At 42.2% G+C, this 143,296-nt stretch overlaps 3 protein-coding genes across 5 annotated transcripts; all 3 read left to right on the top strand.

Moving 5' to 3' along the window:
• The first annotated feature begins 52,657 nt into the window (after positions 1–52,657).
• On the top strand, positions 52,658–107,199 carry PHLDB2 (pleckstrin homology like domain family B member 2). 3 transcript variants are annotated; one of them, XM_065741950.1, is made up of 18 exons: positions 52,658–52,743; positions 55,956–57,304; positions 65,023–65,406; positions 67,428–67,571; positions 68,406–68,543; positions 78,181–78,309; positions 83,823–83,978; positions 84,739–84,849; positions 85,476–85,565; positions 88,225–88,368; positions 90,039–90,179; positions 90,640–90,739; positions 97,591–97,798; positions 100,593–100,683; positions 101,435–101,581; positions 103,708–103,927; positions 105,825–105,910; positions 106,297–107,199. In XM_065741950.1, the coding sequence occupies exons 1-18, from the start codon at positions 52,701–52,703 to the stop codon at positions 106,435–106,437; spliced, it is 3,822 nt and encodes a 1,273-aa protein (XP_065598022.1). In that variant the 5' UTR covers positions 52,658–52,700; the 3' UTR covers positions 106,438–107,199. The 3 variants fall into 3 exon arrangements, with proteins under 3 accessions (XP_065598022.1, XP_065598023.1, XP_065598024.1); XM_065741951.1 differs by lacking the exon at positions 78,181–78,309; XM_065741952.1 differs by lacking the exon at positions 88,225–88,368.
• A 4,111-nt stretch (positions 107,200–111,310) lies between these two features.
• Positions 111,311–115,360, top strand: ABHD10 (abhydrolase domain containing 10, depalmitoylase). Its single transcript, XM_065740860.1, has 5 exons — positions 111,311–111,527; positions 112,773–112,953; positions 113,360–113,471; positions 114,388–114,525; positions 114,989–115,360. The coding sequence occupies exons 1-5, from the start codon at positions 111,311–111,313 to the stop codon at positions 115,328–115,330; spliced, it is 990 nt and encodes a 329-aa protein (XP_065596932.1). The 3' UTR covers positions 115,331–115,360.
• Positions 115,361–117,696: 2,336 nt separating this feature from the next.
• On the top strand, positions 117,697–138,798 carry TAGLN3 (transgelin 3). Its single transcript, XM_065741949.1, has 6 exons — positions 117,697–118,159; positions 128,348–128,439; positions 128,866–129,068; positions 129,921–130,095; positions 134,768–134,870; positions 138,236–138,798. Exons 3-6 carry the CDS (start codon positions 128,889–128,891, stop codon positions 138,375–138,377), a joined length of 600 nt encoding a protein of 199 aa, XP_065598021.1. The 5' UTR covers positions 117,697–118,159; positions 128,348–128,439; positions 128,866–128,888; the 3' UTR covers positions 138,378–138,798.
• The last annotated feature ends 4,498 nt before the right edge of the window (positions 138,799–143,296 follow it).

Genomic DNA, 143,296 nt, shown 5'->3' with positions numbered 1-143,296 from the left:
GCCCAGGTTGCACAGGTAGGAGTCCAGGTGGGTCTGGAACATCTCCAGAGAAGGAGACTCCACCACCTCTCTGGGTAAAATGTCTGCCCTGCCTGGTGAGTCTCATTACTAATGCTGGTGCTGTTGTTTTCTTAGCTCAGGGATAGCTGGCGAGTATAGTTGTATTCTGTAAGAGAATTTAATTAGATTAGGTATGGCTTTCTGGCTCCAGGTTGAGACAGTGTTCAGACTGACTTTTTTTTTTATTATTTTTTTTTCCAGAGCTGATTAGTCTAGGACAAGTGTTGAAAGCTGCCTTTGAATTTCAAAAGCACTTAACCATTATACTCAGTTATTAGCACTGGCAAAATGCCACCAAGTGGAATGCAATCTAGGTCTGGTGAGATGATAGAGGTACTCTTAGTTTGCTGGGGTTTTTTGTTGTCTTGATTAGAAGCTGCAGAAGGCCACCTAAAATTCGAAAGTTTTCCCTCCAGATCATCTGGCAGCAGGAAATATTGGCGCTGCATTTGAGGGAAATGTGAGCTCTTTCCTGTGTTCTTCTCCTTTGATGGCACTAAATTCAGCATGCAAGGGTGTTTGTGAACTAAAGGAGAATTCAGAAAATGCAAAGAATTCTCACGTATTTTTTCTTCCTGTTGTTAAGTACCTAAGAGTGAGAAGCCCAAAGCAGTCTTTCCAGACCTGTACTCAGAATGTAATTACTCCAAGATGCATGTCATGGTTATTTTGCTACTTGAGGGGGGGGGGGTTGGGGGAGTATCCACCCCCGGGGGGGGGGGGGTTTAGACTCCTGTTGTGGTCCTGCTGGATGATGGACTTGCTGATGTTTTGTAAAGCTCCATTTGTTGTCTTATCTCTTGGCTGTTCTGTGTCAACACACCTTCAGTTGACCTGCTCTCTAGAGCTTTGTTAAACATTGCAGGCATACTAAACAAAACAATCTCCCTTTGGAATGGGATTGCAGCACTTCCACTTAACCAGTATGGCAACAGGAACAGCACATAGAGGTGATGGCGGTGCTTTTGAGAAGGTCTAAAACCAATCTGGAGACAGTGAGGAATGGTGAAGTGTGATCATGCTTTATACTTTGGTGGGATAGGTAAGGAAGGGACTACCTGCGGGCAGAGCTTCTTAATATGGGCACTGGAGCTTTAGGAGTGTTGTGGGTTACACAGGGAGCGTGTGGGAACGGTGTGAAATCAAACTGCATTGCAATTGCCTCACTGAAGGAGGAGATCACCAGAGGTGGTTAATAAAGCTGTAGCTGCTGAGCTCACCAAACATTCTTCCAGTTCAATGGCCTATGCAGAATGATGTGTTTAGTCAATGTTTTATTCCTAAGCAACAAATGGGGATTGTGGTAGGTGGAAGGCACTTGTGGTGTTGACTGAAGCAGAGGAGGCCAAGGATTAAAAAGGTCATGTGGGGAAGATCCCTTCTGCAGCCTCCAAGCTCCCTCCTCTAGATCAAGTCCCTTGACGGCAGGAGCAAATGGGAAGGAAAAAGAAACAAGAAACATAGAAATCAAACGTGTTGCAGGAGAGGCAGACTGCTGGTTGACAGCATGAGGGGAAAGGTGCCGCAGCCACATGGGAGGCAGCAGCTGCAGGGACGATGAGGACCACCTGTGCAGCCAGGGCCTGGTGCCACAGTGCCCTCACAGAGCAGGGGACACCAGGGGCTAGACAGACCTATTTCCACTTGTGGGAGGGCAGACTGTTAGCAAGCACGTGTAATACAGACCAGAGGTCTGCTTCAGGTTTAAGGTAAGACTGAGCAAATCATTTCTGATCTCCCAGTACAATACCTCAGTTGTTTCTCAGAGGGGACAGCATGGCAGCAGGGCTTACATGTGGGCAGGGCCCGTGTCTCCTTGCATCCCGGAGGCTGATGGAGTGGGGACTGGGAATACATTTTCATCTGTGCAATTTCCATCTGCAAAATAGATCTAGTATGAAATTACAGATCTGTGTTTCAGCTGTGGCAGATATTGGGGTTGGGTTTGTTTTCTTTTCCTGATGAGTTTGCTCTCATAAACACGTAAAGCAGCTTTGCGAAGATTATCATCTATGCACTCTTTGCTTTATTACTATTCTTAGAAATTTCATGCTGCTTACCTTCAGAATGAGGAATATAAAGCGGTGTGTCCTATGAGCCAGCATTACTTAACTCAGTGTATCAGCAGGACCGAGCTGTTCCAGCAGCCAGGGTGAACATTCCAAAGCAATTAGAACAGCTTCGTGAGTATATACTGCTCAGCGGTTGATAAAAATGCTTTTCAGATGTCTTCATAAAACAGATTCAGGTGACCAACAAAGAACAACTCCTTAATCTTCGCAGTTGAATGTGAAAGCACTTGTTTTGATTTTAACACCTTCTTAACTTAAAAAATGCTGTGAATCATGAGTAGCTGTTAATTTGACATGTTAGAATAGCCTGTGACGGAAGTCTTAAGAGTAAGAAAAGGTGATGATCACAGATTCCCCACTCCTGTCTGCTTCCCCAGAGTTCCTGCTCTCTCGGAGCATAACTACACATGCAGCTCATTTGATGCTTGGCTCAGTTGAGAGGATGAAAACTTCTGGGGAGGAGAAACGAGTGGGGACTGGAAACCATAAAAGGAGGATTTCCTCTGCCTATAAACTGGCATGTACATAACTGCAACTCAACTGGGAAGCTCAGCAAATTAAAGCATGCCTGTCTGATGCTCAAAAGGAGCACTGCTGCAAGAACTAGTCCTGCTTCCCAAGCTCTTTGGACTGTCAAACCCCTCTAGCCTTAGGTTTTTCCTAGCTTTGAATTCCCAACCCAAGCACTTTTATTTCTGGAGAAATTTACTGTGATGAACTGCACAAGAAAGAAGGCTACCTGGGACACCTATTAAAAATGTGTGTGCAAATGTGTACGAATGTGGGGATGAAAGAGAGAAGCACAGTCCCGTGACCAAGGCTGAGAGCTGAACTCAAGTGCAATAGCAAGCAGAGGTGGGCCTAGAGCAACGCCAGCTGAAATTCAGCCTGGACTCTGCGTTCAGCCAAAGCCCAGATCTTCTTGCTCTGACTGGGTAACTCAAGACGTGCACTTGGACACTGCAGTTCAGGCTCTTGCCAAGCACACAGAGCATTATCCTGCCTGAATGTGAGGAAGAAGTCCTTGCAGCCTGTCCAGTTACTACCCAAGCCTCTGTCACATAAGCACATCCCTAACTTAAGCTTGTGCGTAGCCGTAGTCCCATATGGCATATGAAAATGTATCCTCGTTCTCCTTCATCCTGATACAGAGAACAGTTTATAGGAAATGTTTTAAGTATAAAATTTCCTTTTGTTCTGCACTGCACTGTGGTATCCAAGCACGCAGACATGAAATGTACACAAAGATCTATTTAATTTCATTTAGTCCAGCTAGCAGAAGTAGGGCAAGTATTGGTGCTTAGTTTTTCTTGCTCAGTTCTGATGTGGTTTTCCTTGGGGGGCTGTATGTGATGTGGTAGTGTGAGAAATGCAAGCGAAAGAACTGGGCTTGGCAGTTTCCTGCGGACATCCAGTGGGACTGCTGCTGGCACATACCTGGCGAGGTTCCAGATGTGGCTTCACTATAGGAAGATATTTCTGGTGCCTCTTGCCCAAATGCTTTCCCAGCCCTGCTCCCTTCAAGCTTGCTTCAAGTACAGCAGCTCAAGATTGCACCTGGTGGAGTCTGGTTCTGCTGGAAGCCTTGGCCACTGCTGTGCTTGGGCCCTGGATCATGACACGATATCCAGGGATATACAACCCACTTTTCTTCTCGTTGGCTCTGAGCCAGAAGCACATATACAGAATTTGTTTCCACGTGGCTGGTTTTTTGTTGTTTTTTTCCAAAAAAATCTTCAATTAGTCTAAGTAGGGAAACAGCTGTTGATTATTAACAGGAGGCCCTATTTATGGTACGGCTGTCTTCCTCAGCTTGACTTGATTTTAAAAACAAACACTTCTAAAGCGTGAGAAGGCTGTGGCTAAAGCTTTCTAATACTTTTGGGGGCCTCGATACGAGAGAAACATCTTAGGTTTGGTTTGCAAGGAATGTAAACTTCAACTGTCTCAAAATTACCAGCTAAATTTTATTCTACTATAGGTTCCTCTATATGAGAGGCAAAGGCTCAAATTTCACCCAGCTGATTTGAAGAGCTTCAGGACTCTCTTAGAGGACTTTGATCAGTTCTGGACTTGATGAAAAAACACAAGAGAAAGCTTCTATAATTTTAAATTTAGTTCCAAGCTGTGGCTAGAAACTCACAGCATCTCCTTGCTTTGATTCAGGAAGGGAGCTACCTGGCTACAAGACAGCTGATTGGGATGTAGTTGTCAGGCCTCCCCATGCAGCCCTGCTTTTTGCAGGTCTCCCATCAAGGATGGAGAGGGGAGGATAACTCACAGCTGCTGTGTTTTTTTCTGAGAGCTCAAACTTCCTACAGGTCTGGGTTGTGTGGAACCCTGTGGCTCTCATGGGCAGTTAGGTAAGGGTGCAACAGGCCAAGGCAAATCTCCCAGAAGCAGGGAGATCTCCAGGCAGCCAGTCCCTGTGCAGAGCACCATAGCCTGCTTTGGCTCTAGGAGCTTGGTTATATTTTTAAAACACTGTGTTAGTTGGATGGGTGGGCTTTTATGCCTCTGCCTCTCTGATCTTGTGCTGAGTGGAGCAGGGTTGAAGTCTGCTGCAAAGTTAACCCTGAGCCCTCCAGCTTCCAGAACGACACTCAGGTTCACATCTGCATGAAAACTGTTTTACCAGACTTCAAATTGAGGGCTGTGTTTTGGCTGAGTAAGACATAAAAATTCAAGGAGTGTTCAGATAGAGGCCCTTCACTGTTTTCATTCTTCTGGCTATGAAAAAGCCCTAGATTCTTTTGCTGCTTGTACCTATTAGTTTTTAGCCCAACCCAAAGCTTCTGGATTAGCACAACTGACAGAAGTCAAGCTTGTGAGACAATATGGCGTGCGGTACAATTTGCCTCTAGAGGAAGATACTTCCTAGTTTTTCTTGCACAGACTTATGCAAAATTCATGAGTTTGGACAAAAGTTTTCTCTTCTGCCTTTTAATCATTTGGAGTCTGGATGGCCCTGCTGTGGCAATGTAGCTGCTCACGGCTCAGAGTAAGGCACCAATTTTGACTTCAGGAACAACGCTGTACGACAAAGACTGCAGTTTTGAAGTCTGAACCCTGTGACACAGGAAAAACCTGACCTATGCTCCTGTTCTCTTGTGTGCAATGTGGCAAAAGGTACGTTCTTCTCACTTCTTAGCTTCTTGACTTTACTCTTTGCTTAATTTTCATTTGAATTATTTCATGGGAGAGGTAAAGAGAACCTTTAAAGCTGTCCTTTCACCTTTAATGTGGGCAAAGTGAACTGAGAGCTGCTCCTGTGACAATGCTGAAATGGATTAACTAGCACATTAACAGCTTTGGTTGCTAATCTGCTGTAGAACGTGTGTTTTTGGATGGGAAAAACTGCTTATTTTCCTTAATGGCCTTCGGCTGTATAGATACACGTGCATGAGACCAGCAAGCAGAATACCAAGATAACTCTAATGGTATGGCACTTCCACAAAAATCAGAAGCCAGCTGAGAAACAATTGTATTAAGGTGATCTTACAAGAGGCTCTATCAACGATGTGGTAATGCCTTAGAAAATGTCTTAGTCTTTTGACCCTGTTTTCACTTCTGAGAGGATCCAAGAGAAGCTTCTCACTTGCAGGATGCCCACAGTGCCTAATAACATCTCTTAATCCCTCGATAAGTTAGAATAAGTAATCAAAACCCTTCTTTTTTTTTTTTTTCTGGTGTCACCTTCAGCTTGTCGAGAAATCTATGCCTCTTCCACCCCCTGAAATGATGATTCGATCATGTGTTCATTGTCTCCTCAGTGATTTTTCTTGCACTAATTGTTTATGAAGCAGAGCAACTCTGGTGTATGTGTAATTATATTAGAACGGTATGTAGCTGCTTGCTTTTCCCATGTCCCAGATTCTTGTGGTTTTCATGCACATTCATAAGGTAGATTTTGATCTCTGGGTTCCCATGAAACAGCCACATACTTCTTGGACATAGGAAGCCATGAGGTATGGAGAGAGTGCTGGAAGACAAAAGGTAATGTGCTTGTGGTTAAAGAGGCATAGAGAAAAATAGAATCAGAGTTCCTCCTTCGGAAATCTTTGCAAAAGAGGTGTTTCAATGCAATCGGAATATTAATCCTGCCCTTCCTCCCATATGTAGTTAACAGTTTCACTCATTAGAGTGACTGACTTCTCTGGCTACTCATTCACAGAAAAGTTGTGGAGCTCAACAGCAATGGGCTTGAATTAAAAGCCTCAGAGGAATTCATAATGCACAGCCTCATGCTTTTCCCTCTTGTGTGCATTTCAGAGCAGTGCTTCCTTCTAATCTGGAGAATGTCCTTTCAGTGCCTGTTGGCAAATCACACCACTTTAATTTCAGGTGAAGCTTTAATACTCTTTTTCTTTAGTATCACTTCCCACTGTTTCTTCCAGCTTCTGTCTCCAAACCACTTCATCTCTTTAAAGCTCACTTGTATTCTAAAATATTTGTGGGTAGTTCAGCATTCAGAGAGAAGTAATAAAAAGAAGACCTTGCGGCATTGTCTGATGTTTAACAAAAGGTTAAAAAGTCCTAAAAATCTCTCCTCCAAGCTGTAAGCAATTTCAGGCCAGGTTTGCATTTTTAAAATTCTTGCTTTAACCTTATTTGGCCATGCAAAAATGGGATCCAGAGGTCCCCAGGGATCCCATCGCTGTATGGCGATGGGGCTTTGTTCAGATGAAAGTATGTGCTTTTTTCGTTCGGAGACACATTGCTAAATATGGGCTGTGTTACTAACAAACAAGGCTGCTTTCTGGCAGAGGTTCAGCTCCCCAGCGTCCCTCAAGTTAAGGCAAATTTACAGCAGCCCTTCAGCATCAAGCTCTGCACCTCTGACAGCAAGTGTCTTGAAAGCCGAGGGTAGTGAGGGGATATGCTGGTGTTAGCGAAACGTGCTTTGATTTCATGGAGATGTTTGTGTGCGAGATAGGAAGGCTTATAGGAAACAAAGACTTAAAATTACACTAAGCAGGACAGGGAATTACAGTCGAATATTTTTGTGAACTGAGGCAGTGTGTTGTCTTTGTAGGTTTGTTTTGTTTTTTTTTTTCCCAGTGAACGACTACTCTCTGCCTGAAAAATACAAGCAGGCAAAACGTAGCCAAATAATATCTGTAGCTTTAGGGAATAAATATTGACTTAGGATCTGGTATTGGTTAAGTGTTACAATTGAGGAGTGTCGTTATGAAGGAGAAGGGTCAGATTGCAAAACCTCTTCCAGCTCACCTTTTAATTTCATATTCACGAGAGCTGTGACTGAAATAGTTTTCAAGCTGAGATCAGTGATGGGCACTGTTGATGTTTACCACAACTGAGAGGGAAAGAATAAAGGGGACAGTATTAAATGTATAAGCAGGGTTTTAATCTGACAACATAATCTGGGACTCTTTCTTTAAAATGCTTCTTTGCTCCGATTGATAAATGCGTGATGGTGGATCCATTGTTATTTTGATGAATCAAGCTTGAGACCTTGTTTGTCACCAGTTGCAAAAGCAGCCTGTGGCCTGAGTTGCACTGAAATTGGCAAAAAGCTTTGCTGTGAGCTCTGCTAGAGCTAGGAAAAAGCTGTGGACAATGAAACAGCTTCTACCAGTGGGTGCTGCTGATGTGACAGCATAAGCTGGATGCCCATTCTAGTTAACAGAGAGCTAGCTTCTCAGAAATAGTTACAGGCCCAAATTCGTATAGATGTATTGCTCAGGCTTCCCTCTCACAGAAGAAATTTAGGAAAAAGCAGCAAAATGCTGGCTTAAACTCTTCTACTGAGCGTGACTTCGGGTGACTCATCGAGAAAAGGCTGAGACAGCAGGTCCCAGTGAGATGTCAGTAATGAACACATTACATCTCCAGCTCTGTTGCTTCACAACCTTACTATGCAGCTGATGAAAAGATGAATAATCAAAAATGCTATTCAGATATGCTGAAAACTTAAGGCAGCCCCGTGAGCATGAAGGCGTGGTGATGACACGGTGCCTTGTAGATGCAGCTGCATCGTGAGTAGAAGCAGATGGGGATCAGTTTCACAATGGCTTCAGCCCTGACCTGAGATCTACTCCTGGGATAGTCATTTTAAACTTGCCAGTCTCCTGAAATGTTTATGTATTATCTGCTGGATTGTATGCATTTTCAAGCAGTGCTGGCTGAATTTTTTCTTGTGAGAAGAGTCTCACAGAGAAGGATCTTACTAGGAAATAACTTTCACATGAAAATGGAAAACTCTTCCTGGATGGTTATTTTGGAGTTTTCCTGCGCTCTCTACCAAATACGTCCCATGAAAAGAGCATAAATATTCTTAAGGTTAATGAGATATGTCCTCAGACTTCCTGTGATCACTTGTACTTTGCAATGGGATGAAGGAGAAAGATGTTGGTTCCCAGGAGCATTGTGTGGATTAAAGTCTTGATGCTTTGAACGTGTGGACTACTACAAAACTTTGGTGTTGTTTTTGATATGAATGACATTCACAGCCTCTGTAAAAGTTTTGAGAGCCAGAGGGCAAAGATCTCCAAAAAGAGCCAAACGTTGTCACTCGTACTGTAGCATGGTTTTACTGTTTTTCAGTGCCCGGCTTTGTACCCAAATGGTAGAGGTGTTGACAGGAGTGATGGAGTTGCAGATGGTTTGAGACTGTGTCAAGTTCCGTGCAAGGCTTCTCAGGCTCCACTCCAGGATTAAAGACTTTGTTCTGGAAGTTGTGGTGTAACCTTTTCAGCTCTGATGACACTTTCATACCACCTTTGTGTGACAATGAGCTGATATTAGCAGAAGGTGACTGCTGAGGACTGATTTCCCTTGGCCTATGACAGTATGACAGTTATAACTTGAAATGCATGGTTTGGTCAAGAACTCGCTCAGGACTGAGGTCTGGAGGTGGCTGGAGAAGGGCTGAGTGAAAGGCTGAGAGCTCAGTATTATCGGTGTCCTCATACTGCATCCAGATATGGAGTCCTCAGTACAGGACTGACATGGACCTGTCAGAGTGTATCCAGAGGAGGGCCGCAAAAATGATCCCAGGGATGGAGCAGCTCCCCTGTGAGGGCAGGCTGAGAGAGCTGGGGATGTTCAGCCTGGAAAGGAGAAGGCTTCAGGGAGACCTGACCGGAGAGTGGACTTTAAGTATCTAAAGGGGGGCTATAAGAAGGAAGGCAGACACTTGAGCAGTTTGTTGTGATGGGACTAGGGGAAGTGGTTTCAAGCTAAAAAAGGAAAGATTCAGACTGGATATAAGGGAGAAGTTTTTTACAGTAAGTGTGGTGAGGCACTGTAATGGGTTGCCCAGCAAGGTAGTGGAATTCCAATTCCTGGAGACTCTCAAGGTCAGGTTGCACAGGGCTCTGAGCAACCTGATCTAGCTGTAGGTGTCCCTGTTCACTGCAGGGTAACGGGACTAGATGGCCCTTAAGGGTCCCTTCCAACTCAAACAATTCTAATGAAAAATGTAGTTTCTTTTGCTCCCCGTAGCCAATACCCAAGGCCAGTGACTGCAACTACTTCTTTCTCACTATGCTTAAAGACCAGCTGTCAGATTTTATTTAGCTGTATCTTCTCATGCGATCTGAGACTGTCCAAAAAACTACCTACCTGTGCAAATGTGGAGAAGCAGCAGCCTAATGGTGCTTCACAGGGCAAACACCTTGGCAGGACTCGGTCCTGCCCTCTAGCTTGGGCACGGCGTGCCACAGAAATGGAGATGCTTCTACAGCCCCCAAGGGCTTTTTAGTGAGCTTCAGCCAACACAGTTAGCAGATTTTTGCAATACTAATGTTATCGCTGTGCACACTGCCTCTGTTTTTTTTCACCAAGGAGCACCCACGCATTCTGCGAGGCCTGCTCCTCCATGCTGGCAGGCTGTGCCCACGTGCTGAGGGACACTGGGACAGGGCTGGGATTCATGCCTGGCGTGCTTGGTGCATGCCAACAAATCCACTCCCACCACCGGTCTGCCTGGAGGAGGCCCGAAGGGCCCTCACAACCTTTGATAAGTTAATTAAGGGTGACCTGAATGTCTGTAGGGTGGAATGCTGCCTCCCATCGAGTCTCTGACCTGTGCAAAGGAGCTGCCTGTGGCACGTTGTTTTGTGGGTGGATGGCTTTACGTGTGCAGCACCTGAGGTTGATGTTCCTTTACAACACTGAAACTGCTCTCTGGCCTGTTTCAAGATATTAATTAGCAGAGCGCACTGAAACTGGGCACATAAGTTCATCGGGCAGCCACACAGCCCCCTGAAAGCCAGCATTTTGTGTCAGTAATTGCAATGCTGCTAATTACAAGGTAGTCATTGTTTATAACCTCTGTTACCCTTCCGGCTTCCTCTTGGAAAGATGGGCATGGCTCCAGCTGCTCGAGGTAACCGGAGACAGCATGTCTTGGCGCTGGTGGTTGGCCACATCAGCCAAAGTGTGGCACTGGAGAGGAACTGGACTGTGGGCCAAGCTTCTGCTCTTCAGATACTCCAGACTGAGAGCTGGATGGAGAGGAGCAGGCGGTCATGTGGGGAGTCCTGCAGGAGGAGAGTAGGCTGAGGAAATGGGGGCTTGTCCTGCATTTTAAAAACAATGACAACAAATGTGGTTACTCTGTGGTGAAGTAGGACATGAATTCCAAGCAGAATAGTTACTGTGAAACAGCCTCCTGGATAAATGAGTGTTAGAGTCTTGAATTAAGGAATTATTGTTTTCAGGAAATGAGAAGGAAGAAGGGAAGCATGCTTTTCCTTTGGAAATAATAATGTGGGATTTGGGCTGTCAGATAGTGGCTGTGCTGATGCAGGCTCAGTAGCCATCTGCCAAAGCACGCTGACAGCTTAAGGTCAAAATCCCAACGCTCCCAGCGAGAACCACAGCCCTGTCCAAGGAAGAGAGCTGGTGGATGTGGGTATGGGCCCCTCCTTGAGAGAAAGATTTCTCTGTTGTTACTGCTAGGGACAATTAAGAAACTTTTGATGAAATTTTACCTAATTTAAAACCCTTGCTGTTAAATCATGAGTCTGGGGAATGATAAATTGTAGTCATTTATTTCCTCTGAAAAAAAAAAAATGATATCTCAGTTTGAAAAAAAAAAAACACCTTACCAAAACAGCCGTGTTATGGGCAGGCATTGTTTCATTTGATTTCTCGGAGTGTATATGTAAACCAAATTGTATTTGATATTTTCAGACATGCTTGAATGTGAAGATAGTTTTTGAGACAATATTTCCCTTTACTGAAATCAGCATTTTGCTTCTAAAGAAGATGCTTTATCATTCTTAACATCAAACTGGGAGCTTTTCAGCCTTTTATTCTTGTGAAGACTGAATTATTTTTAAACATCAGAATGTTTTCCAAGAACAGAAACTGGTTCTTGGCTGACTTATCTACATTTAAGTATTTAATCCAAATATTGACCTAACTGCTAGAGCCTTCAGGACGCTAGTCTTTTAATGTTCACTTGGACTAGCCTCTAAAATTGAGCTTGAATTCCCAGAAATGGTGAGTGTGAGCAAGGTGTGTGAGCTCCAAACCCCCTGCCCATGCTAATAAGCAAAAATAAGAGGACATAGGTAGCTGTTTGTCAGTGCAATGTGGCTGTACTTATGCTGGCCTGCTACAGATAGCTTGTGCATCCAGCAGCTCACATCTCTTAGGCCCAATTGACAGGGCAGGCACAAAAGAGGGGACAAGGGAAGCAGGTGTGGCTGTCAGGGCTGCCGCATGGAAATGCCACCTACAGGAGGTCCTGCAGGTCTGTGACCACCTTTTCTGCTCTTCTCTGAATGAGGATGTGTAGACTGGGTTGATGGCTAAATTATCATTATTACTTCCAGGCACCTGTGTACAGACCAGGCACAGCTGTTGTTTGAGGCTTCATGCACATTGTGCCTTTGAAATCAGAGGGAGCAGCAGCCTGGATAGAGGGCTGAGCCTCAGGGGAACAATGCAAGCATTTGCTAGAGGTGTTGCTGGGGAAGAGGGAAGGTTGTGAACAGAACTTTTCTGAGTAGCTTCCTACAACATCAGGGATTACACTTACATGCTATTGTTTTAATAGATACCACTTTGTCTACTAGACATGCCCATTCTCCTCTGAAGAAGGATAACAAGGAGGCTGCTCTATTTATGCTGTATTCATCTTGGAGGATTCCAGGATTGGGTGGAAAAACAAGATGAAAAGACTCAGAAGTATGTTTTTGATGGGAAATGAGTGAGCAAGAAAGGAGAGAGTAGAAATGAGAAATCCCTGCCACAAGTACCTTGCTTCAGAAGGAGTCAGCAGCAGCCCCCTCCCCAACTGCTGGGCCAGGAGCCTCTAGCAGGCTGGAAAATGGTTACAGGCAGACTGTTAAGCATAACACAGGGCCTGGGAAAGGGCATATTCCACACTGGGTCCGAAGAACTATTTCCCTCTGTCTATTCTTGTCTTGCATAAAAATTCTAAATTGGCACCAGCTTGTAGCCAGTTGCAGCTGATGCTGCATATTTCACATGTACCAGCCTTCTCTAAATATGACCTAGAGCAGTTAGATCTGAAATTTAGCCTTAACTTTCAAATGGAAGGATGGATTATAAGCCTTAATAAAAAAGGAAATGATTTAGCAGTTATTTTTAAACGTGTTTTGGCACTGCAAAGTGCTGCAAATCAAGCATGGATTCCTGTGTTGTACCTAGAAATAGGAAAGTCCAATAACAGTGAACTTAAAAAGTAAGTAGCAGCATAAGGAGGGTTAACACAAGTGTAAAATAATGTGATTTCCTAAGGAAGCGGGCTGTTTGATCAGGCCTGCTATTGTGTCTTTTCTGCCTGAAAACTTTTTGCGTTTGCTGTTCAACGTCAGTTAAGCACGACAGATGGAGAAAGGTATTCAACAAAATTAAGTTCTGACGAGGTTTGTGAGAGCAGAGAGCCAGCGGCAGGGCGGAGGAGTCATCGCTGTCCCCCAGAGAGTGCTTAGAGGAGATTGCAATCTTCATAGGCGCCAGAGAATCCAGGCAGGGAGAAGCCTTGTGCACGCGGCTGCTGCAGGAAAGCTGCCATGGGAGCCTGCTGTCCCTTTTGCTGCCTCTGAGCCCCGCCGCTTTGGGAAACGCTGCCAGAGTAATGGAGGAGTCTCTGTGTAGTGAGAATGGAGCACAGGCTGTATGTGAAATGTTCTAGAAATGCCACGGGGCTTTGCAAAGTAAACAGAAAGAAGCAATTGAGTGGAAAAGAATGGAAAGAAGCAGTGAAAAGTAAATAAAAAGAAACTATTCTAACACAAGTTGCTCTATGTGTGTAATCAGCGCTGATCGCTATCCCTGCCTGCCTTGTGTTTGTGGCTGATGGCTCCATGCTGTTCCCTATCTTGTCAGGTGCAAGACCAAAGCAGTTGCTTCCCGCTTTGTCCTGGAGGCATGCCCTTCTCTTAGATCGTATTGACAGAAATTATTTAGAGAGGGAGGTTGTAGCGAGTGGTTTGCTCACGTGGGAATGTACAGAGTGGAGCTCTGGTTCGTGTGAAGGCATGGAATGCTGCAGCAATGGTGATGGGCATTGCCAAACTGGATCTCCATACAAGCCCAGAAGTATTACATACCTAAAGTACTACCAGGTAAGATCAGTTGCTTTTTATATAAGCACACAATCAAATAAATATTATTAATAGTCATTCTGTGGCCCATGTTATAGAGAAGAGGTTGAGTTTAAGACTACCTCTGTCTTGAAAACTTCTGTAAATGTGTAGAAAATGAGAAGGAGGAAGGAAAAAAAGAGGATGCATCTTTGACAGTGTTGTGTTTCACAGATATGAATGCAAACATTTCTGCATGCTCCTCCTAGTACAGCCTTCCCTGTTAAGATGGTGGAGAGGTTTACTGGATCAGTAGAGAGGTGCAGGCTCTCAAGTACTGCATTGTAGAACTCAGTCCCAGAGCAGACACTACAATTCACCACGGTGATCAGCTGTGTTTGCCTTCAGGTGCTATGTATAGCTGCAGGTTTCCAGTGGGAGGGTAAGTCTATGGGAGGGACCGAAATTAATGCTTGTAGTGGTTTGTATGGTAGAGGTTCAGCGCTGGATGATGAAGCTGGCGCTGGTACTTCCTCTTCCTCATGGCTGATCTAAGCCTGCCCTTTTCCAAAGCAGGTAAGAAGCCTGCTCCGAAGTGTCCTGTCACCACTGAGGTGTCCTACCCTGCGTGAGGCTGGGATGTGGCAGTGCTGGGACACTGCTCAGCAAGAGGAAAATTAGCATCCCATGTTGTGATGGATGAATTATGAAATGGTGTGAAGCCTGTTCTTAAGCAAGCAGAGCTTGCATATGCCTGATGATGGTCAAAATAGGAATAATTTGCTGTGGCAGAAAATCCTACTAAAGCAGCAGTATGATGTTAATGAAAGTTTTGTTGCTGACAATTTTCATTGTGGAAAAGCTGTGCTCGCTTAAAAGATTCCCATAAAGACCAAGTTACCACTTTACGGTTCGTTTCCTATATTGTGGAAATGGTGTGCTAGCCATATTATTTTATGGAGTAATTCATAACAGTGTTAAATTTTTGGCTTGAGCAGAATAGTAAGATTTATGAAATGAGGAGTTTTATAATGGAAAAATATGACAGGGAATCGTATTGGGCAGATTTTACATCTATTTGAAAGTGATTGTGGTGTTCTGTAAGTTTTCACTGTGGTGAGGTGCCTCTCTTCACTTTTAACTCTGAGTGTCTTTGAAGGCAGAGATCATTGCTTTTCAGCAAATCAAATGACCATGCTCACTTTGGTCTTCAACAAGAAAGATCTGCTAATGAGTATTAATGAGAAATAATCCTATTAGGCTTGAGAATGAATAGTTTCTCCAAAACCGTATTTGACTGTAGAAGAAAATGATGCAACTGTGAGCAGTAAAACAGAGTTTTACTGTAAAAGGATTTAATTTAGCAGTTTTAGAAATCTACACTTCAAGTTGCTCTGAGAGTGAGGTGATGGATTTTCTGTGTGTGTGGAATACTCATTTAGGTCCAGACTTTTCAGGTCTCTGGTTTCATCATGCTGTTGCATCTCCTCAGAAATAAATGGGGAAGAAAACAGAACATGCGCAGGCCGTGTTGATCATTGACAGTATGAGCTAATGTTTTTCAAATTAAGCTACGTGGTATTTCTGTCACTGTTCCTTTCCTATTTCTGTTTGGATTGTGGCTTTACTGAAACTCGTTGAACCCTAGGCCTCTGCGTTTTGGGGTGCAGTTCTTTTCTCCTTCCTTCTGCAGCGCACAGCAAGAGAAGTAATGTTTGTGATCCATCCAGCTCAGGCCTCAAGCCTGGCCTAGCAGTGTGAAGCAGTGTGGGCCAAGTGTTGTGATATTGCCTGTGTGGCAGATTAGCCCCGGGCTATCTGGTCTCAGATGGGGCTTGTTTGGCACCCCAGCAGCCCATGGGCTGGGGAAAAGAGCTTTTGATTGATGTTGCAGCCATCAGGACATACATAGGTGTAACCAATCCTGCCTGGGGCCATGGTTATGTGGTGTGAATTTGTGAGGCCTCATTCAGTCTTGCGATTTCTATAATCCAAGGGCGGTAGTTGGGGGAAAAGCTTCAACCTGTGGTGACGCAACATTTCAGTCAATGCTTTCTTCAGCCTGTCTTCAACGCTGTGTTTCAATCCCTGATCAGGAACACCTCTTTTCTCTACCTACTTGTTGCTATAAATTATACAGCAAGTTCTTTCAGGCAGGGGCTGTGTTTACCTGCCTGTTTATCTGGCATCAGCAGGACTCCAGTCTTGACTGGAGCTTCAAGTATAAGCAATATCTATTGTCAGAACAGATTATTCAGCTCAGAGCGATCTAAAGTCATTTGATTATGAAAGGCTCCCCAGAACATGAGGGCTTGCTGTGGCCCAGAAATGTTGGCATGAAAATTGATTACATGGAAGGAGTTATGTGGCAAACTCACAGCTCTTTCTTGTGCAGACAGCATGTGGAGTCCAGGAGCTTGTGCCTATTGTGTGAAATAGATGTGTAGTATTCCTAAAGCGAACAAAAAATCCAGCCATGTGAAAGAGGGCTTGCAAGAAAGGGAGGTTTTGCTGGAGTTGGTGACGTGGGAGGAAAAGCACAGTAATGATAGTAGAGCAAATAAAATGCAGGGCACGAAGAGAGGCAACTCCGACACATGCTCTGCTGCTTGAGCACCAGATAGGCAAAGCACTGGACAGTACTCAGCTACGTGTCTCTGAGGAACTAATCTGCCAAGATCTTGCTTTCTGGGCTGGTGGGGAGAAGCTGTGCCTAATTATTCATTCCATCTGCCACATTTCCAAATGCTTTGCTGTGGTGACTGCTGCAGCCTGGCAGCAGCTGATGGTGCAGCATCCCATGGAGAGCAATCCAAGCCTTGCTTGACCCATGGTTACATTCCCTCTAACACAGTGAGAGTTATAGAGGAGGTCCCTAGCTGTTCAATCTGCTCTATCTCAGAGCTGTTGAGGATGGCCACCAGGTCAGTCAGACTTGGGGGGAGGGAGGGGGCCACAGGGCAGAAGTTGTCTTAAAACATATTCTTAGGGAAATCCAAATTTCTCTTTTTAATTTAAGAAGTGTGGTTGTTTTTAGTTAGGTTTTTTTTGTTTTGTTTTGTTTTTTTAAGAGCAAAATGAAAGCAAAACAAAATATGGGGCTAAATGTCCTAGTGGGGACTTATCCTGAAAAGGTAACATTGCCTTGAAGGCTAAATGCAGAGTACCTCCGAAGATGATCAAAGCTGTTCTTCCAGCACATTCTAACTAGCACTGCAAGGGAATTTCCTGGCAATATACTATTGTGTGAAAGAGCTACGTGTTGAATATCTACAAAGTATGCTCAGCTCAGAGCAACAAAGCTGTCCTCTTGACCTGTATTTACACTAGGAAATGCATGGAGTAAATGAGCAAGAAGATGTGCATGTCCAGCATCTACACCTTCTCAGTGGCAACCACCTGAATCTTGAGACTGTAGCAAATAATCCCCTGAAAGTGAGCTCTGAGATCATGCAACAGCTCTATATGCAATGCAAGACAAAGTTTCTTTCTTAATCCATGTGGTGATCAGATTAAAGCATGAAGCATGAAATGTGATTACCCTTATCCTGTGTTTGAGTTAGGGGGCTGTAAGGAAAGGCCTGGTACTTCAGCTTGCATGAGGGAGGGGTAAACGTGCACTGAGAGCTGCTTCTGCATATCTCTGTGGAGCAGGCACACTTACATGCTGTCCCTTATGCGCCGACATCTGAGCATGATGAAATAAAAGTACAAAAATTCTGTCAGCTGGCGAGCTGCTGCTGATGAATGAGCCCACGTTTACAGCTTAATTTTTTATTTTTTATTACTTTTTTTTTTAATCCACTCACTCCTCTAAGCACAGCCATCTATCTGTGGTGAGAGGGCCAGCAGGTGATGATGTGAGGGGAGCTGATGAGGCTTTGATGCTGCAGTCTGTTGCATCTTCTCTACAGCTTCTCTGACTGCTGTAGCAGCAGTGATGAGAAAGGAATCCCTCCCTTTCTGCCTGCCCTAGAACAGAGCTGGGGACTGCTCTAACACCGGTATTATTCATTTTTCAAGTTTACTCTCGCTTCTTTACTTGCATTTGCTTTCTAGACTTCTTCTCATGGGTATCTGGCCAGTTATGGGGGTTCTCTAGACTGAAAAGAATAATTTTCTGGCTTTGGAAGCAGCTGAGTGAAAAGGTTTGGTTTTAACAATATGTTTTAATCTTAGTGTACTGGCATTGTACCATTACCTTTAGAGAGACAATCCCACAAACACAAACATTTGTAGCTCCGTTTACTGTAACTGGCTACTTGCACACACTTGACTCTGTCTGTAGATGCTTGGACTTGAACGTGTAAGAATACTCAGGAGATCTTGCTGGTCGGTATTGAGAAAAAAAGCCCATTTGGGTAGCTAAGCCTGGAAGACTGACTTAAAGAAATCCACACAGTAAAAAATACAACAAACAACAACAACAAACCCTTAGCTTTAGTCTGGTGGACTGCCATTACACCATTACTTTTTCTGAGGACAGAATGGTGTTCTCCACCCACTTATAAAATGCTATGCCACAAGTACAGTAAGGCTGATACCTGTCATTACTAATATTCATTCCCCAAGACTTGCCCCTGGCTTTCACAAACGAACCTACTTTTTTCTTCTTGCTATTCTCTTTGCCACGCACTATTGTGTAGGGTGTTGGCAAGCTACCTACAGAGAGATTCCATTCTGGTTGCATATTGTCCTTTCCTATGCCATTACTCAGGCATTAATATATTTTTGCATGTTGCATAATGAGTCCATGCACCAAGATGTTACAGGGCCTCTTTCCAGTGTGCCGTGTCCTTGAGGAACATCTGGAGGGATGCTGGAGGGCTGTCGTCACCCTGGGCGAGTCTCATAGCTGAGTGCAGGGATTTCCACACTGGTTAGGCATTATTTAAGGGGTTTATTATTTATTAAAAAACAATCATTTCATCATTATTCATTATAATTATCAATTTAATAATTAATATAAAATAAGCAAAGAATAAGATAGGAATTACATAGTTTGAGCTAAGAATCTCTCCTGTCTCAAGTTAAAGATTATAACTCCAATTCGACTTCCATCTATACCAAGTGCTGTTCTGCTATTAACAATAATACATGCAAAAAGCCAGACAAGAAATCTTTTAATGTGAAGTATCCTTCTTATCTTGTTTCAGATTAGGTATTTAAAGTGTATCATCACCTTTAACAGTTGTCAAAACAGTTGAATATGGCAGAGGGCTTGTTTCTCATCAGGAAACTCTGCAGCCCACCTGACTTCAGATGATAAATCTCTTTGTGGCATAAAGTATTTTCCTATGCAGAGCCCAGTTATTAAACTTTGTCTTCATATAAGTTTTAATAATATGCTGCATACAAGAGATATCTGTGGTTTGGATGGGGAAAAGACAAGAAGAAATGCGGCAATTCATATTTACATATTAGGCAATGTGTCTGGCTGAGTGAGGATGTGACAGAATTAGTTATGCAAGGCTGCAGTGACAGCTAAAAAATCGAGCATACAAACAGGGACATATCTTTTGATGCTACTGGTGCTGGCTACCACAGATAATTCCAGCTATGATGTTGGCCCTGCTTGGTTAGTTCATTATTTCCAATTAGCTCTAATTTCCTTCAGACGTATGTGGCATTACTCATTTTTATCTGGTATACTTAGTTTACTTAATATTTATTTTTATTATTTCTATTCTTTTTCTTTATTTTTTTTCCCACTACATGACTGAAACACTCGGGACAGAACATTAGGGCAAAAAGAAGAAACAGGGCATTCCAAGTTTAATAATCCTGTTGATATTAGTCAGTGTTTCAGGAGCCACAAATGCTCTTATGAATAGTTGGCAGTCTACAAATATTTGCAAATGATTAATATTCTGATTTGATAAATGAACGCAAACTAAGATATGGGGTTTAAATTCTTTTTCTAAATGTTGCACTTTATTTTTAGCTTTCTTCTCTGTTCCCATCCTACTCTATTTGATGAAACTGCAGCTAGCCAAAGGCATTTGTGTTCGTCACAGGCTATCGTTTTACACAGGAAAGTACAAGCCTTTGGGGTCCTGGGCAGGGAGCTCTTTTGCTGCTTTGCTGTACACTGTAATGGCACTGGCATTTTCCCTCATGGCCAGTGTGTAAAGCACAGGTGCTTCCAGGCAGCTTTTACACCTGCTGTCAGCAAGCACTATCTTCCCACACCTACCCTGTGCCTTCCTGCTGGACCTCCATCTGCCCTCCCCATCTCTGAACTGTTCGTCACTGATGTTAGATCTTCACATCTTCGCTGATGCAGGGTTCCCAAAATCAGTGTATTCCAGTACTGCCATTGCTAGCAACAGCTCTGGGCTCTGCACTTTATGCAAAAGCAGAAAGTGATGCACAGGTAGTGTTTTGGCAATATCTGATGCAACTTGTCTGGAAAACTCTAATTAAGACCATTCAAGTCCAACAGCATTGCTCTTCTGTGGCTGGAGCTGAAGAGATGTCAGCTATCCCTAGAGCCTCAGCTGCAAGCACTTGTCCGTGATGCCGTAACTCAAATATTCTCTGCTTCTCCTGAGCCCTGGAAAAAAAGTTAAGGAACAAGTGACATCTGTCTTGCACATCCCTTCCTGGCATGCAAGCAGTGGATCTAATCGATGGCAAAGGAGATTTTAAGAGTGGAATAGACAACAAAGAGGCACAGGCTCAAACCTTTGCAAGAATTTTAACTGTGTAGCTTCTTGGGATTTTTTGTTTCACACATTCGTGTGGCTTTTGAAGTTCTGGGCCAAGTATTTGAAATGCAAGCTGAACAGGTTGTCCTTCAGCAGCCTCTGGAAATCAGAATTGACATTTATGTTAGGTCCACTAACCTGTGGAGGAACATACAGCTTTATGATATCAGGCAATAAAATGACACTTTGCCATAGCTGAGATCTCTTTTCATCTGTGTACAGCTTTGCACGATGTTTTGGAAGCGTCTGATGTACAAGAGCACAGTAAATCTCCTGTTGGGTCTCAGCCGTAGAAAAATGCCTCCATCCTGGAAATGGCTTGCTATACCTGAGGGGCAAATGTTTAATTAGGCAATTAGGAGGAGCAACTTCATTCCCCACTACTGGAGTGCAACAGTGTGCAGCTGAATGTATTGCTTATTTGCTCCTGGATGTACTTTTCAAATGCTTCTCAACAGTCAGCACTCTTTGAGTAATCTTTCTTCATATAAGAAAAACAGCTCTGATTACACAGCTACTGCTCTCTGCATTTCCATCCTGAATACATCTCAGACTCATTTCTCCTTTCAGACCTATGTATAGAGTAGTCATCAATACAAGGTACTTAGCAATTACCTCAGCTTGTTTCAGTGACGGCTATTAAGCATGTGATTCTTCTTGTAAAGCAATGCTTTGTTTTAATGGATCGTTTTGCAAACAAATTATGATGATCCGTTGAACACGAGTTAAAATGCCACTCTTTAGAGCTGGAATATTACTGCAGCCATGGGCGGTAAATTGGGAAAAAGAATATATCGATAGCATCCATCTTTCCATGATGGCATATGATATGGTTGTGGAGAAAGTATTGGCATAGGGGAAAAACAAGATCTTGCAACCCTTGCAGAATAACTGGTACTCAGAAATTATTACATTGCTGTCTCAATTTTTCCACTGTCATCAGCTTGGATAATTGTGTGTGTGCTTGCCTGTAATAAGCAGTAAAGTTTACCTAAAAGAGAGCATATGTTTATTGCAAGCCACTACATCTGCTTGGAAAGGATTATCTGCTGACTCATTTGACATAGGAGTGTGATGATTTTATGCTGATAGATAGAATCTGAGGATGTTTTCTGAGATGACTTGGTTTGTGAACCAGAGTAAGTAGACTGGAAGAAAATGCTGTATTTGTCATCTTTTAATAAAGAAAAATCAAGAAAAAAGAGAGGATGGACACTGAAATGCCTGGATTTGGCCTGTTCCTGCTAGAAATTGTCTGCTCGTGATGTCTAGCTTAAGATTCTCTGGAGCCAATTAAAAATTTAGATCCCCAGTGTTTACAAGCCAGAAACTTTGCCTGATACCTCCCAGCCTCTAGGACCATCTGCTTCAACGTTGATATATATGTATTAAGTGCATAGATATATTGAAACTAGGTGGTCTTAATGGTTCCCTCCAACCCAAACCATTCTATGGCTCTGTGGTGTATGTATATGACCATTAAAGAGCTGATCAGAAAAACAGTCTTTTCAGCTTTACAAAAACATAAGATACACAGGCACAAAGCCTGCAGCCAATTTAGGATTTTAATCAATACAAACACTCCTGAGGCTGTTTCTGCTGACAGATAAGTTCTGTGTAGGAATAGTTCTTAGCTTACACAAGATCTGGTTTTGGTTTTAAAACTCATTCCTCATTTCAGTTATCTTTAATCATTTATTTTTGTAACACATCTTCTTCATCCAGGTCTTATCACTCCAAAAGATGCTCTTGATTTTTTTTCAGTTTATCTGACCAGGAAAGTAGAGCAGATGTGGGGTGGTGAGAGGCTGAGAGGCCTAGTAAAGCCCTATGCACATTGGATGCTATGAAAGTTGATGATGATATGCCTGAATGTGAATGCCAGCTGGCCAGAAAAGCCACGATTTGCACTGGATGTGTGCAGGGCTCTTATATACTCCATCTGAGCACCTAGAGTGCTCTCCCCACCCAAATAGTTGGGAAGGAAGGAAAAGCCTTCTATTGAGAAGGCAGCTCAGAACAGAAGTATCGCTTCAGAGAAGAACTCTTCCATTTCCTTTATGTCAGAAGGGATGGGTAATGCCTCAGTGGCACAGTCACTACAGTGATTGTTATTGTCTCTTAGCACCCACCAATTACATGGGTTTATATGTAGGGGTTCAGGCCACTGCTGGCCCTGGCAGTCTATCCCACTAGCAGGCAGTGGTTGAGGCCTACAGCCACCTCGTTCTTACATCTCCCTCTGAGAATTAAGTCATTTTGGACTGAATTTGTCCTGTCCCCTGTGGTGTAGTCTGGTTGTACGTGCATATAACAGCTCAGGAAGGAAGCAAGAAAGATTATCATGACACAGTTCCTGAAGTTTTATTGGGATCACAGTTTGCTTATATATCCACAATGTGAAAGGTTAGGGTACCATATGAAAACTACAGTACTCAAAGGTAACCTCCTGCAGTAGACCCCCAAGTAAGTGCAACAAGTCAGTCCTTCCTTTGGCAATCAGAACAGCTGTTCAAAATTTAGGGCTTTGTCACCTTAACCTCCATGTGGATCATGAATAACTCACCATGCAAGGGCTGGGTTTTCAGAGGGGAGTACTCAGTGCAGTCTGAAAAACTTCTGAGATGCTCTGTGTTAAATATCAGAGATCCACAGTTACTTTAGAACATGTTGACTGGAATATTTCAAATTGAATTATTCATCTTTTAATTTCTGGGAATAATTACGGTGACATCACCACTTACATAGAAGTTGTTGGTCTTTGAATTTCATTACTGTCACTGTGGGTGCCAAAGCAATGGGAACATTATAACGCTTTCAATTCTTACAATACACAGAAAATCTCATCCCTTTTGAAAGCCTTCTTTTCTCTAGCTGAATGGAGAGAAAATACTGGCCTTTGTTTTTGTTTTGTACATGAAAATTAGAAATTTGGATAAGTGGTGATTTTATGCAGTTTTTTTCCTGCAAAAAAAGTTTTTCTGGACTGTTCTTTACATACTACAGAGACTGAAAACTAAGTGAAGAGTAGCAGGGCTTTCAAATATTAGCTTTTGAAGATGTGACAGTTGAGCAACAGATGTTCAAAGAGAAGATTTTTGGCTTTATACTAAGATGTCAAAGACATTTAGGACAAATTATAATAGATTTTGTTAATTGCCAAAAACTGAACTGAATAAGAAAACATCTTGTGAAGAGGGAGATGACTATTCTGATTCTCATCCATTGCACCGATGATAGAATCTGAGTTTCAAACTGAGACTGGTACAGATCCATAATAATTCCAAAATCATTTTCTAGCTCCTATTTATACTGTTTTTCAGGCATGTTTTAGTTGATACTGGTTACATCACGCTAAAATATTTCTTGATATTTTATAACAAGCAAAGGTCTATGTTTAAAAGTTATATGGATACACACCATGAACTAGATTTGTTTTAACGATTAGAGCTGTATGTCTACCTTTGCGTGGGCTCTTCTAAGGTGAATAAGGCATCACAGACTAACATCTTAAAAACAAACAGACAAAAAAATCTACTTGTGCATAAGGAGTGACAGGACTGGATAAAGAAAAGAAGATAGGGAAAGCTTTTTTATTGGACAAGGAAGGTCATCACACCTTAGTTTCAAAATCACAGCACTTCTATGATTTTGTGTTTTGGCCTCTTCTTGTGGCACCATGTTTGGGAATGTTCCTAGAAGAGTAGTTGTGTGAGCCTGAGCTTCTATGAGCACTCTTGCACTTAGCACAATGGCTCTTCTGCTTGCTGTTGGATGCAGCATAAAGAATGAAAGGAATTTGGTAAAGTTGGGCATTTGATAAAGTTGGAATCTAGAAGCAAACACTTGCAGGACTCATGCTGGTCACTGGTTGTTGTAAAGCCAAAATATGCGACTTAAACTTGAGCATAAATGCACTGGGAATTAGATACAATTACCATGCAAAACTCTGAGGCATGAGGAAGAAATATATTTTGGTCTTCCTTATTAAGGTCTAGATAACTATTTGCAGCAAGAACAGAGTGCCTGGTATCTCGTAGGGTAAAGTCTAAGACATGCTGGTGGTTTTAAATTTGGTATAATTTTGCCTGGGAACAACACATAATAATATGTTTGTAATGTAGTGATTCACAATGGCTCCCAGAGGAGGAAATGCACATTTACTTGAATGTGTATCTTGCCTTGTGGACAGATGCAGAAGGCTGGCTTCTTTGAGTGACTCAAGTGACAACATCTTTTTTTAGGACATGTTGAGCAAAGGATGCTCTTATTTTTCCATTATTACCGCTTCACTAATATGTGTTACTGTCAAGTCTGATTAAAAGCATAAAAAAGTAGTTGAATCTAGATCAAGTAATGGTGGGAGAGGAAACCAAATAACTGACAACTCAAGGTTTAACAGTCTTACACTTACAACCGATGGCACCCAGTTTGTCAGTGAAGCTGTACTAGTCCCCTTGGACCCTACAGGCTTAAGAACTTCTGGAAATATTTCCTGTTTTGGTGCTGTCTTGGTGCCTGCAATTTAAGATTAGGTTTCCAGCCCATTTTGTCCACATTTGTGTTGTGGAGAAATCTGAGAATAAAAAAACAAGTACCTCATCTTTTGTTTTCCATTTGAAGTGCTTTTACAGAAACCAAAACAGTCTGCTGGACTTTTTTGAGAGATCAAATAGGGTAACGTGAAGAAATAACATGTTTTCAGCATTTGTTTGTGTTTTTAGCATTTGTTTGTTTACAGTAGATAACGATCACAGATATATTGTGATATCATTTGATATCATTTGATATCACTTGATTTCATTTGGAAGACTCTTTCCATTAGAGCCACCCTTGTTTGTGTGTACTTCACCCATATTCAGCAATTTAAGGTGTGACATTCACTCATTCAAAGTATGCGGTTTGCATTCAGGCTGCACAAAAATTACAGCTTCTTGCAGACTTTTCTTTCTTAGCAGCTTTTAGGCTGGATCTTCTCTGAGTCTTCTACCTGGGCTGCCTGTTTCTCCTCTTTATATTCAGTACACTTTTCACTCCATTTGCCTCACTGTCTCACACAGACCCTAAAACACACACTAGTCTTAATGACCTTGGGCAGCAGTGTAAGTTACTTTTTTTTCCCCAGACCCCAGCCAGGAAGCAGAAAAACAGGGTGTGCAAAAACAGGCAGGAAAGTAGCTTTAAATATCTTGATGGCTGTAAGAGCTCTTAAGTAAAAAACAAACAAACAAACAAACCAAAAACAAACAAACAAAAAAATCAGCAACCCTACATGCTTTTTTTGGACACTCCAAATGTGTGGCTTTGGGAAATGTTAATTTTAGAGTCTCTGTCCCAGTGTAGAAGTGAAGCTTCTAATAACACAAGCAGGACTTCCTTTCCCTCTTTCCTCCCCACACAAAGCCATTTACAAAGAGCATTTTTCCTGTAGAATAAATAACTTCACCAAAATAGATATATAACCCCGCTGTACAACTCAGTCTGTTTATAGCTGAAATCCGATTGTTATTTTGCAGCTGGTCTCTGCATCGTATGCTGAACTGCAGAGAAGGTTGTTAGCTTATCTGAGATCTTAATTTTTAGCACCTTAGTTCCTTCTGAATGAGAAATCAGCCTTATTCCTGATGTTTCTGAGTAGGTATTTCTGCAAGCAGTAGGTACAGTGAAACTCATTAAAATAGCTGGGATAGATTGAGGGTTTGGAAGCTGCTCACTAGTGTGTTCACCTGAGCAGCCGCTGCACCAGAGGTAGGGCTGGACACAGCTTGGCTGTAGTAATGGCATGTGACCTGCTAGAAGCCTCTGCTGCTTCCCTGACCTTGCAGAGCAAAGGAAGCAATTGAAACTGAGGTGAGCCGGAGGCTGGAAATCATGTCAGACAGGAGAGACCTGTGTGGCACTTGTTCCCAGGCTGCATCTCGTGTGGGGAAGGTCATTAGTCATGTGCTTGGTAATGGCACCCATAAGGAGTATTGATAGCTCAGTGCTAGACTTCCTCTGTGGCTTATTACTTGCCTCATTTGAAACAGGTAGCTTAAGCTTATAAAGTGTTGTTTGTGTTGCTTGGTCTTATTTTGCAACATGCAAAGAGAAAGGTTTGGCCAAACAGGCCAAATAGGCCCTGGAGCACTCCTGGACTGTAGATGAAGCTGGGGCTTTGAAGGGCTGAGATGACATAAACCAAATCATAGAATCATAGAATGGCTTGGATTGGAAGGGACCTCAAAGATCATCTACTTCCAACCCCAGCCTTGGGCAGGGCTGCTGCCCACCAGATCAGGCTGCTCAGGGCCTCAACTCCCCCCCCCCCCCTTGGCCTTGAGTGCCTCCAGTGACAGGGCATCCACAGCTTCCCTGCTTCTCTAGGCACCTTGTAGGCCCCATTTAATGGCCATTGCTTCCGTCTACTAAGCTATATTGCTCTGCTTTCTGCTTTTTTGAGTTGAAGAAGGGAGAGGGAAAAGTAAAAGGAAGAGACAAGATTTTTGCAGGGCATTTTGTTGGGTACGTTTAGACAGAGCTAATATCTTCATAAGCTATAATTTCCAAACTATAGGTCATGGTCATAAGATGTTCTTGATTTTTGGAGGTGATGATACATGCCTAGAAGCACTATCAGAAATGTATTTGTGAAGGGGAAATTTTGGGAAGCAGCCTTCTCTTTTTTTTTTTTTTTTTTTTGCCAGAACCACTCTTAGATTTTGACCACAAGAAAGCAAAGTGTGGAGAGAAGTGGAAAATTATGTTGCCATTCCAGTTCAGGTCTTGTTGTCGGAATATGCAAGACCTAACAAGATTAGAGCAGTTTTGCCCTTTAATTTATACAGATGCATGTTGGAGTCACTAGCAGATTTACATCACAACTCTGGTTCAACACTGAGTCATGGGATTATTTCATTCTGATGTATTCTTTTTTGATGAACCACTTTGCTCCTTGTTTTGTGAGAGAGGGTTAAACAGTAATTCCTCAATGAAGTATTTCTCCCTTGTTGAAACTTGAATGGGATATTTTCCAGAAACTCAGCTCAGAAACCACCCTTAACACACCAGCTCTGCCAGAAATGCCTTACCAGGAGAGCAGATTGCCCAGGGGGTGGTAGCATTAACAAAGTGGGCAAGGGGGACTTTGAGCAGAGCACCACACTCACACATACTGAGGAGCCAGCCCAGACCATCCGCAAGGAACCAACCGTTTGCACAGTTCCAGGCTGCAGCTGCTACAGCATCATGACAAAGCACTAAGTTGGAGCTCAAAAATGAGAAGGGACTAAATCTGTGCATGCGGGAGCCATGAGCTAGCTAAGGGATGTAATGAAGCCTCCTTGAGACCTTGAGATTTTCCTCTAACTCCAAGCTTCTAACGAGGAGAAACCTTTCTGCCAGGATGAAAAACAGAAGGTACAGTTACATCTAGGCTTGACTGTGCTTGCTAATGCAAATGGAGAACAGATATTTTTTTCAAGTCAGTGTTCTTACATCAGAATATACTTTAAATGTTGGAATTAAAAAAAAAAAAAAAAAAGGCTATCTTCTCCTGGTACTGATTTTCCTCATATGTTTTACCTATGTTTAAGTCTGTTTTACTTTCTCTCCTAGAAATTTGATCTTCCCCAAAGCGTAGACTGTGTAGCTATAGGAGCAAGACTGCACTGCTCTTGGAAAAATCTGCATGCCATTGTGCTTAGATTTCCTTGCTTTTGCGTCTGAGCCCAGCCCTTGACAATTGAAAATATTTAAAGAAGGAAAACTAAACCCGAATGAATGTGAAAGGCATTTGCACAAAAATACAAGTCGTCTTCCTTCAGTCTCAATAGAAATACCTTAAAAGGACTGCATAGGCTATACCAATAAATGCAACTACTCATTCCCTCTATGCGCCAGTTTTTGAAAGTCTTCGTTTCTATTTCTGTCTCCTTACTCGTTATCCAAACAAAGATCTGTAAGTAAGTACAGTTTCAGTCTGTGTCTAAGCTCAGTAGCTCTGTGGTCACATCACCTTCATATCATTTTTCCTGTGAACTTTCAGTTCCTTATCCTTTACTTGGAATAAAATCAAGCACTCTGTTAATGGCCAGGACTCTTCAGCCGGAAGTCTGTACCACATCTCATCTGGGTCTGCACAGGCAGTAGGTGAAACGCTATCAGGTGGAACTGTGACGAATAACTTTAAAGTCACTTTCCTATAATAGAAACTTAGTTTGAGAGCCCAAGTGCTGGTCTGCTTCAATGCTTTCCAAGACCCGTTTTCACCATGTAAAGTCAATTGGCTGTAAGCTGTGGACCCAGCTTGGCTTCAAAGAGTGCCTGGCTCCTCATTCACAAACTAAATGCTCTAGAGAGCTGCCAAATTGGGGAGATTATTCTGTCTCATTTTCTGGCAAGCTGCGACTGCGTGTATCGCTTCATTTATATGCTAATTGAGGCCAAGCCTCCAAATAGGCTGCATACAGTATCAGTGTGACTTGGCTCCCTCTTTATGATTATTCTGCCTTCCAGCAGCTTCAGTGAGTGCTCTGAGCCGGAGAACGTTTGCTGTGTCTTCATCTTTGAAGTCCCAAATCCTAGCCCCAGCTTTCTGAATGTGATGGTGAGACAGGAGGAGTGCGGGTCTCTCATGTGAACAACCACCGCGGGGCTGTGAAGGTGAGCTCAATCCACCTGTTGATGAGGACTCTCTCTACTCTCTCTGGCTTGGAGGAGATGCTGTTGTTTCTCAGGTCAGCCAGTGTAACAGGAGATTGCAGAGGGCATGGATAATTCCAGGGACAATGTGTTGACAAGATAGAACAGCCAGTTCTGTTGCCCTCTATCTTCTGCTGGCTCATATGTGATCAGAAGGCAAAAGCTCTCTCTATTTTGCCTATTCTTAAAGCACAGTAAGGATCCATGCATTCAGTCGTTTCTTTGAGGAGCACTGTGTTGTTACTGAAAGAGAGGTACCAATATTGTGGTGGTTTCATGCTGGCTCAGTTCCACCATATTCTGAAATTTCCACGTGTTCTCATTTCCCTACTTTTTTGAATTTTCTCCTCTGAAGCACATCAAGATGTATTTTAAAAAGCCTTGTTAAAAGAGAGCTGAGCACTTGAAAATTAGAAAATTCCCAGCTAGCAGACACCTGCACACACCCTTTGTAGAGCTGCATTACAGCGCAAGCCGTTACAGACAACAGCAGTGTGGATTCATGGAGTTGCTGAATGTCTAACTTTTCTGTAGCCAGTGTTTGTACTGGGTTTCAGAGTCCTGGTCCAGATAACCAAAAAGGGAGCTCATAGTCTACTGGGAAGCACAAATGGCCAAGGAAGGAGTGTTAACGTAAATGTGTTCAAAGTTCCTGTGTTCTCATGGGTCAAGTGCGTGCTCGCAACTTTGAAATCAGGAATGATTTGAAATCAGGATTTATGGCTTGGGCTCAGGCATCTATGTTATCTCTGTACATGGGAAGTTTGTTGTTTTTGTCTGAGCTGTGGCAATGCCTACTTCTCATCCAGAGTGCAAGGAATATCAGTATCATTTCGGCATGGACCATGTCCCTGCCTCAGGCAGTTCAAATTGAGGCTGCATGTGCAAGGTAATTTGCTTACCTAGGGTGTGATCTGGCACGGAGACACTCCCCACCTCACCTATTGATGTGGAGTCATGATTCAGACAGTGAAGGAAGGAAGACTCATCCAAGCCACAGGGAGATAAAGCAAGAGGGAGCACGACTGTTTTGCTTGACGATGAGGCAATTTCCTGGGGTGGACCAGGTGTGGGCTCTGGTACTTCCCAGAAGCACCTAAGCATTTTTGCAATCTGCTCATCACTCACCAGAGAAACCTTCCGTGGGATTTCCAAAGTCTGCCTGTGCATTGAATTCCCTTTGTTACTGTGAACCGTTTATTTGAATCTCTCCTGAGCAACGTGTTGCCTCAGGGTTATGACCTGTTGGCTGACAAAAATAGGTGCCAGGTGAGGTTCCTGCCAGGGCATGACCTACGGGCTGAAGAATACTACAGCACTTGTGCAAGGAAGCAGCTCGTTTATTTCCATGACACGCTGTTCTTTTGTGTGCTGCATGCAGCAGGTCTTGGCAAGCAGCGCTCATGCAAGTCTCTATTTTATGTGGAAAAGCTCCAAAGTTGATAAATTTCCTGTGTCAGATAAAGGACATCTCTGTTCCAGGCCAGGATGCTTTCGCTAGCATCCTGTTGCTATGCAGGCTGCAGCTCTGTTGCTGCTGGAGCTTGATACTCGTTCCTGAGCAGATCTGGAGGCTTCGAAATTTGTTTATTCTATGCTGGAGTGAAAGGAGAACTCTTTGAAATGTTATTGATTTTTACATATATATTTTTCTTGTCAACTCAATTGCCCTAACGTCGCATTTTGGACAGGATATATTTAAACAGGAGGTTTAAATTTATGACAATGTATTTTGTGGTATAAAATACTGGCTTGATGCAGGATGCATCCCACTTTACAGTGGTAGTTCTGCACAACTTAGAGGTTTCAACCCCAGACCCAATCAGATGGACAAAGCAGGAACTTGAACACGGGTGTCCCACGGCCAAGAGCTTACCAGATATGTAAAAAGCTTCCACTCATTGCCAAAAATGCTGATTTTGACTGAAAGGTAAAAGTTATTTTTTTTCCCCGAAATAATCTGGCTATGCTGCCAGATGGCCACAACGAGGCTAGCTGACAATGCCAGTTACTTTTGAATTGTGTGTCACCAAGTGGTGAGCTTACAGATAGGGAAAGCTCAGCTTTTGCAGCAAAAAGACAAGCCCACTGCTAGATTAAACTGGACAAGTATCCAGGGAGAGAAGAGCGATTTAAAGAGGAAGAGTGGAAGGGATGGTTTTCCTCTAGGACTTAGACGCTATCAAGGTAAAGGAAGTAGTGTGCATAAATATGGGGCTTCCTTATGATGAGAAGATGGAAGAAAAAGCTCTGCAGTTTCAGAAGTTTTATGGCAGCATATTTGTGTGTCTGAGAAAACTTGAGTTGTTGTCAGTGGTTAGTGTCCCGCTGAGCACTTCTGAGGGCTGTAATTGCAATGGCTTGTCTGGGTACAGAAAATGCATGTATTGTGATGCTGGCATGTGTGTGAAGACTTGCTGAAGGTAGTGGGTGTAACAACCACCTTTCCTTTCATTTGCAAAGTGCAATTAGGTTTTATGGAATAGATAGCTGAAACAATAGGAGCCACCACCCCAAAATTAAGGGTATGTGCAAAGCTGTTCAAAAATCCATGTCGTGTGGGTGGAGGGTTTGATAACATGCTGAATCAAGGTGCAGGTGGCTGAACACAGTTCACATGGGAAAGAAACCAGTAAGACAGCAAAGAAAGTCCCAGAAAAATAAAAATATTTGCTGTCTTAACTGAATAAAAGACAAGAGAGTCTTCAGGAATCCTGCTTAAGGCAAGCAGACAAGGTGCTACCTTCCCTGGTGTTCTCACTGATAAAAGGAAATGGATGTTTATGGAGTTGCATTAAAATCAAAAGGATTTGTTTAAAACAAAAACAAAAAAAACAAAAAACAAAAAAACCCCAAAAGAAAGCCAGGACTACGTTCCACCATCTGTCCATCTGCCTGGGAGAAATGATGCAGATATATCGGGTGACTGCTCAGCTCAGCATATGGAAACACTCAGAAGATCTCCATTACTACAGTGTCAAAGAAGCAGCGATCTCTGCTTCCAGCTGTAGATAAGTGAATCCGTTATAGGGAATGCAACTTCAGATTTCAGGGCGGAAAATACAAACGGAAATCAATGTCAAGGGAAAAGCTGAGTCAAAATGAAATATAAACCTGGCCCACCTAGCCTACTGGTGCTTTCCACGTAGCATTAATTAGCGGATGTAGAGCTGAATTTGTCAAAGCAAGATATGCACTTAAGTTTGGAGGTTTGCCTTTTCTCTTGATTGCCACCGTTTACCTTTACACATCTTTCTGATTACTACAGTGTCTTACATGCTTTCTCTTGTATGAGCTTTACTTACTTATTCGCTCTTCATCTATCCTGCCACCTTCTTTTAGGTGATTCAGATTTCATGCAGTGTTAGCTTTGTTGCCTAGATTTGTCATGTGAATGAGTTTTCTGTTTTTGACAGAAAGGTTATCTTATGGCTTTGTCTGAAAAAATCCCTTAGGCTTGAATTTAAAAGATTTCTAATATTATGACTTTGGGTTACAACCTAGACAAAGTTCAAGAATACCAAAGCAGCACCTGCCACAAATTGTTCCTCTGAAAGTGTCAGTAGACTCCATATAATTTCCTGTACCACCAACCCTGAATTTTATTAAATCACTGTCCCAATCTGACTTGCATTATTTCCAAGAATGATGGCCAAGTGTTGATTTAGATACTTCTTACACGTATACTGCTCAAAATGCAAAGCAAACGGGCTTAAGACAAAAATGAATCCATGCTGTACATCATTCTGTCACATCCTTCAGTACCTCAGCTAGCTCTCTGATGAAGCAGAAGCCAGAGTCCTGTCCTTTCAGAGCTTTCACAGAATCATAGAATGGCTTGGGTTGGAAGGGACCCCAAGGACCATCAAGTTCCAACCCTGCTGCCACAGGCAGGGCCCCAACCTCCAGATCTAGACCATGTTGCCCAGAGCTTTATCCAACGTGATCTTGAACACGTCCACGGATGGAGCAGACACAGCCTCTCTGGGCCTTAAAACCACTCCTCCTTGTCCTATCCTTTCCAGCTTGCATTACCCAGAGTCAAACATCTAGACTTTTGTCAGCCAAAATTACTTTATGTGTAATAAAGAAGTTCTTAGTAAGCTTTCAAAGTGAGAATCTAAGGAAGGCAATTCTTTATTTCACACAAATCACAGTGTGATGAACAGTGAAAGATACCACAGAGATGTATGAAATAAGCCACTTGGGTCACCCAATGCAGTGCCTCACGAGCACAGGGGTAATAAATGGTTAGACCCAAAAGGTCTACAAATCACCCACTGTGCATATACCACAAGCCACAAAACACTCCCCCATGCTCTGTAAAAGCTTGAAGACGTATAGTACATCCCATTCAAAGCCACAAACTGGTGAATAACACAGTTGTGCTGCTGAAATTGTGGGGACCAGCATCTAGCTTCTCCTTTAATGTACCATAAGAGGCTAGCAAGACATCTAAGGCACATTCAATGTTCTGAGTACCAGACACACCGAAGGACTCTCAAAAAAAAAATGCAATAAGCAATATATCCTACCACATCCTTCAGCTAAACTTCTGCACTCTGCTGCTATTACATAGGTTCAACGAGAACGTTTCAATACAGCACGCACGCTTTGCACTTGAGCACACAGGCATGTAAACATGTTCTCCTGTGATCTTCTCATTTGTGCTTGACGTAAAGCAAGTTTAGGGTCACAACCACTTGAGCAGACACATCTCCTAAGAATTCCATTGCTCAGATGCAAGTCTTAAATCCTTACACCTATGAGCTTTTTTCCTCCCATGTTCCACCGACAGTGTTAATTTCCATGAATAATTAGGTGTGAATTGCCAGGAAGGTTGCCCCTCCTGAAAATACATCTTCTGTAGTTTCCCATCTGCATATGTTCAGTATCATATATGGATGTTCCTGGCTGAGCTGCTGTATCCTGTTCCCTGTACGTGTGCACAGATGAGGAATATGCACACTTCTTTTGCTCTCTCTCTCAAAAGAAAACACCAAATAAAGTAACTTGAAAGACATGTACTGCAAAGGATCCTATAGAACATACAGGTACGTTTTCAAAATGTTTAATGCTTGGTTTTGAGTTTTAGTCCAGTTTAGGTTGTCATTTACCTGAAATAGTTGCATCCTTCTTAGCTTATCGTACATAGAAATATCAACCCTGCTAGGGAGCTGAGAGCTAATTCTCTAAGGATATCTCCAAATAAGATTAAGGAAAGAAAAATCTTTGGTCAGTTCTCTTCTGGGAACAGGTAGATGAGAACTTGCTCCACACGAAGGACTTAGTCTGTTGGCATCCAAACAGATCACAGAGACATTTGCTTCTCACAGGAAAATCCTTTCCCTAGAGTGCAGACAGGAAATTCAAAATAAGAGGAAAATACCAAAGGGCCGCTAAGGGAAGGGGAGGATCAGAAAGAACAGTGTTCACTTGTTACACAAGCTAAGGAAAGAAAATTGTGTGAGAGCAAGTGTTTATTTCTTGATTATCTGAAGAGCTCTTATTGCAGAATGAATCACTTCTCTGTTGTGGAGTGCACAAACTGTTGTGCCTTCTGGTGAATCCTTCAATTACTGTGTATTTATGTTCTCCTTTCTGTACTTTTTTGGGGGGAAAAACATACACGATTCATCATATCTAACTAATGTATGAGAGACACCCTTAAGTTTGTTCACTGCACCTAATTTTCTGACTACTGACCAGTGGGATCCAGTAGCTTCTGTGAAGTCCTTGACTGTTGTGTATGAAATGTATGGTCCACTCAGTGATCCTGTAGTGGGCCAGCATTAATAGCAGCACAGAAGTGTTTAATGTGGGGACTTTCTGCTGGATACACATTGTCTAGGCTAACTCTGCCCTCTCAAGCTGTCTCACTACGGAATGCCACATTACAGGAGTAACATGGTGTGACAGACACTCAACTGAGCTTTGTTATTTCTCCACAAATCCACTGATGGCAGCTTCAATTTGGACTGTTGTTGTGATATCAGCACCCAAATGCTGGTGTGCTGGTGGTGGGTAACAAGAGTTAACTAATTCAGCACGGGAGCAGTGAGGGAGATTCAGGAAGGGCCAGGCAAGGTGCTTCTGCATGGAGCTACTGCTGTGCTCAGGGACAGCAAGGCTGAGAAACGGGGCTCTGAAAAGGACATTCCTTCCACTGCATTTGCTGACTAAAAGTTTTGGTCAGCTGGATCTTTGGGCTTCTTGCCAGCCCAGAAGAACTAACAAAGGCCATTTCTTTGGTTGTATATGGGCAGGAAAGAAGGAGGAGAGAAGAAAAAGGAGTGACTGTAAAACTTGAAAAAGAGAAACATTTCTATTTCAGAGAAGGATAAATGTCTTAATTATATAGACTCTGAGCTTCTGGTTATTGTGAGCCCCTGCATAATTCTTACATCTACAAGAAGTGGCACAGACCACACGGCTTTAACAGAAAGCAGAAGCCAAGGAAAGTTAGGGTACTCCTGAAACTGAACCTACAATTCTACTGTGGAAGGAAGAAAAAAAAAAAAAAAGAGAGAGAGAAAGAAAAGGAAACATGCACAATTAAGCCTGAGAGGGAAAGGCTTGGACTGGATTTGTCCATCAAAGGTTATTTCCACTCACTCAACATTTTTCACTCTGTTTCCTAGGCTCTTTAGAGTATTTGTGCTCTTAAGACAATGTTATCAGGGCTGGGCGATTCTGTGCCTTCAAATAAATAAATAAATAAGCTGCTCACACATCTGTCATCTTCAAAACTCCCCTTTCAGTTTCTCAGTCATTGAAAATGTCTGACTGAACTCAGGAATTTCACGGGGCTCACATCCCCTGGCCAAGGCATGTTTGACGAAAGTTGAGCTGTTAGATATCATTCCTTGAACAAATTCCAAAATAGCCACATCTTCACATTCTCTCCCTGATCTGCTACTGGATGCAAGTGCCACTATTGTAAGCACTGCCAAATTCTATCCAACTTATTCTCTCTCTTTATTTATTTAATTTCAACTATAACTTTTTTTTAAAGGGAGTTAGAACAAAATTTTAATAGCAAAGCATAACTACTGTTGTCCTTTCTCTACATAAGCTGTTATCAAGTTTCTGAAGTTCTGCCAGCTTGTTTCCATTACAAGGAAAACCTGATATGAGCTGGAATTTTTGCAGCACAGAGGGAGTGATTGCAATGGTCTTGTCTTAAAAAATGTGCACAAAATCCTGAGTTTTATGACATAGAATAAGGAAAGTGAAAAGCTTTCTTCTTAATTATATCTGCCTTGTCAGCAGTACTAGCCCCTAGGAAGCTCCATGTTTTTAAGCTTCTTTCTAGTCTAAGACCCACCACAACTTTTCTTGTTCTCTCATTTCTTTTCAAGGCTTTATTTTCACTCCGCAGCCCATCAGTACTTCAAGCTATAGCTCTTAAGTGTTCCAGCCCTGCACTTATGTGCCCCAAGAGGAGCCTCTCTGTTCACATTGTGTGACTCCTACTCGGCGTTTTGGGTGTTAGCTTCTGGGATTTTTTCTGCCATCACTAACCCTTGAGAGTCCATGAGTCTTGCAGTCTGCTTAATCCAAGCCCGTGACTGATGAAAATGGTGATTAACGCCTTCACTGTAACAGCTGGCTGCAGCTAGTGACATTAAAACCAGCTGTCATGTTCATTCTGTTGATCTCATGCATCAGTGGGCAGGTAAGGCATTCTCATCACAATAATTTGCTAAAATGGAGAAATCAGACTGTAGAATGGATCCTTCCTTGTACAAGAAGCACGCATGAACACACAACAGCCCTGTTTCATCTACAAAGCAGGGTTCCATTTCAGCATGTGTACTCTATTAAGCTTTCTCTGCATCAACATTAAAAAAAAAATCTTGAGTTCTGCAGTATGACATGATTCGAGCCATATGGAGCATGAGAAACAGGTGGAGCAAAGCCTGAGCAAAAAGCATGAAAGGAAGAAAAAAATGAATCACGTAATCTAAAGAACTACACTTGTGACCGCCACCCTCCCAGCTATTATTACCAGAATAAGCAAGCCTTTCCCAGTAAAGAAATTACCCATGATTGTAGGCTGAATACAAGAAATTATCTGCCAGCATACAGCATTCTTTATAAAGGTATTACTAACAATTATTTGGTCTGTGCTATATGTAGCTGTGGGTTGCTGCAGGACTGATGTGTCTGACTTCTGTGTCACTTATTTGTGATGTTTTTGCTAAGAATTTTTCACCTTCATCGTGGAGTTTTAGCTCAACATCTCAGTTGTGTGATTCTCAAACTTGCTAAGTGGCTACTGGAGCAGTTCCCAAGCAAATATTTGTTGATGAGCTTATTAGCAAGATGATCTCGTTACGCATTTTGTTTTCATGCATGTTGTTATTAGCAATGTTAATGAAAATAAGGGGCCATTTAAAAAAGGTGTTAATGCTAGCCTGGCTGGTTGTAGAGGATGGGTTAATAGGCATGTTTACAACTACATGTCTTGTTTTTATTTTTCCTTTTGCTTGATGCCTGTTTTCTTTTTATAGCAAGAAAATACGTAGTTGTATGTTCCTATGGCAAGTAAAAGCCAAAGCAGTCATCCAGCTGTTAAAATTAGTGTTAGATCTGAATATTCTATGGATTTCCTGCTGCATGGGAGGAAATTAGCTTTCATTGCCTTCTTTCCCCTCCTCCCCTTCTAGCCTTCTATTAGATTAATACCAGAAGCATGAAGTAACGTTGAACAGAAAGCTGTTGCTTTTAGCTCTTGGAAAACTTGGCAGCCTCTCCAGAAATGAAGGGGGAGGGGGAGCCTGAAACTTCCACTCGCAAAAGAAGAGATCTCAGACGTTCTGTGTGAAGAAATATTTTTTCTCCTATAAAGCCTCTGAGGTTTTACAAGCAAGCTAATGACAAGCTACTCAGAAGTCTGATGAGGATCCAACATCAGCCCTTTTGTCTCTGTGCATTCATTGGCTGTCTGCTTTTGTGTTCCCTTTTCATATTGCTACCTAGCTTATGTGCTGTTAGCAAAGTGTAGAGCTAAGATGGTGTACTTCTTTTCTTGTCTGTGAAGGGTTTTCAGTTAAGTTTACAGGACAGACCTGTGGGAGCTTGCAATCAAGATGAATGGTGTTGTTCATGAAATGCTGGGATGCTTCTGTGACTGTTACAATGTTTTGGTAGCACCAAGAAGGAAAAAAAAAAATGCAACGTGAAAACAAGGCATTATGAAACTGAAGAGAGACCACCCCCAGTGTCCTATCTCACATTTCACAGTCCCCTTTAGACTACAGTGCGAAAATATAATTTATTAAAACAATGTGTTAAAAAATGTCATATGTTAATTTCCTGTGATATTCTGGGATCAGCAAGCATATTTTATTGCTTCCTGTGGGCCCAATCCTACATCAGTCGGTGTGAATTTCATTGGGAGCATATGGGATCATGGTTGCAGCAGGGCAGACCCAGATGGAAAAGCATGCATGGGACTGCTCTGTAAAAAGGCAGCCTGGGCTGCTGGCATGCAGTGATGCAGGACAGGCACAGATGCTCTGAGGTGAGCAGCTTGGTATCAAAGTTGTCTTGGCTGTTGGGAGTTGGCTTTCTACAGCAGTGACTAGTTCAAAAATGCAGGGAAGCATTGGTCCATCTCTCTTTTTGGCCCATGCTTTCTGACAGGACAGAATGAGTGCCGTTCTGCAACCCTCTCCCCCACCCTGCTCCATTTTTAGGATTTTGTTGAAGGAGTTGGAACAGCAGCCAGAGAGTTTTGGTGCCTGGACTACTGTTTTGGTTAGACTGAGTTTGCAGTAGGCATTAGTGACTCTCCAGGAAGTTTGTCTTCGGGTTTTGCATATTTTGTTTATCTAAGCACATAAGCAGCTTTGAGTAAAGGACAGATAGGAAACGAATGATAATTTGTATTTATTTTCTGTTGCTTTAATCTTGTCCCTGTTTGGAGAAAAACAAAGCAACAAACACATACACATAAAGCTAATGCTGAAATTTGTCTTTACCTTATTCTGCCCTTAGTAATGCAGGAAAGTGGTAATGATATTGTCATCCTTTGCGCTGTTATTGAGAGTTAATTTCACATGTGGGGGCCATCTGACAAGAAAATCCCTCTACAACCCTTTTCAGTGCAGACATAAAAGCTGTTAGCAAAGGTAGCTCCATGAAGCAGTTGCGAGGATGTATTTTATCTAACCTTTGCTAGGATGAGGTTTCACCCTTAAGAAAGCCACTAACTCGATTGTAGCCCAAATTACTCTGAAGAGAAAGTAGTATGTTTTGGCAATCACCTTCCCTTTTGGTAGAAAGGCACTGTTTTACCTCTTTCTACTAGTTAACTGAATTTCATCTGAAGAGGAAGAAAGTTTTTGCAGATGGAAGGCCCCAAATGAGTACTTATTTCAACACAGAGATCTAGCTTTACATGAATTAAAATCAAAGAAGTATTGTGGGTTTTTCCATTCCATGTTTTGCTCTAGCTGAGATTTTGTGCATAACCTTGGTCACGTGGCTTAAGCATTTTTCGATTTCTTCAGTTTCCCTACTGGAGAAAGAACTACTTTGCTCAGACAACCCACTGCACTGTTATAGAAAGAGATGTAAAAACATTTGTGCATCCAAATTTGATAATGACAGATACAGACCAAACGGGAACAGCACATTTTCCTGGCTTGGCATCAGAGACAAATTAAGGCGTGTGTGGGAATCTATTAATCAGCTTATTACTTGCTGGGAAAAACGTCTAGAAGGAGCAACCACGGGACATAGATACCCCTTGTATCCAACCACCAACTACAGAACGAATTGCTGCCCTCATCTGTGATCGTAGATGCGAAACACTGCAGGTATTGTACTTGCACCAGTCCTTCTTCGCCCATCATTTATTTGCTACTGCCTTAACATCTGTAAGGAACACTGAACAAGGTTCTGCCTGCAGACCCGTGCTTGGGGTTATCAGCTTGTTTGTTCCCAAAACGGGCTGTCATGTACCAAACATGTATTTGTGCATAGAAAAAACTTCAATAACATTGTATACAGTTTAGCTGCAGTATCAAGGGTTGAATAATTAAATCATAAGCCACTCTCATTCACAAATGCATGCTGCTTCTGGCAAAGAGAAGCAATTAATCAGCTACAAAGACAGCCATGCTCCAGCTAATAGGGTAGTGCTCTTGTGATACAAAGAGTCATGTCTGGCCTGTGTTAGTGAAGATCTTTTTGATTACTAAAATGTGTTATTTAAATAAGAAATAGGAAGACCTTTTATTACACTAAATGGTATGGTTACTTTAACAAAAATGGTTGCCTTTCCAACTGCTCATCTTGCTTATATATCTCTAGGTCATTACAGCTACAACGTTGTTACTACTTATGTGAGTAATTATCAGTTAAGTAATTCACTGATAGAGACATTTTAAGGTGACAACTCATTAACAGAAAACTGCCTGAATTAACTAAGGCCTCACTTTCATGGCTGTTCTGAAATACAGACACTCCGCAAGCGTGAGAAGAGCAGACCCTGCAACTGCACTGCAAACAGAAGCAAAGCCTCACAGAAGAGCAATGAAGAACAAGCCCTGCCAGCCTGGTCCTTTAAGCTCAGAACTCAGCTGCAAAAGCAGGCAGTACTTGATGATTCAGAGGAATGCAAAACCTAACCACTTTCTTGCCTTGCAATTACTACCTAGTTAATTGTGTACAACTGCACAAAGGAAGAGAGTGAGGAAATTCCTTCCCTGACCCTTCCAGCAATTGACTTGTGCCCTGAAGCATGAGATCTGATTACTCATGTAACTTAATTTCCTGAGGTGGTTTGTTGTTGATAGCACTTGTGTGACAATTCAGTAAAGTTTCAGGCCAAGTCACAGAAACTCCTCACTGGATGAATATCACCTCAATTTTCTTTTTGTTTGATATACCTCTGCACTGTGTGCTGGATTAACAGATTTCCACTTTGCAGCTCAGATGACAAGCAGAACTATTGGTCATGATTATTTTTTTTCACCAGAATGGTACTAATGAATGCGGTCATGCTCCAGGTTGCCTCTTTGTTTATAAGTAGAGATTCCCAGTGAGCCTCACAAACCAGGATTCCTTCAGAACCGGGTCCAGCATACTACACTGCCTCAAGATGTCTCCCATGAAGTTACAGCAGAATTACCACTTGCTTTCTGAAGCTCTGGGTGTGAAAATTCTTATAATATTTGAGCTATAAGCAATTGTGTTAGTATTATTCTGCAATTGCAAACAACAGTTGCGTTTCCTTACCGAGGCAGTGGTTCCAAATGCTCTTGTTACATGCTGCAAAGCACTGAGTCAGTACAACCCCATTTGTTGCCACGTGCTGCTCAAGAAGGGTGCAACTGAAGAATCCACTGGTGTATTGGCGATGCTATTTCAAGAAATGTAGCTTGGTCTTCAGCAGAGTGCCATGGTTTCTCTTCTCATCAGTCACTCTAGCACAAGGACATATTGGACCTCTTTCAGAAGGAGGAAGCAGGGAAAGAAGTATTCACCTGGCTCATTTTCTTGATCTGGTTTCCACCTAACTGCATCAGCCTAGCAAAGAAAGCCACAGACTATAGACTGGGAACTTAAATGAATACTTAAAGCAGGAAAGGGAAGAAACTGGACCAGTTTTGCCACCAAAGAAAAAAAAACTGGGTGTAACTATGCCCAAAGTCATCAGCAGGTAGAGCTTCATCTTGACTGACTGTCAGGTCAGTGTTGCCTCTCCTCCCGCAGGTAGCACAAAGCCTGAACCAGCTCCCAGCTGCAGGCTCTGGCTCCCTGTACAGAAACACAGTCCTGCCCACACTTCATGTGGATACAACCTGTAACACTAAGGCACTGGTTAAGGGAGAAATGGTGACTAGGTGTGCCTGCTGAAAGGTGACTTCAGTTTAGAACCAGCTGAGGAGATTTCTCCTTCCCTGTTACAGAAGCATACTAATAATATATTTTTATTACTGTTTTCCATGCTTCTGATTAAATATACTTCCTGCAAGCTTTCCAACAGTTGATTTTTACTTATATGAATTACCATGGAAACTACTAAACCTTTATTGGGCACGCTGCATACTCAGAGGTGGAGAGTTTTGAAGGCCTCCATGATTTGCAATACAGTTGATACAGCAATGGCACTGCCATGAAGACAGCTCAAGCTAGCAAGGTGGACAAGTAAACCCATTTGAAACTCCATGAGCAAGCTTCTGTATCATTCTTCCCGATTCTCCTTAGTAAGTGTTTTGCTGCTTTTGTTACAAAAAGAGCAAGCAGGTTGCACCTCTTTTGTTTTTGGAGTTTTAGTTCTGTGCTCATTTTTAAGTATTTCTCGGCTGTAAAAGATCCAAGTGTGCAGTATTTGTTTACAAGTTGCTAGAGTCTTGCTTGGTAAGACATTTCAACTTATCACCTTATTTAATGGCTGTAGCTATGGCTGGCTTTGAGTATATCTTGTTATTTTGGAAACAAGCTCTATTCCTTCTTTTTCACTCCTTTGCTGCCAAGAAACAGGTGACAAGGATTTGGGTAACTTTTTCCCATACATACAAGGACTGTTCTGAAAGCAGTGTCTCCTATTTCACTATGTTGTTGGGCCACGATGTCAGAGGCAGATGTTGGTGGTACAGCAGGAGAGGCTGCACCTTCCCACCAGTATTACAGTACATTCAGTTGCCATGTGACAGATGGCAGCACAAGGGCAGTCTGACAAAATAACATCTGACATGGAAGTGCAGATGAAGCAAAGGTGTGTCACTGAACTCCTTCATGCAGAAAAAATTGCACCCACTGGCATTCATCAATGCTTGCTGAACGCTGATGGAGATCAAATAGGCAGGTGGTGGGTGATGTGTTTCAGTGATGGCGACAATGTGAAAGACAAGCCACGTTCTGGATGGCAGTTTTTAGAAGCGTGCCATACAGACTCTTGTTCATTGCTGGAGAAAATGAATAGCTAATGGTGGTGACTATATTGAAAAACAGTGTTTTGCAGAGGAGAATGCGCCCTATCAAACAGTGCTGTTGTGTACTTTGTATCTGTTGTAGTTTCCATAGAAATAAATAGGAGGCATCACTTTTGAAGTGACCTACCCAGATCCATGAGGGGAAACACATGCTCAGCCTCATCCAGCTTTGCTGATGCCCCACCTACTGTGTAGGAGCTAACCACAGGGACAATTCAATAGCCATTCCTGAATTCTTTCAGAGGAAATGTTTGTACCTTTTAAGTTACTCCTTTCCATATTATTAGGCTTCATTTTCCCTAGGGAGGTTTTTGCAGACTACTATTACAGTTTTCCCACTCAAAATAACAAAAGAAAACCCCGTGAGATGAGGGGAAGGCTGGCTGCTTTTGGCTCTAACTACAGGCACTGTTAAAAGCCATTCTTACTTCTTCCAGCTGTGAGCACGTCCTTAACCTTGCATTCCTGAAGTGTATGTGCCTTTATTTGTTTAACTGCGTGGACTTACTGTTATTTTGGTGAACACAGCAGTAGAGCTAGGTTCAACACCAGCAGTAGATGAAGCCCCAGACATCACAGGGGAAGAGCTCAGCTAGGCTCTGGCCCATTGGAATAACTTGTCTTAAAAGCTCATCGTTTTCTATCAAAACAGCAGTAGACACCAGGACAGCCATTACTTCTTTAGTGTTCTCTGGGACTGAGGGTGTTATAATACAGATTTGAGATTTTAAAGAGTGATTACAGGGTTTATACGGTGGTAAAGTGCTGGTTTTAGCCAAGTAAAATATCCCAGGGAAAGCGCAAGGCAGGCTCTGGATCATAACTAATGCTGCAACCAGGATCAGTGCACAGCTTCTGTAGTGTGTCAGGTCTGTGGGGTGCTACCCAGGCCCCCGTGCAGTAGGTGTGTGCACAGTCCTCTCTTGCTTATTGAGATTCAAACAGGGAACAGAAATGCATCGAGGCCACTCTGCACCAAGCAAGGCTGTGACCCAGGATGGCGTGGTTCTTTGATTGCTGGGGTTTTCTCTGTGAAGCTGAGGGTGCACAGATGTTGAAGAAGCAACGTTGGCTGCATGTCTGGCTCACACCAGAGACCCTGGAGGCTCCTTGGATTGCCCTGGTGACAGCAGCAGCCATCCCAGACCTCTGGAGGTGTCCGGGCCAGCATCCCCAGCCTTCCTGGACAAACATGTTGTGGGCTGGGCACGTGGCTTCAGCAAACACACCCTGCCTGGGCTGCAGGGCCATGGGGTGCAAACAAAAGCCCTGTGCCCAGCCTGCTATGTCAGTTGAGCTCCACACCCCGGGCCAGTGGCAGGGCAAAGCAGCCACACAGCCTTCGTGGAAACGTGGGGCCGCTCCAGGAGGCCACAAGCGTTAAGCACGCACACGTGGTGCTTGGCGGTGGTGTTTTTCCAGGCGAGTGCAAACTGTTCAAAGGTCGTGCAGGTGGCCGTCATGCACAGCCCCGGGGGGCAGCCCTTTTCCCTCGTGGGGCTCAGGGAGCCGCCTCGCCTCAGGGCCCCCCCAGGCGGGCGCAGGTAAGCGCACCCCCGGCCCCAGGCAAAGAAAAGCAAGCCAGCGCCTTCCCGGCAGCCGCCCTATTTGCTCAGCTAATCTCACGGGCAGGAAATTGCCTCGTGATTAATATTTATGCTCCGCAAAACGCCCGCGGCGGCCCCCGTGGGGCCGGCTGTCTCCCGCGGGCGCTGCCCACCACGCCGCGACGCTTAGCCCCGGCTGCGGGGGAGCGGCGGGGCAGGACCCAGCTGGCCGCCGCCGCCGCCTCCCCTCGCCCTATCGCTCTTTCCGCTCTTTCCTCTCGATCGCCTCCCCCCCAGCCCCACCCCCCTATTCCGGCTCCTCTTCGCCTGTCCCGCTCCCGCGACCCCAGCCTGCGGGGAGCGAACCATTCCGCCCGCGGGGGTACCCCAAGGCAGAGCCCCGCCAGGGGCGGTGCTGGCCGCTGTGCTGCGCCGCGCGGTGCGGGGCGGGGGGCGGCTCCCGGCGGCGGCGCGGGGCCGGGACGGGGCGGCAGCGGCGGGCGGCAGCGGGATGCGCGGCGACGGTGAGTGCGGGCAGGGTGGGTGCGCGGGAGGACGGCGTAGCTTTGTCTCGGTGCTTTGTGCTTCCCCCCCCCGCCCCCCCCCACGCTCGCGTACCTGGGGAAGGCGCTCTTTGTCCGCGCCTCTTTGTTCGGTAGTCTGGCTCTGCGGGAGGGACGGCACCGCCGTGTGCAGCCTCGCACCTGAGCGCCCTGCGGGAGCCGGGCAGCCCGGCAGGACCCCTCGCGGAGCCGACGGATCGCATCCCTCCCGGAGCGCGGTGCAAACCGACGGTCCCCAGCGCTCTCCTTCCCACCTCCGAACCGCCCGAGACGTTTCCGTGCGTGGAGAAGTGCGAACGGGCTGTCGGTGCTTACATAAAGGCTGGAGAGATGGGGTTGTGCCTCTGTGAGCTTAAGCACATTGCTTTTGTCGCCAGTTCCTTTCCACCAAACGCTCGTCTTGTCACCGTGTCTGCGCGCCTCGACGCCGACTCCTGTTCTGCATCCCCAGGGCGGCCGCTGGGCATCGCCCGTCGGAAAAGGGCGACTGAAGCTATGGGGTGCATGCACCCTCTCTTTAGGGGAAACAGAAAGACAGGGAACGTTGCCGACTCTTAGATACGGTGATTTTCTCATTTATTTATTTATTTTCCAAGCCCTCATAGTTCTGATAAATAAGGGAGAAGGAAGTGATGCGGGGTGAGGAAAGGCATGGTAGAGCTAAGTGGGATTGCTGGCATGGAGATGGGCTTGCTTTGCCTTAGCAGAAGGAGGGGATGTAGTTAGCAGGACACAGGAGAGTGCTCGCTTGTGCTGTCAGAGAGGGAACTAAAGAGAGACAGGGCATGTGTTAGCTTTCAGAGTGTTCGGGTAGCAACTCTGCTGTTGCTGGAGCTGCTGATACCTTTCCTGTGGTCCCTTTAAGTGGTTCCTTTTCTGCACCAGAAATGTCTTTCCGTTTTCTCAAATGCTCAATCAGCTCTTTTGTCTGTCTGTGTTCTCACTGAGGGAATGGAAATCTTTGACAGCAACCGGGACAGGAAGAGCAGTCATTTTTTTCCAAATCAGTTCTTATCGGTGCTCGCTGGATACCATCAGCAACTGGTTTCTTGAAAGTCTGTGAAGTTGAACATTTCAAGGAAGGAACAAAGTCCAGACCTGGAGTATTTTTTTTTAAGCTGGGAGGCAGAGGGTGGGTCGAATGAAAACTGCAGGTCTGCCTTGAGATCTGCTGGGGCCAGAAGAATTGAGGGATTTTGAATCAGAAGGACCAGGGGATTTTGTGTGGGGAGATCTGGTCTAGCCTTTTCTGCTTCAGGATCCTGAGAACAGCTGTAATAATGGAAGGGAAGGAAAAAGTGCTGATTGCTGGTGAAAGAGTTAACACTGTGTTCACTGCGTGTGTAGTGCATTCTCTCCATCTTCATTTGGTAATAATGTTGGTGTGTAGAACAGCCAGCACCACAAGCAGTGCATCCCAGTGCGTTAGCTGAGGTGGTGCCCTGCTTGGCGTGTTCGGAGCAGATGCCTGTCGCTTGGCTTTTGTTTCGGAGCAGTGGGGCACGAATGAGGAAATCTGGGAGTTTTCCCTGCAGAAGGTCCTCCACACACCTCAGTGTAGGAGGGAAATCTATAAATGTGAGGCTTGTTTTTTTCCTCCTCATGTCTCATGCAAGCAGGATCAGATTTTCAGTGAACTATTTAGCTAACTGCCTTCATTATATTAAGTGCTATAACTACAGGTATAGCACCTGAATTCTTCACTTAAGGAAACAATATCCTGCTGATAAGTGGTGCGGTGTGTCGTGTAGGCAGGCCCATGGTTTGGTAGCACTGCTGCCTGCAGTGGGCACATCCTGACAATTGGAAGCTTCTCAAGCTGCCACTGTCATGATGTGGCTTGCCAAGCAATTGTGATGTGAAGCATTTAGTTTCGGGGCATCTCTGCTGCACTGAGAGTGCTGGAAAATGAAGGCGTGCTGAAGAGCTGGAGGGGATGTTTGGAAATACAGGGCAAGCGTCTCAGGAAGGAGACAAATTGAGGAGAAAGGCACAAACGGAGTAAGAGAAGCTGTCAGAGTAAGTGGGCAGTGAAGGCTGCTGATTAACAAAGGAACTGACAGGCACAAAGTGGCAGTGAAAGAAATCAGCACACAGGGAAGTGGATCATGGGCAAAGGTTGACTGAGAGAGTGGGAAAATCTAATAAGAAGATAGGGGAAAAATGGTAAGGATGTCCAGGAAGCAACCCTGGCATCCACCCCCTGCCCAGAGGAAAAAATTAAATCTTAGGACTTGTTCTGAGTAGTTTTTCTAGCCTCTTAGATTTTCTGGGACTTACTCACCTGCTGTATACGACAAGTTCTTATTAAACATATTAGGGTCACACTCACAGCAAATGTATCCTGTTAGGTTAGGAAAGAAGGAACTTCAAAGTCTTTCTGCTTCTCTGTGGTGTATGAGTTTGGATTCATAATGTTTTTCACCCGACCTCCTTCCTCAAATTTTAGATCAAGAAAGTCTCCATTTCCCAGCTTTCAGATACAAAAAGTGAACATACTTATGTACTTTTCCTGCTACACCAGATGTTGTTTGTTTTTTGTTAGTCTGTGCAATTAGATACAAGCAGTCTTAGGCCATTAGCCACCAGCAGAACTCTCTTGTTTGCCAAGACCGTGTGAATTTTTACATCCTGATTTAGCACACTCAATTTTTTTTTTTTTTTAGCAGAAAAAGACTTGATGAAATAGTGCTTGACAAAGGCCTGGGAGCTCCTTGATATTGGTGCGCAGTGGTAAGCTGGTGTGGGCTGGGTAGCTGACTCCTAAGCTGTACTACCAGCGAGATACCAAGCTGACCTGGGGCTGGCCTGTCCTCTGCCAGCCCTGTTTTTCAGCATGAAGAAAGGACTTCATTGTTTTAACAGCAATTTCTTCTAAAATATTTCTGCCTCTTGGTGGATTTTGTTTTGGCGGAAAACAATGAACTCTCCTTTTAAAACAGCAATCTTAACCTCTGCTTAGCTCCGTGAAACAAATCCAGATGAAACAGTGGTTTGTGTGACCAAAAAGTAAGGGAGGAGTAAGGATGTCTGCTGAAATAATGCTGTTTGAATAAGTAGTTAAATCTCTTGTCCTACCCATCCTGTGTACAGGTGTAAGATAAGGTTCTTTGAGATGTGAACTTGAACAATTTCAACTCCAGGTAAGAGTATCTGTTACAGTGAAGCTTCTGTTATGAAGTTTCACCGTTTGCACTGAATTTTTCGTGTGGACGTTCTAATAAGGAGATGTCTTCTATTTGCAATCAAACTGTGGTACTTAAGTGGTTATAAACGTTTTCATTTTTTGATGAGTATTTAAAATGGTCAGTTTTCCTGACCTGATTAAAATAAATATGTGGTTCCAGTTTACTGGAAAGAGTAATTGGTTTGAATCAGCTCTTATAGGAGAGAGAATCATTCTTATGCAGTAGGGTGGAACAATTGAAAATCTTGTATTTGGGTGCAGTTTTTGGAGTTGTTGGTGTAGTTATACCAGAAAAATAGATGTGGTTTATTATGAGAATAAAGCTGTGTAGGATGCTTTCTGTTGTTGTCGCATTGCCCTTTTTCTGCTCCTTCTCCAATAGCCAGCATGATAATTTCTCAGAGGAAGAGGTAAGCTCTAAGAGTGACTTCCTTTGCCACTCCTTTTTCCACATCGGAAACGTGCAGGGTTACAAGGAAGGGACTTCATCAAATTGGATTTGCAGTCATTTGCCTTTTATTTAGTCTGAAAGTGCCAAAGGGTGGGCTTTGGGAATGAAAGTTCCATGACCAGACCTTAAAGTCACTCACACTGGCATATTGCAGGCTATATCTATTCTATACTCTGGAAAGTGAGGGACTGGAAGATTTTCAGGGCTGTGCTGGCCGGAAGTTAGCTGTAGCTTAAGGACTGGTGTACTGGGCTGTGGGGGAGGAGGAGGAGGAAATGGGAATGTTTAAGTGAACTTTAAGATAGCAGCCTTGCTGAGTTCCTGAGCTTTTGGCAGGGATGGCCACGGTCCCTCTTAAGGATGAGCTCATTCCCTAGGCCTTGGGTATAACATCTCATCTGAGTTTTGCAGGTGCTTTGCTGTGTGTTGCTTTGGTTTGGCAGTAGGCTTTAAGGGACTGCAGAAAGGCTGATTTACACTTGAGTGTTTTTGGAGGTAAACTACAGAGCTTCATAAAATTCACTTTCCTATCCATGTGGAGCCTATCAGGAGTTTATGTAAATAAAGAATAAGAGAGGAGGGGGAAAGAATGTCTTGTTTTAACTGGGAGCAAGTGCATTGTCCTAAGATTGTGCAGGAAGAAAGTAAATGGACTTGGGATTGGAGCAGCCCATTTTTGGGTACAGGTGTGCTATTCTGTGGGAAAGTTGCAGTTCCAGGCACTGAAGCCATCGTCAATCATTCACCAAATTTTGTTTGGATTGGAAAAACTTAGCAGAAAAAATTCTTGGGTGGCTGTGCGCTGCTGCAGTACGAGCTCCTGAGGAGAAATGTCAGGGACATGAGAGGGGACAGGAGCTGCCAGGAGCTACTTGTGGTGTTGTTTGGGAAACCAGGAATGAAGAAACAATGAAGTGCAGAGAAGCCTGAGAGAGCAGATGGTCAATTTTAAGAACTTTGTTTAAAAATGGCTGTTTATTTTCAGTCAGAGGAACGCAGTAGCTATTCCTGAGGCACTGTGAGGGGCTTGTTCGCAACACAAGAGTGACCAGCATGCTGCAGCAGCTTGTCCTGCAGGAAGAAGGAGGCTGTCAGCTCAGGCTGAACTGAAGAAAGGGGAGAGAGCCCATGCAGTGAGGAAATGCCACCCTAAATCTCTGGAATAAACACTGTTCTGAGTTGTACCTGCGTTATGTGGAACTGTAGATCTCTTCTACTCAGCTGAGTGAATGGATAGTTTAGTATAACGCAGCCCTGTGTTATAATACCTCAGAAGTGGAATCCTTTGTTTGTCTTGCCGCCTGTTTGAGCCATGAATCACTGTGTCTTCTGGTCGTTAGTAAAACAAAACTTAATTTGGCCTGGGCACTGCAGGGATGAAACGTGATTGGTAATGCTGTCTACATTCACTTCAGATGACCATAAATCCCAGATGAAGTCACTTTTCTTCATTCCAGACAAGGCTGAGTGCAGTGTGTGCTCTGTTGCGAGGACCAGCCTGGATGAGGTACTGCTTAATCCTGACCTGAAAGAGTATGATTTCATGTGAGCAGATAAACTCTTGGGTTTGAGCTGTTAGTTTAACTCCCAAGCTCATTTGAAGTTTGTTGCTTATGTTCTCAGTAGAAAAACGTAGATAGTTTTTCTCTCCCCAGGTCCTATTGCTGTGAAGTGGTGACCTCTCTAATCTCTCATTCTCAAAGGAGATAGTTATGTATTGAATTCTCAAACTGGAGCTGAAGCTGTATAAATATTTAACCTTAAAAAATACATTCTTCCTTTTGACTGTTGGCAAAATGAGTTCACCAAATGGAAGATTGAATTTTCAATTACATAGAAATCCTTTTCTCAGCTGTTTGCTCTTTAATATTTGTCGTATTGATTAAGTGGTAGCCATTATCTCACAGGATAGAGGAGATGGACTTTTAAATTATTTTCTAGTGATCTTACCAGTCATCTTAATCATAAATCAATAATACTAGAGATGCAAAATAGTATTAGGGGTATTTCCTGTTCTTCCTTTTAAAGAACCCTTTCCTCTGTCTTTTCATCCCACATTGTCCATATTTTCTGATCAGTGGTACAGTTACATCTATACGATTATTCTGTTAATGTTGTGAAATACTGCAAGTCACTAATTTTCTTTGTGAAGTTGAATGTGTGCTGAGAAGTTAAATATTCACTTTCTTTTTCTGGAACAGTGGTCTGAAAGTGTCTTTTAACAGTGCCTTGCGTGCACACACTGTGCCAAGATGGGAAGGTAGCAGCCACTTTAATGGCATTTCCATCCTGTTGCTTAATGTTTTGCCGGCAGGCGAATGACAGAGCACCACCTGGTCCTTCCTGGTTGGGAAACCTCTAAGGATTCAGAGTTTTGGGCTGGGAGAGTTCATGATTACCAGCCACTTGTAAGAGAAGGCAAGGTGAGCAGGACAGGAACTTTATGGGGTGGGAGGCCATACTGGGTCTCGGGGATGAGAAATGTTCAAGGTCTGTGTTTCAGGGGTGGCAGACAATTCAGTGTCAACAGAATTGCTCACTGAACATGACACCTGTGGCTGGAAAACTGTCTACTTTCCATGCCATTTCCCACCATCTGCCCTGTAGCACGCAAAGCCTGCAGTACTGAAGACCCAAGTGGAGGCCTCCTTTCCTGAGGAAAGCAGAACTGCATTCTCAGTGCCCATGTCTCCCATTCCTGGAGAGGGCTGTCAGGGTGAAGGCAGCCTCTCACTGTGAAGAGAGATGCCTGGTGGAGTGGAAACTCTCTCCTTAGAAGGAGTGGGGAATGACCTCTGTAGAGGGAGAAAGTGCTGTGAAGTGAGATCAGCGCAGATGTGATTCATGAAGTAAGAGGGGAGGGGCAGGGCCTGCCTGGCACAGCAAGGGATGGGAGCTGCAGGGTGGGAGGAAGGCCAGAGTTACTGCAAGGAAGCTTCTCTCCAGGGGGATTTTGCAGGCAGCTCCTGTTCCAAGGCTGTTCTCTTGTGTAAAAGCATGGCAAGAAGGTTCTGTGCAGTGGGGACACGAAAGACTGAGGCTGTGACCACCAAGAGCGAATAGATGGCTCATCTGATGGCTCATCAGTTATCTGTCCCCATTCTTCACTTGTTCTTCTGCCACATTTCTATTTGTTCACCCAGAATTAAAGCACAGAGGACCTACAGGCAGTCACCATTAATTCTGTCGCTGAGTGCAATTCTTTTAAAGCCTGTTTTTCAACTGTTCATAAACAGAGTAACCTCCTAGAGACGTTCTGCTTGGATTTAAAATGAATTTTAGTCTTCAGTGGCTGGGATACAATTTTGGCATTTCTACTAAGCCAGGTTTCTCTTGCAGCCATGTCAATTTATTTATAATAAACTTTAAAGAATCTCTTTGCATTCCTTCCATGGCTCCCTTGGAGCCCCAGAAATCACATCATGCCAAAACGTTTTTGTGTTTTGGGTTGCATACCTGTTTCAATGTAGATTTCATCACAATTGCAGGATGCTGGCATTGTGTGGGCTGAATCTGAGAGTTTGTGGCTCTCAAAAATAAAATCTTCTGCAGAAAAGTCCAGCCTTCCTAATGATTTCTTAAGGAAACCACAGGAATGTGAACAGAGCTGAGGAGCTGTGACTGGTCACGGAGTCAGGATCATAGATAATGGCAGATTATCAAATTAAATTATATGAACTTCTAAACTGATAAAACAACTTCAGTCAGTTTTCTCCACAGCCTCAACGTTAAACACGTAGTGTACTTTCTAAATGTCTTTTAACTTGTTTCTTTTTAAGTTGTACACAGAAATTTTACACAAAGAAAAGTTAATTTTGGTCTGTGCTGTGCACTTGAAACATGTTCTCAGAATACCTTTCTTAAAGCAATGTGTTGTTGTTTTTTTTCCTTTATTTTATTTACAGGTCGAAATTAAGTTTCTGTTAACTGTCACATAAGAAGACGGATATGATGCCAAACAGAAGTAATGCCTTTCAGAATGTTGGGTCAGGTAATCAATTAATAGAAATGAAGTTTTTTTGTAAATTTACTGAGATGCTTCAGGATTTGTTATTGATTTTGGTCCTCTCATTCCACTTTCATGTAGATAAGATCGGTGCTCTGTTCTTCTGTCTCTTAACTCATTTCACCAGCCAAAACAGAGCCACAGCTGGATACACTACAGCCAGCCAGCCCTCCCCCATCCGTTTAATGTCTGGCTCGAATATAAATCAGTGACCCCCAGCTAAAGAACTTGGGAAGGACAGAAAAGGAAAGGAATGAGGGGGGAAAAGAAGAGAGGGAGGGAGGGAAAAAAAAAGAGAATTTCCTTTTGTATAGCCCCAGGCAGTGGGTACTTTGCTAAGCAGAGAAACCTTGAACTATGTACTAAGGTTACCAAGTGTGAGCTTGGGCTGATCTTGGGGCAGGACAGACCCTGTGCGCTTCATGTGCTGGAACTCCCTGCCCTGGTTGCTGTGAAGGCAGCGTCAGACAGAGCCTGTAACAAATCATGGCTTATTGATAAAGCTTCATCCCAGGCATTACCTTATGAATTAACAGAACAAAACATGATCTGGCTTGTGGGGAGAAGTTAAGATTCAGTTGAACATGTGCTGCTGTCCAGTTGGGATTTAACCCTATGATTGCGATGCACAATGGAACTGAAAACATGGCGGAATTTGCATTAGGTATCATAGAGAAAAGTTGAATCCACATGGCTACATGAAGGTATTGTGACCTTTCTTTATTACACATGTTTGGATTTGACGTTCAACGAACCCTGTAGTGAACAGGCCTGAAAGTTTCCATGAGCTAACTTGTTTTTTGGCAAAAGCAGTTAGTCTTTGCAGAATGAAATGTGTCCCGCTGGTGTTGCAAGGGAGTGATAAACAATTGTAATGTCCCATTAATGTGTCTGCTAAGCTATTTATATAGGAGTCAGTGGAATTTATGCAAAGCCGTTTGAACTTCAGCTGTGTTCACGTTATAATTTGCATAGTATGTTCTTGATGTGAGATAACTCTCAGTTAATTTTTAGAGCACTTTAGAAAAGGGAAGAGGAAAGAGGGAGCATGGAAGTTACATTATGTTGCACAATGGGAGGATAAGCATACAAGGCATATACATCGTGCTTTGTGTCTGTTCTCTCCAGCAGCTCTCGTATCTTCCTTATAATACCACTAATATGATGATCTTTTTCAGATGCTTTATTTTGTCTTGAATGTGGTTACATTCCTCCTTTTGTTCATTTACACTTCATCATTGCTTTTCATCACAACTTAAGAAAGTAGTTAAAGATGTCAAGTAAAATGTCACATTGTAAGAAGCTGACTCACAGCAGTGATGATCAGACTGGTTCAAAGACATCTCAATCATATCATCATAATGATTATGTTAAAATTACAGCAAATAAAATCAGCATAAAAAAAAAAAAGTTAAACTGTGCAGTGGTAAATCTGTGGTTTGGGCCTGAAACTGCAAGATAATGTTTTCTGCCACAAGAAGGACTTGTGTGTTGTTAACACACATGATCAGCCAGATATACCGTGCACAGGAAGACTTTTTTTTTCTGACCATAAAGCTAACCAGTTTTGTTTTCTTGAGTGTTGTTAATGATGATGGTTACCTTTGTTCTTAAATGCACAGATCTGTTCCTTAGAAATTGAGGAGAATGTTTTGTTATGTGTTTAGACTCACCATAGGTGGTGTAGAGCGAGAGTCCATTTCCAGAAGCCTGTGGAACAGATAAGATATTGAATGATGCCCAGGACAGTAATCCAGAAGCTTGTTAGGAACGAAGTCCCAGAAACAAGGACTTACTGAAAGAATGCATTGCCACCTTCCACCTGATGTTTGAACTGCAGTGAAACTGGATCATCTCAGTTCTGTTCTGCAGTCCCAGGTGGGGGGCAGAAATCCAAATGTGAATGGGTTCGTATGATCTTTTGAAGTGGTACTCAGAAGAGGATTAAAGGATCACCTCAGAGGGTTTTAAAAGCACTTTACAGGTTAGGATGTTAGGTTTTCTTGCAGAGTGACATTTGAGATTAGGTTTCTCTTGAGATGGTTTGATGTCACAGGCAGAATGTGACTGAGGCAAGAGAAAATCCCAGAGCTGACCCATGTTCCCGGAAGCTGTGCTCAGGGATGCTGCCTGACACTGAAGAGTGGTTGCCTTATTAGCTCAGAGCACAGCGTGGCACATCCAAGGAGCTGCTGCAAATGCTCATGGTGCCATTTGTACATCAAGGGCCCGTTTATCTCCTGCAGTGACTGATGCTGTCAGGAGCTGAATTCTTTTATCTGCTGTCTGCAGAGCGGGACTCATAGCTGTAGGCTGAAGCTTGACGTGTCACTGAACAATAACATCCAGCACAGCAAAACCCTTTTTGGTCTGTGTCCTCCCCCAGTATATAAGTTAGAATCCTGAGCTTAGGTAGGGGACCTGGATTTTGAAATCCCTGTTAATGTTGTTTTTGTTTTTTTTTTAGTTAGTTAGTTTTTTTGTAATGATTGTTATTGTTCATGGAGCCTAACATTATACTTCCTTGGGACAGTCCTTTAAAACGTACTCTCTGCAGATGTAGTTATGCAGCTTTTTATTTTGAGAACATTAGGGTGCTCATCTGAAACACCTTTAAAAACAAGTGTCAGTTTTCCATGAAGCTTTGCTTGACAGACCTCAGAGTAGGCAGAAAGGTAACTGATGCTTTGTGAGCTTTGAACTGAGCTTTACTGAGGTCTCAAATGCATTCGTTGCACAAGTTAAAAGAAAAAGACACCCAGAACAGTACCTGCATCCTGAAAGAAAGGCATTCAGTTCTTTTCTCTGCTGATACCTTTGCATCTTTGTGTACCTCAGCTGTAAAAATTCAGAACGGTAACATCTTGTGAGGCTCAGGCTTAGAAAGACTGGAAGCCACAGAGTCCTGCAGTGGATAAGACAACAAAAAAAGAGTCTGATCTCTTCCCAGCTCTATTGCTGATCTGTGATGTGAATTTGGTAATGACTCTCCATCTCTTTTGTTACACTACAGTTTTTGCTAAAATAGAGATCAGAAGATTGCTTATACCTTGCTTCGTCTAATGGTCTGAGACATTTACTGCAAGCATGATAATGATTAGCAAAAGCATTCTTTTCAAGTTAACACGCAGACATACGTATACGAGAGGCTACTTATTTGCTAAGAACTTTTTCTTCCTGTTTTCTCTTCCTTACAGATTCCAGTAAGATTATGGCAGAGTATAGCCACACACAAAACCAGATGGAATTACAAAATACTAGTTTGGGAAAGGGTTCTGTGGTGAATTCCCTTGAAAACGGTCTCCAGGATATTATGGAAAACCTCAACACGAAGAAATATTCATCGAGTCTCAAATTTAAAACAAACGGGGACTACGCTGGTTCTTATTTAACCCTTTCACAACCTATGACAGCTAAACCCAGTCCTTCTGCCAGTGTTAAAAATATACACTCTGTGACCAAAATTCAAGGAGGCAAGCTCTTCCCTTGTGAAAGTCCATATCTTCCAGATAAAAGCTTCTCTGTAAAGCATTTGAGTTCCCTGTCGGGCACATCTCCATCCCTCAGTGGGTACAATTTAGGAAGGACAGACTTTGATATTCATGCCAACAGAGAAAATGAAAAAGCTCTTGGACATGCAGATAAGTTTTACTACTCTAAGTATAGCCAGAAAAACAAATCGTATGACAATGTCTACTTGCCAGGAATGCTGGATACGAAGAAGATCTCAGGCTCTCTTCTTACGATGTGGAACGGCAGCTCAGGGAGCGAGCTGATGCTTTCCCCTGTTAGCAATTCAGGGGCAGCCAGCATGCCTTCTAGCCCAAAGCAGGGCCGGAGGATGAATACTGAAGATGGCCTGGCCCTTCATGCAAAGCCAGTTAAACACAAGGATGTGATGATGGAGACTCTGGCCTCACGCCCTAGGAAATACTCGGGTGGATCTCTAAGTCATATGGGAATGTACAGCCGTTCCCTACCCAGGCTTCATAAATCAACAGAAAGCCAGCTGATGCCATTAAGTTTGCCCCCAAGAAACTCTTTGGGTAATACAAAAAGGAAAAAACTTGGAGAAAAGGACCTACCTCAGAATGCTTTAGATGCTGATAATTACCTGAATTTTTCTTCATGCAGCTCAGGGGTTTTACCACATGCAAATTCATTCTCTGGGAATAATCCCTATGTTAGTTCAACTCTTAGTGTTCCTGCAAGCCCTCGAATTGCTAAAAAAATGCTTTTAGCATCTTCTTCCTCATATATTCCTGATGATTTTGATAGACTTGGACTCTCAGGAACGAGCCCCAGTAGTTCGTTCTCCCCTGTGGATTTTGACAGATCATTCTCTGTCAGAAGAAACCTCTCCACCAGTTCCATGGAATTTGATGATACAGACTTGGAAAGTTACAGACACACTCCCAACTCACTGCAGACTTCTGTGAGAGAGCGGAAGAACAGCATCAGCTCCATTTCTGGGAGGGAAGACCTCATGGACTATCACAGGAGGCAGAGGGAAGAGCGGCTTCGGGAGCAGGAGATGGAACGCTTGGTAATTTCTTATTTCCATTCAGTTTTTCGTGGCATTTAGTGTTTCCAGCTCTGTCCATTGTGAGAATATAGCAAAGCATAAGCTGTTGTCCTTTGAAATGAAAATTTTGTTGATGTCAGATGCATTTTTTTTTATTATTGAGGTCCACGAAGCTAATGATTAAATGGCATGTTGCTCTGTTAGCTCAGATGGGTAATACTGTTCAACCATCTTAAAGAAAAAAAGTAATGCATAAATTGTGCTCATTCATCCCGTGGGCTCTGCTGAAACCCACAAGTTATTCTGTAGGGATCCAGCTCTTCGGTTTTAGTCGATGGCACTGCTTTGTGGTGAGTGGGTTGGATGCACCCATCCCCTATAAGCAGCTCAGAGTCCAGTGCTATGAAGTCACGTATACATTGGTGTGGGTTCAGCATGTGTCATCAGCTTACCTTGCGTGCGGTTTTACTGTCTGAGTATTTTTGTTAAAAGATAGCCATTCTTGCTTTTCTTCTGCTCTGAGTGGAGAGGAGCAAAATAGGACAGAGCTTCTCTCTCTGCAGAAATCTGTGGTCAGCTAAAACCACATACTGACTCAACCCTGAAGTACATTGGTAGTGAGGTGTGAATTCTATGTGATACCAAAACAACTTTTAGGTTAAAAATAAATATATAACAATCTTCAGAATTGTCAAAGAAGATGTCATGTTGAATCTCCTTAAGAGAATGCTTAGTAATTCTTGAAAGCTTTTGCAGTGACTACAGAGGCCATCTGGCCCTATTTATATGCACTTATAGTGTGCTGATCCACACAGCATCCACAGGAAAACCGAGATCATTACATGAGCCAATTTGTGTTATTGAGTCTCTAATTTGAGACATTAACTTCATATGTGTGCTTTAATTCAAGTGTTGGTAGGTTTGAGCAAAATGGCCATGGGATGTTGTTCTGCCTGTCTAGTTGGCCTACAGAGCTGTTGTCTATGTGCTCCTTTGCAAGCCATTGTGAAGATATTCAGCTGCATGTGCTCAGACGTGGCCAAGTGGTCAACAAGGTCCTCTCCTTCCTGGGACAAGTGTTGCTCACTGCTGGCTTCATTCTGGTGTCCTGGGACGTAACTGTGAAGGGTGAGGAGGCCCAGCTGCTAAGTCAGGCCCTGATAGAAAGGAGGCTTCTGCATGCAGAAGAAGTGCCTGGGGGTTGTCTTCTTCCCTCTCCTTGCTGTTTTTCCACTCCTTTATGAAATCCCCCCTCTATTCCCAGTCATGGTTCTTGACGTGTGCAAAGTGGTGCTGACTTGTTATCAGAGAATGTTCCAGACAGTGCTGATGTAAAACTTGAGCAGTAATCAGTCCTGAAAGACACTACAATGGGGTGTATTTGTATTTCAAAGGGAAGAGATTTTTTTTTTTTTTTGTGGTCAGGAACTGAGGACATGAGGCTGTTTCTGTATTCAGTAATGCTAAAGATAATTATGATTTTATGTTTTAATGTGATGGCTGCTTTATTTTCCTTCTACTGTTTCTTTACTCACAGAAAAATAGTCCCTTCAAGTTCTGATTCCTTCTAAAGAGAATTTGCCTCACATTCTTCCAAGCATGTCAAGGTTTATGAAAAAGTGGAAGTACTTCATATGTATCATGTAATTTGAACATGAAAGAAGTTCCCTCTACTTGAATTTTTCTTCTGCTCAGGATTCTGCTCAGGTTTTTTTTTTTCCCTTTTTTTTTGAGTTAGCTGGTTGAAGAGCTACACGTCAAGAGAGCACCTCCTTCCCAGCTTGAGTAGCCCCCAGATAAGATTTCAGAGCTCTGAAAGGAATGTGTTTTTTGTTTTTTTTTCTTTAAATCCAGTCACATAATGCTTATCTGCAAACTCTGCTGTTTCCGTCCTCCCAGAAGGACAAAAAAATAAAACGAGTCTGTCCAGAGTCCTTGAGTATCCAGTCTGAGCTTCCAAAGCACTGCTTGATCTGATTTTGTGGATGGTGACATGGATGGTGATTGGAGATCTAGGTCTGCTCAAGCCTATTTAGGGGAGGAAGCAAGGCAATAATAACAAGACACGACACAGCCACCAAATAAGTGCATTTGGGTGGCAAGTCTGTATGCTTTTAATTCTCAGAGGTTGGTGAAAATCCTGACAGAGTGCCTGGTGGGTAAATGGCAAAGGAAGCCCAGTCTTTTTAATATTTAACTCTTATGCACTTCATCCCTTCAAAGCAGAGTAGGAGAGTCTAGCTGGAGACTTAACACTGGGATCTAAGAATAGTCAGTAAGATTCTGCTGTTGAATTTGTATTAATTTTTTTTAAAGAGGATTTTTTTTTCTTTCCTGTTTGAGATAAAGGACAAATTGTAGTGGCTGCTGGAACTGAAAGGCTGTCATTCTCCTCGGTCTGTGAGGAGCTAGCGGTGCCCTGGCACGGACGACGGAGCTAGAGGTAGTAAGGCCATCTGTTGTGTTTGCCCCCGCTTCATTTGAATAGTAGCAGCCTCTGTTTTGTGCTGCTGTTTTGGGGCAGTGCAGTGCTCTTCCTCTAGGTGGTGGTAGATACCCAAAAATGACTGGTGCAGTGTCGGCACGATCCGGCCATAGGCCAGCTGTCAGTCTGGATCTAAAGCATATGGCTGTAAATTAAGTTTTACTGAATCCAAGAGTAGTGCAGGGAGGGATTTCAGCTTATATGGCCAGTGACCTAACAAGCAGCAATAGAATTAGGAGAGCTTGTTCCACAGTCCATGCAGGCAGAGGAGCATTGAATTTCATTACGTTTATTCAGCAAGGAGGAAATAATGTGGAATTACTCTGAATCTTTCAGGCACTTTGCACTGATTCATTACAGTTTAGCAAGATGAGCTAATATGAGGGGATGTTAAATGGAAATATTTTGGAACTGTCAAGGTGGTACCATTGTAAAATTTTACTTATCGAGCTCATATAAATATCCGTATAGATTTGGAAAAATCTCCTATATGTACTTTATAAATGTATTTTGGCACTGTGTCTTTCTGGAGACCTTTTAAACATGAAGTGCCCAAGCTGTATTCAAAAATGTGAATGACTTGCCTCTTAGAGGAACCACAGTCAAGCAGATGAAAGGCTGGGTGAGGATGATTTTTACCACCACTAGCATTGGACAGTCCCTGTAGTGCTACAGAATAGCTGTTGAACAACAATTTGTTTTAGGAAATTAAAAATGCTATGTAATAAAAACAAACAAAAAATCTGCAGAATGCAGTTTAGGGTTTTTGTTTGTTTGTTTGTTTCACTTTATAATCAATTTCAGTAGACTTCTTTCCTTACAGAAGTTAAGCAGTGTCTGAGAGCCCCTGTCCATAGTGTAGCTGGAAAACTTGGCTCTGCTGAAGCTCCTCCATGCAGTTCAGTTCTTCCTTGGAGACCAGCTCTTGTCTGTGCCCTAACCTTTGCAACTTAGCCAATCTGTTTCTCTTGTGCCTGTGATGTGGAGGATAGGACCATGTATGCCAGCCTGAGGACTTTGGCCATTGCTTTCTTGCTTTGCTCCTTTGCTCTCTCCTGCCTATGGTGCCCTGCTTTGCAAGGGTATTTGCCTGGAGAAAACAATGTGAAACACGAGCACTTTCTTCGAATCTGGTGCTTGTGCTGATAGCCTTGTGATCACAGGTCTAAACAAGGACTGAAAAGGGTAGAATAAGTAAGGCTGAAGTGAGAGTGGTGCAAGTTAGAGGGAAGGGGAACAATAGTGAGACAGTTGCTATCAGCCTCAGTTGGCAGTCTGGCTTAGAACCTTACTTCAAGAGAGAAGGCCTGGAGACTTGACTGCTCTCCTCCCTCTTCCCTCTGCCTCTTTTTCCCTTTCCTTTTTGACTTGCTGCTGTTCAGTCCTTCAGCTGCAGAGCTGTTTTTTTGCCTGCCTGTCAGGATTTTAAAGAGCAATTGAAGCAGGAAAGGGCAGCAGCTTCCTCTGCAGACAAAGGGAGCTGTGGCTGCACTGATTAGCTGCAAATCTTGTTAGCTTCAGTCACAGAGGACAGACTGCACATGTATTTTTAATGAAATCTTGGGTTATACAGTCGCTAATGGCACTTATCTAAAAAGCTTCCTGCTTGCCACAGCTGATTAGCTAAGTCTTGCCATGATACCTAGATACCACCCAGCCTCTATGCATTTTTGAAATCCACGTGGATGTTGTGCAGAAATGAACAAATCCAGGAATTGCTGACATGGTTGTCTTTGAAAGATGGGGAGTTACTTGCCTCCATTATTTCACAGTATTTTTCTTAGCAAGATGCTAGAGATGTCTCCTAATGTCATTGTTCTTCAGTAACAGAACAGGGTTGTTGTCCCCTTGTCTCATCCTCCTTTAGCACCTACATTTTCAGCCACTCAGAGGTATATGTGGATTTATCAAAGCTGCTACTGGTGAAACTGATGAAGCAGAAAAAGCGTGAGGCCTGTATACCTCGTCCCACAGCAGAGAAGATGATAGAATCAGAGAACCATTATGTTTGAAGAAAACCTCTAAGATCATCTGGTCCAGCCACCAACCTGTCCCTACCATGCCTGCTAACCATGACCCTCAGTGCCATATCCACACAGTTCGCAAACACTTCCAGGGATGGTGATACCACCATATCCCTGGGCAGCTTGTGCCACTGCCTCACCACTCCTTCTGAAAGTTTTCCTTATGTTCAGCCTGAACCTTCCATGGTTCAACTTAAGGCCGTTTCCTTTTGTGCTATCACAGTTACCTGCGAGAAGAGGCCATTCTCTGCTTCACCATACTCCTTTCAGTCAGTTGCAGAGAGCAGTGAGGTCTCCCCTGAACCTCCTCTTCTCCTGACTGGACAAACCCCTCAGCTGCTCTCCGTAAGACTTGTACTTCAGACCTTCCACAGCTTTGTTGCCCTTCTATGGACACACTCCAAGGCATTGATGTCTTTCTTGCAGTGAGTGGCCCGAAACTGAATGCAGTATTTGAGAAGCAGCCTCAACAGAGTTGAGTGCAGGGGGACAGTCACCTCCCTGCTGCTGCTGGCTGCGCTGTTTCTGATATAAGCCAGCATGCCACTGGCCTTCTTGGCCACCTGGGTGCACTGCTGGCTCGTGTTCAGCTGGCTGTCAACTAACACCCCCAGATCCTTTTTTTCCATGCAGCTTTCTAACCACTCTGCCCCAAGCCTGAAAAGATCCACTGAAAATACACAAGGATGTTTTTATCTAAAAAGGCATTTTTACAGGAAAAAGTCTGAAAGAAGACTCATCAGGCTCAATTCAGCATGTGTCCCTCTCAGTTTTAAGCCAAATTTACATTGTTTGACGTACCTTTTTTCTCTGCTGTGTTCAGTGTCATGATTAAGTTGTTGAATATTTCTTGCAGGGGTGCTTTGATAGCTAGCTGGTTGACTTGGAAGCGTGTTCTGAAACAGCTGAGTGCAGGTGTGCTGGAGCTGGGGCAAGCTGGCCGAAATGAAGTGATGAGAATAGAGTGTATAAAATAACCACTGGCTTCCTGTCCATAAGCCTGTTGGTGCATGTCAAAATAGATGTGAGAGATAGCGGCATTTCTGTAATGTGTCCAAAAGTTTTTGAAGCCTGGCAGAGTTTTTCCTGTCATTTTTGAGTTTTCCTGTCCACGTGAGACTTGCGGAAGGATGAATCCCTCTGCTGGATTGCTGACAAAGAGGCAGGTTTGCATTAAGGGGCTCCTTACCTTTGTGCCCAGGTTGGGATCAGCGGCAGCTGTGCTTGGAAGCGTGCGGTTTGCCGTGATTGCTGAGAGGCTGGCCTGGGGTAATGTGATATATATATCCTTTCATAGCAGGGAAGGATGGGACTTCATGTCCTAGTGCTACATTTCCCGTCTGCAACCAGCGGAGTGATTGTATCGAGGGGCCAGGCCCTGTGCTGTTGCACCAGCGAGAGCAGCATCACAGAAATATAGAATATCCCACGTTGGAAGGGACCCATAAGGATCATTGAGACCAGCGATCCCAGCCAGCACTTGCAGAGTGCTTTAGGAATTGGGTTGTGTGGCCAAGAGACTTGCTGAGAGGGAGGGTAACAGCTTTGGCGGGGTGAGGGAGTGGATGGAGGGGCTGGCAGTAGTCATGTGGAGGGAGCGGGGCTTAGTGGAGTCATAATTATATTGGTTGTTTGGGCTTGAAGGACGACTGCAGAAGTTGCTGTACCCATTTGGTGGAAACTCTGAGCCAGCAGCTACTGCCCAGGGCTCAGTGCATTGGACAGCTCAGCCCTGCTGCCGCATTGGAAGGGGCAAGAAACCTGCAGAGGAGGCCTGGGAGCACGCTGCCCAAAGGCTCTGGGTTGGGTAGGGCTTTGAGTGGGCTTGGGCTCCTTCTGAAGGGTGGAAATGCAGCTCTGAAGTTAACGTGAGCAGAGTGGGGGGGATATGAGCACGTAGTGCCTGCGACTGCATAAAGTGCGGCTATATGAAAAGCAGGGTGCTTGTAGATCGCTGTTAAACTGTCATAAAATTCCAGTGGCTTGCTTCAGGGAGAGTGAAAGCAGTGCAGTGCCCTCAGTGCTTGGCTTAGCTCACCTTCTCCTACTTGCTACTGCATGTAGAGCATGACGACCACCAGGAATAGCTGCTTTGCAAATGTAATGCTGGGTGGAGTTTGGAAACTGAAGATACTTGCGGTGCTTTTTGGGGACAGAGGCTGAGGGGTTCGGTGTTTTGGCTTTCTTTCTAAATAAGATTAAAAAAGGAAAAAGGATTTCCTTGAAGTAAGAAGCGGGATCATTAGTGCAGGTATTAATGCCAAACTTGAAGCTCTCACAGTGGTGTTTCTGTTTTGTTTTGTTTTGTTTTCTTTATTTTCTCCAGCAGAATTTTCAGTAGCTCTATGGTAAGCAATTTTTTATTTACACTCTTTTCTTCTAGCAGTGGGAATGTGAAATAACATGCAAGCATCACCTCTTAGAATGAAAAGGTCAAACAGTTTTATCTGAAGTAGAAGATACAGGAGACTATGCACATAGCGAAATAAAGCAACTTTCTGATGCTTTTATAAAGTATCATAGATATCTAGAAGTCTTCCAGGAATTAAATATTTAAAGCAACTTGGAGCGTGTCAGGTCAAACTAGTTAATATGAATCCATATGGAATCTGAATTAATTGGTAAATAAAGATCCACCCCATTTCTGTATGTTTGGCGTATGTTCTGTTTTAGATGTGATGCTTCCTGAACTGTGTGCTTAAAATGTGGACTATTTCTCCCTCAAAAAAGGGAATCAAAGTTAGCAGAAAATCCAAAGAAGTCAGGAATTAATGAGCTCATGGAAAATCTGTGCACATTTTGCAGCTTGGTAGGCGTATAGCGCAAGTGAAAAACAGAATAATTAGTGCTTTGCTGAGCTTGCTGGACACGTATACGTACAAATCAGGTGTTACAGCAATCAGAATAAACAATATCAATTTCCCTCATTGGAAGGAGAAGTACACGTAAGGGTGCCCTAACTTAAAAAAGTATTAATTTCTGTGAAATGTACTTAAGAGTTTTATTCCATGTTAGCTTTGATTTCTTTTTCCCCTTTATTAACTTTGATTCTTTGTCCTGCACAGCAATTTATTTATGTAGATCTGTTTGCTGCCTCTGAGAGTTAAAGGCATACTTGAAATCAGATGACTTGAAAGCAGTCACTCTGAAAATAAGCTGTGTATTTTTTTGACTTCATCTTTATTTTAGCTACCATGTGAAGCTTAGTGCTTTTCTTTTCCTTAAACTAGGAACGACAGCGGCTGGAGACGATCCTCAATCTGTGTGCAGAATACTCCAAGTCTGACAGTGACCCTGCTGCAACTACAACAGTTGCTGATGTTCAGAAAATTAACAAAGAACTAGAAAAGCTTCAGCTATCAGATGAGGACTCGGTGTTTGAAGATTCACAGGTGAATCTAGAAACGAGGTTTAGAAACCACTTGAAATCGTCTGCAAGCGATTCAGATTTCTCAGAGCCAAGTAACCACAGTCGCAGCACTGCTTCTTTCCTTTCCTCCCGGGGGCTGAGAGCTGACGAGCACTTCAGTGAGAACATGAAGCCTCCACCTTTAGCTACTCCTGGCTTCCTGAAGGATTCCACTGAGTCTTCGTACCTGAGCATCACACCAAAGGTAACGCTGGGTAGAACAGTCTGATGGCATGGAGTCCTCCTCTGGAAGTCGGGTTTCACAGCAGAGGTCCCAACTGGGATAATTTAGATACAAGAATTCATCTCAGAACTCATATAACTTAGCACCCAGCAGCAGATCATTTCATCTTCTGTGAAAGCTGTTGTGCTGGAAGTTTTTTTTTTTCTTCTGGAGGATGTAGGGTTTGGAAAGCCATTAAGGATTTTCTAGGGGAGAATAATCTGTCTGAACAAGTTAAAGCTACTTAAATAAGCAAGGTTTTGGGAATCCTACTTTAGAGCTGTGCTGTGATGGAAGGGAGAAGTGCTACCAAGCTCTCCTAGACTAAGGCTCCTGTTTCCTAAAAGAGGAGGATATTTCCTCACTGGTAAACCAGTTGCAGAGGAGGAATTGCGTGGGCTGCATTTGCTGGCCTGTCGGCTGTCCCTGGGCTGGACCCGAGCCACTTGTCACATCAGCTGCTGCCTCTCATGAGGCGTGCAGTGGCAGCCTGCCTCCTGGCACTCAAACGCATCTCCTACGCTTGCTGAGATGGAGCTTCTTTCCCGTCTGCTTCATCCTGCTGTTCTGTTATTGAAGGGGAGTTGTCCTTTAAAAAATGAGCTAACCGCGTTCCTAGCAATTTCATTTAGCCAGAGGAGCAGCAGCCTAGTCTGGGGTGGGGAATGGGCTCTCCTCCCTTTTGGCTCAGTGCCTGGGCTCTGCTGTGCCAGATGAGCAGTGCAGCTCGCTCTGGGGAGAGATGGTGTGTTAATATCCTAAATAGGTATAACCAGTAATTAGAATGAAGAGCTTAATATTACATGTTAAACAAACATGGTATTAAGGTTTTACTTGGCCTTACCAGGTCTTTCCATGTACAAAAGGTAGTGAGACATTTCATTCACAAGTTACTGTTCTCTCTCTTCCCCACTGTTTTTATCCTTCAGGTCAGAAATCCTATTTTAAATCCTTTTTAGGAAATTGAAATTGAAGACATTATGTCAGCATTACCCAAGCAGGATGCTGGACAAAAAGAGGCTTTCCTGCTAGGATTACCAATGCTAATCAAGGAATACCTTTCATTCATTGTAAAGGGTGCTCTGCTGAGCCCTGAAAAAAGCAATAAATGAGCAACTGCATTAGTGAAACACAGCTCATTGTTTCAAAATATCAAGATCAGATCTGTCCATGATGATTTGTCCATGCCTGCTCTCAGAACAGCCACTCAGGAGCTGACCTGAGCCTCTTTAGAAGCATGGCTGTGTAGTCCAGTGGTTAATGGAAAGCTCTGTGCACAGCTCACTTCTCATTTGGGCTGGAGACAATGAGTGTGCAGCCTTACAAAAGTAATTTGATCGTGAGCCCTTGGGATCAAGTGAACGTGAAGAATATGTTTGAAACTCAATACTCTTTGATCTAACTTTTGCTGCTCTAATGAGATCACAAGTATTTTTTTAATAATGCTTTTTAATTCTTGACATAGTTATCTGGTAATTAAATGGCAATGAAAAGAGCCTTGATAAAGGTATTGCCTCCTGATGGCCAACTGGGGAGGCAGGGCTGAGCTTTGCCCATTTTACAGAAGCTACCCATCTTAATGGCTGCTTGCATAAGTGTGCTATTCTATATCCTGGATTTTGTTATGTGAACAGCTGATCTCTGCATAAAGACTATCATCATATTTTTTGTTTTATTATTTTTAGAGGAAAAATTGGATTTTTGCAGGCTAAATACCACAGCAGGAAAAGTATTCTCAACCGTCAAATTTTAATAATTGTAGAGTATGAGTAGTACTTACTGTTCAGTATAGTGTTTAATTCCAGTGCTTGGAAGTAAAGTATCATGTTTGTTTCTCTTGTATGCTTTCTAAATATAGAGGTAGTAATATAGTAGGTATGAAATATGTACCAAGTTCAAAACCAGCATGTAGTACTTATTTAAAATGGTCACAATATTAAAGGGGACAGGAAACTCAGTATTTAACCTCTTTCTGATAAACCTCCTGTACTGTGCAACTGCAGATACCAGAATGCACAAGTGATGATCAAAGAGGACAGGAGCTCACTCGTCTGGAAGAGGAGCGCATAGTAATACTAAATAACTTGGAAGAGCTTGAACAGAAGATCAAAGATTTAAATGACCAGATGGATGAATCCTCAAGAGAAGTATGACATACGTTTTGCTTTTAAATGTCTTGCTTGTTTCATGTATCTACATAGCATAGGTAGATTCAGCAAGTACATGGGGAGTTCATGCATGTATTCTGTGTTTTTTCACTAAAGTTAGGTACAGAATCACAAACCTGGTACTCTCCTACTGTGCAGGTTATTTTTTTCCCAGCAGAGGGATGGTTGTGATGCTCAGATTAGCCTTTTCCAACTGTAGCCATTACACTCCTGAGTGGAATTAGAACAATCTTCTTGCTGAATGGTCACTGGGTTTGATCTAAATACCTTGCGTCACTTGGGTGTTCTAAAGTGTATCTCATGTGACCCTTGAAAGAGAAAGGAAGTTAGGTAACTTCCTATTGAACATCCTTGTCTTTATAGTGGCAAAGTTATGTGGCCGTCTCTTGGCTTCTGGAATCTCACAGTTGCAGACTTAGCTGACCAGGCATTTGGGCTGTGCTCACTCCAGTTATCAGCAACAGGAAAGAAACAGCTGTTCCAAATGGGTTTCCTACGGAGCCTGGGCACAGATACTTGGTATAGTGTCACAACAGGAGGAAGCACAGAGAAGAGTTAGAAAAGAAAAAAAAAATCTTCAGACTAAATTTGGTTTGGCTTTCTTTTGCAGTATTTTATGTTTCAGTTTTACTTTTTCTCAATTTTGTGATCTCTTTTTAGCTTCGTGGATGTAACACTGACTATTTCTTTTCTTTCAAAAATGTTTCTGTGTTGTGAATTCACAACAACTCACTCCCCTTCCCCCAGAAAATAACGTGTATCAAGATTTCTTCTTAATTTGGACTGCTTCTGAAAAACATTTTGTGTTCCTAGCTGGATATGGAATGTGCCCTTTTGGATGGGGAACAGAAATCTGAAACAACAGAGCTGCTGAAAGAGAAGGAAATACTGGATCATCTAAACAGAAAAATAGCTGAGCTGGAGAGGAATGTTATTGGTGAAAAGGCAAAGGTAATCAAGTTATCTTAGCTAGCTGTGTGCTCTGTTCCTATTAATCTTCAAAATGCATTTATATTATTAACATATGGGTGGAAGCTATTTAATGAAGTAGTCACACTAAGTAAATTTATTTGATAAGTATGAAAGAAAAAATAATGCTCACCATTACCTCCTTCTAACAGTCTTCTTTCCCAAAATATACTTGACAGAAACAAAAATGTTTAAGTAAGGAGACCTGACCTACTCTGAAAATATTTTTGATTAATAAGGAATCCATAGAGGGCTTGGACGTGGTTTATATGTTGTTTCAAAGAACAGCATTAATGGAACTGTTCTTCAGCATTCTGTTGTATGACATAAATTTTGAGTTTTTTTTTTTTTTTTTTAATTAATCCTTTCCCAGCAAAGGAGTAGTATGAAGGAAGGTTGCAGTTTCAGAAGATGGTTATATCTAGAGTAGTGTACAGTTTGATTCATGAAGACATCTGTAAAATACATACCCTTAAAGTAATTATATTGGTTCATTTTGTTTGTTGAGTAACATTTTAGTACTGTGGAATTATTATATCTGAGATTAAGTCGAAGGAATTACTTGATTCTCCTATACAGTCAAATTCTTAATTGCTCTCAAATACACAACTGTTAGTTAAAAGGATAGCACTGTGATGTGATTTAAGTGTAGAAAGGGGAAAAGCTCATGAGATGAACTTGTCCCTCCCAACCAGAGGGAGCTCATCTCCTCCAGCACGCTCTCTGCTGGCAGTCCAGGCCAGCAGTTCCTTTCTCCGCAGGGGATGTGCCACGGCCAATAATATCTCAAGGTCAGGAAGTTTTTCCAGGGCTTACAGCCAGTAATGGTTCCTTTTTAAACTTCATTCTCTGCCTCATAATTTAAGCCTGTCACTGTGAAAGTACTCCAGCTAGTCTCTCCCCTCCTTTCAGATTTCTAGAAGTGTCTGAAAGTCTTCTGCATTATTTGCTCTTGTTTGGGCAAGCCACACATTTTTAGCTTTCTTGTGCTTCCCATTTAATTCAAGCCTTACAGCATGCATTATTTTATTTTGAGTTTGTTGTCTTTGGTGTCTTTTGATGCTGTCATGAGCCTGAATGTTGTTTTCCAGCTGCTCTTGTTAAACCTGTGTCTGAGAATGGTGCACCCACCTCCTTACTCTGCAAAATGACAGCACACATCCAATTCAAGCTTAAATTTTCATAAGCTTTCCTCTCTTGTTCTCTAATAGTCTTTAGTGATTCTTCAGCTTTCAGTGATGCCTCTGGTCACATCTTACGCTGCCTGTGGAACGTTTCATAGTTCAGTTTTTTGTTTGTTTTTACTATGAAGAAGAATTTAGAGTTGGTAAAAGTGGGTAGGGTGATGCAAGCAGGATATAGCAGTATCCTTTTGCAGACCAAGCGTGGTTTCATTAGTAACAAATAACAGAAGTTCAAAAGATCTTTTGCCTTTTATATTTGTTCTCTAGTAGACTCAAAGTTCAACAAAACTCATGGAAATTATTTTAAATCCTGTAAGTCAATCACATTTTCATGCAGTCAAGTATGTAACAGATAACATCCTTGCATTAGTTCGCTAGAAGCAGAAAATTACAGTACTACATCTGGCTTAAAATTTCAGTCAACCTGAAACATGGAAAGCAGCCTGGAAAAGGTAAATGCATTCAAAATATTTTTTTTCCTCAGTATGAAGCACACTGGTCAAGTTAGTTACTTTATTTTATTAATCTTCTCTCATGTGCTGTTTAAAAAAACAACAACAAAAACAAAACAGTTGTGAGTGCTTTACTGGATTTAGAGCCATGGCTCAGCTAATGCTGGAAGTACTTTTGAAGAAATAGGAGTGAAAGTATAAAAAAAATCTTAAGTAAAATGCATGAAAACGTGGAAAAATGTTGTGGAAAAATCAGTGTCAACAAGCGAAACAGCCAGCACTCACCAGGTCAATTAACAAAAATTCTGTCTGGCTTTAGAAAACAGTGTTTTGTAAAGCTTGGTTTATGTGTCTGTATGTATAAGGTTGTAGACCCTTCAGATCTTGTCCCCGATAGGAAAAATGTTGTCTTTTTAATAGTGCAGGACCAGACTTCACCAGGAAAGTGGTGCTCAAGTGGAAGTACTAGGTGGTACGTTTTGTTTAAATAGTTTGAAACTAAGGGCCTCTTTAACAGAACGAAGGCTCAGCTTCTGGCTGATAATTGCTGCTCTTCTGATGTTACTTCTGCACTGTTTTTTGTAAGTGCTCTAGCATCTGTACAGTGGTCATAGTTCTTTGCAGTTGCTTTTATGTTTTACTTGTAATAACTGAGGTGGTTTGGTGTGGGTGGCATTCCTAGCCAAGTAGTTGTTGGGTCCATTCACTCAGACAGCGGTTGCATTTTTGTTCGGGTAGGGGACTGACACCTGAATTTGCTGTGTGGTGCCTTCTTGAGGTGAAATAGATAGTTGATTTCATTTTTGAAATGATGCTGGGGCATTAGTGCTGGGCATGACAGCACTTGTTTCTGGAATGACTTGAGTATCTCCTGGAATTTCTCACTGATCTCAGCACCTGTTTGACAGGAAACCCTTGCCTGATTGCATTTCATCCTTACTGGTGCACCTGTTTGAAAATCTTGTGAAATTCTTAAAAAGAGAGATCATGATCTACAACCTAATTACCGGGCCGTGTTATGTACTTGAAATAGAGTGTGGGTGGACGTTTTTGTATTACTTTCTACCTGAGTCTGTGACTGTTTTCATGGTTTTTGCACAGTTCAGTTAGGTGAGAGTGCAGAATTTTACCAACCTTTGCACTGTCTTAGAGCCACAGTTTAAAAGCAAATTTCTAGCCCCTGCTAAAGCAGGGAAGTGCTTGCTGTGCAGGTGTATCAGGTGGAAAACATACTTAATGACAGAAGGGAAAGAGACTTATGAATTCAGTTCCCGGCTGTGCCGGTAAGCTCTTTGCTGCGGTACGATGTCTTTGTGTCCCTGCATCTTTGCAATTATGTTTATGTTAACATGGTATCTTGTGTTTTCATCTTATTGAAGGCCTGTGTTCAGCCCTACTTGAACACATGGCGGGACTAACAGTGAGAAAGGATGAGAAAGGTGACATAGTGAGTGTCCTGCGGTGAGTTCAAAGTGTTGCCCTTGCTCTGTGAGTATGCCACTACACGTGTTGCAAGGAACAAAGCAATTTGTTTCAATTTCGTTAGGTTTTAGAAAGAAGAGCTATGAACAGTTCCATTTTTGCAAAGAAAAAGACAGAGCCTTTCAATACCACCACAGGAATTAGCGTAGCTCTGGCTGTGATGTGACTGTGCACAGTGCAGATGCTGGGAGTACTCACTTGTCCTGGCAGTGATGGCTGCTTCCAGTGTTGGGGAGCAAGCAGGGCCTGCACCTTCTGCTGTCTGGGCTATCAGCTGTGCTGGAAATCCTGTTAGTGTATGGATGAAGATTCAACTTTGCCTCTGTGGTCATACTTCTTGAGCATGCCTTTCTTCTTTCTTCCACAGAAGACAATGAACAACTGTGTATTTGAATAGTAGCATCTAGGCTATTAGTTACAGGCTTCAGTTACAGAGGAGCAATCCTGAGAAGTCACTACTAACACAGTTTGACGTGCATAGCTTGAAGCTCTCCGGGAAAGAGCTTTGATACGGATATTGGCAGTGTTTTTGAGCCTTGTCTGCCTTGGAGAGAACGGAAATGGACAGTTCTCAGAAACAGATAGGCCTTTCAGCCAGACTCCTTTCGTCCCTTCCATCAAACCTCGGCCCGTTGTAATTTCATGTTTCTCTTCTGCAGGTATCCAATAGTGATGCTGTTGTTTCTAGTTCAATGGCAGGTGGAACTGAGGTGCTGTTCCCAGTCACGACTCTCTTGTGCTGTCTCTTTGGCTCATGAGACTTCATTGAGAATTGGTATTGGTCAATAAGGAAGTTGGAGAGAATTTTATTTTATTTTGATATCTCAAAGTAAGAGCACAAAAATAACGGCATAGCTGTTGGAGGAAGGAATGAATTAATGAATAATCAGGGATAAGTGAAAATGATTTGATTAATGAATTTAGCAGAAGTGCTATGGGATGTAATCATAGTTAAATGTGACTTGTGGCAACAAGTTTCAAAGCAATTATCTAGGTTTAGACTGCATTTTACATGAGGGAAGTTATTCCTTTACTTCCAGTGGACCTTTGCCTTATGTCATGGTGGAAGTACATACTCTGGAACTCCTTCATCACCCAGGGATTCCTTTTCCTTTCCAGAAGCAGATATCAGGAGCAGCTGGCAATGGGTAACTCATCTTCTTTTGGAATTCATGAGATTCTTTAATATTCTTTAGTGATTAGCAGAATATCCCAGACATGCCAAAACATTTGAAGCTCAGAATCTTTGCTGAACTAATGCTGAAAAGATTAATAGAACAAAGGAAAGAACAGATTTCTGATCATTCATATGAAGGAAGACACCAGCAATCAAAGATACTGGCAATCTGTCATGAATACCTTCTGGATTCAAAGTTGTTGCTGTTGTTTTTATCATTATGTCTGACAAATGTGGACACTGTAGCATAGCATTTTAGATCATTCCTGGTCAAATTCTAGTTCAGCTAGATGTAAGCAATGTTTTTGAACAGATAAGCTATCTTCTCTACAACAGCATTAACCTCCTTAAGTCAAGAGATACAAGTAAGTATTCTGAGGAATACTTGCTTGCATTGTCTGGATATCAACATAAAGATACACTGTAGAGAAGACACTAATAAGGAAAAAGATGAAGCTCTCTTTAAGAACAGTCCTGAGAGAATCCTTGCATTGTCACCTATGCATTGCAGACTGTACAGAATTTCAGTTTTCTCACTTGATTTTTTTTTTCCCTTCTGATTTGGATGATTGTTTTCTCCTCATTTATGCTCACGAAGGAATGGTTCATTACTCAGGGGTTTTCTTGTGCCTCTTCATCCATTCAGTAAGACAACACATTGCAATGCTCTGAGGATGAGCTTAGGACTTCAGAAATATTTTGAGTTATCTTGGGATCAAATTAATGTGCGTAACTGTTGTGAATGCTTACAGCAGAGGTATGACTTACTCTGATGCAAAATGCTTTTAAACATTAGCTTTATGTTTGCATGTAAAATGAAACCAGTGAGATCTCATACAGACTCTCCATTGCTGTCTGTTACGATGCATATAATAAGTTAGTTACTCCTTATACAGTAAAAAATAACTACTGTGAAATACCTTCTTCCATCATATTATTCTCCATTTCATAGGCCTGAAATACATTTATTTTTGGTCCCTTGAAGGCTTCTTTCATGAAACTCATAGAGATTTAGAGATCAAATTATGACAAGCTTATTCTTTCTTTCCTGAAAGAGGCCAAAGAGTGCAGTAAAGAGTTGACTGAAAATGAAGAGAAGCACGTGCATGTTTACAGGAGAATCTGCTTGATTTCAACAGTATTTTTTTTAATGAGATACGTCTAGTCTGATTTTTTAAAATTTTCTTTTAATCCAGCCATTGTGCTGGAAATGCTTTCAGTTTATAGGCATACAGATTTAACGCTTTCTGCAACATTGCTCCTTTCAGCACATATAATGTTTCCTAGCCTGCTTCTTGTCAGGGAGAAGACTGTTTTCCTAATTCACAGCAGGGGTTAGGCTGTCTTTATCAGTGAGTTGATAATGTTAAATATTCTTGATGATTCCCAAAAAAGTTTTACCAAATGGACAAACTTTGTACCAATGACACTACATCCAATCGTAAAGGAATTATTTCTGTAGTCTGTTTTCCTCCTCCACTTCTAGCATATGCAGTCCTTCTGTTTTCTGTAGACTTGGGGGAAGTAGGGTGGGATGTTCTTTTGGAGTGTAAAAGAAGGAAATTTGACTAGAGGTGAGAACATGGGGATGAAATTGAGATGCTGTTCCGAACAACCAGCTGCATATGTTTCTCCTTAATCTGAGAAACCTCTGAGAGCTGTGAGACTAGCCTGCGAGACAGAGCGTGCACGTGAAGCTTGGTATGGGTAATGAGACCTTGCTACCTTACAGTATGATGAGTTGCAGGTGAGTAGGATTGAGGATGGTCCTGGAGTGCTTTAGATGGAAAATTTTAACTAGGAGAGCCTGCTGAGCGGAAGGGAATTTCTTCACAGTTTCTCCTTCTCTCAGGTTGTAGAATGACCCCTATTCACCGAGCCATACTGTTCATTTTGTAGTGAACTAGTAGCTATGTTAATCAGACATTGGGCATCCTTAACTGCAGGAGATAACACATAAGCAATTAATCTCTACTTTGCTCCTTTTGTTCCCATTCTTATAGAGGCTATGATTGTCTTTAATCTAATCACCTCTTCTCCCAGATAACTAGTCATAGATCAAGAGGTAATGGTTTTAAGTTGCACCAAGGGAGGTTCAGGTTTGACATTACAAAAAGATTTCTCTTCTGAAGGAGTCGTGGGACACTGGAACAGGCTGCCCAGGGAGGTGGTGGAGTCACCATCACTGAGGGTGCTAAAGAACTGTGTAGATGTGGCAGTGAGAGGACCATGGGTTAGTGGACATGGTAACGATAGGTTGGCAGTTGGACTAGGTGACCTTAGTTGGTCTTTTCCAGCCTTAATGATTCTATGATTCTGTGGTTATCTGTGAAATGTTTTGTGTGTGTTGAATATACATTCTTGGTTGTCTCCATTTTGCCTGTAAAATCAGTTCTACCAGATCGGAATTCCCTTTGTGACCTGTGTAATCTCTATGTTTATAGCATGAGTGTTTTGCTGCCATCCTGTCTGCTTTTAGGAGATGACAGCATTACAACCCACTTCTTTCTGCTGCTGTCCTTCATGGTACTCAGATACCCTTCAAAACTGATCCAGGCTGTGCCTCAGCATCATCAGAATGCCAGTCAGTCCTGTTGTCTGTCCTGGCTGATCACAAGTTCATGTAACCTGTAATGGGAGGCAGCACATAGCACGGGCTGGGTAGCCAGCTAAGAACAAGTGCTGTGTTTTACTTAGCTCCATTTCTCTTCTGTAGAAAGAGGGTGGCAACGATTCAGACTGTGGATAGCATGGCTCTGAAATGGGCACTGGGGATGAGAGGCAATTGTCTGCAGAAAAATGTTTAGTCTGTGTGGCTAAGGTGAGGATGTGCAGCTTGAGCATGTTGGTGCTATTCACAGCTTTGCCCTGCCTGGTTTTCAGCTCACAGTACCCAGTGGTCTGCCTCAGCTGTGTCCTGCACTTATCTTACAGTCCTTTTTCCTTCTAAAGGAGCTCACCTGGATCCATTTATAAAAGACTCTGGATGAAAAAAAAATAAAAATCTGATTATTCATTTACTTATAAAACTACTTTTGTGAATTAAATTATCTTTACTAATGGAATATTAAGAGATGTTGATGAGCTGAACTCCACAGCTGCAAAATGTGTATTGCCTCTCACTGCTGAAAGTGATATTTCCTGTAAGACTGCACAATTTGGAGGGAGACAGTTTAGTGGGATGCGAGCACTTCCTATGCTATATATAGGACAAATGAGTATCACTTTCAATCTCAAAGGAATACATTCCTAATTTCTTGAGGAAGTAATAGTATCTCTGGCACGATTCTCAGTGAGTTTTATTCTTGCTGATGATGTCCCTTCACCCACAAGGTTTGATTTGGTTGTTAACAAGTGAGTGTGCTTGTTGCAGCACACAGACGTACACGTTCATGAGAGCTATTAATAACTTCAGAGGAACAGTACTGTATGTAAGGTCACAGAAGTCTTTGCAGCTTTAGATTTGTTTCCATCTTCCCCTTTATACTTGCCTAGCACGGTTTGTGAGGAGGGGAACTATTCGTTTATTCAAGATTCCTTCTGCACTGGAGCAAGGATGATTCAGCACATGGGGTTCCTTTCAGACAGAGGTCTGGAGGTGACATTTCAAGAGTTGCGTGCTTTCCCCTCATTGTGCCCCTTGCACCTTTCATCCTCTGCACTTCTGAGCCCTGCTTATGCTGCTGCAAGACAGAAGCCAGTAAAGGAAGTGCAGGTAATTGAATATGCTGGCTCAGTTGCTCACTTTTACAAGCTTAAAAACAAATATCATCCAGCTGTTGTGTTCAGCACTTTGTTCATCTAATTATGTGTGCCGAAAAACTGTACGTGTAAATGGAAACAGCAGTGCTGGCAATTTGATTCACACTGAGATTGAATATTTCCTCCTGTTATTTTTAAGTACTAGGCAAAAGAAATCACAGCCAGTGATCTCACTCAGATTTAGATTTCTTTCTAAAGAAAGCAGGAGGCTATTGTGAATTCATTGTGCCTCCGCTGTGTGTGAGAGTTTTACAGCTTTGTCAACAAAGACAAGATTTTGGGGAAAGACCATTTCATAGTTCGAAGTGGCAAGTTCAAATGAAATATGAATATGAAAATAATGTTCTATGGCCTGTGTTTGAAGGGTGCTGCGAAGCTGAACACATTGCATCTGCTGAGCCATGTGTTTGATGTTAAATGATGGTTGAGACTGAAAGAGGACAAGTGGATGCTGTAGCAGAATTGAATTGTTCTTGGATCTTCCAGAAGAAGCAGCTGGAATTATTGGGCTGATAGTAAGCTGTGGATTACTGAGGGGAGTTAGGGAAACCGTCTGAGAAGAGATGCAGAAAAAAAGTAGATAAAAGGAGCTGTACCAGTGTGACTCTAGGGGGTAGTAGAGAGTGGTCTCTGGAGTCTTACTGATACCTTCAGTTTTTATGGCATATCAGGCAGTTTGTTTTTTCAACTTATTAATTACTGTCTTGAAGAAAATGTATCTGCTGTTCTGGCTAGGTTACATGCAAGTAAAAGGCACTGAAAGAATTCTCTAGACTCCCAGTTTATTGTTTCCTGAATCTGAGTCCACACGGAACAAGTAACCTTCGACTGAACGTTGAAAGGGTAGAGGCTTTTGATGGTACTAAGCACTATGTTGAGTGCTGCTGCTCTAGTGGAACAAGAAGAAAAAGCTGAGCTAGTTACAAGAGAGCAGGGAGGCAGAGCATCGCCTTTGATTCCAGAGAATGGTTACAGTTCCTGTATCCTGAAGCAAAATGAATTTATTTGTTAAATCATTTGGTGTTTCTGTTGCAACAGGGTTTCCTGTCCCTGAGTTATTTCTTTATAAAGCTCTGTCTCATTCTGTGTTTTCACTGCTTGCTAAAGGTACTTATCTGTCCAGAAGCATGTAAACATGTGATTCATTTTCTTAGGAAAATCCATTTTCTGCTCACTGCTAGAGTACAGTCATTTTCCATCCATTTTGCTTTCTAAAAGCTACTGTTTTCTCTTTCCTTCATATGTTACCTGACTAACATGGATGTCATTTCCATTTTTTTTTTCATTAGGTGAGACAAGCATTTGAACAGCGTGCATTACAGGCATCATCCAGATGTGGGAACAAAGTGCAGTGATGAGGGAGAGAATTAACTACCCTACTAAAGTCATTGTTTTGTTTCTGTCGTTTTGCATCCCATGATTGTGTTTCAACTAACAAGTGATTTCTGTCATTGACCTACATGCTTCAACCGTTCGTTCAGTTTTTGCCACACACTGTCATAATCACTAACAACTGCTTCAGTTTGAAGGTAATTCTGTTTATTTTCTGGTTCATGCTTCAGGAAAAATTAAAACTTGATGCTGAGAGGGAAAAACTAGAGAGGCTTCAGGAGCTTTACTCCGAGCAGAAGACGCAGCTTGATAATTGCCCTGAGTCCATGAGGGAACAATTACAGCAGCAGCTGAAGAGGGTCAGTAGCGAGTTTCAAGATTATTTTTTTGTTGATTTTAGAGTTAAGTGTAACGTATTCCGCTTCAGATATCCTATGAGGTGCCTGAAGATGTTTGCTCCAGGGTTTCCTTTTCGTGGAATGCTTGCAATAAATATTTTGCATATTGGCAACCAAGTAGAGTGCAAATGGGTGGATTAGTAAGCATTTTGCATTGAATGTTTTTAAAGCTTTGGGCTACTTACCTGTTATTAGCACCTTAGGTCTGCTGGTTGAATGGAGGTTCTTGGAATGGTGATATTTAGATGGATGGTAGAGCATTGCTCTTTTTTTCTGCTCACACAGATAATACGGAACTTTGGCTAATGAGATGAAGCATCTTAGCACAAATATTGTTTAATTTTGTTTTACATATTCTTCCTTCGCGATGGTCTAAATTACTGTCTCACACCATGGATAACATCCTTTCTTCAGTACATAACTTAGCAGTTAGGACAAATTGTGCTTTGAATTTTTAATTGTGAAGATTGCGTCACTTATTTTAATGGCTTTATTTTTCTTATATTTTCATCAGTACCACTTTAGTTGTTTTTTTTTTTTTAAGTCTTTGCATGAAGATTTTAATATTAATTAATATTAAATAGGTTATACAGGATATATGGTTGGCTTTAATAAGGGGGAGATCACTTACGAAGCTTCAATATTGCACGTTCAAGATAACATCTGAAAGTGAAACTTGTTCTTTTATTTTTCTGTCGTGAGTTGAGCGTTCTTATATCAGTAATAAGACTTTTAATAGCAGTGACAATAAAAAGGCTTTTGTTTTATAGAAAATATTCTCAACACTTTTTAAAAAATGTATAATGATTAGATTGTTTTATTTGTAGAATTCTATTTTGTTTTTCAAGGAGCCTGAAGTAAAGAAGTCCAACTTTAGAAAACACAAGGTTAAATTCCTCTGTAGTAAGATGTTTGTTTGCTGCCTTTGAGACATATAAAGGTATTTTATGTTACATTAAACAACAACAAAACAAGCAAATGAAAAAGAAGTCTTAGATAGTAACTCATACGTTTTAAAAGAAATCCTTTCCTGTGCAGTCATTTATTAGGGCTGCTCAGAAAGTAGTGCTTTCTCTTTTATTCTCTTGACCCATGATGTCAGAGGCAGTTAGTGGTGGTACAGTAGAGGTTGAACCTTCCCATAAATATTCCCTTATATGTAGTTGATATGCAACAGATGGCAGCATAGGGGCAGTCTGATAAAAGTGCATCTGATGTGGATGAAGAAAGGTGTGTCACTGATTTCCTCAGTGTGGAAAATACTGCATCCATTGATGTTCATCAGCACTTGCTGAACGTTTCTGGAGACTGAACAGTGGATGTAGCACAGTGTGGCAGTGGGTTATGCATTTCAGCAGTGGTAGTAGTAATGTGGAAGACAAGTAGTGTTCCAGATGTCCATGCACAGGTATCACACTCAAAATGAACAGTATCTCGATCAGTTCATCTGCTTGAATTGGCAGGGGAATTGTGTATGGAACTGAATATCAGCTTCGAAGCCTTGGAAACATTAGTTGCAACATTGGAAAATTGAAAATAACCTTGAATGCTCACTCAGAAATAGAAAGAACACTGTATACAAGGTTCTCAGAACCTATTGAACAAATATGAGGCTAGATGTGACAGTTTCCTGGATTACATCATTACTGGTGGTTATGAGATCTGGTGTTGCTGCTGTGAATAGGAGACAAGTTGGCAGCCCGTGGAGTGGTGGCATGTGAAAAAGTTCAAGATGCAGTCCTCAGTGGGTTAAATGATGTGCAGAGTCTTTTTGTGATAGGAATCATAGAATCATGGAATCATTAAGGTTAGAAATGACCACTAAGATCATCTAGTCCAATATCTAGTCATGACCATGCCCACTAAACCATGTCCTTATGTGCCACATCTCCTCTTTTCTTGAAAACCTTGAGGGACAGTGACTCCACCATCTCCCAGAGCAGACTGTTCCGATGCATCACCACTCTTTCTGAGTCGAGTTTTTCCCTGTTATCCAGCCTAACCCTCCACTGCTGGAACTCAGTGCCACTCTCTCTTGTCTTGTTGTTGTTTCCTGGGAGAAGAGATCAACCACTGCTTCACCACAACCTCCTTTCGGGGAATTTTAGAGAGCAATAAAGTCTCTTCCCCTGAACCTTCTCTTCTCCAGACTGAACAGTCCCAGTTCCCTCAGCCGCTTCTGTAAGACTTGTGCTCCAGACACTTCACCAGCTTTGGTTCCTTTCTCTGGACACACTCCAGGGCCTCAGTGTTTTGTAGTGAGGGGTCCAAAACTGAGCATAGTACTCAAGTTGGCTTCACCGTTGCCAAGTACAGAGAGACCTCCCTGCTTCTGCTGGCAATGCTATTTCTGATATGAGCCAGGATGCCATCGGCCTTCTTGGCTACCTGGAAACACTACTGACTAATGTTCTTCCATCTGTTGACTGATACCCCCAGATACATTTACTCTGCACAGCTTTCCAGTCTTCCGGATCCTTCTGAATTTCCTGGATTTGGGCAAACCATCAACTTTGACAGCTGCCTTGCACTCTGACTAAGCTGAAGGCTTCAACTTGCAGACTCAGGCCAGAGAAGACAGCCTTTCTCTTGCAACACAATAACACCAGGCCCCACCTGGAAGACTGTGGAACTGGTTGCCAGTCTTGGATGGACTGTCTTACCAGACCTATTCTATACTCTGAGTTTGTTGCCTTCTGACTTCCATCAATTCAGGCAAATGAAAGATAGAACATGAGCAACATTTTCCTAGAAATGTCACCATCATAGCAGCTATGAAACAATGGTTCACCTCTGCTGGTGCAGACTTTTACTAGCATGCCGTGCAGGCTCTTGTTCATTGCTAGCAAAAAAGCATAGTTAATGGTGGTGATTGTGTTGAAAAATAGTTTTTTGTAGCCGAGAATTTGCTCTATCAAATAGTTTTCTTGTACTCTTCTATCAGTTGTAGTTTCTGTTACTTTCAGAGTGACTGACATACTTGGTGTTAGTTAAATCATGAGAAATTGCAATCTTATTGTTATGGGGTGGGTAGTAAATCCTTTTCCACTACTGACTACTGAGAGGCTTCAAGAAACCTGTTTCCGTATATATCAGAAGCTGGACTCGATCCTTACGGATCCCTTCCGAGTCAGGTTATTTCATGATTCTTTGATTTTTCTGTTTTTTTGTTTTGTTTTTCTTTCATGCTGGCTCAATAACAATTTTGGCTTTGAAAGTGGGACAAAACTCGAAATGTGGGGTGCAGTTTGAAATAAAATTGCTTCTGTTGCATATTATTCCTTGTCAGTTATAGTGGGAATTAGCTGAGGCTGTTTTGCTTGGAGTAATAGAAGTTTTCACTAAAATTGTGCACGGTATTGTGATATCAAGGGTGAGAAAAGTTGTGGCTTTTTCATAAGCATCCTATCCAAAATAGAAAAAAAATTCTTATTCTCCAAGGTTAGGAGTTAGGGTTAGGGTTAGGAAACATGGGATTAAATACTTAAGCTTGAGACACGTTATGTTGTGGTATTTTATTGCCAGAGGAGTAGATGTATGCATGGTGAATTTTTGTTCTAAGTCTTGCACTTTGTTAACATTGTGATTTGTGCCCAGGGTGTGAGCAGTGTGTTTTGCTGTAGTGTTTGAGTGTGGTGTGGGCGTGGAGTTTGGGTTGAGATGGGAAGCAGGCAATTGGGAACGTCTGTATGGACTACTAACTGGTAGGTTGCTTCCCAGTGCCTGTAACAGGCATGCACCTTTCTTGTGGGATAGGGAGAACACTTCATTAAAGCCTAGTGAATCCTGAGGGCTTCTATAAGGCACTCAGGGAAAGCAGTAATCTTTCTGATGCCTTATGTAAAACTTACTTCCATAATGCATTTTTGCATTTATATGTACTTATTATGCATAAACGGAGGATGAGAGTAGCTGCCTATATTCCTGCAAAGATCTGAAAAGACAATGTGCATTGCTAAGAAATACTTAATATTCAGCAAAAAAAACCTAATTTTTATAGATTCTGTGGGACTCAGGATGGAAGGGCTGCCATTGAATTTTGTCCAGTGCCATGACAAGTAGTAGTGATGGAGGAGTCTGTCATTTCAAAGTCCAGTATGGAAACAACATGTCTAGACTCTTAATGGTTTTGTAAGTTATAGTATGTTAATGTAAATTTGTTTTAGTGAAAGGGGCAGGAGTGAAAAAAGCACATCTTTGGAGAATAATGGGAATATGTTGATATTTTATGTAGGTTTTTGAATTCTTGAACTTTTGCATCTTACCTGATATAATTGGAATCTGTTTTTTAAAGGCTTTTATGAAGACTTCTGTGCATATTATCAGTCACTAATCTTTGCTTAGGTTAAAATGAGAAAAGAACCAAGCCTGTGTTCCTCCAATATAAAAAAGTAATGTTATGTAAGATAACCTGCATCAAATTATGTATGATGTGTCTATTTTAGAGAGCTTTAATATTTAATAACACTGTGATTATTAAAAATGCTTTTTTCTTCAGAAATCTGGAAGTAGGGATTCACATTATGAATACACAGATATTTCATGACAAAGATTACTAATGGGTTCTTGTGCTGAGAAGCACTGAAAGTTTTGTCTCATCCTCCATAAATGGAAGGTGGGTGCGTTCTTATTTCTTGGGTCTCATCTGCAGCATTCAGCCTCTTGAAGTAATCTGGCATTCATCCAGTGGAAGGCGTTAACATTGGTTTGATGCCATTTGTGAAGCAAAACACTACTGACTAGTGTCTGTGTGTATGAGGACAGCTCTTGTTTGTGTGTATTTGCATTGTCTGCCCCGATTCAGTGGTGCACAACCACAACCAGCATAGTTCAGCAGCACTGCTCATGGGATGGCAAAGTGCATGGGATACAGTTCCACTTTGTTTTTGCTCTTCTTTGTATGTCAGTTACTAAAAACAGTATCAGAACTTGGCCTAGATTTCAGGAAATTTTAAGTGCTGTCCAGGCTCCTTCATTTGAATGTGTACTGTCATAATTAGTTAGTTCAGTGTGTAATTCTCAAGTTCATCAACTGGGATGATAGGTTCTGGGTTTTTTTGTTTGAGCAGATGCTGTTCCAGTTTAGCGTGTGGCAGCCTCACTGTATTGATTTGCACTTTGATTGCATGGTAGCTCAGTTACAGCGGAGTGCTGGTCTGATTAGCCAGGTTATGCTCAGTGCTGCAGAGGCACTGAGCTCTAAACATTGAGAGAACTCCTTTGCGTTACAGATTTCGTTTTCAGCAGGGGGACACTAGGAGTAATGGAGAAAGCTTCATTAAAATAGCAATTAGCCCTATGTGTTCTCTTATGACAGTAGTTAATTAAAAGCATTGAGCTTCGAGCCTGTTGTGTGAGATGCAATCTAAGACAGTGTTTCTGTGATATATTTCCTGTCTGTAAGTCTCTTTACTCTGTTGTCAATGAATGAAATGTCACTTTTTTCTTTTTCCTTCTTTTTTTTTTGGCCTAAGGATGCTGATCTATTGGACATAGAAAGCAAACACTTTGAAGACTTGGAATTTCAGCAGCTTGAACACGAAAGCAGGTTAGATGAAGAGAAAGAAAACCTGACACAGCAGCTCCTACGTGAAGTAGCTGAATATCAGCGTAGCATTGTCAGCAGAAAGGTAAGAGCACTAATACTCAATCCATTTGTTCTTGGTTACTGCACGTTAAGGAGATGAAATGCAGATAGTTAAGTTGTAGCTGCAAGAAATAATGCAACATTTTTCTCTTTGAGAAAGCTTTCACAGCCAAGGAAAGTTGATGTTCCACTGATGTTGCAACACATACTGTGTCAGGCAGTTCTCTGAAAGGAAATAAATTGATAATATTGAATACCTTCTTAGCATATCTGCATGAAAATAAGAAAATGAAACCCTTACATTTTTCACAGAAAGTACCAAAGTATTATTCTCTCATTATTAAGCAAGGTGGTTCATTTTCTTTGGACAAAACTGCATTTAATTTTTGTTGATGATTCACATTAAATGCCGTAATAGGATTTAAAATGATTTAATAATAGTAGGGCACCAAATTAAGAATAATTCTTAATATCAGTTGTAAAAACCCTATTTGGACTAGTTAAATCTGAGTTTTTCAGAGATTGGAAGTTGTATTTCTAAACCACTTATGTTCATTATGGAGACGTTAGTCATCATGTTGTCTAAGTATCTATGCTATTGCTCTTTTGTCTTATGAAAAAATAATCTTTGTTGTCCAAATCTTGTTTAATTATCTCCTTCAGTGCAATGAGCTGTGTTATAAAAACTTACTTTCCTACTACTTAATTCTTATGAATGAGTGAAGTATTATGAATATTATCCTTGCAATTGGCTGCCTTATGCTTTGAAACACATAAAAGTTGATATATTTTTTTCTTAATAGGAGAAGATTTCTGCACTCAAAAAACAAGCTAATCATATTGTTCAACAAGCTCAAAGAGAACAAGATCATTTTGTAAAAGAGAAAAATAATCTAATAATGATGCTGCAAAGGGTAAGTATTTCAGATATTTTTAATGCATAGTGAAAGAGCATTTCATATAATGAAAGAACACCGAACACGAGGAACCCACCTTGCCCTTCCCCTGGCACAGCTCCGTGCTATTCCCTTGGGCTCTGTTACTGCCATGCAGAACAGAGCTCAGCACTGCCCCTTCACTCCTCTTGTGAGGGGCTGCAGCTGCCATGAGGCCCCTCCTCAGCTCCTCTGCTCTGTCTGAGCAAACTCAGGGACCTCAGCTGCTCTCGATGTGCAGTGCCTTCTTTGCCATCTTTGTAGGCCTCCTGTGGAAATTAATGAGAAGCTGATGTCAACCCTTCATATGCCTTTTGGTTTTGACCACAAGGGAAATCATATTTAGCTCTTTAAGAAGAACCAGCATTTTCAGAATGCTGAAAGAAGACCTTTTTATTTGACAGTGATTTTTCAATAAATTTTTTTACTAGTTTTTGGCTGTATTCCTCCATGTTTTTGTTTGGTTTTGCTGTAAATGAGTGAAGTTGGAGCTCTGCTTTGAAGTGTTTAGCATGTTTCTTTATGCATTTAAGAAAATGACTAGCGTTTATTTTCATTACACTGCTGTTGTTATTTAGTACAAACTTTATTTCTGTTATTAACAGGAGAAAGAGAATCTCTGTAATCTGGAAAAGAAGTATTCCACGCTTTCTGGAGGAAAGGGATTTCCTGTCAGTCCCACTAGTCTAAAAGAGGTAAATAGTTTCACTGCCAATTACTTTACCACAAGTAACTTTTAATAACTCTTCATGCAAAAGTACTTATTGAGGTCCTGTTGGAGATGATGAAATTACTTTATAAAGCTATTCACGGAAATCCAGATGCATAGCACAATGAAAATAACTGCTCTGACAATTTTCCCAGATTTGACTGGTCTCACTTGAAACTCTTGCCCAGGAAAAATGAACTTGTGTGTGTGAAGTATCTAATTTTCTCAGAATAGATAATTAAACCGCATTGACATAAGGAAAAATGGAGTCCAGGAATAACTAACTGTTCAAGTAGCAACACACTGTGGTCCTTATTTTTGCAGTGTAGATTTTGTCAGAGTTCTTCCCACCACATTCACTTCTATTTTAAGGCTCTTCAAAAATGCTTAAATGCGTATTTTGATCTTTTTAAAGAACACTGAACTGAAAAATTCAGGCTGTCGTGGTCTTAATGCATTTATCAAGCTTTTTATTTAAGCATGGTGAATAGTTAAAGGTGTCACATATTTTTGCTTAAAATTTGAGTTAGTTTGGGTGAGTCTCAGAGCTTAACTGCACCTGTCAAGACTTCATAGCTTTTAGGATACCACATTAAGCCTCTCGAGAACTGTGAATAAGCTCAATGTAAGGTAAGCCACAGCCCATTACAAAAACTTGTTCAGGATGTCCAGTGTTATCTTCCAGTGCCCATGTTTATCCTCTTGGCTTGATTTAATGGATCTGAAAATTGTAGATAAATATGGAGTTATAAACGGGCAAGCAGAAGAAATAGCATTTAAAATATGCAGATAGGTATCTATGACTGCTTCATTAACTTCTGATTAAGAGGTCTGACTGGACTTGCTGGATGTCTCCTGAACGCAGACTGCTCATCTAATGATGCAGGTGTCACTGTGGGAAGTTGGGCTCTTTAAGTCTGGGAAATGTGATTTTCCTTAAATGGCCTCGAAGCTCTACCAGTGGGATTAAGCATCCTTCCTCACTGCAAGCCGTGTTCCTGATGCTTGGACTTAGTATCCTAGGTTGCACCCTGATTTGGACATCTCACCTCTCACCAGGACATCTGGCAACTCCAGGCTTCCTTTTTGTTCTTTTGTGATGATTCCATTCATTTATCACTAGAAAGTGGGTGCTGTGTCTGATTTTATCTTCATATCCATGTAATGACTTGTTTAATCACAGACGTTTCAAAATGCAACTACATTAAGTGAACCTGATACACTTCTTGTTGAAGCAGATAATTAAGCAGCGTGATTCTGTTCCCTGCAGTGAAATCAATTAGGACTTACTGTAAGGTAAATGAGAAAAGGGACAGCGTAAATTATCTGTTTTATGCTCAGTGTCCCCACAGGTTTTCTCTTCTATAATAAATGCCTTTCCTTGCCAGACATATTTTGTCTTACTTCAGCTCAGCGTTTCTAGAACTGTTTTGGCATCTAAAAATAAAGCACCGAATGGAACACAGGCTTAAACAGATTCTCTGCACACAGGAGTCAATTTCACCATGCAGTTGCTCATACATCAGTTGAGAACTTAGTCTGTGGTCTCACATTTCCCATGTTCTCCTCAACAAAGGATGCGTTTGTAACTCTTTCTATCCATCCTGAAGCTTCCTCCATATGTAGCAGTGGACAGTAATACTGCTGCATAGATAAGACAGGGTGCTTATCTCAGTACTTAAGCGAGGTAAAAATCAATGCTGTTTGAAACTTCAATATTAGCAAAATGAGTTGGTTCTCTAGTCTGACTTGAATCCATTTCTGTAACCTAATGTTAACAAGGCCTGAGCTAACACATCATGAAGTCATTTGTTTGCTTCTTTTTTTTTTTTAATTCACTTAACCCCATGGAGAATCCCCATTGGTGTTGTGAGCGTGAAATGAATGTTTTCTCATAATAGCAATGAAAGTGCTTTTACTGTCTATAAAAATGAACATAATATTACATTCACAGACTTGCCAGACTTGGTGATTAATATACTGCTGCTACAATACGGTTAAGCAAGATTTATGTTTATTCATACTGGAATCTCTTTTACTGTAATATGGCCAGATGTTTTGAGAGGAAAACTTCAGTAGTAGTCAGTCTCCTCATTTAACAGTTGATCATGTATTAAGTGAATTGATATTTAACTTCTATCAATAGAGTGCTGTGTTCACAGTATGATAGTTAATTTTCCAGAATTGTATATCTGCTTGAAAGTAACTGATACAGTAGGTAAGAGGTCTCTTTAATTTTTTTCAACCTTCCTTCTGTGATCATTGCTAAATGTATGCATTTTTAAGAAGAAATACTATAGCCTATATTTTTATAGTATACTATAAAAAAAACCTCTATATTTGCTAGCCCAGGAGAGTGCTACATGAAGGGTGTTTACATTTTACTGAAGGCTTCTGTTCACTTAATGTATATTTGCCTTTTGATCACACAAGTGTATTTAGAATTAAACGAAGAACAATTTTCAGCATCCAAATATTCAACATTTGAGGAGCCTGATGATCATTTTATTTATGATAAAATATTTCAATGGTAACAAATATTTGGCTGTATCACTCTAAACTAACTGTCATCGTACTGGATACATTAATACTCTTGCATGCCTTTTTGCTTTTGCTCCTTTTAACTTCTGAATTCCTCCTTTTAGGGCTATATCAGTGTAAGTGAAATTAGTGAGCTGTATGGCAATTCCACGAATATATCCCCTTCCACTCAGCCCCCCACAGATGCTGACGCAGGTACCACTGAGCCTTCCACGGCTGTGCTGACGAGCCAGCCACAAAATAAAGAGGTTTGTTTGAGAGACATTTCCCTTTGTTTGCATTGTTCTTTCATTGCTGCTTTTTTTTTTTCTTCTTGTTTTTTTTTTCTTTTCTCTTTTTGTAATTCAACATGTAACAAACTGACCCTAAGGCAAACTCTCATCTGCCAGGTACCAAATCAGGTAATGGCTTAATATAATATTAAAGCTGGCGGAATGGTCCAGTTGATGTAGGTGGGACTTCAAAGGCCAAAAAACCTAAATGATTGTGACCCAAGCAGCAATAAGTGACAGTCTTTGCCTGTCAAACAGTATAGTGTAATGCACCTGTGGAGATATGGTCTGTGGACACGTTCAGTTATTACTCACTCAGTGGAGCTTGTGCTCCTTTTGTATGTTTTTCTTCTGTAACTGAAGAATACCTTGGATATTTGGGGGAGATGAGTAACTTCTACTTACCTAAGCTATTCCACAGTCTGTCCAGTCTGTTTCTATAGTTTACTCTTCCTTTCTCTCATTCTTTGTGCTGTTTTTGCCTTTGTAATGATTACAGCAAATTTTTCATAAATCCACTTTTTATAGAATGGATTTGTCTTATGACTGTAAACACCCCTACCTTTGTGTGTAAAGGAAGCAGTGCCTGGTTAAAAATTTGGTGTTTCTGTGCTGCTTCTGAAAGATAGCTATACCTTAAGACTTCCAACGCAACAAATCTTTCCTGCTAAATGACCCACAAACATAGTGCTAAAACTGCAGCTTGTATGTGCCGTATCTTTTGAGCAATTCCAAAAAGAAAACTCTGTGTGTAATTTCTCTTTTTTCTATAAAGCTAAGATCACCTCTCTGTTCTGGATTTGTGTTTCCTCACTCTCTTTCTCCTCGCTCTATTGCTCAACTTCCATCAGTCCATTGGCCTGAGGTCATGGCTACTCATGTAGATCCTATTCCTTTATCTGATACACCTCCTCCTCTGCCAGCTAAGAAACACCGCAGGCAACAACAGGTAACTGACTCAAAGCTGATAACTTGGGATATTTTTGTTATTATTATGGTGGCCATGAAGTTGATCTACGTGGAAAGTTTTTAGAATGACATGGTAGACTGTAAGTTTATGATGCTTTCTGAATGTTAAACTTAAAAGTACTGCTCATTTAAAAAATAAATACAACCAGTTATGGAATAGTAATGATTAAAAATTCTCCTTTATATGAATAATCCAGAGGCAAATATTAATGTTTAGAAGCCATATTGGTTGTTGGAAGACCTGCATCAATAAACATAGCACTGGCTTCATTTGAAATCCTAAAATTAATTGTTATACATTTAAACAATGCCTTTCAAAAGCTGTATTGTTTTAAAGCTGCCAGATCATTAGAATAACTTGTAAATAAACGTTTTCCCTCTTTTAATTAGATTCTACTTGTGCACTGGACTTGAATTAAAAAAATAATAGCAAAAATAAATTAGGTACAGGGACATGTCTATAAAAAATTGCACATGAATTTGGTATATTTTCTTAATCAGCATGCTTTTTTATTGTGATATTTGTATAAACCCTATGCAACATTGTGAAGCAGGAGGTATTTCATTCTTTCCAGTGAAATCTCAGACTATTGCCTGCACTGTATTCCATATAGAGCTTAACTGAACAAGTAGGTCAATTCTTTATGTCAAAACTGTTCAACAAATTACATTTGAAGCATTTCAGAAATCTGGAAGAGCGAAAGAAACAGCACAGGGAATGCATGTACATGAGTGATACTTTGCCTCGCAAGAAAACAACTCCAGCTGTGTCACCACACTTCAATAGTTCTACTCTTGGACGGAACATTACATCTAAAGTACGTAGTTGCTTGCTATTAATAGTCTTCCAATTTTATACAAAAAGAATACTATGTTAGAGGTAAGGTTGAATAGCACTGTAGCATGGTGTAATCCCTCAAGTTCATGTCTGATGTTGGCTTTGAAAGGCGTCACAGTTTGTTAAGATGGGAGAAAGCTTGAAGCCTTCCGTGCTTCCAGCCTTTATATTGACATCTGGAAATAACAGTCATCGTATATTTATGATCAGTGTATTTCAAGAACTTTACTTGCAGGATAATTTAAATTGATTGTAGAGACTCAACGGGCTGATTTCCTTTCAACCTTTAGCTGTTTGAAGATTGTATGCAAAGTGAAAATACTCCTTATTTGTGCCATGGTAAATTAACAAACAGAAGCAACAGAGAGATAATAATAGGCAAATGTTTTTATTTAATTTGAGCACATATTTATAAGCACATATTTATAAATTTCTTGCAGGGACATTTACCGTTAGGACAGAGCAACAGCTGTGGGAGTGTACTTCCTCATTGCCTGGCAACCATGACCAAAGAGTCAGAATCAAGAAGGATGCACAAAGGTAAGACTGATCAGTTTCTGTTAAAGCCAGCATTTACTTCTTTTCTTTTTTTTGGTAAGAAAATAGATGTGAAATTGATATTACTGTAATCAATGGGGCTGAAAAGTCAAAAATTGCTTCTTGTTGAAAGACATAAGCTCCCAATGTTGTTTGCAGATTTAGACAAAATGTTAAGATTATGGCATAGGTGCATACAGATTTGAAGAATGTGACCATCAAATATACTCAGCAGAAGATAAAAGGATACACATTGGGTTAACTGGCTAACTTGACTGATTTAGGGATGATTTATTAAAAATATTACATCGTCTTATAGTTAATCTTTGAGACGTGATCTCATAACTATGAAACTCTCTGTCTGCTGTTTGTCTACTTGAATTGATGCACTTAATTTTTTGCTGTTACAAAAATGCATTACTGGTAATTGTCCCATCTTCAGAATGAATTGCTCTTCAGTTCCATCTGTCAGTTTCTTTTCTTTCTGGTATCTTCATATTACAAAAATTAGTGTAAGAAAGCCTTACCTAGTGCTGACTAAGATTGACAGAGACAGGATCCATCCTGTTTTTATAGATGTCTAGCAGGTGGTAAAAGTAGAAAAGCACAACTGAAGTCAGCTAAATGCCTGTAAGGAACAAACTTGCCAAGAAGGGATCGTGACTTACTACATTTCACTTCATAGATCTGCTGCAGTTGGGATTTGTTCTTTTTGAGCTTTATTTGTGCAACAGGCTTTCCACAAGCCTACCATGGGGGCTAATGTAGCTTGATGCGTTTCAGATGCAATTCAGAAGGGGCTTCATACCCAGCTTGGCAAGCTTTTGTGATATAATGCATTTGCCTGGGTGGAATAGCCTGAAAGTACATTGAGACTCATCATTATGCTCTTGTTCAGAAAATGCTTCCAACCCTTAGAATTCTGTGATTCTGTGTGAAAATGAGTAAGGACTGCTTGACTAAATTCTGACAGCAAAAGATTGTATGTTATATTGGAACTACTTCTGGAAAATGACTGCAAAAGATGATGTGTGGCCTAAAACACAACTGTTAAACTTAATTAAAGTTTTTAAAATGGTTATTATATTTTTCTGTTCCATTTTTTGTCAACAGACAGTTAAAAAATTGGTCTAAGAGCACAGGCAGATTTTTTACCTTAAGACTGAAAAAGAAAGAAATCCCCCCAAACCAGAACTGAATTATGCATTGATGAAAAAGTGAGGCAGGAAAGAGTGAGATACATTGGTTAAGGCACTTGCCACAGTTACTTGTCATATGCCAGGAACAATTTGTATGCTGTACTGCTCTCCATCCTGGAAGAAGATCATTATTCTTTAAATGGTTCAACAGTTTGTATGGAAATACTGAATTATAAAGGAGCCTTAGGTGATGAATTCATACTGGGAAAGAAGCTGGTTCTTAACAGCTTATTCTGACATGTGGGCTTTGTAGGAGCGAAATGAAGCTGCTGTCAGATGCTTCATTTGAACTCTAATTTGCACAGAAAGAGACCAACAGAACACAAAGAATACAGGAATACAAGGACTTATCCAGGGGCAAGTTTTTTACTGAGAGGGTGGTGAGGTGTTAGAACAGGCTGTCCAGAGAGGGTATGGATGTCCTGTCCCTGGAGGAGTTTAAGGCCAGGTTGCATAGGACCCTGATCTAGTACTTGATCTATCAGGTGGCAGCTCTGCCTGTGGCAGAGGGATTGGAACTTGATGATCCTTGGGGTCCCTTCCAACTCAAGCCATTCTATGATTCTATCCCCTTTGCATTCAACAACAGAGCTCCCTGAGTTTTCTTGTGTCAGAGGAACTTGAAGAGTGTAACTGCATTATCCAGTCCTTAAAGCACAGTGGTCCTGGGTTGCAGAAGTCTGCTTTATCTGAGCAGCATATCACAGAAGTTTCTGCACTGCTCTTTCTCCAGGTTCACAGACATCCTGTTAGAGCAGCACCCAGCCAGGTGGTTGATCGTGGTTTAGTCCATGACCTAGTCTGTGATTGCTGTAATACAGTCATGTAATCATCTAGATTGGAGAATACTTACAAGATCGTTAAGTCTAATTATCCACATGGCCCACTGAGTCCAGTATCACTAACCCTCAGTGCCACAGACATGTCTTAAATACCTCCAGAGATAAGGGTTCCTTCACTTCCCTGGGCAGCCCATTCCCTGTCTGTGAAGAAATTCTTCCAAATATCCTAAACCTCCTCTGAAGCTGCCTGAGACCAATTCCTCGTGTCCTGTCACTTGTCACCTAGTCCAGTAATCATTCATTGCCTTTTCAACAGTGTTTGGAACCACTGTGCAAAGAGGCTAATGCACTCTGGAAGTGTTGGTAGCAGCTCATCACATTTCTGGAGTCTTGAAAGTGTTGAATCAGCTTAAAGTATGGGCATTTTAGTGTGTTTGTAAAAATCTGGAGAAAGTGTATTCAGCATTTCCCGGAGGAAGTAGTGGCTCTGCTCTTAGGGGACAGGTGTTATAGGAGGACTAAAAAATTAATAATGGTATGAATTCTTTCTGACTGGATTTCTCCAGTTTTTCTTACTTCTGTCCAAGAAGTTAATATAAAAGTCTGTGATCAATAATTCAAAGTTAAAAATAAAGTTAGGAAATGAAGAGCCACTCAAGTTTGAACATCGTTTTCTTTGTGCTGGAGCAAGCAATGTCAGTGAATAAGTGGAAGAATGGAACCTGTGGAAACTCAACAGGAATTTATTTATTTATTTAATTTTCATTGAAATAAATAGAATCATAGCATGTTTTGGGTTGGAAGGAATCTTTAAGATCATCTAGCTCCAACCCCTTATATAGGCAGGGACACCTCCCTCTAGACCACGTTGCTCAAAGCCCCATCCAGCCTGGCCTTGAATGCTACCAGAGAGGTGGAATCCACAACCTCACTGGGCAACCTGTTCCAATGTCTCACCACCTTCACAGTAAAGGATTTCTTCCTAATATATAGTCTAAATCTACCCTCTCTTCCACTTTAAAGCCTGTCCTGTCACTACCAGCCCTTATAAGAAGTCCCTCCCTGGCTCTCCTGTAGGCCCCATGTGGGGACAGGAGGACTGCTGTAAGGTCTTCTTGGAGCCTGCTCTTCTTCAGGCTGAAGAGCCCTAGCTCTCTCAGCCTGTCCTCACAGAGGAGGTGCTCCAGCACTCTGGTCACCTTCGTGGTCCTCCTCTGGACCTGCTCCAACAACAAATAGTCGCTGTCAGTAATCATTCCCTGAGTGAAGAACAACTAATATTGAAGAGGACGCATCTTTGGCATAAGTCATTCATGGGAAAATCTGTTTCCTAACAGCCGTTTGTGAGGTTATTTTTTCTATTTACAAATCCAGCTCCTGTGGAGGAGTAAAAAGACTTCTGTGGAGCAGCAAACTAAGGGCAAAAATCAAAATAAATGATAAATTACAAAAAGTTATTAGGTGCAATCCAGAGACCAGTCACTGAACAGGTAGAAACAAGGGCCCAAAAAGTTCCCCTGGGTTTTAGGCACCAGGAGACTGTGTGAGGACAGTGGGAATGGGGCCCTCTTGGTCAGTTCAGTCCCATGGGTGGGGCTGCCAGCTGAAATATGAAACTAGACACAGAGCTGGGAGTAACACTGCTGAGACAGATGTTGGGTGCCAGCAAAATAGTTATTCGTATGCTTCTTAGGCTTTACAAAAAATCAGTAGTCTGAGGGCAATGTCTATATTTGAAGACCAACTATGAGCATTTCAAAGTAGTTTTCTTTGTCTTTTTACTCTTTTCTCAGGAAAAGCTAGAAGAGGTATGAAAGCATGCCTTTCCCTGGCTGCCACTGTTGTTGCCATTTGGCAAAAGTACTGATTGCATCCGCACTGTCAAGTGACTTCTGACATCCTGGAAAATTTTAAAGTAGTTGTGAATGATAGTTGTTCAAAAAATCTTTTATATATATATATATTTTTAATGTCAAACAGACTGTCACAACAAAACTTCTGAGTAATGCTAATATCTGCAGAGCTGCAGCTTGGTGCAGGCCTAATTTTTTGCTGCTTTGCTCATAGCTGAACAAGTAGAGCAGAAAATCTGAAATCCTTTGCAGATCTGTAGGTGACAATAGCAAGGAATACTTGAGTTCCTACTTTGGCATGCTTTCATACAAAAAAAAAAATTTTTTTTGACATGTTAATGTCTATGCTTAAAAAAAAAAAAAAGAATGGAAATAAAATGTTACTCCCGGACCTTTATTTTTATGAAGTATTGTTTTTTAATATACTTGACAGTGCTGCTGTTAACAACAGCTTTTGCCTATAGTTCTGACTTCTCCATAATACTTTTGTAGAAGTATATTTGGGTTATTTTTGGAATTATATGACAAATACTAAGGATTCTTTTTGATGATATGGCTTTATGGATATTTGTAATATTTTGCTGAACACTATGGCTATTGACAATGTTAAGCTTGTTATTTTACTACAAGGAATGCAAACTTATGCAACAGGAAACATTTTTTTTAGTTCCTATATTAGCTTAGACTTTCAGTGTTGGCTTGTGGGAACCTTTTAGTGGCTCTTAGAAGGAGTTCATTTTTTTTAATTGCATGTTCTGTGGATAGACAGCAGTCAGTTCTAACACCTTGATTTTGCATGTGTGCTGTGTGAATGAGGCTGGAAATGAGACTGAGAGGCATCTAGGGGTCAGAACACTGCTTATCCCAAGCCATGAGCTGCCCCATCCCTGGGGCACAAGGAGCAAACGAGAGCACTGCACTCTGCATGTTTCTGGGAATGCATGTCATTTTGCAGCCAAACCCCTGAGCTTTATAGAGACATGCCTTGCAGTGTTTAGTTACATTTGCATGATTGCATAAATATAACTGTCAAATGTTTCACTTAAAAATGGGTTCTTTATCTTCCTAGAAAGTTGGCTTTCCTTTAGGGAAAGTGTAAAACTGGTATGTTGCTTTGTATCTTTTAGACAGTCTTATTTTTCAGTGTAATACAAGCTATAAAACTAACATTTCTAAGCGGTCTAGCATTTCCAGAAGGCTTGATAGAAAAACATTCATTTGAATGCAGCTTCTTTCAGTAATTTATTTTTTCTCTTTTTCCATCATGAATAATTGAAAACCATTTCACAGGAGCAATTAGTCATTCCAAAGGTTCAAGTGTGAAAGGTAATTGTGTATCTGCAATAACAGCAGTGTTTGCCATAATAATAGGAGGAAAGCAGCCTGCACGTGTAGATCTGTAACATCGGTGTTGTGTGATGCTATTATCTATAAATGCTGAAGTGTATTTATATCCTTTTTTGTCTCTCTTACTAATCAGAACAATTGAACCTCTATTGAAATTTATTGTTTTCTCAAATGGCAAGTACAGTTCTATTAGTTCCTTGGAAACCAGCCTAAATTGTCTGCAAAAAGTCTTCGTACTGCACGGAGGGAAATGGAAGAGAGAGGAAACATTTGATCTGCCTTGGGAATGCTCATAGGGCACCATTTCCTTAATAATACAGTTTGATTATACAGCTTTAGTCATGCTTTTCTGACACTCCTTGGAGAATACTATAACTTTTCTAAGGTAGAGGTGTTCTTCAGCCCCTGAAATGAAATTCTCCCTGCACTCAGATGTAGCAGACAGTTACTGCACAGTCTCTGTGCAGGTAGAATAAGGCAGGAGAGCATTCCCACTTCAAGCGTGTTTGCCTAAAAGCAACATCTTGATGGTGTCCAGTAAAAATTGATATGTGAACATTGCTGCATTTGTAGGTTTGTCCATACTTCTTCCATGTTTGTGTACTAAATCTCTGTTTTCCTGCCTGAATGGGAGGTTTTCCTTTAGTCCCATGGTCATTCTTAGTCTCCAGCTCAGCTATGAGCTTGCATTTTGGGTCAGGATTGTGCAGAGAATATTATAAACTCTTAGTGTCAAAACTGCGAGCAAGTGCTATTCTTGCATGGGTTCAAAGAAAAGATGGGCAGTTAAGTTGAATTTGTAACCATATAAATCAAACCTTAACTGCTCATTTTACATATTTTAAGACAATTGTCTTTCTACTCCGCTCTTCATCAGACAAGCTCAAAAACCTTTCTGCATGTCTGTATAAATACTGCTGCTTTATTCACCAAGGACAATGGATAAATTTGTTAAAAATAATTTGGAAGAAATGTTTATAAAGGAGACACAGTGAAAAAAAGTTCTCTGTGGTCAAGAAGGGTGGGTTTTTAGAAAGGATGACTTTGTAGAAAAATAAAAAGCAAAGAATTTAAGTATTGCGGAACTTAATTTATGTTTTTATTTTAAGCCATTTTGCTATAGAGATCTGTGTTAATTGCTTAGAGTGTACTGCAGTTTCGAAATGGCAGTAAAGTGCCCCCATGCTGGTAACAGCTAGCTTACCTCATTTCAGATGAAAGAAAAAAGTTCAGAGCACAGTTACCAGAAGCCAAAGTTCTGGAAACAGACAAAATGTAACACACGTTCAACAAAAGCAACCAAACAAATACTGAAAAAGCCTTTCAGTACCAAGGGTGTATTTTTTATTTATTTATTTTTAAACGTAATCTCTGATAATTCTTTTAGAGCTCTGAATTCAGCTACTTTCACGATTTTGTCTAATCTATGTGTATTACACTTCTGTAATACCCATACAGTAATATATCTTGAAAAGTCAGCCATACTAATCTACGTATGTTTGTGTCTGTCTTAGAGAAAATGTGTTTTTAAGAGTCTTACTTTGGTTATGATAGTATCTTCATCACAGAACAGTTAAGTCTGAGCTGGTATTCAAAATGCTTGTGCTTTTAATATGCTATGTTCAAGCCACAGAATTTGTATGTAATGTAGATGTTTCCTGTGTATTCTGTAGGGTATAACCATCAACGTATATGTGAAAGCCAGAGGCAGAAATCTCCTGAATTCTACAGCAGAACAGCATCGGAATCCAACGTGTATTTGAATAGCTTCCATTACCCAGATCGTAGCTACAAGGACCACGCCTTCGATACATTAAGCTTAGACAGTTCTGACAGTATGGAGACAAGCATATCAGCGTGCTCACCAGATAACATTTCCAGGTAAATAATCTTCATTTCTGATGTTGTGTGATGGTCATAAAGTTATAATTAAAAAAAATTTAAATAACAATAATAATAAAGTTATAATTAAACAAGAGAACACGTAAATGCTGAGGGCATGGTAAAATCAGTGTCAGTCCTGAGCTTCAGTGATTAAATCACTGACACTCCTTTCAGAGTGGGGTAGTTCATGAGCTTCCCGTGAGAGGAAATTTCTTCTGCAGTATCTGTCAGGGATGAAGTACTCATTCTGTGTCTCCATTGTGTTAACTTACTGGATACTTATGCTGAAATGCTTAGGATTCCTCTGGCAATCCTTTTTGCCCTTTCCCTTCTTTTTTCTGGGTCAGAAGAAATAAAGAGATACTGAAAGGCTTAGAGCCCTTCACTGCTTTTCTTATCCTCAAAAACTGTCTGCTCAGATGCTACAGATGGAAGGAACATTGTGGACTCGTATTTAAAAAACAAACAGAAAGCAAAACAACGAAACCAACTGAGCCTGAAAATTGTGTGCCAACAGTTTTCTTCTCATAGTCTGGTTTTAATGATAATGCTTTCATTTCATGGCTCTGCCCCAGGAGGTTCACAAGCATCAGTGGAGGCTGATAATTAGATACAACATCCTCACAGGATTCAGAATCTCTGGTGAACACTAGGACAGCTTTTGGGGCTAGCATGTTGTTTTATTCAGCATCTGTTTCCTGTAATGAGGGATCAGCCCACATATTTCCTCTTGTAGTCATTATCGCTGCAGTGTTAAGAGCTTAAAAATACTTGTGGCATTCATTCTGCTGGCTGAGGTTTTGCTTGTTTGCTAATTTGTTTAAGGAAAAGCATTAGGACCCAGTTTCTGAGGATTTTTGTTTCAGACAGATATGTAGATAGTTTCTGATAGGTGCACACAGGCTGGGAATTATCTCTGCAGTGATAAGTACATTGAAAATGAAAGAATTTAACTAAGCTGAAGTATCTTCCCATTTTTATATGGGAAAAAAGACTTCAATTAAATTCCAGGTTGCTCATTAAAATTCATTAGCATTCATTCTTATTTATGACCCTGTTGCTTTTGTGGCCTATGCTTGTTTGGACTGTTCCCATTCTACCTCAGTCCTTCGTAGCTGGTGTGTGTGCTACTGAGTAGAAGAAATAAAAATCCCACTTTGCTCCCACTGCTTGAGTGATCAGTTAGCATTTTCAGAATAACCTTGGGTCAGGTTTCTCTGTGCCTTAAACACTTGAACCCATTCAGTTTCCTTATATTGTCTGTTGACTTTGGCCATGGCAACACAACTTTAACATAAACTGCTTTTTCCTGAACAGCATAAAATGAAAAATAAAATAGAGAGCATGCCATAAAAAATGCCACAGTTGCTAAACTGAGATGAAGTGCCAAGATTTGTGTTGGAAGAAAGATGTATAGTATTGCTTTTTGGCCTCCTATAGGCACAAGATAGTGCCCTTTGCAAGAAAAAGAATGCATTTTGGCAGAAGTTTCCAATCAGTTGAACCTTAGCAGAGTGTCTTAAGTGAATATTTCCACTCCTAAATAGATAACTTGTTATGGAAACTAAGAGTGAGATGGAAGCACTTTTTCAAAGCGTACAAAACAACCTCTGTATCATGGAATGAGTATCTGCTGAGCCACATGGAAGTTTACTCAACAGTTTGAAATTCTGACAGATCATATGAAATAGAATATCACTCTTTTGTAATGGATTTGTCTGCTTTATAAATTACAAAAGAGTTGTCAAATCCTGAAAGACTAGGGTGCCTATACTAAAAGAAAAACATGACTGTGAATCAAAGGGCATAAAAAAATATTCACCACATCATGTATCTGTGACATTTTAAGGCATTTGTAAGTGTGCTTAAAGGAACAATTAGTCATTGAATTAAGCTGGAACATTCTACAGCAGTGGGTATGGTAAATCTGTGAAATGAGATTTAATGAGAAAAATCCCATCAGAAGAGGCTGGAAATGCAGCAAGTGTGTGTACTGAACCCATGTGGTGATTCTGCATTGACTGCAGGGTGCGCTGTAAATCTGTTCATCATCTACAGATTACAGTCCCTTTGCTCTGAAATAAGATACTTAGCACTGCAGAGCTTTTGTGTCCAGGATGCGGAAATGACACCACCTTATAGCAAGCTGCAGGTGTCATCTGAGTGCCCTTTTATTGCAAAATAGAGCCAAAATGGCAAAGGTGATAGCAGTGTTGTGGTGGGCCAGGATCTAGCACTCTTTGGGATCACCTTTTTTCCTTGGCTTGCTAGTTATTTTAACCACCAGACACTATCTGACACTGCTCTGTCACTGAATAGCTTTTAGAGATACTTGGTAGTCCTCCTTATCTGTATCAAGTATTTGCTGATGATGAGCTTAGTGAGATAAAATGGACAGTCCTCGGCCAGGAAGTCCTAAATAGTATATTTAGATGGCTACTGACTCAGCTTCTGAGAATCAGTAATGTGTTCTGTTAGAACATGCTAACTGCATCCATCCATATTCTGGTATCTTACAGGAGATAGTGGAGATCACTGCAGACTGTCAGGATGCATTTTTAAGTACTTGAGTTTTTATTTTTCACAACCCTGTTTGGAGAGTGTATACTTTCACAGTGTATCATACACTTTATAAGTCCTTTTTGTTAGTGGCTACTGCACTGAATTGGATAAGAATGTAATCAACTCAATTCTTAAACTGTCTAATGATGGGCAGTAAAATAAGGTTATAAATATCAACTGTTCTTTTAAATAACTGTTATAATGTGTTGGGTTTTTTTGTTCCATACAGTGCTAGCACATCAAATGTTGCACGAATAGAAGAGATGGAGAGACTTCTGAAACAAGCACATGCTGAAAAGACTAGGCTGCTTGAGTCCAGGGTAAAATTTAATTTTATGAATAAAAATAGGAATGGGCATGTTGGTTAGGTAATACCCTCCTAAAGAGGGTAGTAATCCCAAATAGTTTATCTCTAATCGAAAGTTAAAAGAATTGCCTCTCCTCCTTTAGTTTGGTCTGTTTTTGTTCTCGTGCTACATCTTTGAGCACTAACTGCTTTCAGTGGGTGAGATCAGAGAGCTGTGATCAGTGGCAGAGAGTCTAATAGAAGGCCTGTAACTAACAGTGTTCCCCAGAATTCGGTGCTGGGTTTGGTCTTGTTCAACATCTTCATTGGTGATCTAAATGAGGAGATAAGAGTCCACCTTCACCAAGTTTGCTGATGACATAAAGCTGGGAGGTTGTAGAGTCTCCTTCTATGGAGATGTTCAGGACTCATCTAGATGCCTGCCTGTATGACCTCTTGTAGGTAACTGCTTTAGATGGGGGGTTGGACTAGATGATCTCTAGAGGTCTTTTCCAACCCCTGCAATTCTGTGAACTGTGAGTTCAGGGCAAAATCCCAGCAGAAGCTAATCAGCATTGCTCCTATAGCTGCTAGGAGAGTTGCTTATGAAAAAACATCATTTCTAGAGTAGTGATATTTGCATTTCTGATTCCAGTTCTTAGTCCATTTTGATGGATATGTGTTCCTGCTGACCAAAGAGGCAAAAAGTAGTTTAATCCTAGCTAGAAATGACACATGAAGTGTAGTTTCACATACAATGGTCCTGCATGTGCTCTGTTATTTAGGAACGGGAGATGGAAGCTAAAAAGCGAGCTCTGGAAGAAGAGAAACGCCGGAGAGAGCAACTGGAGAAAAGACTGGAAGAAGAAACTAGCCAGAGGCAAAAACTGATTGAAAAGGAAGTGAAGATACGTGAGAAACAAAGAGCACAGGTGAGATACATTGACATGAAATTTTTCTGGTGCAAGATTCCTAATATATTGAGGAAGTGAGTCTATTTCTGCAAATGTTAAACAGAATTTCTTCCAGTTAAGTAAGTGGATTCAGTATTTCTGAGGTGCATCTGTGTCACTAGAACTATGTTTGAGCTATTGGAGTCTCAGATGTCTGGGTATTTATTTAAATCTAAATATAAGCTTAGATGTATTCAGCATCTTACATCTAAAGAATTGTTGCTTCCCAAATATTTGACTGAAAAAAAAACTTTTTCATCTCCGTGTCTGTTCTAGAGGAGAAATAGTACTTTCTTAAATGTTCTTGGGACCGTATGGGAAACGTTATTTAGTTACATCAGTATTGTTACCTCTGACATCTTATTTGTTTCTCATTAGGAGTTAGACGTATCTTGAGCTTTCTTTCTTATGTGTTTCTTTATTCTGCCACAGCTAAGGGGATCTGCACAGTACAGCAAATAGAATAGGCAGTCATTTTATTGTTAGTATAGCAAGACAGTGTCTCGTATTTGGACACATTTCTGCTTTCACCTGTGCTGCTTTTGCTAAATCTTTGTTTTATTAATTACTATTCTGTTTTTTTAAAGAGGAACTTTAAACATTCTTAACCAGAAACAGTTTATTCCTTTGCTTTCATAATAAAATATAATAAAAGAATGTTAAATGTTGTGTATAATTTCTTCTTTATAGCTCTGAAATTTTAATGATAAGTATGACATAATCAACGGTGTCATGCTTATATCCATATCTGAAGTTGGAGTGTACATGTATTGTAACAAGATGCCCGACTGGTTACTGCTAATTGGGAGACTTAGCAGTGAGACTGAAGACTGGACTGGCAGAAAGACAAACCTGTCTGTCAGAATGAGTGACCATTTTCTTTGTTTTTTTCTTTCTTTTATACAGTGAGACCCAATTTCCAGACTTTTTTCCTCCTGTACTTCCAGACGCTTAGAAATGTCAAGTAGGGGAAGGAAATCCATCTTTACACTTGCCAAAGCTAGTTCCAGCTTGTATCATGCAGGACTGCATAATTTTAGAAGGGTGTTAAGAGTTCTTGCAGGCAACACAGCTCCCATTGCACAGAGAGATTTCTTGAGAATGCAGTGAGAGAAAGTCCCTTAGATTTGTGACTCACAGTGGTATTTAAAATGCTAACTTTAGGCATGGAGCAGGGGCAGATTAGGTTATCCATGTTCTCTGAAGTCAGTGTAGAGTGAGAGAGGGAAATCTCTTCCATGGGTCATTCAGGGCACCTAACCTAGGCTTCTGTTCTGAATAGCCCTATGTTGTAGCCCCTGTCTGCTGACTGCAGCATGAGCCTTTGGAGATGAGTGGTCTTCTGCATTTAAAATGAATTTCTGTGCTTAGACCCTCTAGGTACAGAGAACAGGCACGCCCCCTTTAGCTGGCAGAGGGCCCAGGTCACTTTTACTTGTTCTCCCAACCTATGCTGTCTTAATGCAGACATTGTCCTGAACTGCGACCAAGAATGAGGCACTATTTCCTGTGCTGCTTTGCTGCCTCTTGCAGAGGGATACGCTTCGGCTCTCAGTACTGCACTGCTGACTGCGAACCAGATACTGTTTAATTAGTTCATAAGTAATTCTGTTGTGTGTGCAGAGTATTTGTAAAACTAACTGTAGGTTACAGTTCACTCTTTCTTCCTAATTTTTTGTATGCTCTTATTATTTATATTTTATAGGAAGATACCGTAACACTTAGATGAGTTAGATGCATCTAGCTGACAGGTAATGGGTTTGCTTAACCTCATGCCAGTGAAGCTCTCACACTTCATCTAAAGCAGAAACACACCTTTCACATTTAGTTCATTTTTTAGTTCTAAACCACCCTGTTTTACCAGCTTATCAACTGATGATTTCAAGAAATTTCCATGCTCTGATTTCACTTCCATAAAGGTGCATATGTAATTTTTTAAGGATCTTTCATTTAAAGAAAACAGGCTGCAGCAAAACTTGTTTATTTTTGTTATCTTCACTGTATGAATGTATGGGCAGTTGACAGTTATGACCTTGTAGCAGAAGGGGTGAAAGAGAAGTGAAGACTTTGGTTAAAATAGTAAGATTTTCTTCTCTTTGTTGCAGGCTCGCCCATTGACTCGCTATTTGCCCATTAGAAAGGAAGACTTTGATCTACGAAGTCATATCGAAACAGCTGGTCACAACATAGAGACCTGTTACCATGTCTCCCTCACAGAGAAGACCTGCCGAGGCTTTCTGATTAAGATGGGAGGGAAAATTAAAACCTGGAAAAAACGATGGTTTGTTTTTGACAGAAACAAGAGAACTTTTACATATTATGCAGGTAGGTTGCAGGGTCGGTGTTAGGTTACATCTGTCCTATTTTCCTCTCAACTCAGCTGTGTTCTGGACATGCAGGGAGTCCCAAGTAAATCTTGTAATTCCATCTTATTGAGTATTTTACTTACACACTTGGGGCTGCTGCAGTTGCTTTCCTATAGAGCTTAATTCTAATGGCTAAACACAGTGCCTAACAGTCAGAGGAAGATGTGAATAGGAAGAAGAGGGGAAAAAAGATCACCAGATTCCTAGTACACAGTTTAATGGCTCCACGTAACTTAGTTTTAAATGTTATATACTTTCCCTAATGACAGTAATTTCCAAGCATCACAAGAAAACATCTGTTACTAAAAAAGTTATTCCATTTCTTTTCATGACATTACTGCTTTCCAGCAAGTCATGAGGAACTTGAAATTGATCACAGAGTTATGCATGGCTCATCACCTTAAAAATACATTGTTGGAATTAATTACATATCCAACAACTTTTCCTTGCAAATTTGCAGTAATACTTGGAGGAACGTGACGAGCAAACATTCCGTTTTATTTTGTTCTTAATAACTGGTTTATTGGTTAGCAAGGCCTGTAACATTCAGTGGTGTCCCCATCTGGTACTGTGTTCTTTTTCTTAAATAGTTAACAGTTTTGGTTTTGAGTGCAGTACAGCTGCTGTAATGCAGTTTCAACTACCAAAGAAAAATTCTTCTGAGTCTCAAGGACTCCAGCCCAGCAAACAGTTTCATGAGAATTCTACTAGCTTCTTATATGAGTGAGGATCTGCCCAGATCTTAATTATACAGTAGACTTCTAAATTTTGATGCTGTGAATTCAGAGTAATTGAATTCTAAGTACTGGTATGTTGTTTTGCTTCTGCAAGAGTACTAAACCAAGAACTTGGTGTAGAACTGGAAATCTAGTGCAGTGGCTTATGCTGCATAAATGGTATATTTTGCTGTGTAGTATTGTATTTAGCTTTTCATAGCATACATTATAATGTCACAGTCCTATACCTCAGTATTTCACTGGCCTCTTGGCGGCTGTCAGGGACATTCCCAGCATAGCGTCATTTTGTCTCTGGGATTTCTTTTTGCTGTCATCTAAAGCTTTGGAAACTGATGGCAGCTACTGATAGGATTTAGGCTGAAGGCCATGAACATTCAAAATCACAGCAGAATCTCTTATGTGACTGATTAAGATGTTCTGTTTGATTGGTCAGAGCTAAGGTGATACCAACATGGCATCACAAGGCATTGCAGTCCCTATATGCAAGAGTGGTGGGCGTGGGAGGTACTTTGCCCTTCAGTATCAAATGCAGTTCTGATTCTCCTTAACCCCTCTGGGAATGCTTAATGTTGCAGTAAAACAGAAGACACTTGAGATCATAGAATGGTTTGGGTTTGAAGGATCCTTTAAGATCACCTAGTTCCAACCCCCTGCTATGAACAGGGAAAGCTCCCATTAGAGCAGGTTGCTCAAAGCCCCATCCAGCCTGGCCCTGAATGCTTCCAGGAAGGGGCCATCCACAGCCTGCTAGCTATGTTGTAATCTTCAGCAGTATCTGAAGTCTGTCTGCTTTTCATGGAACTGGAAGATGGATGTATCCCAGCTCTCCCTCTGTTGGCAATTACTGGCCAAAAGGTTTAAGTGCTTTGGTGAGGGACTGCCTTGAAAATAGACAAGGAAACTGCAAAAGCCTTATTTCCTCAGAAACCAGGCAGAAAAGAAGAGCAAGTAGGAAATGCATCTCTCGAGAGACTGAAGATTTCTGGGGGATTTCACAGGCAGAAGTGTTAATCCAGTTACTGATCTGCTGAACATATGTGAAAAGGCAGAATAATGTTTTGCCTCTTGAAGTACCATTCATTTCAGTTTTCAAAAGTTGTTTTCTCTCTTCCATTTCAGACAAACATGAAACTAAATTAAAAGGTGTAATTTATTTTCAAGCTATTGAAGAAGTCTATTATGATCATCTAAAGAATGCATATAAGGTAAGCTTTGTTATTTTAACTGAGGATCAATCATATGGCAGTGCTTTATGGTAGCTGCAGTAAAATCAAAGGGAGTTGACATTATAAAAGCAGCAGCAAACAAAAAATAAAAGAAGGTGAAAGCAAAGGAAGATGAGGCCAGAACAGTGATAAGCACTGATGATAGTCTAATGGAAATATGTCATTAAAGCATTTAGCCTGGATGCATATACTTTAAACTCATCTCTGTTCCCAGTGCTGCAATGTAGGTTGCAGTGCCTTTTGTCTCTCCCTTTAAACCTGCCCTAAATCTTCCTGTAAGTAACTTCAGTTCTGTTGCCAATAAATAGCTTAGTGTTTTCATTCTTTTTATATCCTTCTTTCTGCTTCTTTTTGTTTTCTTTTAGAGTCCCAACCCTCTACTCACTTTCAGTGTTAAGACACATGACCGAATATACTATATGGTCGCTCCTACACCAGAAGCCATGAGGATATGGATGGATGTTATTGTTACAGGCGCAGAAGGCTACACACACTTCATGTTGTAACACAGTGGGGCAATAGGGCATACTGCAATAACGTAACATATGAAGTTAGCCATATGTAGTGAAATCGGGAGAGCCACATGAAATACCTGTGAATACTCTGAAATATCCTCCTTATGATGTGCAGCCAGAGCCTCAGAAAGGAAGGGTTTTCTAAATGCATTGAAAAGGGGGACTTGTTACTTCTTTTAGTTGATCTTTGTAGAGACAAAAGAGCTAAAGCTGTTGAGAAAGTCATAGCGCTCCAAAACGAATAACCAGGCCACTTACACGACAACACCTTGATCCAGTAATTTTGGACAAATTCTCTTGAACAGAGAACCTATCCATCAACAGTTTACGAATGCGTGTGTTCTCATCGGTATGCAAAAATCCTAGTAATGGAACAAAAAGCTGTAATAGCATATATTTTAATATGCAGCATTTGACATTTATAGATGATTAGGTGACTTTTAAAAACTTTTAGTCAAGTATTTTATAAAAATACAAATTAAAAAGCTGCCCTAAGGTACACACAGTTCTTGCCTTAGTAGTTTAGTTAACTATTATGACAGAGCCAAAGAGTTATATGACTCCCTTATTGTAATATTTCAGATTGTTAGTTGTATTTAACTTTCTGTAAGGGGACAGTGCCAAAACTCTTCATGACTTTTAAAGCAATTAAATTTTTACAAAACTGTGTTAAATCACACAGTGATACCGACTGTACGTTTAGAGTCTGTATCCATGAAGCTCAACAACAAAAAAAAAAGGACAGCTTTGTAAAGACAGCTTTATCCACAAGGACATGAAATGGAAGCATGGATTAACTTTTGTCATCAGGAAGACTTTTGTAGTCTTCCATGCTGAATGGATTGAGCTGATTGTGGACCCCGCAGCGATTTTACGTAGCCAGGTCCCACCTGATGTGGTTCTGATCTTTCTCTGTGCCAAATGAACACTTTGGTGAAACCTCAAATGTTGGTCTCTGTGAAGCAAGTATTGAAGTATCTGCCTATCTAAATTCTTTGAAGCGATGTTTTTAGCCAAGCAGACTTTTTTTAAAGCTTATCCAGAGTAAAGCTGTCAGAATCAAAATAGAAAGGCAAGCTCTAAGAGTTTACACTGAGCAGTGTATGGTTAAAAAGCGTGAAAATTTTCAGTGTCAGGGATTGAGACTCCTAGAACAACAAAAATAGGGAGGGTACCGTGGTCTCCTATTTAAAAATCACTTACAAATCCCAAATCCTTGGGTAATATTGCAAAACTTAGGTGGACTGAACTTCTGGAGAGTTTCTTTGACTTTAATGAGGTTCTATTTCAGTAGTCAAAACTTGTGCTATGTGATTTGTTTGTGTAATAAAAGAAAGCACATTAGGCATTTTTCATGGTGGAAAGCAAATGGCTTTTGATGAAGCAAATGAAAAACTGAAAGCAAAACAAGTTTGCTGGCAGAATATTTTTGTTGTACTCTTTTAACCCTGTATCTGTTAAGACGGGATGCATTCTTCTTTGTGTGGTACACACAGGTGATATAATTGCTCTAGCATGACATTTGTCAGTTTTGACTTGAATCATGAAAGAAGGGACAGTTATCACAGGATAGCTGTTATCATCTGTGCAGATCACAGCTTGTAATCCAACAATTTAAAAACACTATCAGAATGAATTGCTTTGGTATATGTAATTATTATTTTTCCCTGACGTATCTTGATTTTACTTCTTAGTATAGTTATAAAGGTTTTCTAATCATGATTTTTGTATCCTGCATGATGCAATGAAGGCATTTCAATAAACATTTTTAAAAATACGCTTGTTTTAAATGTACACTTGATTCCTGATTTGTTTTTTAAGTAATATTTTATACACTTGTGCAAACAATATTGTGTTTCTCAATACAGATTTAACTGTTCCATGTGTTTCCCCATGAAAGAGTTATGGAAAATAAATTCTCAAATGAAGTTACAAATGAAGGGTCTAGAAGGGAAGACCTATGAGGAGGAGCTGAAAATGAGATAGTATCTACCCCTTTTTCCATACCATTTACATCACTCTCAGATCCCACAGTTTCCCATACATTCCAACTAATTGCCATCATAGCTATCTTGATTTTTGGTGTGTAGATACACCTATCATTCTTGTAGACCATAGGCCATCCCTGTATAGTGCCTGTGGGGTTCATTAGTCCATGCCATTGGGCTCCATCTGCTGTAAGAGTGTGTCAGGGCAGGAGGGATGATGCATGCTGCTGGATTGCTGCATGCTGGAGATAGTTCTGATTCCATCAGAATTCATTCTTCTTTAATCTGAGTGGTTCTTACCATAATACTGTTGATAAGGCATATAATAACCATAGTGATGATGACATGCAGCATTACATAGCAATTGACATCATGCAGTTTAAAATATGAGCTGTTGTCACCCAGCAACAAAGCACCCTGAGCTACACAGCAGACATCCCCATCCTTCAGCATTACCCACCTCATGCACTCAGGTCCTTGATCAGAAGCAGTCCCATGGAGGATCTTGCCTCTGCCCAAGGCAGGAATACCCGGACTGTCTGGCCCAGCACGTCCCTCACATGCACCCCAGCACTCTCTGCCCTTCCACAGTGGTATGGGGTTTGACCGGGCAGGGCCAGCTTGGCTGGAGATCCCCGGGTGCTGGCAGACCAGGTGGCATTTGCTGGATGTGTGTCCCCGTGTTTGACTGTCCCAGGGCCCACTGCTCTCGGCGCAGTCCCTCACAGTCCGTTGTACTGCTCGACTTCCCAGAGGCCGGCGCGTGACAGCACCTGTGCTGTGCCCACCCCGTGCCATGCTCCTTGCCTTAGAGTGTCGATAGGTTATTTCAGAAATGAGTCCTGTTGTCTGACTCAGTCCTTTCCAGGATGCCACGTCCCACAAGATTTGCTTTTCAGGGCCCAGGGTAGGATTTGGGGTGGGTGCACGGACTGCAGGAGACGTTTTCAGCCATCCAGTGGTTGCTTCCACCATGGTAAGCACGTGGTGTTTGCTATGGCGAGTCTGTGGGAGTGTGATATAATGCTCCTGCCAGGGCTCCCTGTGTTTCTGTCAGCCACCATCCTCCGTACCAAAGAGGCTTTCTGCTTCACTTGCTTAATTACAGAGCGTGTTTCACATACATAGAACATGACCCAGTCTTTTACTCTCTATGGCTAATTATCTAGAGCTTGACTGAAACAGAAAACCATTACACTGATGTTAGAACCATTGTTACTACTTCCTTTTGAGAGACAACATAAAATTCAGTCTGAAATTTCACCATTAAATGAATAAATTAATTAATGTCTAAAAGCACACAGCAATTGAAAACATTCATTATTCCAACATCTTATTTCCAGAGCTATCAGTCTATGAACTACCAACTGATGAACCTGCACTGTGAGAGCTGCAGCTGCTTGATGGGCAGTGCAGGGCTGCCTGGGGCCGCCAGTTGGGTGGTGTCAGGATGGTTGCTGCCATCGTGGCCGTTACAAAGGATGGGCTATGGTACAACAGGGCAGCCCGAGGACCCTGCAGCCCCAGTGCTTGGCGTTAGGGAAGCTCTTGTCATGGTGGGCCATGTGTAAAACTGTGTGCCGAGAAGGGCAGAGCGTTGTGAAGTGGAGGAGCAATGCTGTAGAGTGGCACCTAAGGTCTGGCTGCTGCTTGGTGGCAGGAGAGACCGGGCTAGAGGTTGGCACCATTTGCTCCCTGCTGCTGCAACAAGGTCGGGCAGGGTTGGAGCAGCATTGCCCTGGGCCTGAGTGGTGGCTTTCTTGGTGTGTTTGAGTGGCCGGGACCCCATAAGTGCCGCTGTCTGTGTGCTGGCTTCTGGATCCACTGCCAGCAGGCTCCTCCCTGGCCAGGTACTCACTCCCTGCGTGGTCCAGGCACCTGTGCTGCTCCTCAGGTGGCTCTCATTGGGCCTTCCTGCAGGGAAGGAATAGCCACATCTCTTCTGGGCTACTCTTTTCTTGCAAAATTTAAGCAGTTCTAGGTGATCTCTCTTGAGAAGCGTGTAAAAGAAAAGTAACTGCAAAATGCAAAGGAGAAGAGTTAGATGTTATCAGTTCAGGACTGAAAGACAGCAAGATAGAGGAGCTAAGACTTTCAAGTGCTGAAGACAACCATAAGCATTAAAAAGCTCTATCGCTCGGTTTAATTCCACAGCTTAGGCTGACCAGAACAAGATGTGTTGCAAATATATTGAAATAAAGAGACTCATCCTATCTTCATTACTTATCTTTCCATTCCGTGCAAAGTCAGATGTAATCCAAATATACTTTATTCACATTTCTTCCACTCAGCAATGCTACCTCTAAAAAGCTGCCAAGAGACAAAAAAGCAGCCAAGATCAGAACATTTTCATACCTCTTCTGTTAGCAAAGTTCATTGATTACATTTTCCATCGTGGCCCCACCGAGTGCTCTCAAGCTGGCCACTTTCAGCCAACACTCACAGTCTCTGGAAAGCTGAGGGCAGAGAAAACGCTGGCTTTGCCAGTGCTTTCTTCAGAAGAAGTGTGAGATGAATATTTGGTTTTGTTTTCATCTCAAGATGTTTCTGAATGCTTTTTGTCCATTACCAAAGTTATGGCAACATCGCCAGATCTCCCTGGATCCTGTCCTGGAGGATCAGGAGAAGGGCAAACCGAGGACTCAGAGGAATCAGAAGCAGAAGTCTCTGCAAATGGTTCACCTTCTCTTATTTGCATTTGCCCAAAGTTTGCATTTGCAGACATTTATACAACGAGTCTTCACCCTGCTGCTCAGCAAGCGAAGTCCAGTGGAACACAATCAACACAATCAGTGACGTTCTGGAAGCTGTTTCAATCACATCCCTTTCTACGCGACCAAACCCTTTACGCGCAAGGGAAAAATTTTGCCGTAGAGATGGCGCCTGGGGGCAAGTCTGGGCTGTATGCTACGTTTGAGGGCAACGCAACGCCCGCTACGGCGCCGGACTCCTCCTCCTCAGGCGGCCGCCATTGGCCGCCCGTGAGACGCAGGCGCGGGTCGGCGGCCATGGCGGCGGGGCTGTGGCTGAGTGGCCGCTCCGCGGTCCCGCTGCTGGGGCTGCCGCTGCTGAGGGCGGCCCTGGGGCTCCCGGGTAAGGAGGGGTCCCGGGGCTGCCCCCGGCTCGGGAGAGTTCCGTCTGGGCGCGGAATGGGGTGTGGTCAGCGGGCGGGTGTGCTCGTGTGGGGTGGCACTTCTCTGGGGGAGGTTCAGGGGAGACCTCATTGCCCTCTGCAGCTACCTGCAGTATGTTGACCGGTGGTTATACCGCCAAGCTGTCCTGATGTGTTATTTGGGGTTGTGCAGATTTTGTGCTCCACTATTGATTAATGGTACTCGAGAGCCAGCCTTCCTCTAATCTGAAGATTAAGAGTGTCAGAATCTTATCAGAAGTCCTGCCCACGCTTTCAGTTTAACACATTATCTTGCTGAGAGGGATAGTAGATTAATTCCTTGTAACACCTCTCTGCAAGCCACTTATCTTCACCCACAGGAGAGGTAGAGCTGACTGCTACGTTCAGATTACATGCAGTAGCAGCTGTTGAAATTCAGCATAGTTTTCATTTGATAGCATATCCTTTATCAGTCCTTCTTCCTTGTTTGAAACTGGCTCAGTTTGTGGATGGTTGTTAATGTGAATAACAGCTCACACAGTTAGTGTTTCCTTTCCAAATGCATCTGGCTTGCTGTATTCAACCTTAACAAAAATAAAGTTGAGTTTTTAGTTTACTGATGGTAAAACTGCTCTGGTCTGACAGTACATTGCAGGTCACTTCGAAACAAGTTTTTTAAAATGCAAAATATTTGTAAAATGTTTAGCTTCTCAAAATAGTATCTTATTGTGGATAAAGACAGCTGGGATCATTTATCCTCTTCAGGAGGAATGCACAGGACCATGTGATGGGAGATCTTTGCCACCTTAGGAGAAATTTGTAGGTGTACAACACTTAACACTTTCTCCTTATGAGCTGTGTTGAATACATTTTTTCTGTATTTGCAGAAAACACAGCTTTACTTTTTAACTTTTTGTGCTTCGTGTCTAAAGAAAAGAGTGCTGTTCAGATGAAATAGTTCTGAGGAACTTGAGTCAGTGTGAGTGGACTCCTTATGTGATTGACATTGACTGAGCACCTTCAAATCATTACATTATAGTATTGAAGACTATAGGATACACTTATTTTTCTTTTCTCCTGAGCCAAATTAAATTACGATACTTAACAAATTAAGTATCTTAATTTTGCATAACATACATATATTTCCTGAAATCTCATTTTGTAGAATGTTATTACTTCTGCTGGAGCTGACTTGATGGTGGTACTTAATAGCTCTCTTTTTTTAGTTTGCAGGTGGAAGTCAGTCAGCTTTCTTACTCGGCCAGGTCGACCAAATCTAGCCTACCATAGGCTGAAAGGCAGGAATCCAGGGGTTATTTTCCTTCCAGGCTTACATTCAAATATGAATGGTCAGAAAGCAACTGCCCTGGAAGACTTCTGCAGCTGTCTGGGTCATGCCTTCGTCAGGTACGTAGAAGTGTTGTTCTTGAGATTATGAAATAAGTATCATACGTAGACTTTGCTGTTTGATTTGAAGTGTGTGCTGTGCTGCATGCAATCTAATGAGTGTCCCTCTTGCATTTCAAACATAGAATTTCTGTCTCTTGAGGGGCTGAGGTAGATCAAGGCATTGTATTTTGGAAATAATTTACACTTGATTAATTTGGATGTGGTTATACGAAATGATCAAATACTTGCATATGTGCATAAGCCACTTCTGATGTGATTTATGTTGCTAGTGACGTGTGGGGCCAAGAAAGAAAATATTCAATGTGGTATGTTGTCCTCTGTTTAATTTGTGTTAAGCAATACTGCTTAGTTTTGGTTTGTGTGTTGTAGGTAGTACCACAACTTTCGATGGTTGCTTTTTCAGATTTGATTATACGGGATGTGGAAGTTCACAGGGGAACTTGGGGGAGTGTACGATCGGGAAGTGGCGAAAAGATGTTCTGTCTGTACTGGATGAACTTACAGATGGACCACAGGTTGTATTTCATTCTTAAATATAAGACATTTTTTCCTGAAGATGGAATACTGTATAATCAAAAATATACTGCAGTAGATCTTGATTAGAGTAGCTTCTGTTTAACAACTTGCACCTGCTAGCTGTCAAGCAGATCCATTTCAAATAATATTTTTTGTAGGGCTTCTTTTGCAAACAAATAGATCACAGTTTTGTGAAGGTGTGGGTTGGCAGGAGATGGATCGGTGGAGCAGAGCTGTCGCTGGTACTGGGTTACATCAGCCCTGGCCCAGTCCCAAGAGGTCTGGGAGGGGCTTGTGGAGGAGGTTCCACCTAATGGGCAACAAGGAGCTGTTCAGTGCTGTGCAGTTCTCCTCGTGGAAGAGTGAGGTTTTGTCCCAGTGCTGATGCATTAATTGAAGGATTTGCAGGGATGTTGAAAGTTAAGATGCTCTACATGATAAAATAGATTTAAAAAAAAAAAAAAAGCAAAGCAGCAGGAACGGTGTTTGGCTTCTCCATTTACTTTCTGAATGAGTGAAGAAAGTCAATCTGCATCACAGAAAAACCTAGTATTGTGTTTAAAAAAACATTTTGTATTCTGAGTTGCTTTTGTGGAGCTCTGTCACTGCACAGAGCCTTTGTGATGCACATTTATTTTGAGAAGTAAAGTATGCATGTGATACTGAATTGTTTCAACTTTCATTTTGTTTGCAGTTTCAGACTCAGAGAGCAATCAAAAAGAATAATAAAATGCCAGATTCTGCGGTGCTTACTCAGGCAAAATTTCCACTGGAGGTGACAACAGTTCTGCCTGGGTAAGGACAGCAGGATTACGCCCGAGATTTAATTAGTTAACAAGATGAAAGTCGATGCTTTGTAGAAAGAAAATAAAAGCTGGTTCCTATAAAATAACTGCTTATTTCTCCTCTTTTAAGATTCTGGTGGGCTCCAGCTTAGGAGGGTGGCTGATGCTGCATGCTGCAATAGCACGCCCGCATAAAGTAGCTGCTCTAGTGGGAGTAGCTGTGGCAGCAGACCATCTTGTGACGTCCTTTAAGAGGCTTCCCATTGAGGTAAAGCTGTTGGTTGTCTGTTGTGCAGTTGAAAAATTTGTCAAGATAAACGCTTGAAAAAAGTTCTGTTGTTCAAGCTGTACTTTTCCTGCAAGTCTTCCAGTATTTTTTTTCTGTGTTTGTGGTGGACGTAAGCAGAAAACTTACGTTAGTAAAAATGTCTGCAAAGTACTGTGCTTCTAGTATCACAGTGGTGTGAACTGTACCTGCACTGTGTTTGTTAGTGTGGCATACAGGATGTGAGGTCAGATCCCCGTTGTTAAACAGTGTTGGATTTCAGAGTTAAAATATCTTATATTTGCATAAAAATTGGGTTGAATCCTACTCAGCTCACTGAATGTAAGTTGAACAGGATTGTGCTTTCAAGAGGCTGCGTTTTAGAGTGTTTAGAGCAGGAATAAATGGAAACATTAAAAAAAAACCCATTGTAACATCTGTCTTGTATACTTCACACTTCTTATAGGCGCAGAAAGAAATAGAAGAAAAAGGTGAATGGAAGTTTCCAACGAAGCATAACGAGGAAGGTTATTACTCCTTGACCTATGACTTCATTAGAGAAGCAGAAAATCACTGTGTGCTCAATAGTCCTATCCCTATAACGTGTCCCATCCGACTTATTCATGGCATGAAGGATGGTGATGTGCCTTGGCAGATCTCTATGCAAGTTGCCGATCGTGTTCTCAGCAAAGATGTGGATGTTATCCTCCGCAAAGCTGGCCAGCATCGAATGAGTGAGAAGGAAGACACAAAGCTTCTTGTGAATACTGTCGATGATTTAATTGACAAGTTGGCAGTGCTAGCTTAATCTGCAGAGTAGCATGAATAGATGAACCCGACACCTCTTTTCCACCGGTGACAGGAACCATGTTCTTAATGTAGTGTTGTGACTATCACAGTAGAAATGGAGCTCCATCTGCTGATTCCTTACCTCTGTTTTGTAAATACAGGTATTTTTTTAATGCTGCATTTGCACAGATAGACCAAGACATAAGGAAGTGCTGCTGCTGGGTGTAGAACCTCTACCTCTAAATGTTTTTTTCCACAAGCTTCCTACCCTTTTGTACTGAAATGTTCATTCAGTTTTGTTACTGTTGATCTTGTACAGTACAACTTCAATTTCCCATGTCTTTGCTTCTGTTTCAGTACAGTTGTTTTGCTATTATGTTGTATGTCATCCATCTGTGGAAGACAATGGAAGTTTACAGAAGATACTTCTATTACAAATAGTGAACAATACGAAGTAAACAGATCACTAATAAATGATGGTAGTGTTCTTAAGCAGTGTTTAAATTATGAAATGAAAGGTGCACCCTGATGGTATTTTTGGGGTATAAGGAATAAGTTAATTTGGGATTTCTTTAAAGTAGATTAAGACTAAGCTTAACAAAGATGAATAACCTCACTCCTGTTACAGATATTTTAAGAGCTTAAGGACACAGCTTCAAAGTACAGGTAGAACCCTTTTGTATAAATGCTCAACAGTAGTACTTATCTCTTCCCTCCTTTCATAAAAAAATAATATATGGGACTGCCACTGAGGAAATAGTACTTAATCTTGGTGTGAAGTCAACAGTATCACGTCTTCCTTAAGTTCTGAAACTTTACCACCTCTTGATGATGTGCGTTTGAGAAAAATGAACAAAGACAACATATGCAGATTGCTCGGTCCTTTCCATTCCTGAAGGCTGTGTGTGTTTATGGATTGTTGAGCACTTGTCATCTTCATGTTGGGTCGTGTGACTGTTGCACATAGTAAAACCTGAAAAGTTTTGTGAGTTATAAAGACACAGGGAAATCAGAATGTAGTTAATTTGAAACTTTCTGCTCATAGATCACCCGTGATTATTTCTTTTAATGTATTTCTGTCCTATCTGTAAGATTGCTTTCTCTCTTAAGAGATGGAAAAGTTGAAAAAGGTGCAGTGCAGGAATTCAGGAATAGTTAATGTCAGTTAAGGCCTAAAATTTGCAATTATGATAGATGACTTCTAGGTTTTTTTTGTTTGGTTTTGAATTGAGGCTTATGCCTACAGACATTTAGCTTAACTATAGTAGTTCAGACAGGGAAAAATATTTTTGTGTGTGCGTATTTTGGAGCTGTTTAATTCTCTTGAAAGAATGGCACCATTTTCTTTCAAAGCTTCACCGTAGTGTTTGTTTAATTATTCCTATTTCACAGGTAAAGTCGTCTTGTTGCAGTGCCTTAGAGCAAGGTAGCAGAGAACAGATGCGAGGGGAGCAGTTGTGTGAGTGGTTTGGAGGGTGTGGTTTTTTCCCTCCCTGTTACTCTGTTGTAACAGCGTTTAGGTGGGGGAAGGCAGATGAACACAATTGTTGAGGATACAGAACTGCAGCATCGGTTGCCTTAATGTCAGCGTTACCAAAGGCTAATGGAGGGGTGTTTTTGTGCTGGTTGTTCGGTAGATCTGCATGTTTTCCTTACTGCTCTCCTTGCTAAATGGAGGTCAGTGATAGCATTTACATTACGCTTACAGCCAAAACTTGTTACGTATGGCGTAAGTGCAAAGATGGGTTATACTTCCTTGTTAGAGATAATGTTCCAGATTCAGTGAGTAACTCTTCACTCCAAGTGTGAAGAGGCAGACTTTGTAGACAAACATTTTTCCCTCTGAATATACCACAGTAGCTCTGTTTTCATTGCAGGCATGGCATTTTTCCTTGTGTTCATGCTGGAAACTGCCAGTATTTTGATTGCTGCCAACTTGTGTTCAAATACTGGGAAGGAGGGATAGATGATAGCCAGTGGGAACAGAGAATGTGTTGGAGCCCATGTTGATGTTGTCAAAGCTGTGCTGTTAATTTCAGTAACAGAAAGTCTGAAGGAAAACAACATTATGCTACAGCTTTTCAAATGCTGTTGGGCTCCTGAAACCAGTGATTTACATCCTACTCACGACTAACTCTTGACCATCAGGAAGTCTTGACAATCTCAAGTGATGCAATATTCATATGTTAGTGTTGTCATTTTATTTTCTACATTATGTTTGTCCCCAGAGTACCACATGTGTCATCTCCTTCATCTTTGTCAGTAGATGGCTGGATAGCACATTGTTTTCAACGTTAGTCATGTTTCAAAATGAGCATGCTAAATGAAAAATAAAAAATATTTCATGGAGATGCTCTATTAAAGTAGGGGATTACACATTTACACGTTTGAAAAGAGGTGCAAATTATTAGAATCCTGTGTGATGAATTGTTAGCCTCTTTGTTTTTTACGTACGTGTAATTTGTTGCCAAGTACCAAGTATATTTTGTGAATATATAACATACACATTTAAACAGAGCCTTTTATGGTTTCAGATTTACCAGTGTAACCAATTCTGTCTCGTGGCTCTTGGAGGATTGGTTTTCTCTGCGTCCCTTAATTTATCCTTAATTATTTTTTGCTAGTACTTGTAGCTTAACTTGTTAGCATCTTCGTTATCCTTCACTTTTGGCAGGTCTGTAAATGACTTCTGGACTCACGTCTCATTGAGTGCAGCACAGGCATGTTGGGAGTGATGCTGCTGCCACAACACATGGAAGCTCAGGACACAAACAGAGCCACTCAGCATCTTCTGTTGATTTTGATACACCTAAACTCATTGGATAAGCACCTGGGGTATTTTCCTTCTGTGTAAAGCTTAACGTACAGATCGTTAACTGCTGCCAAGGAATCGGGTTTCATGTTCAAGTAACAAAAAACCTTTATAGCAAGTTACAGAAGCTTGATTACTACATAGTACCAAAGAAACAAGTGATAAATGTCACCAAAAGAAGCAGAAGCATTAACCACCTTACTTCAACTGTCCCTGGTCCTTTTTTGTTTCCGATTTGCTGCAGAAATCTGGAAGTACCCAAATCCTGTGAAACACAAGATAACTGTTTTCTAAAGGGAGGAAAAGGGTGAGGGAATCTTTTGCATGTGTTTCCAATGAAGCTCTGCAGTAGACACTTATGTACTAAAAAGTATATAAAGCACATTAAACTCATTTCCTAACAAGCAAGCACTCTTAGCCTGTGTATACTGACCTGTGCTAATGTAACTTGTTATGCATCAATTTTTATCTTTTCTTCTATTCCGCTTGTTCTGTATCTTTTGTTGTTTGGCTTTGTAGTACATGCAGCAGCCTTTTTTCTCTTTTGGTTGAGTTCCATGCTGTGAAGCGTACCATATAGCTTCAGTTTAGGCAGTTTATTTTCTCTTGCACAAACACTGAGTACCACCTCACAAAAACATCCTAGCTAGACAGGACTGAGAAGAACTGCCTTCTGCTGCTTCATTCTTATGTTAATTTTGATGGCATGTTTTCCCTTGGACTTGCTTACTCAATGGAACAAAGAGATTTACGGTACGCTGCTTTTCATATCAAATAAAAATGTGCTATAGAGGAACTTTCAACTAGCAATGCTGACAGCTGCTCTCACGTTTTCAGTGCTCTAGTCATACTGCAGTGCACAGTTAAAACATTTTCTGAACGAGAGCAAGAGAAGAAGGAAAAGTGCCCAGGGGAATACTAAGATGTGAACTTGATTGTTAAGTGTTACACAGTTGTGCTGTTAGAAAGAGGTCTGCCTTCTGCTTCAGAATTTTTTATTTAAAAAAGAAGTATACAATTATGTTAAAGCTTTAAGAGCTCGTAGGTCAGTTCACCCAGTTTAGCTTGACTTTGGTGCTTCAGGACCTCTGATCAGTACGTATTTGTAATGTTAGTTACAGCCTTGGACACGTTAGGCATAAATCTAATTTACAGGGCCTAATTGCAGTCTTGCTGCATGCTTGCCCTTGTATTTCTCTTTCAAGTCTTGCATGCGTGTGTTCCATAGTCCAGCACTTCTACCTTATTAAAAAGAAGTGGTTATCTGCTGTATGATTGTAACTGTGGCTTGGGATGTGCTCACAAGGAGGTAAGGAACAGGCACGCTCCCAGCCTGCCACAGTGCCTTGCTTTCTGTTTGCCAGGAAGCTCTGCCTGGCTCTGCGTTTCTATCTGAAACAAAAAGCAAATGACAGCTGCTAAAACTTCCAGTCACTTGGTTCTGAAACACAAACACAGATTTGAACTGTTTTTGGTGACACTTCAGAGATTGTATTCTTGATCTTCTGGCCTGCACCAGGCAGTCCACTTGCCTCCCACGTGGCAATGTGAGAAGGTCAGTGCTCATGCCTGAGGGATGAAGGGATGAGGGTGGGCCGCCCAGGCCTTCTTCCTGGGCAAGCAGTCCCCAGAGTATATGGGCTGTCTTGGGGCAGGTTGGGCCTTAGGAGGATCCTTTGTGTTGCTTCCGTAATGAGCAAAGCGTGCAGGGCAGAACATACATGCTCATCCTCGGATGCTAATTCTTGAAGCCCCTAACAGCAAAGTGATCTCTCTAATGTCCTCGTGATCAACTGCTTTGAAGTCGTCACAGCCGGAGCTGCAGTGGCTGATTGAGGTACAGGGCGGGTTTTCGGGAGGTTCCAGTCTCTCGGGAACCGAGTGAGAGCAGCTAGTCCCGGCAGACCCCGGCAGCTCTCTCTCGCGAGAGGCTGACGTGGCATAGGCGTTGCCAGGGAAACGGCGGGGGATTTAAAACGATCAGAACCCGGAAGTACCGCCCAGTCCTCGTGATCAACTGCTTTGAAGTCGGCACAGCCGGAGCTGCAGTGGCTGATTGAGGTACAGGGCGGGTTTTCGGGAGGTTCCAGTCTCTCGGGAACCGAGTGAGAGCAGGCAGTCCCAACGGCTGTTCTCGCGAGAGGTTAACGAAGCGTTAACAAGGCACAGGTGTTAACGAGGTAGGCGTTAACGAGGCATAGGCGTTGCCAGGGTTTCAGCGCCCTCGCCCACACCCCTCAGCTGATTAGGGCTGAAGGGGTATATCCCTGAAGGGCTCAGGGAGGGCAGCGAATTATCACATTACAATTCATATATATATATATATTATTATAAACTATTATTTATTTATTTACTTTCAATTTTTTTCATTTCTTTGTTTTTATTTTTTTGTGCCATGGTCTCTACAAGACAGAGGGCTTGCCTTAAGAAGGCTGTGGCGACCCAGACAGAAGGTCTGCCTAGAAGTGTGGCTACGCAGATCTCTGGTTGCAAGGAGTGCCAGAGCCTGCTACTACTAGATGAGGGTGCTAAGCAGTTCTCCTGTGCAAGGTGTGAGCAGGTGGAAGATCTGCTTAACATGGTGGTTGAATTGAAGGAGGAGGTTGAGAGACTGAGGGCCATCAGGGACTGTGAGCGGGAGATTGACTGGTGGAGTAACTCCCTAGAGTGCCAGAGAGAAAGGTACCAGGGAGATCCCCCACAGTTGGTGGTGGACTCCCTGACCTGTCCCCGTAGGGCAGAAGGGGGATATCTGAGGGATAGGGAGGGCTGGCAGAGAGTCCCTGCTCGGTACCGTGGGCGATCTCCCCCTCTGCCTCCCCAGTGTCCCCAGATACCCCTAAGCAATAGATTTGCAGCATTGGAAGTTGAAGAGGTGATAAGGGGTGAAGTGCAGGAAGATTCCCGCAGAAGGTCACCAATGGCAAGGCAGTCACCTCCGTGCATTGAGACTGCTGCTACTAAGAAAGAAAGGAAGGTGATTGTAGTGGGTGGCTCCCTTCTAAAGGGAACTGAGGGCCCCATTTGCAGACCAGACCCAAACCGCAGGGAAGTGTGCTGTCTCCCTGGGGCTCAGATCAGGGACATTGCTAGAAGACTCCTGGATTTGATACGCCCCACCGACTACTACCCATTACTCGTAGTTCAGGCAGACTGCAATGAAATATCTCAGAGAAGTCTGCGAACTATGAAAAGAGATTTCAGGGGATTAGGGCGATTAGTTCAAGGGGTGGGAGCACAAGTGGTGTTTGCTTCCATACCTTCTGGGGCGGTGAAGGACACAGAATGGGCTAGGAAAACACAGGTGATGAATAACTGGCTGAGAGGTTGGTGTAGAGATAGACACTTTGGGTTTTTTGACCATGGGGCAGTTTACTCGGCTCCTGGCCTGTTATCTGTTGATGGGACGCACCTATCCCAAAGGGGGAAACGAATCCTAGCACAGGAGCTAGCTGGACTCATTGAGAGAGCTTTAAACTAGCTGTGACGGGGGAAGGGGATAAAACAGGGCTCACCAGTAAAGAGCCTAAGGAGGCTGTGCTGGAAAAAGGGGCGAGGCAGATATCTCAGCTGAAGTGCATCTATACCAATGCACGCAGCATGGGCAATAAACAAGAAGAGCTTGAAGCCATTGTGAGGCAGGCTAACTATGACCTTGTGGCTATTACAGAAACATGGTGGGACCTCTCCCATGACTGGAATACTGGGATTGATGGCTACAAGCTCTTCAGAAGGGATAGACAGGGAAGAAAGGGTGGTGGCATAGCTCTCTATATCAGAGAGTGTTTTGATGATGAAGAGCTAGTGGTTGGAAATGACAAAGTAGAGTGTCTATGGATAAGGATCAGGTGGATAGTCTTTAGGAGTGACATCGTGGTGGGGGTCTGTTATAGACCACCTAGTCAGGATGAAGAAATAGACGAGATGTTCTATAAACGACTCGTAGAAGTTGCACGATGGCCAGCACTCGTTCTCATGGGGGACTTCAACTTCCCTGATATATGCTGGAAATACAATACTGCGCAGAGGAAGCAGTCCTTGAGATTTCTAGAATGTGTGGATGATTGCTTCCTGACACAGCTGGTGCAAGAGCCTACCAGGGGAGATGCCTTGCTTGACCTACTTTTCACTAACAGGGAAGGACTAGTAGGGGATGTGAAGGTTGGAGATTGTCTTGGCCAGAGTGACCATGAAATGGTGGAGTTTGCTATTCTGGGTGATGTCAAGAGGGTGACTAGCAAAACTATTACCTTGGACTTCCGGAGGGCAGACTTTGACCTGTTCAGGGTGCTTGTTGCAAGGGTCCCTTGGGACTTGCTCCTGAGGGGTAGAGGGGTCCAGGAAGCCTGGATGCTCCTCAAGATGGAAATCTTAAAGGCACAGGAGCAGGCAGTCCCGGAGTCCCGTAAGTCAAGCCGGAGGAGAAAAAGACCAGTGTGGATGAACCGGGATCTTTTGTTGAGACTCCAAGAGAAAAAGAGAGTCTATGTCCTCTGGAAGATGGGTCAGGCTACTTGGGGTGACTACAGAGAACTGGCCAAGATCTGCAGGCAGAAAATTAGAAATGCTAAAGCCCAGCTTGAAATTAGGCTGGCTACTGCTGTAAAGGAGAACAGGAAACCCTTTTACAAATACATTAACAGCAGGAGAAAAACTAAGGAAAATTTCCCTCCTTTACTCAACAAGGCAGGCAATATAACCACAGATGATAAGGAAAAGGCTGAGGTTCTCAATGCCTTCTTCACATCTGTCTTTAATAGACAGGACAGTTGTCCACATGGTACTTGCCCTGACCTGGAAGTCCGGGACGGGGTGCATAATGCACCCCCTGTGATCCAAGCAGAGATGGTCAGAGATCTACTCCTCCATCTGAACTGCCACAAGTCCATGGGGCCGGATGGGATCCACCCAAGGGTGCTGAGGGAGCTAGCAGAGGTGATTGCCGAGCCACTTTCTGCCATCTATCAGCATTCCTGGTTATCTGGAGAGGTCCCACAAGATTGGAGGCTTGCCGATGTGACTCCCATCTTCAAGAAAGGCCGTAAGGAAGACCCGGGGAACTACAGGCCTGTCAGCCTGACCTCGGTATCAGGGAAAGTTATGGAACAGATGATCTTGAGGGAAATCACACAACACGTGCATGGCAATAAAGGGATCAGACCCAGCCAGCACGGGTTCACCAGGGGCAGGTCGTGCTTGTCCAACCTCATCTCCTTCTATGACTGGGTGACCAGACTGGTAGATGAGGGAAAGGCTGTTGATGTAGTCTACCTGGACTTCAGCAAGGCCTTTGACACGGTCTCCCACAGTATTCTCCTAAGAAAACTGGCAGCCCGTGGTGTGGACAGGTTCACTCTTCTCTGGGTGGAGAACTGGCTGGAGGGCCGTGCCCAGAGGGTAGTGGTTAATGGAGTTAAGTCCAGCTGGCGTCCTGTTATGAGTGGTGTCCCCCAAGGGTCAGTTTTGGGGCCCATCTTGTTTAATATCTTTATTGATGACCTAGACGAGGGAATTGAGTGTACCCTCAGTAAGTTTGCAGATGACACCAAGTTGGGAGGATGTGTCAAACTGCCTGAGGGTAGGGAGGCCCTTCAGAGGGATCTGGATAGGCTGAACAGCTGGGCTGAGCTCAATGGGATGAGGTTCAATAAGACCAAGTGCCGGGTCCTGCACTTTGGCCACAATAACCCCATGCAATGCTATAGGCTTGGGGCAGAATGGCTTGAAGAATGTAGAGAGGAAAAGGACCTGGGGGTGTTGGTTGATGCTCGGCTCAACATGAGCCAGCAGTGTGCCCAGGTGGCCAAGAAGGCCAACAGCATCCTGGCCTGTATTAGAAGTAGTGTAGCCAGCAGGAGCAGGGAGGTGATCATCCCCCTGTACTCAGCTCTGGTACGGCCGCACCTCGAGTACTGTGTTCAGTTTTGGGCCCCTCACTACAAGAAGGACATTGAGGCCCTGGAGCGTGTTCAGAGAAGGGCAACAAAACTGGTGAGGGGTCTGGAGCACAAGTCTTATGAGGAGCGGCTGAGGGAGCTGGGATTGTTTAGTCTGGAGAAGAGGAGGCTCAGAGGAGACCTTATTGCACTCTACCACTTCCTGAAGGGGGGTTGTGGTGAGGAGGGGGTGGGCCTCTTCTCCCTGATAAATAACGACAGGACGAGAGGGAATGGCCACAAGTTGCACCGGGGAAGATTTAGATTAGACCTGAGGAAGCATTTCTTTTCTGAAAGAGTGGTCAGGCACTGGAATGGCCTGCCTAGGGAGGTGGTTGAGGCACCATCCCTAGCGCTGTTCAAGAAGCGTTTAGATGAGGTGCTAAAGGATTTAATTTAGTAGTTGGGTAGAGATAGTGATAGGAGGATGGTTGGACTAGATGATCTTATAGGTCCTTTCCAACCTTATGAACTTATGAACTTATAATAATAAGAATAGAGTATGTATGGTTTGACCTGATGAAATGTACCTGCTGATTCTTCCATGGAATCTGCAAATCTACTATGAGATTTAGAAGATCCTGAGAATTAACATTGCTTCTGCTGTCAAGCAGCCTGGAAGGTGGTGAATGGCATGTGGTCTCCTAATTCTGATACCTCTGCCACCTGGTTTGTGCAGTTAAAAGATGGCAATACTCTATTAGCTGTTTTGTTTTCATGTGTATAAGTATCTTAAGACAAAGCAAGGCCACAAATAGACCAGGTCTGCAGAGTACTTCTCTGTCCTTGCATTTCTCTTCAAAGGCCCTGTGCTTGCTCTGAGTCCATTTTGATCCTTAACATCATCTGTGCGACTCTAGAAACTGCAACCTCAGCACATGGGTGTATACTTAGAGAGCATCTTTCAGTTGCCCTCCAGAAGAGTTCCTTTGTGAAAGGCTGTGCTCATAGTTATTCTACAGCTTTGGAAGCTTTCCTGGCTTCGTTTTTTATTATTATTGTTTTATTTTATATTTATTTTGTAACCTAGTCGTAAAACATTTGCTGTCGCTTATTGGTGGCTGGGGGAATGGAGCCTGGACTTGCCAGTTATTCTAATCACTGGACTGCTTTATCCGATGGGATTTGATTCAGCATGCTTTGACAGACAGCATCTGGGGATGGCTGAAATTACCAAACTCTTTCTACACAATGAACTGACAAACAGCAAATGTAGCAAAGGTCAAGGGTCGCTTTGGGAGGAGAGCAAGTTGTGCTTTTCTCTTTGTGTTCCCATCAGAAGGCATTGAAAACAATGGGTCTAAACATGGGTAGCGAGGAAATTAGCATTGGCTTTATTTTATCTATATTATTTGAAGTGTAAGATGAGCCACGGGGTTTACAGTCATTAAAACTTAACTTCAAGTCTTCAAGCTCCATCTCTGCTCATTAAATAGAATTCTATTTTAGTTGTAAGTTCCAAACTCAGGTGGACCAAGGAAAAATAAGTGAGACAAAATTTACTGGAAACTGTAAGTGGAATATTCTAATGGAAATACCTTTGCTGCTGGATGTCAGTTCCTTTCCTCCATGTCACGATTCTGACCATCAGTCCGTTGTATCCGTTCGTCCAACAGAAGATACTTGAGTTTTCCTTTGCTTTGAAACCACATGTGCTTGCTGTTTCTTAACTTGCAGTTTTGGTGAGCTGAACAGGCAATCCTTCTTACTTCCTCATCACTGGCATGAGTCTAATTTTCAGTCCTCTGGTCACTGGTGTGACTGAATTTCCTGTATTCTTTTAGCACTTTTTGTGGAGAATGGTCACCAGAACTGGCTGTGGTGTTCTCACTGCTGCTGTACCTTCCTCATTTAGCTCACTGGAGTCCTTTTGTTGCTATGTCTTACCCAGAGCTTGTGCCCACCTACTGCACTTCATCAGCATCTGCTGCTCCACGCAACAGTGCTACATCTGTAAAACACTATCCTAGCTCTGACCATGGCTGTGTTGAGACACCATTTTACCCGCTTCCAGGTAGACTGTTTTCAAGGAGCTTTCATTATTTTTGTTTGCTCATTGACACTTGAGTGAACTGGGACGTTGCTTAGAGTTTGGGCTTCTTTAATGTCTGCTGATAGCACGTTAGATACCTCAGGCCTGGGAACAAGTTCGTGTACAAACTGGATGAAAATACACCTGATAATTAATTTCTGAATTACAGTCATTACAATTAGCTTTAATTTCTCGACTGTGTCATGTTGCTTCAGAATCAGTTTAGCTCTCTAATCAACATGATGTGCAGTCACCAAGCACACTGTATTGCGGAGCTCTTAGTCAATTTATCAGCACCATCCCTTTTCAAGCCAAACTCCTTCCATTGTTTTTCTGCAGCTCAATGGCACAATAGCAGGCTTATGATTTGATTACTTGTACTTTGAAAATATTGGTAGGAGTCTGGTGTTTTTCCAATCTTCTGCAGCTTTCCTGGGTTTCAGAGCCTTATTAAAAATTGATATTGATGGACAAGATAGCTTTTCAGCTTTCATGGCATTGAATGATCCCTCGAGAACACGTTGCAGAGCCAACATCTGTGAAGGGGGAGACCTCTGCTCTGCAGCTTGGGAGGGTTAAATTACCCACTCCTGCCCCCAAGTAAGAAAGAAAGTCAGTGGCTTGTGCAAGGAAGCATGGCTTTCATGAAATCCCATTGCTAATAAGCACAGAGCACCCTGATGTGACCAGAAACAGTCAGAAGCAGTCTTGGGAGCTCTGTTTTAGGCAGCAGAATGCAAAATGCAGCTTATGTTTTTTTTTTTTGTGGGACTGGACAGAGAGTATAAGTTCCTTAACCATCTTGTGCTGTATTTTACTGTTGCAGCTGCATTTTGTTCCTACTTCAATCTTCAGGCATGGTTTACACTCTTGGTCCTGCACATTTGCTTTGCATCCAACAGCGTATTCTCTGGAATGGAAAGTGTTCAAGTAATGGCCTTGTCACGTAACAGGCTCTGAGTTATATAATCCAATATTTCATGGGGTTTTAAAACTACCAGTGCACAGAAGAGAAAGCACTAAATGAAATGCCTGTGGAAGACAACAGTAAATCAGGTCATCTATTAAATTTTTCATTGCTTGAGTTTTTTCAAGCCCATGAGCACCCTGAACAGTATAAATGTGAGAATTTGTGGTCTTAAAATGAGGGAATAATGGAGGAGGAGATCATTATGAGACAGATATACAGGAAGCTGTACCTGTTTGATTTTATTTCATTTTCAAGGCAGTTGAAGAAGGACTTCTGCTGGTAATGCTGACTGTGAATCCATCGTGAGTTTATCAGCCTCCTTTCATATCCAGCTGATCACCATTCATTTGCCAAGTGGGAGCTGTTTCATGGCAGGGCTGATGCAACTCAGACTGGAGTGAAATGATTCTGTTTAAAAAAGAAAAAACCTGTACAAATAACACGTGAAGAAGAGAGTCTCTTCTCTCACCTCTCTTCCCGTTTCCTCCCACCACTGCAGTGGTACGATCAAAATTTAAAGCTCCATACATGGGAGTAGCTCCCTTGCTATTGCTGGAGGTATGCTGACTCACACCCACTTAAAACACGTTCTCTGTGCTTTGCAGTATAGTTACTAATTTTCAGTGATTCCCCCTTGTTTTCAGCAGCTCAAGTTGTTTCTTGGGATGATATTTGGTAGCCTAATGTATAGCACTGATACAGTGATGCTTCCAGCTTTCTCTTTCTTGGCTTTCCATCTTATTTTCCCTGTAGCAAAACTTTTTTGAGCGCTTGGGCAGGCTGGAGGAGAAATTATTTTTCGTGCTGTAAGCTTGTTAGCATCATGCTGCAGAACAAGGAGAAAAAAGTGTTTGCTTGAGGAAAAAGGGTTTGCTTCTGCTTTGCGATTAAAAGTAAATGAGATTTGTAGTAATTTGCGTTAACTTTGTGTAACGGGGCATGTGATGAAGCCCCTCTGTATGCATTGCTAACTATCGAGTGTTGGGATGCTTGCTGTAGCTTGGGGTGATGCAGACTAGGTGTAGTAAAGCTGAGTGTGTGGGGTGAACAGCACAGGACTGAGAAAACACGCCTGAGAACAGCCTGCAGATGGGCAAGATAAACAGATCCCCCTGCTGCAACAGAGGAGGCAGGCCTCTTTAATGGCTCTTAGCAACGCCCCTGCTCTGACCCTCCTCATATGTGAGGAAAATCAAATCAATACACAGTTCTTCAAACCACGATGCTGCAGCAGCAGCAGGGCATTGTGGCAGCCTCTGTCTCTTCAATCCATTGACGCTTTTCAGGTTGCTGATCTGGATATCCATCCCTGCATCTCTGCTGAAGAAGAACCCGACTGCATCTCAAAGGGATTCCCGGAGCTCCCATGTGTAACCTTCTTATTGGCAAACATTAGGTAGGCAATTTTAAAGCCCTTTTGGATTTGCAGGCAGCTTTTAACATCGACCTGAGAACTCTATTGCATTCTCTGTAATCACAGCAGAAGCCGAAACCCACTCTGCTTTAAATCTTCCTTTTCACCTTCTGTTTTTGTCGTTGGGCTAGGGGAGGGTATTTCTGTTTTTTCCTTCTTTTTTAGAAGCGAGAAATGCTGTGGCTGATGCACGCTTTTGGAAAATGATATTCCCCCCGTTGAGCCCTCCCCTGCTCTGCAGAACAGCTATAAGCAGTGCCATACAGTGACTTTCAGTGCTGATGAACATCTGCTCAACTGCCTAATGTATAGGGCAGGCTGCTCTCTCTTTTATTCTCTGATTTTCCGGTGTCTACCTGACAGCTGCACACCAAGACCTTCTGCACTAACCAAGTTGTGCTTTGGTTCCAGAGATGGCTAACAGAGGACCAAGCTATGGCTTAAGCCGAGAAGTTCAGGAAAAGATTGAACAGAAATATGACCCGGAATTAGAGTCTAGGCTGGCAAACTGGATTATTGTGCAGTGTGAGGAACAGATCGAACCCCCTCCTCCTGGAAGGCAGCATTTCCAGACGTGGCTGATGGATGGAACGGTGAGCAATCTGTCTAACTCTGTACTCGAGTGTCTATATGTGTGCAGGGAATTAGTATATATTACTACACATCCTTGTTTTCTGTCTCCATCCAGCGAAACTGGTCAGTGCAGAAAGAGGTGTCCTGGCATCTGATGTATTCCCTTTTGACTGTGAATCCTAATCTCAGAAAATAATTATTCTGCTGGAGCACTGGGATTAGTACAGTCCTTACGATTCTTATGAGTCATGCACGTTATATATGGGAATGACTCATTCCTTCAGTGCCTTTCCTCATGCATTTAAATGAGATCTGCTTTTAAAATTAGATGCATAATTTTATCTTTAAGAAATGATCAGTGCTTACAGAAAATAAATAAATAAAAGGTGAATAGGTGTTGACAAACTGTTTTCTTCCTGTGAATTGTTCTGTAGCTGTAATGTTGTATCCTTTCGGTTTATTGAACAACAGGCAGATGCTGCTTTTTGCAGAGGGCTGTAGGAATACGCTAATCATTGAATCACTGCCAAAGTGACTTCAACAGTATTTCAATTGACGTTGCTTATTTTTTTGGCTCGAGCATGTGGTTTCTTCTCTGTCGGTTGTTACATAACCTTTACCAGTGATTGTTTTGTTGCTTCTAGCAGATGAGGATTTAGTCAGTCAGGCTATTGCCTCCGGTTAATGAAAGCTCTAATACTTTTCTAATATACTTTGACTATTGTCAATCTCTTACTCGTCCTTAACAGAAGTAATTACATCCCTGACAGAAACTGTCCAGATCGAAAGAATTTCAGAGCTATTTTATGTGCAGAAATTGCCTTTTAGCTTGGTGACTGCTTTCTCATTTTGTTTCTGTGTTTCTCTCTCAGCTGTTATGCAAGTTAATAAACAGTTTACATCCAAAGGGAAATGAACCCATCGCAAAGATCTCTGAATCAAAAATGGCTTTCAAGCAGATGGAACAAATTTCTCAGTTCTTAAAAGCTGCTGAAATCTACGGAGTAAGAACAACAGATATTTTCCAGACAGTGGATTTATGGGAAGGTAAAAATAATAAACTGGAAGTCAGCTTGCAGTCTTCATTTTACTCTGCTTTGATGTGTTGTAATAGTGCATTTTGTCTACGGCATATTCTCTAATGTAATTATCTTTTGTTTCTGTTTGCCTTATCTCATTACCATGTTCTTCTGGTGGTGCATTATCTCCTCTGAGGGTTTTATATTACCCTGAGGGCATAATGGAGCTTTTCCAAGCTCATGTGTTATCCAAAAGCCCATCATTTTGACAGAAATCCACAGACCTAATAAAACAACTACTCTCTGTGCTTATTATTTCCAAGTAAATAGCTTCTAAGAGCAAATAGGGGAAACCCTTATTTTTTGTTGATGAGCTTTTATCGCAGTCTTCAAATTATAAGCAAAGCTTAAATTAGAGCCATAAAACGCATTCCCAGGAGCATACATGCTTCTGTAGAGCAGATGAGGGCTCCTTTGTGACTAGAGAGAGCAGAGCTCACTGCTAATGTATTAGCTGAGCATCTCTCTGCAACAATAGTCTTGCCAGAAAAGTCTCTATGGCAACGCCATACAGTGCCCTGTATTGCAGGTGAATACTCTCCATACCAGGCATGAAGTGGACACTGCGTGTTCTAGCTGCCAAAGAGCTGAGTCATTTCAGTGGTTGCATGGCTGCTTTTGCCACTCTTGTGGTGACACGCCCTTCCTGGTGCTCTTGTGAAATGCACTGTGTGTGCTGCATCTCTCAGTACCAGGTGATGCAAAATCTAGGGGCTCAAAGCAAAGACAGTGCCAGGGCAGCAAAAGGCAGGTGTGCAGAGAAGTGGAAGGGTCAAAAATGTGCTGTGAGAATGAAATGGTGGAAGGAGAGCAGTCTATTGAGAAAGCTAGTCAGTACTGTTGGTGTAGGAACACAGGTGAAGTGAAACAAATGGGGTCTGTTTTCACAGCCTGTTGGGATATATGTGGAAGAGATCACTTCTTTCAAGGACAGCTTGAGGCGTGAAAGACAAGGAAGCTCTTTGCAGATAGATTAGAATGGGAGGGCATTCTGACAGACTGCATTACTAGGCTCTCAGAATACTGGGTTTACAGGACAGATCCCACTTTTGGACACAAGAGCTGGGTTGTTTCTTACAGGTCAATTTTTTGTGATGTTTCCAGTCTACCTTTAAATACTTTAAATGAAGGGCTTTTTACTTCCCTGGAGTAATTCCCTCCTTCCCAGCCTAGCAGACTGTTGAACCTGAAGCTCCATCTACACTAGGAGGGATGATATTAGCTCATTTCAGGTGCTTTTCTATGCAGGCTTCTGCATTTCATAATAGTTCTGCACAATGCAAATGAAAGAACAGTATGTCAGTCCTTATGATGAAAAGGTCTTATTTTTAAGCAGCAAAGCTCCTAAATGGTGGTGACAGTCTCTTTGTTTTCTTTCTTTCATTCATCTCTATTCTTCAGCAGCTGCGAGGGGAAAAGCTGGTAACTTCCAGATGACAGAAATTCAAAACACAACTTGCTGCCCAGGGGAGAGATGCACAGGACTTTACTGTTATTTTAGGACTTCACAAAACAGATATTTGTCTCTTCACTTCCCCATTCTCTTTCCATCCCTCATGCTGCTCATTAGAATGCTGAGGTGAAGTGCAGAAGTGATCATGTGAAAGGTTCTTGTGCCTAACCATAGCTCTGACATCCAGCATCTGTAATGTTTTGAGTCCAAATCATCTGAACTTTGCTGCATTGGCTAGACAGAAAGGACAGAGTCTTTCCCACTGTTTCATAATTACATAACTCCTACACTTCAGAAAATACTTTCAGGCCACAGCATGCTTGGAAGGACAGCGAGCATCAGTGTATGTTTACATGGAAAGGAAATTACATGCAGTTGATAAAACAGTTTGTCACTGATTATTTTCCAAGAGCTTTTTTTTGCTTTGGGATTCTTAGTAACGATTAATGAAAATGTTTTAGTACTCAGTCTGCTGTCGGCTGATTCAAACTCACTTGGTCCGTCTGCTGCCTTTCTCAACAGTATCACCTCTCTTTTGTTCCTTCTTAAATGTACTGGGCCATGCCCAAAACGCTCTACAAAAGCATAATAGGGTAGGTGCCATGAGATGAGGCAGATGTGGGGTCTTCTGTCCTGTCCTGCAGTGGGCAGTGTGTGTGTGCAGGAGTGCTGGGCCCCGCTCCCAGTTCCCCTGCAGCCCTTTCCCTTGCCACTGAGAAGGGAAGTAGAGCTGAGTGCAGTGCGTGTGGGAGGCTGCCAGATGGCTCCTCCAGGCCCAGCGGGATATTCTGCTACCCGTCTTTTGTTTCTTTTTTTCTTTTTGTATTTGTGTTTGTGTGCTTGCTGTCATTACTCAGCTTATTCGCTTTTAAATCCTTCTTCCACGTCCCTCCTCATCCCTGTCCGTTACCACACTCCCCATCATGTGGTGGGCATCCCAAGGATGTTATTTATGCCATCTGTTAAGGTATATGGCACATCTGCTGCTGTGAGGAGCTCTGAGCATCCCGCCCCACACTGCTCCCTGTGTAGGTGCCTGTGCAGGAGGCCGACCCTCAGCTGCCCTCCCTCAAGCAGGGACCATCTGACACAGTCTGGTTAACAAACACAGGCACAGGAGGATCCTGGGTGGCTGACTATTTGTTTTCCGTACAAACGGTCCCCTGCAGAGAAGATTCCTGTAAACTTTAATGGGCAATGTGACTGTCACAGCTGGAAGCCACTAGTCATTTTCGGCTTTAGGGTGTCTCCTCCACCTCAGCCAGTGCTTTACACTGCGAGGTCTGTGTGAGCCAGAGCCCTGAGCTTCATCTACCTATAAGTGGAGTGATGCTTATACGTTGTTCACTAAGCTCCTTTCTTGTGCACTCCTGCTGGTCTACAGTGCTTTTCATTAACATTATTCCACTGGAGGCATTTCTGGAGTCTGCTATCATAGTCATGTCTTGAGCATCATGTGATTCTGTGAGTTACTTATTTCCCCAGTTGAAGAACTTGCACTCAAAATTAGGCCCTTTAACTAGAAACATGATTTCAGGAGAAAGGAAGAACTGGAACAGAAGGAAAGTGTGTGGAAGGTTTCTATATCACAGGATGGCTTGGGTTGGAGGGGACCTCAAAGATCATCTAGTTCTGAGGCCCTGCTGCAGGCAGAGTTGCCAACTGCTAGATCATATTGCCCAGGGCTCTGTCCAACCTGGCCTTGAGCACCTATTTCCATTTTCATTTCAAAATAAAAAGGTAGATGAAACAAAATTTCCAAGAAATTAATTACCTCACACCCTTTGAACGACATGCGGCCGCTCCTAGTGAAGTTGAACTACTGCTAGAAAGTTTTCTAAATGTCATTGTGTTTGATTTGGGTAATCGGTTAGAATCTGCATGTTTCTATTTCCTTACATAATGTTTTCTCCACTTTTTGCTCCAAGTAGTGAAGTGCAGGGGAAGAACCACCCCCCCTCAAAAAAATAAAAAAATAAAAAATAGAAGCAACAATCATTTTTCCAAAAACAAAACAAAAATGCACACGAAAAACTCTCACTTGTTTTTGGTTTTGTTTGTTTTTTTCTTTTAATTAAGTGGAGAAATAAAAGGTGTTGATGCAAAAGGAGAACTTAATTTGTTACCATCATTTTGGAAGGAGAGACTGGATGAGTAGGTACAGTTTTTTAAATAAAAACAAATACTGACAGCAGAATTAGCAACATCTTTTGGAAATGAGCCTTATATTTCAAGGTGCCATCTTGGAAACTTGGTAAATTCTCAAGCAGGTGGAAAACATGCATCTACGTGAATAAATAGACAAGCCCACCACCTCGCAATGTAGATGGGAAATTACCCCCCAGGAAGCTCTTTTTCTCTCTGTTCTTTATGAGAGAATGTAAATAACCAGAGAAGACCAGGTCTGGAATTTTTACTTTGCTAAAGGGAAGATGAGGACTGCCATTCTGAAATGAAGAATCAAGTGAGATAAGGTGAGGAGGGAAACTGGGAAGAATAATGTAAGGTGAGACTAGATGACAGCAACTGAAGCTCATCGACTTTTGACAACCTGTGAAGGGAAACCAGTAGGATGGGTCTGGGAAGTGATTTGATGGGTAATGTGGGAAAGGCTGGTGCAAGTTATCTGCAAAGGTCCATTCCAGGACTGCCAAGAACTCTGTGAGTGTGGGGATTGGAGTAAATGATCTCTAGAGGTCCCTTCCAACCTCTTCAATTCTGTGATTCTGTCTGCAACTGCCAGTGGTTACATGATGGCATCAGTTTACAGGTGAAGGAGCAGAGACCTGGCACAGTTATTTGTCACTTTGTTCTGCTTCAACCACATTCTACTGAGCATATTACCATTCTTTTTATGCCAAAGTGTTCTCTTCTCAGCACAAAGTAGGATGGATTATCTAGAAGGGCTTAAAATAGCATGGGGGAAGGCATCAAAATAGTTTTGAGACCTGAAAACTCCCAAATAGTTAAATTTTGCTTTAACACCATTCCTTTGACTTTTAATAATCTCTTGCATGTCAGCACTTCAATTTAGCAACTCTAAAATAGCATTTACAGTGCTTCCAATGTACTTCTTCAGGGGAGCCAAGGGAAGCAGTTAATGAATTGGATTAAAGTGTTGATCAGTGTGCCAAGCTATTTGTTATGCAAGGATATCTTACATTGGTTTTGCTGTTTGCCTTTCCAGGGAAGGACATGGCAGCAGTGCAGAGAACCTTAATGGCTCTAGGCAGTTTGGCAGTCACCAAGGATGATGGATGCTACAAAGGAGATCCATCCTGGTTTCATAGGTAACATCCAAAGCACGATTTCCCAATGCTGTCTTTCATGGGAAGGTATTATTGTCTGTTCTTGGCCTTTGGAGAAATTTACTGGGGAAAGAAAGGAAGAATCTTTACAAAATTTCCTTGTAGTGGAGAGATTTCCTCTCTGGAGTCTACGCAAGGGGGTCAGATATCCAACCAGGCAGTAGCATTTTCTGCCCTTCGCTGGTTCCCAGCTTATCAACATTGTTTGGCCCCTGCCTAGCTACATCTTGTCAGCCTGAAGTTACACCAGGGCTGCTGAGGAAGAGCCCTGTCAGAGGGATGCTTCCATGCTGCTCCCTTTTCTCAGGTAATCCTCTTCAACCCACTTCACATGTCTCTCCTGCCCTGGAGCTGAAGATGTGTCTTTTGATTGCAGGCAGGAAAGGTGATGTTTTGTCCACATCAGATAACAGGAAGACTCATGAAGAAAAGGCCGTCTTACATGTCAGCATAACCCTATATGGAGAAAAATGATAAGAAAAGGAAATCCTCCCACAGTTACCCCTCTTGCCCCACAGACATTGAAATGAGGTTCTTCAGTCCAAGAGTATTTCTTATGCTGAAGTAGCTGAGGCATGTTAGCAAAAAGAGTGCTGCCTGCTGGTCACTGGTTTCCCTGAATTTTCTGATGATTAGTTGAGGATCAGCAAAAACAAAGCAAACTTTGTTTGTCTTAAAGCTTGAGCTGGTTTAACAAAGGCTAAAGGAGACTTGAAGTTTAGGTGAGCAAGTGTCAACTCCTATACATTTTTCATGTGACATTCATTTAAATTTACTTCATACAGCCCACAAAGAGATTTTTACTTACTGAATATAATAGGTTTTAAAATTCAAATCCAGTTACATGCTTTAATTTAAACCAGATGTGAATTCACCATGACCCAGACAGGCTTATTTGTTTTATGTAACTATAACAAAGTCCTACATGGAAACATTAATTTTCATTTCTGCTCTTAATTGTGGGGGGAATAGTTTTCATTGGCGTAGTTGAAGATCATCTCCCTCCTCCCCTGACTGCCTGGGCTGCATGGACAGCCAACCTGCGTCTACTGCAGACCCTGAAAGACTGTTTTATAGCTGCTGCCTGCAGGAAAACTGTTGTTATTTCTATAAGGAGATAACATATGGCAGATTGGGAGCTGCTTTCTGAGTAGTTAAGCACCCCTTCAGGCAGATCAAGCCCCCTCCCCTTCACCCAGCATTAGTCATGAGTCAGGGCATTCATGCCGATTCTTAATCGCCTTAAGTTAAACTGAAAGATGTCAAGATTAAATGGAACATGAGTATCTATGCAGGGATCAGCAGTGATCAATACAACCCCACATTTGGGCAAAGCTGTTTAACTTTCCATTGCCAGTGTCTTGCATGCCCACTTCCATCAGGCCTGGCTGCTCCTTCCTTGTGTGTCATGGTTAGGCTCATGGATCCACTGCTGTCTGTGAGTCGGCAGCCTCTGGCTCCAGTGCAAAACTGGCATGAAAAGTTAACAAGTCTGCATGGTGACTTTGTCTGCTCAGGTGGTGGAGAGAGTGCTCCTGGGTGATGGCAAACAGGCCAAACACAACTTGCAGCAGTGTGAGATGCCTTCCCCTCCTCTCCTACAGCCTTGGTTAAACCCATTTCCACCAGCCTACAAGCAAATCATGAGTACCTGCTGTTATCTATGACTATCATATACTAAGGGCAGCATTTTTGATTATAAAAATAACACCATGTGGTCCAAACAATACAAGTAATGATTACAACTCTTATTAGCATATCCAGACTTGGACTCTTTTTAAATTTTTTCTCTTTGCAGTTCTCATTTTTTTTTCCAACCATGGTTACGTATCAACTTTCTCTGGATTTACTCCACAGCACAACTGAAAAGTCCAGGAGGAAAAAAAACATAGATTACGTTCCTGGGATTTTAATTAGAATAGAGACAGACACGGTGAACCTGAGATTCAGTTACATAATAGAAGTAGTTCTGAAAACATCCTCTCTCAGAGATCCTGGAAGTGGCTTGCTGCCCAAGTAAGGATTGTAGAAAAGAAATTTAGCAGCAGGGAGGTGGAGCTGCTCTCTGAGGCACACACAATTCTGTGTGCCTGCTTCCAAAACGGCATGCTTTCTGGGAAGAGCCTGTGGTGAGCTGCTATAAATCCTCATACTCATCTATACATTGGCATTGAGATCCATTCTTGAGAGACCTGAAGTGCTCTTCTGGACTTGAGCCACAGTGTTCAGCCACAGCACATGATCAGAACCTCTCAGAGAATATGTTGATGGCTTTCAATCACAGCAGGCACCCAGTCTAGCATTCCCATCTTGTGATGGGTTGAGGAGAAAAGGGAATTGCAATGTGATGCCATATTGCTAGATAACCTGGTCCCAGGGCAAACAGACACAGATGGCAGAGAGTCTGTACCTGGATGAGAGCTAGATTAAAGCCTCCCTCCCTTTGAAACTGCAGGTTCTTGCCATTTATTTGGCAGCAACATACTGATCCTTCTGCCTTCTAAGTGACTTGTTTTCCCCACCTTGAAATGGGGATTAAAATGAAAGATTAATCGAGTAAAAACTTTTGTGCTTCTTCTTAACAGATGGTTTTGTCCCCAGTGCTATTTTCAGGGAAAAGATGCTCTTTTTAAGGTCCAACAAAGGTTCACTGATCTAGATGGCTTTTGAGATTGCTAACACCAAAAGTGGTCAGCATGTTCTGAAAATAAAGGACTGTTGTACAGTTAGGACACAAGTGCAAAGGCCAAAGTCTGTTGCTCTAGAGGAGAGAGATCTGGAAATGGCAACAGGGTGATTGTTCTGTCTGCAGGCAACTGTCATCCACACTTGTGAAAATGAGCAAGCCACTTTGCTGTCCCTTTGTTTCTCTGGGTACATCATGCTCACATTTATTCCACTGAGTCGAATTATACCAATGTATACCATTGCTCTAGGTAGATATCTAAGTATACTACAATACAGATAAGTATCTTAGTGATCCGATCCCATAGACTACAGCTTCTAAGAGCTGAAGGACAAAATACTAACTCTATCACAAGTGGTATACACAGCAGTACATAAATATTTTACCTGTCATAGCTGCTGGGGAAGCTATGATCCTGAAGGTCTTGAGTAGGTGGTGCAGCGAGGGACTGAAGTGGTGTGGGTTTGAAGAGAGCATTTGTTCTAACAGCTAGAAAGCAATTAACCCAAGCCAATATTGTCCACCCAGTGGCAAATGAAATACTTCAATACAAGGGGAACACCTGGAGTCAATTTCAGATTGCTTTTCATGATCACCTTAACATATGCAGAGTGACTGTGTGTGTGTGTGTGTGTGTTGTTTTTTGTCTATGCCTGTACAGGAAAGCACAGCAGAATCGACGAGGATTTTCAGAAGAGCAGCTTCGCCAGGGACAGAACGTAATAGGCCTTCAGATGGGCAGCAACAAAGGAGCCTCACAGTCGGGTATGACAGGCTATGGGATGCCAAGGCAGATTATCTAAAAGCACCTCTGTAGAGAAAACACTCCTGCAGCATGGTCTGTTCAACAACAGGAAAAAAAGAAAAAAAAAAAGCTAATTAGTTCTCTTGCTGCCTGGTTTTAATAGATAGTGCTCTGAAGTGTGGGGTATTTTTGGTTTGGTTTGTTTCATTTGCAGCTACAAGAGTTCATCTAGGAACTTGGGTTTTTGTGGTGTTGTGTGTCAGTTCACAGCACGTGCGCACTGCTGCCTCCTACTTTTCACTTCTGAACTATGCAAAGACAATTATTCTGTATTAATTTATTTGCAGTGTTATCTTCCATATTTGTCTCACACTTCTCTTGTATCTCAACCAGTAACCTCGTTCTTTGATTCAGTGATGACATTGTTTGATCTGAGAATAAAGACATTAAAACACATCTTAGCCTCATTTTTTTGAAGGAAATAAAAGTAGTGTGAACCTATTACAGCATAGTACAATGCTGAGGAGTGACATGTTTTGATGGCTCAGTCTTTCTTGCCTCTAACTCCATCCCAGCCAGAGCTGGTAGAGCCAGCAGTGAGTCTTCACAAGAGCAATGCAATCCTCAGAGAGTTCTTCACTTTGAAAGGTGTTCTTCACTTTGAAATCTGCCAAGAAGAGGTGAGAACAGCTTTTACTTTGAGATAATTGATGTTACGTCAAACAAAACACTGCAAGCTAAAATGTGTTTTAAGCATGTAGAAGAAACAGATGTGCCAGAAGGCTCCGGACATTAACATCACTTGTTTGAATTCAACGATTTTGTTATTCTCACCTGTGATGGGATGGAAATTGGAGTAGTAGTTGGCTTTGGGACAGTTTGTTGGAGAGCCCATAGAAGCACTGCTTGCTGTTTCAGTCACTTGGCTACAGGAGCTCATCAGAGCAGGCCACCTGACCCTTAGTGCAGACTGCACATCTCACACTCAGGGGACACACTGTTTTCTCAGCCAATTTCTTTCCTATTATGGATTGACTTACAAATCGCAATCACTTCCTCCTTCTCAGCAAGTAGGAAGGGAAATGTGATAATTGAACATTGTGAGCTTTTAAAATTCATAACAGAATTCCAAGAAGGCCTGAAGATGTAGTATCTGCAAAGGTAACAAACGAAGGGGAATCTGTTCTGATGGCCATCTGAGTGCCTACACTGAGGTAGGGGTCGCATGCTGCCCTAGGACTGAACCTAGTGACTCCCAGAGGCAGCTAGTTGTCCACTAACAAACCCTGGATCCAGTGGTGCACACAGTGGCATTGCTTCAACATTTCTACTAGCGTGTAAACCAGGAGGGTGATTCTCCCATCCCAGATTAAGCTCTAGCCTACCTGTCAGGAGCATGGGAATAATGCCTACCCACTTAATTCAAGCACTGGTGAAGCTTGCTGAAGTGCTGCAGAGCATAAAAAGTGAGAAATGACATGAAGGTCACCATGTGTGCTTGGGGCTGAGCTAATATATGGCACCTGCTGCTAAGAAGGTCGTGCCCCCATTTGTACCTTCTCTTCAACCTACCACGGCATCCTGGTTTTTCCACTCTGCTCTTGTCAAGCATTTCGCTTTGACATTTGCTTCCTGCAAACCTAATATTATTTAAATATTAACTTGTTCTGACTTATTTATGTCCTATTAAAACATGCTTCTTTACAAATGTCTTAAGCTAAGAAGTAAATTAATACAGTACAGCGCTGGTTGAAGGAAATATTATGGCTTTTCTTATACTAACAATAAACTACTGTAAGCTTGCTTCTGTTGTATTGAAAGCACTTAGGAGGGTCTCTCACAAACCACATTAGTCTCTATGACAACCTTCTGTACTGCTTCTGCTAGAGGACTGAATATATATTAGAAATGAGTTTGTATTGTCAGTGGTAGAGATGCACTCAACAAATGCCAAATACTGCACGTCCACTGGATGTATTTATACTTGTGTTCAGTGATTTACAAGAATGGAAAGCTCTGAGGTGGCATGGTATGGGGCAAGGGGGCTGAAATGTGAGCAAAACGTGAATTTTGTTTAACAAAGGGAAGAAGTGCGTGAACTGTGATCAGATATAGTGCAGTGTGATGGTGTGCCCACCATACAGGTCTGTTTTCTGTAAGCTATGGGGCTGAACTGCAGCTTGCTTCTGGTGTGGGATCAGCTTAACAGCAAGTATTAGCTAAGGGAAGCCCTCTCTCACATTGCTTATGGCCCTTCTTGAAGCACGGCCATAGCCTGAACAGCAATCCTGGTTTAAAAGCAACACAAAAGATTTCTGTGAACAAGGGCTTACATATCAAGCCCCCAGCAGCAGGCTGGGCCAGAAACACTGTTAGAATTGCCACCCTGTGCTTCAGTTTGCTGCAGCAATAGAAATGTCAATGGCATTTATCTGCCTTCATGAAGGCTTTATGACCAGAGCTCATTACAGACAACTGTTTAATCATTCCTTTTTAACTGAGGTGTTATCTAACAGCCTTCTGAAGGGATGTTCTAAAGGCATCCACGTATCTGAGTGTGGAATCTGAGTTCATCCCCATTTGTAGTGAGACTGGGAAGAAAGTAAATAAAGTCAATATTAGGTTCAGTCTGCTCAATTAAGCCAGAGCTTGAGAACTGTTAGGCTAACATAACATGACATATTTTAAATTAAAAGGAATGAGGGTGCACATCATTAGGAGACCTCACTCTTCAGTAAATCTGCCTGTGGCAGTGCTCTGCAGCATGCCTCTGCAGAAGATGATCCGTTTCCCTGACTGCTGAGGCCAAGTCAGAGCTACGAAGAAGGAAGGAAGGATAACGGTTCAGTGCATCGGGGTTTTGTTACCATGTCTGTAATCAATTGTATTTGGTTCTGTCTGCGTTGTCTGAAATTGCTGCCTGTGTCTCTCTTGTATGATAGCAGGGCTAACATTTGATAAGGATAGGCACAAGCAGGCCATTCAATTGGCCAAGAAGGCCAGTGGCATGCTGGCTTGTATCAGAAATAGTGTTGCCAACAGGAGCAGGGAGGTGATAGTCCCTCTGTACTCAGCTCTGGTGAGGAAGCACCTCAAGTACCATGTTCAGTTTCGGGCTGCTCACTATGAGAAAGACATCAAGGCCCTGGAGTGTGTCCAGAAATAAGTAACTAAGCTGGTGAGGGGTCTGGAGGACAAGCCTTATGTGGAGCAGCTGGGGGAGCTGGGATTGTTCAGTCTAGAGAAGAGTAAGATCAGGGAAGACCTCTTTGCCTTCTACAGCTGCCTGAAAGGAGGCTGTGGCAAACTAGGGGTTGGCCTCTTCTCCCTGGTAACAGTGACAGGACAAGAGGAGATAGCACCAGGAGAGGTTCAGGTTGGATATTAGGAAAGATTTATTTGCAGAAGGAGCGGTGAGGCAGTGGCACAGGCTGCCCAGGGAGGTGGGGGAGACACCATCCCAGAAGGTGTTCAAGAACCACGTGGATGTGGCATTGAGGAACATGGTTAGTGGGGATGGTGGGGATGAGCTGATGGTTGGACTAGATGATCTGAGGTCTTTTTCTGCCTTAATGGTTCTATGATTCTTGGACTGGTGAGATGGCAATATATCCCAATAGAAATGAGCTTTACCTGTGCTGAGAAGGCCAGCGAGCACCTTGGGTGACAAAATGCAGCCACTTGCACTAAGCCTGCCCTGTGGCAACCTTGCTGTTTCCTGAGGCAGGGAGCAAGGGCCTAAGGACAGCAGGTCCCAGACACACAGGGAGATGAACCAACAATTGTGTTGGCATCTGTCTCTGGTACTCAGTGTGCTTTTGAAAGGGAAACTCTGTTGTGCTTGTCAGAGGGGCTTGCTGCTCTGCAGAAGAGATCATGGGCATAGGGACAGCACAAGCCACTACTGGGGAAATGTACACAGCAGCCATGTCTCTGCTGTTTAAACAGTTTAATTGCTTAAACTTCAGGGAGTTTGTTCCTCCCACCTGAATTCCCAAATAAAAACACCACCATTCTGTGACTAAGCCCAAGCAATAGAAATTCGTGAGATAAAACAGGAGAAAAGAAAGATATTAACTGTTACTGTGGGGGAAAATCACAGCCTTGGATGGGAGGCAGTTTTCATCCTGCTGTGTTCATGTGACAGCAAAGCGCATGATGCTTTGACATTCAAATGAAGATACGGACTGTTCCTCAAATACAGAAACAAACACATCTGTCGTCCTATTGGATTTATAAAAGAAATCAGTGTAGTGACCTTTCTCCCTAATGAAATTTCTGTAAATGGCTCACTTCAGTAGAAATGTTACTTGGTGAGTAAATCCTGCGCTGCCCTGCAGCCTGCAAGGCAGGGTAAAGCCTCACACCAGATTGAGGAGTGCTGCTCAGTATCACAGAGCAATCCCTGCCCTGCCATGGTCCTTGGGGCTGTCTCACCCAGTGACTAGAGGCTGTATCCAAAGAGAGGAGGGCATGGCCGGCTGCAGGCCACTGGGTACAGTCTGCTGGGCATCTCCAGACCCCACTGAAAGAAAGGGAACACTGTCTGCTCATCAATAAAGATGCAAGACAGATGAGAGCTTTTGTGTGTGCACAATCAGCTAAATATCTTATTTATTTTATTTTTTTTATTATTATTATTTTGGCTCAGAAAGAGAGAAAGGAAAATGTGCAGAGATTGTTTTTAGGGGTTGGTTTACAGTAACGTTGTGATGACTCAACATCTCTCAGTGTCTGTGGATCAGCTCCCACACATAGCATAGCGTAGGTAAAGGGCAACTCTGCCGCTTCCAGCTCCTTCTGATAGATGTTTCAACCCAACTCTTAAAGATATTGGAGTGCCTCAGCCACAGATGCACCCTAACAGCACTGGGCTGCTGTGCACCTGATTGGTCTTTGCAGGTTTGGCCCCTGGTAGAAGGGGACAGTAGCACTTCCCCAGCATGCAGAAAAAGGGCCACGACAGTACACGTCTGG

The sequence above is a fragment of the Cyrtonyx montezumae genome, unplaced genomic scaffold, assembly GCF_038088225.1.
Source record: "Cyrtonyx montezumae isolate F1298 unplaced genomic scaffold, pur_monq_1.0 scaffold_3, whole genome shotgun sequence".
Classification (NCBI taxonomy): domain Eukaryota; kingdom Metazoa; phylum Chordata; class Aves; order Galliformes; family Odontophoridae; genus Cyrtonyx; species Cyrtonyx montezumae.
Note: the sequence above shows the minus strand (reverse complement) of the source record. Positions and strands in the feature narration are given on the sequence as shown.

What these genes read in the sequence shown, in the direction of transcription:
- PHLDB2 (XM_065741950.1), top strand. Translation starts at nt 52,701, where the DNA reads ATGATGCCAAACAGAAGTAATGCCTTTCAGAATGTTGGGTCAG. An exon ending in TTATTGGTGAAAAGGCAAAG is followed by an intron (nt 68,544 to 78,180) that starts GTAATCAAGTTA and finishes TTCATGCTTCAG; the next exon opens with GAAAAATTAAAACTTGATGC. An exon ending in TCACCAGATAACATTTCCAG is followed by an intron (nt 97,799 to 100,592) that starts GTAAATAATCTT and finishes TGTTCCATACAG; the next exon opens with TGCTAGCACATCAAATGTTG.
- ABHD10 (XM_065740860.1), top strand. Translation starts at nt 111,311, where the DNA reads ATGGCGCCTGGGGGCAAGTCTGGGCTGTATGCTACGTTTGAGGGCAAC. An exon ending in CTGGGTCATGCCTTCGTCAG is followed by an intron (nt 112,954 to 113,359) that starts GTACGTAGAAGT and finishes TTGCTTTTTCAG; the next exon opens with ATTTGATTATACGGGATGTG. An exon ending in TTAAGAGGCTTCCCATTGAG is followed by an intron (nt 114,526 to 114,988) that starts GTAAAGCTGTTG and finishes CACTTCTTATAG; the next exon opens with GCGCAGAAAGAAATAGAAGA.
- TAGLN3 (XM_065741949.1), top strand. Translation starts at nt 128,889, where the DNA reads ATGGCTAACAGAGGACCAAGCTATGGCTTAAGCCGAGAAGTTCAGGAA. An exon ending in GACAGTGGATTTATGGGAAG is followed by an intron (nt 130,096 to 134,767) that starts GTAAAAATAATA and finishes TTGCCTTTCCAG; the next exon opens with GGAAGGACATGGCAGCAGTG. An exon ending in GATCCATCCTGGTTTCATAG is followed by an intron (nt 134,871 to 138,235) that starts GTAACATCCAAA and finishes ATGCCTGTACAG; the next exon opens with GAAAGCACAGCAGAATCGAC.